Here is a 138,315-nt window from a genome sequence, read left to right on the forward strand (position 1 = left end):
GCCGTTCTCAAACCACCATAGAGGGTACTCCATTATCAAAAAACCAACAAGGACCAGGTGTCTATCCACGATATTGTGGAGAAAGGCATCGGGCTCCATTGCCAAAAAACGGACAGGGGGGCCCAATGCTCCGGGGCCCAAAACCACAAATATACAGGGCACTGGAGGAACCCAGCAACCCCATCAGGGTAGTGCCGAGGACACATTGTCCATCAGATCCCTCATCAGACGAACCAGAGGGAGCGCAGGGTTGGACATCTGCGCCTCCGCCAGAGCAGTACTAACTCCAGAGATGGGAGTTCAAATCATTCCCACAGGAGTAAAAGGACCTCTTCCCCAAGGAACAGTACGCTTATTGTTAGGACACAGTTATTCTACTCTAAAAGGACTTATGATAAGTCCTGGGGTAATTGATCCCGATTATGAAGGTGAAATAAAAATTATAGCTAGTTCTCCAAAGGGTATATCAGTAATTTCACCAGGAGATAGAATAGCACAGTTATTAATAATACCCAGCCTGCATGATAAATTTTCCAGTAGTACTGTAGAAAGAGGTTCCAGGGGATTAGGCTCCACAGGTGTAGATTGGGCTATGCTGTTTTTAAATTTAGATTCTCGCCGAATGCTAAAAATAAATATTCAAGGACATGAATTTAATGGGCTACTGGATACAGGTGCAGACCTTAGCATCATCTCTCGTCAAGAATGGCCAAAACATTGGCCATTACAACAAGCCACTCAAACACTTCGAGGCCTAGAAGTGGCAACTAATCCCCATAGAAGTGCAATGGTATTCGATTGGAAGGATCCTGAAGGATGTGAAGGAACTATACAGCCATATGTATTGGATCATCTTCCTGTAAATTTATGGGGATGAGATGTCCTAGATCAATTAGGTTTGACATTAACAAATAACATCAATCCTAATGCGCCCACTATTAGGGCTAGACAAGGTTTTAGGAGAACAAGAACAAGGTATAGCAGCACCAATACAAATAGATCAAGGAACAGACAGACATGGATTGGGCTTTCAGAAGGGGTCACTGAGACAATAAAAATTACTTAGAAATCAGAAAGACCAGTATGGGTTCCTCAGTGGCCCCTGACTAAAGAAAAGATACAAGCAGCCCATGACCTGGTCAAACAACAATTAGCGGAGGGACATATACAACCTTCCGAATCTCCCCATAATACTCCCATTTTTGTCATCAAAAAGAAATCTGGTAAATGGAGATTATTGCAAGATTTAAGAGCCATTAATAATGAGACGGTTATTATGGGACCTGCTCAATCAGGGATTCCTCAATTGTCTGCTTTGCCAAAAACCTGGTATGTTTTAGTTATAGATATTAAAGATTGTTTTTTTTTCAATTCCAATTCATCCTGAGGATAGTCCACATTTTGCATTTACTATCCCTGCACTGAGTCATGAAGCTCCTGATCAGAGATATGAATGGAAAGTACTCCCTCAAGGGATGGCTAACAGCCCAACTATGAGTCAAATTTATGTTAACAAAGCAATCCAGCCACTTAGAAATCAAAATCCTGAACTACAAATATTTCACTATATGGATGATGTATTATTAGCACACAAAGCTAAAAACACATTGCTAGAGTGTTATGCCACACTTACAAACTTATTAAAAAATTATAATCTAGAGATAGCAATAGATAAAGTACAATTAAATTTTCCAATTAATTATTTAGGAGTTCTATTATCCTCAACCATGGTCCGTCCACCAAAAATTCAAATATGAGTACATCAACTCAAATCACTTAACGACTTTCAAAAGTTATTAGGAGACATAAATTGGATAAGGCCTTATCTAGGCATACCAACAGGAGAGTTGGGACCTTTATTTGATATCCTAAAAGGTCCATCAGATCCAAATTCACCCCGCATGTTGACGCCTGAAGCAAGAAAGGCATTAAAAAATATTGAAACATATATGGAAAATATGCATTTGGATAGAATTGATATAAGTTTGCCTTTATTATTTATTGTAATACCAACAAAAAATATTCCTACAGGAGTATTTTGGCAAGAAGGTCCATTATTGTGGATACATTTACCTTATTCTCCTAACACTATTCTTACTAGGTATCCTGAGGCTGTAGGACAATTAATACTCAAAGGAATAAAAGCAGCAAAGGGAGTGTTTGGACTTTCTCCCAATAAAATTATTACTCCATTTACTATGGATCAAATTGATGAGTTAGCTAATGAGTTAAATACTTGGGCAATAATCATGTGTAAATCTAATGTTTCATTTGATAACCACTTACCATCTAATCCTTTGTTGTCTTTTTGGTCTTCGCATCCTGTAGTTTTTCCAAAAATGACAAGAAAAACCCCTATCATGAATGCTCCAAATATATTCACTGATGGGTCAAATAATGGTACAGCAGCAGTAGTTACCCCTGATCAAACTTTTACATTTTTAGTACCAAAACAATCAGCTCAAAAGGTAGAGCTTAATGCAGTATTACAAGCTTTTGTGATGTTTAAAGATTCTGTATTTAATTTATTTTCCGATAGTCAGTATATAATTAATGCTATAGTATCCCTTGAAGATGCTGGTAGGATTTCCCCTTCCTCTACTGTTTTCTCTTTATTTTCCACTATACAAAGTCTAATCTGGGACAGAAAAGATCCGTTCTTCATAGGACATATCAGGGCACATACAGGATTGCCTGGAGCCCTTAGTTTGGGCAATGATTTAGCAGATAAAACTACACATGACATACATATTTTCTCCACAATAGAAGAAGCTACAAATTTTCATAAAAGGTTCCATGTCAATGCTAATACTTTACAAAAGCATTTTAAAATAACTAAGGAACAAGCTAGACATATAATAAAACAATGTCAAAATTGTGTGACCTTTTTACCACAAGTTAATCTTGGAGTCAATCCTAGAGGACTGATACCTAACCATATTTGGCAGATGGACGTCACACACTTGCCAGAATTTGGAAAATTAAAATATTTGCATGTTACAGTTGATACTTCTTCCGGATTTTTGATGGGCTCCCTTCATGACGGAGAAAAAACTAAAAATATTATAGCTCATTGCTTACAAAATTTTGCCACTGTGGGCATTCCTAAACAGTTAAAAACAGATAAGGTCCTGGTTATACTTCTACCTCTTTTAAACAATTTTGCTCATTATTTGGCATTATTCATATAACAGGAATCCCATACAATCCACAGGGACAAGGCATAGTTGAAAGAGCTCATCAAACTATTAAAATGTACTTATTAAAGCAAAAAGAGGGAATTGGAAAGGGGTATATATCCCCCAAAGATAAACTTAAAATAACCCTTTTTACTCTAAACTTTTTAAATTTGGATTCATCAGGGCTTAGTGCTGCAGAAAGACATATGTGTCCAAAAAATGTGCATAAGCCCAAGGTACTTTGGAAGGATATTCTAACAGGACAATGGAAAGGTCCTGACCCAGTGATTGTCTGGAGTCGGGGCTCTGTTTGTGTGTTTCCACAGGGAGAACAGCAGCCGATTTGGATTCCAGAGAGACTAACCAAAGCGATTTCTACAGACCAAAAAGAAGATGATTTGACTCAAATCCATAACAGCGATATCCAGAGCTCCAGCTTGGCTATTCTTACATCTGCGACAGTGATTAACCAGGATGCTTTTTTCAATATCTATTTTATTATTGCCTTTTCTCACATCATAAAGTTCTATTTTGTTTTTTGAGCTCATACAGACCTAGGTTAATGTTTTTCTGATCAGTTCTATTTTTTGACTGTGAAGTTTCTAAACATTGCAATGGAGATTTCACCTGTGAAAAGCTACAAGGCCTTTACTATTATGTTATATGTTGTATGTACTGTGTTATGTGTGCACACTTGTGTTTTGTGTTGTATGTCTGCATGTGTGTATGTCCATAGATCATATATGAGGAGCGCTCATGAAAAAATGGATTCAAATATTTTTATTATTTACGTGATTTAAATGGTTTAATTTAAATTGGGTAAACAGCTGTTGAGGATTGTTTTAATATGTGAACAAATAAGGAGGTTAACAGATCTGCTTGTTTACTTTCACCTTTCCTTTTCATTATATTTAATAATTCTGTTCAGGATAATGTAAATTGTTCAGAAAATTGTTTTCTTACTACCTGTTGGAATGTTACATATTTTTTTTTTTTTTAGCCATCATTGCCAGAATTCCTATCTTCATCCCAGTGGCGGTGAAGACAAAGATAAAACCAAACTACAGCTTCTTCTATAGCTATCACAGTAAACTGTATAAACTGATGCATCAATAAATAATAACTCAACAAGTAATGCTCAATCAAGGAGTCGATTTACTTTGGGAGGAAATGGACATATTGATGGATTCCTCTGCTTTGAACTGCTTGCAGAACTTGCCTGGACTATGTATCACTTGTATGCATTGTGAACTATCTGTTGGTGCAGCGAATTGTGGTAGTGCTGGCGTATCTTTGCTGATGGTGTCATCAGTGGTACAATTTTTCCAAAAAGAGCCGTTATTTGGCTTGGTGTCGTGGCATTTTGCATCCTCCTCCCTTCTTCTAGTGATGGTCTAAAATTTGGGGGCCAACAGAGGTGAGGCAAAGAACCCCACCCCCCCACTGGCACCAAGGCCAAATTTGGGGGCCAACAGAGGTGAGGCAAAGAACCTCACCCCCCCACTGGTGCATAGGCCTATCCACAGGTGTGGCTGTATGCTGGACCAGTAGTCAGTGACGGGTATGATCCAACTGCAGTGGTACCAACCTAAGACAGGAGGCTGACGCCCTGAGGTCAGCTCATCCGATGATGGGTAACAATCATATGTACTATTGGACAACCTAACAGGCACAGTCCCTAAGCCACATTGCTTGTTGTTTAATCAAACAGAAGGGGGGAGATGCTGAGAGCCACAGCCAGTCGGAATGGCCCCTGGCATTTTGCCAATAGTATTGGTTGAGAGGCGAGCCATTAGATGATGCTGGATTGATTCAATTGTATATTAGACCTTTACTGTCTGCCTAGGCCTGCTACTTTGGAGTTCTCGTGGGGATTCCTGGAGAGTTCGCATTGGTTGGGGAAGTGCTGGAGGGGGGATTTCCGGTTGGTGGTTCCTGGAGGAGCCGCGTGGCGTTCGGGAGAGTTCCCGGGGAGCATGTGTGGAGTGTGCTGGTGGAGTTCAGAAAGAAAGTTTGTTCCTGCTTCAGTGGCTCGTGATTTGTGCCCAGTCAGTATCCTGCCCCTATGAGGAGGTGCCATGGCCGTGGGCCGGCGCTGACAGGCTCACACAGGAGGGGCTTCTGTCCAGTGCACCGCACCACCCCAGGCTCAGTGAAATCCAGGAGAAGGACCCCTGCCAGCTGCCACAGGTCAGCACACACCAGTGCACACAGAGGCACAGAGGGCCACACCCCACCCACACTGTTTTGGCTGGTGCCTGACCCCAGTTCTCTTCTTTGCAGAGTTGTGGGGTTGGACACGGTTCACCCCTCCTGCCAGTCTCTCTAAATATCTCTGGCTACTCTCTCCCCATCTACCCTGCTGTCCCAAAGGCCCCAAAGCCACAAAGCCCAGGAGGTGGCTCTGGGCATAGGACACTCTGCCCATAAACAAAGGGGGTATCAGCTGACTTCCTGGGCCACCGTCCCACGGAGCACCTATCTGCACACCTGAGGCCAGCTAGGAGGGAGCAGCTCTGCCCAGCATGGACTAGTCAAGAGCCAGGAAGGCCAACTTCAGACCTGCCACAGGCACCTGGCAACATCCAGGGTGCGTCCTGGCATACCCAGGACTCTCACCCACCACCCCACAAAACACCCTTCTAGAAACTTCACTTTGACCCACTCTCTCCACAGGGTACTGAGCCCAAAGGCTGGGGCTGAGACAGGGCACCCATGTGCAGATCCCTGAGGTTGGAGGAGCCGACCTAGGACCCTCCATCAGGGCCCAGGAAGGAGCAGCAGAGGGTGTGATGGGCACCCACACTATGGCCCCAGGAAAAGTGACAAGTAGGGACTGTTCTGGGTGGCCCTACCAGAAACCTCCCCACCCAGTGCTGGGGGTGTGCTGGGTGTCTGGGGGCCCTCCAGGGCAGCCCCCCAGACACCAGAGCAACTCCAGCTTAGATTCCCCAACTGGCTTCAATTCCCATGAGCCACCAGGAGGGAGGCATGGCCACCAGGAGGATGATGTTAGGGACAGCCACTCCTGTAGGCCTAGAAAAGAGCAGGGATTTCCTGGGGTCACACATGCCCTGGGCAGCAGAGCAGCCCAGCAGCTGGGGCAGGGCAGCCACCACCAGAAGATATGCTGGCCCCATGAGCACAGCCCAGCTCCAGGCCTACTGCTGGCAGACACCGAGGCCCGAGCACATGGCCCCTGCCACCGGCAGCAGGTGCAGCCCACTCCCCAGCTACCTCTAGGGTTCCCCCACCTGCATACCCCACACTTCTCCAGGACTGAGACCACTGGGCCATGCTCTGGCTGGGGCGTCCTCCTTCCCAGAACCACAGGCCCCGCCAGGCTGCCCAGCGGGGCTTCCCCTTATGGTGCAGGTAAAATCAAGAGCCTAATCCAAACACAAAGCATTCCTCTGCCTACCGACTCCAAGACTTCCCTTCTGAGCCACACAGGGGCAGACCTCCTCCCCCCAACGCCCCCCCCCCGCCCCCCGCAGGCTGGCCCTGACATTCTGCCTGCCTGGCCCTCTAGAAGCGAGTGTGGCAGAGCCTGTGGCCTGAGTCTCCAATGCGGAGGGCACACCTCTGTCTCTGATGATGCCTGACCAGGGACAGGACACTGTCCTGTAGCTGCCAGGGGGGTGGAGGCTCCGGGTGCCCTCCATGGGACATCTGGGTCATTTCTTTTACTCCGCATCAGCCAGCAGATTCCAAGAGGTGAGTCATCTCCCTGAAGTGACAGGTCCTTTCACCTTTTCCTGCTACTTCTAACCGGTTTTTCTGGATGTGTGAAAACTGACGGCCTCTGACATGGATGAGTGATTACTCAGTACCAACATGAGTGGGCAGCTGGGTTTCCTGTCCACATGGCTCTGCCTTCAGGATGCACAGCTATTTACACACAACAAGAGCCAGGGCATCTAAGAAGCATCCCTCCCTGATGCATGAGCACCAGCAAGCCACCATGTGGCCAGCAGAGCAGGGAACAGCCAGGCCCCTGGGCCACTGTGAGCCCCACGGGTGCTACCAGGCAGTCAGCAGGGACAGGGCATGGCTGGCACGGGCAGGAAGCACCTGGCACATGCTCACTCTGGGCCCCACAGTCACTGCTCAGAGCAGCCTCAGGACCTTCCTCTCCAACACTCCAAGGCCCACACTCCACCCACATCCAGAGGCCCCAAGGAGGTCGGCTTCCAACACCCATCCCTCACCTTGGCAGGCACCAGTGTCCTCCCCGAGGGCAGAAGGTATCCAGACAGACTGTGACGCCACAGCCCTGTGCTGAGCCCAGGTCTCTGGGAGGGCCTCTGAGCCCTGGCTTCAGCCAGACACACTAGCCTCTGCTGACAACAGAGGTCAGCATGCAAACCAGGGCCGGGTTAGTGAGCCCCACCTGGCAGGTGACAGACCCCAGGTCTGAGGACAGTGGGACCCTGACTGGGCCAGCTAGTTGTGAGATATCCACACGAATAGGCAGAAAGACCTGGAGCTGCCCTGGGGGCAGAGCCCTGCAGGGCAGGGCTGGGTGGATGGGGCTCCCAGGATCGGTGGTATCCGTGACCCATTCTGGCCTACACCTGCCCAAACTCCTGTTCAGCAAGAGCCACAAGACCTGGGGCAGAGCCCACCTCTATCCCGAGGGCCAGAGGCTGAGTGGGGGGCTGTCAATAAGCTCAAAAGGGCAGATGCCAGGGCTTCATTCAGGGCATGTCCCATGCAGCATGCCCCAGGGAAGTCTACGCAGACCCAGCCAGGAGGGTAGGACATGGCCAGTCACAGAAGACTGAGCTGGCTCTTGGGCCAGCAAGTTGGGGCCCCTGGAGCTCAAGGACATGCCACCTGCTGGCCTGCACAAGGGCTCGAAAGGCTGGAAACTGACCCCTGACTCGTGTGCTGGACCCAAGACCAGAGAGGACACCCACCTCTTGCACGACATGGACGGTCAACAGCCAGAAGACCCTGGCCAGCAGGAGGCCTCTGAGGGGCGGCAGGGTGTGTCCTCCTCAGAGCAGCTTCCCCCAGTGCCTAGACCCCCTCAGGGCAGGGAAGGGGCTATCAGATCCAGCTCACTTGGGCCCATTGTGAGGGCCACACAGGACCCCAGGGGCTCAGCTCCCACCAGAGTGGACAGTGGGGCTCAGTGGATGGCCACTCTTGATAGCTGGCAGGCAGAGGCAGGCCCTGGGGTCCCACTGGCACCCGACATCCAGGTGGTGCACTCCATACAACAGAACCAGGAGAAGGATGTGATTACTTCACTTTTTACTGGAGATTCACAACGGACAGAAGAAGAAAGTATGTGTCCAGCCTCCCACACTGCCCAGGGACCACAGGTCAGCCAGCTGCAGAGCCAGGACCGCAGGGGCCTCCTCGAGTGCAGCACCTCTGTGCCAGGCCCCTCAGCCCCAACGCTGCCTGAGAAGCAGAGCCAGGTGAGGCATCTCCAGCCTGAGGCCTTCTAGAAAAGAATGACCTCGTCACCAGTCCCAGGCCTGCTCAACCCAATGGCCAGGTCCACCCAACACCCAGCACTCCAGGTCATCATGGTAATGTGGTTCCTCGGGGCTCGTCAGCCCTGCCCACGGCCTCTATGGGCACACTCCACCAGGGCTAGAGCAGGCCAGCTGGAGCCAGAGGGACTGGCCATGGAGCAGGACACCCGCCCACACAGCGGGCCTGTTTAGGATAAGCTGACAGCAGGCAAAAGGGTCAGCAGACCCTGGCAGCTCCATCTGCTCTGCTCACCCCACAGAGCAGCGAGCGGCAAGGAGAGGCCTGCCCGGGAGTCCTGTACCTTAACCCAGAGTTGGTTCCTGATCTCTCCAGCAGGGGGTGGTCTTTCCTGGCTGCACACCACAGTGGGGCCCCGTCAGGCCTGGGTGGGCAGCAACTTGTAGGGGTTCAGTATGCCCTTGGGGTCCAGCAGGGCCTTGAGCTGCTGCATGAGCTGCACAGCAGGGGGCGGCTTGCTGTAACGAAGGGCGTCCCTCTTCCTGAAGCCCAGGCCGTGCTCAGCACTGACACTGCCCCGCTGCCCTGCCGTCCAGGCATACACGTAGGGCTCCATGGTGTCCAGCAGTGCTGCGCTGAAGGCATCCACCGTCACGTTCAGGTGCAGGTTACCATCCCCTGAGGACAAGGATATGCAGTCAGCCTGGACAGGGACCCCAGACACTGCCCAAAGAGCCCTCCCCAGAGGGCTTCTGCATCCTCCCCAAGTAGTAGCCCTCCTGCCAGTGACCGCCCAGGAGAGTGGCTCTGTCACAGTTCTGTGGTGACAAAGTGGCCACCGTGCCCTGGGCTTCCAGGCCTCTCATGTCCACGCATTCATCTCCCCAATGATCCTTCCACCCATGTGGCCACCCTGAGGAGACCATTCCAGGGCTTCCATTTCCAGACAAGAGTGTCTGCTAGTCCCAGCCAGTGCCGCCATGCAGATCCTGAGGGCCTGACCACAGTGACAGGGGCAGGAGGCTCCACCTGGCCATCCCCAGCAGGGCCTCCTCTGAGGCCACCCAGCCAGGGCCAGTTCCTCTGCATGTCCTTCCCTGCTCAGCGAGCCCCCTCCGCTGCCTGGCCCTGGGCCCCCATGCTAGGACCCAGGACCCTGAACTAACTCAGGCCCACAAGCCTCCCCTCTGGGGCTGCACAAGAAGATCGGAGGCAAGGTCACCCTTGTCAGTGGCAGAAGTCACGGAGGCCAGGGTCACCACAACAGATGGAGAGGATGCAGAAGGCCGGGCAAGGATACAAACTAGAAGACACAGAAATGAAAGTCACAGATGAAAAGACGGCAAGATGGGGGACATGAAGCCACAGAAGAGCTACCCAGCAAACTGAGATTCAGACAGCCCAGCACAACCAGACTTGGTGTAGAGAGACGGCACGCAGGACAGGAGGACAGTCAGGGAAGTGCAGGAAGGACCTGTAGACTCGGGTGTGGGCAGAGGACAGGAGGGACTAGGAGGACCTGTAGACTAAGGTGTGGGCAGAGGGCAGGAGGGACTAGGAGGACCTGTAGACTAAGGTGTGGGCAGAGGGCAGGAGGGACTAGGAGGACCTGTAGACTAGGGTGTGGGCAGAGGGCAGGAGGGACTAGGAGGACCTGTAGACTAGGGTGAGGGCAGAGGGCAGGAGGGACTAGGAGGATCTGTAGACTAAGGTGAGGGCAGAGGGCAGGAGGGACTAGGAGGACCTGTAGACTAGGGTGTTCCCATTGGGAACATGTACTCACAAGCACATCCACCGGCGCCTTGTGGCCCACAAGACCCTGAGCTGAGTTGGAGGGGATGGAGGGGCTCCAGACCTTGCCCCCACACCTGCTGCAGCACTTCACCAGCAACCCCAACCACTGATGAACTCTGACCACTCTGAGGTACAGCTTCCAATCGTGGCAGCAGAGTCAGGCGGTGCCAAGACCAAACCACATCCTTGCTGTCCTTGCTCAAAAAGCCACTGAAGCAGACACCCAGATGACCAGGGAAGGGCCTGGGCACACTCAATACCCTCCCAAAGCCCAGTCAAGGCTGAGCAGCAGACGGGCCCCGTGGCTCCACAGCAGGAAGATCACAGGTGCTCCCACACAGGAGTCAGGGTCCGAGGGACGACAGGCTGAAGGTGGGAGACCTGGAGGGTGGGGTTCCAGAGCAGTGGGGACAATACGCAGAGACCAAACTGACCACCTCCTCACACTGTGGAAGTCCAAAAATCCTTGAAGAATGAAGACAGGTCAAGGGAAGAACAGCAGAGAATGACCCACAGAAAGGCAGCATCGGGTGAGACACAGGAGGGACCAGGGTGGTCCCATAGGGGAGGAAGGGGGTGAGACACAGGAGGGACCAGGGTGATCCCATAGGGGAGGAAGGGGTGAGACACAGGAGGGACCAGGGTGATCCCATAGGGGAGGAAGGGGTGAGACACAGGAGGGACCAGGGTGATCCCATAGGGGAGGAAGGGGTGAGACACAGGAGGGACCAGGGTGATCCCATAGGGGAGGAAGGGGTGAGACACAGGAGGGACCAGGGTGATCCCATAGGGGAGGAAGGGGTGAGACACAGGAGGGACCAGGGTGATCCCATAGGGGAGGAAGGGGTGAGACACAGGAGGGACCAGGGTGATCCCATAGGGGAGGAAGGGGGTGAGACACAGGAGGGACCAGGGTGATCCCATAGGGGAGGAAGGGGGTGAGACACAGGAGGGACCAGGGTGATCCCATAGGGGAGGAAGGGGTGAGACACAGGGAGGGACCAGGGTGATCCCATAGGGGAGGAAGGGGTGAGACACAGGAGGGACCAGGGTGATCCCATAGTGGAGGAAGGGGTGAGACACAGGGAGGGACTGGAGGTGGGGGTTGAACCACAGGGAGGGGCTGGGGGGTGAACCAGAGGGAGGGGCTGGGAGGGGGGGGTGAACCAGAGGGAGGGACCACGGTGAACCCGAGGGAGGGACCGGCGGTAAGACACAGGTAAGGACCAGGAGAGAACCACAGGTAGGGACCAGGCGTGTCCCAGAGGGAGCCTGTCAGCTGGGATGCCCACACACGTCCACCATCCAAGGCCTCCGCCCAGGTCAGGCCATATGCAGCCCCCAGCAGTAAAATGAAGAACTAGATGGAAAACACGAACCAGAGGGTCCGGAGCTAGAGGAAGAGAAGGAGGGACACAGAAGGCCAAGGAGGGCAAGAGGAGCCCACACCCTGATCCCAGCACACCACATCAGCCCTGCGGACGGCGGCTGGCCACTGATGGACAACATCTTCAGTCAAAGTCTCTGGCAGATTCCAAGCCCAAGGAAAAGGCCTGGGGGCTGCAGTGGCCGATGCTGAGGGGAGTGGGCCGAGGCCGTGGGGACAGAAGGCCCGACTCACAGGCCCAGGCAACAGTGTCAGCCCCCTCCTCAGAGCCTGCTTGCTGATGCAGAGATGAGGGTGGGTACCGCCAGGGGCCAGAGACCCCACCGGTCTCTGACGAAATGGAAACCTGCAGGGTCTGAGCAAGCTGACCCACCAGCTGCAGGGGGCACGTCCTTCCAAGTGCTCACTAAACAGTCCTGAAGGCTGTCCCCACCTGCCTCGGGCTCAACCCAGCCAGTTCCTGGCTACCAGGCAAGCGAGAGCAAGTCAGGGTTTTTTGGTGCTGGGGATTGAACCCAGGGAGGCTCTCCCACTAAGCCACATCCATGGTCCTTTTAATTTTTTATTCTGAGAAAGGGTCTTGCTGAGCTTCCCAGGCTGGTCTTAAATCTGGGGTTACAAGTGTGAGCTGGGGCACTGGCTTGATAGCCTTTAAAATAGCTAAAAAACACCTGATGTCTGGAAATACAGAAGCACATTTCTGCATAACGTGGGGCAAAGAAAACCTGAGAATGGAGACAGCAGGCATCTGGCCAGGAGGGTGGCAAGAGTAGCCTCCAAACACCAGCCAGCCCCAGCCCACCCAGCCCCGCCGCAGGGAAGCCGTCAGGCAGCGAGGCCAGGCCAAGTCTGTGCGGCTAGGAGAGGAAGGGACAGAGGACCGTCACCCACGCTGCCCGCATGGGGCAGAGGCGGAAGAAGAGGGAAGGGCGGCCAGCAGGTGGGCTCCTGTCACCACAGCCCAGGAAGCCTGTGTCACTTGTGCCGTGCCACACAGGTCCCAGAGCCAGCCATTTGCTTAAGTGACAGCAGTGTCCTCACTGGGCACTTCTGGGATTACGCTATTCCTGACAAAGAAATTAACAGAAATGCTAAACACAACACAACTGTGGGGGGCCTACTCAGGAATTCTAAACCCACGGAAGGGACAGGGCAACGCCCCGTGAGCAGGCCGTTCTCTTTAAGGGTAGAAAAAGGACCTAATGAAGCTCAAGCGGAAGAGCAAAGAACGCGACAGAGGGTGGGCAGAAAGGAGGGCCACAGGAAGTCGGCGTCCTCGAGGAGGGGCTGGGAGGCCAGGAAGGGACAGCTAGCCTAGCAGAACCCAAAGGCCCAGTGACCAACACCAAGGAATCGAGAGGGTCCTGAGCAGCCGCCCGGTACAGGGAACCGGAATTCCATCAGACGTGGACAAGTTTCTCAGGGAGAAATTCACCAAAACCAATTCCCAAAGAAAGGGAAAGTTCAACAAACGATAAAATTGATCCATCAGCACAAATGACAGCCCTCAAATAAAAACAAAAACCAGAGCCCCAGGCCACACGTCATCACTAGCAAACGCACCTGAGACAAGGTCGGGAGTGCCTGGCCTCTGAAGCATCTGCTATCCCCAGTCTAGGTATGTGCCACCTGCCAAATCCCAAACTTGGCCCCTAGGGCTGGGCGACTGGAGGGTTACTTGATGTCTCTGCGCTCCTTTACCATGGAGGAGAACCATGGCACCACCCCTCAGAGCTGTGCAGTGTGCACTGGGCCCTCACCCCTCTCCACAGGCAGCACCAGCACCTCACCTTTGAGACCTCCGGGAAGGCAGGAGCCAGCAGAAGGAGATCCCATTGCCCTGCCTCCCTGGAAACTGGCTTCTAGCACCAGGCACTGAAGGCCGTGGGAGTCCAGAGAATGGGCTATGTCCTGCTCCCAAAGCCCACCAAAGCTGGCACTGAGCAACTCGTCATGCTGCAAGGGTCAGGTGGGCTGGAGGAGCCCCCCGGAACCCCAGCCTGAGCCCTAAGTAGGTCTGTGTCCTCCTCCCTGCATCGAGCAGAGCCCAGAGTCTCAGCAGGCTGGGCCATGCACTGCACCATTACTAGTGCACATAGCCTTCTTTTCCAGAATGGCCAAGAGGAATGACCACTTGGGGCCTCCTCAATGGGCCTCTCCAGCATCATGAAGCCAGGACAGTGCACTCAGCTGCAGAGATGGCCACAGCTATCCGCATGGTTCACAGCTACTCACCCAGGTGCCCATAGCCCACCACATGCCTGGCTTGTGAGCCAAGGCGGGCACGCAGGTCAGTCACCAGGTCGTAGAGTCGCTCCACGGGGAGAGACACGTCATACTTGTACACATAGCCATCCCGGCTCAGCGCCTCCGTTATCCTCTCCCGCAGGGCCCACAGCGCCTAGGGCGAGAGAAGGAGCTGTCAAGACCCGGCTCGGCTGGGCCCCTGTGCCCAGCACAGTTAGCAAGTCCCACATTCCCGGGGTACAGGCATCAGGACCACGACCCAGGACCAGCCACAGGCTCATCCACAGCAGGACTAAGCACCGAGGGGCCCGAGGCTTCAAGATGCTGGGCAGCCCAGGGTCCTTCCAGAAGGGGAGAGCAGCAGGCGCAGCTCCCAGGGACAAGCAGCTGGGCAGGGCTGCTGCAGGGGGCCAGGGACGCTGGAATCCAAGTGGGGGCAGGGATGGGGCATGAAGGGGTAGGCAGTGCAATAGAGGGACCCAGCTTCAGGTCCTGGGCTGCTGAAGGGACCTGTGGGTGAGGTAGGGATGGGAGGGGTGGAGCACTGGCGGCTGGAACAGAGAAGCTGAGGTGGAGCAGGCAGGGCACTCCAGGGTGGGCATGGGCCGGGGCTGAGGGAGTGCCCCAGTGTGGGCATGGGCCAGGGACTGGTGGGGGTGCCAGGGGGAGGGCATTGGCCGGGGCTGGGGGAGCGCCCTGGGTTGGGCATGGGCCAGGGGCTGGGGGGCAGCACAGGGTGGGCATGGGCTGGAGCTGGGGGGTACCCCGGGGTGGGCATGGGCTGGGGCTGATGGGGGACAACCCGGGGTGGGCATGGGCTGGGGCTGTGGGGTCGCCCATCCACAAATATCCCTTCAATTCCAAAGAGGCTCTTCTACCCCCATCCAGAAGCCCAGTCACCTGGTGGCTTTCTTGGTTTTCTCCTGCTATTGGAAATCTGGAGCCACAAGGCCAGCAGGCCCGGAACCACCCCCAGACCCTGACCCCTATCTATGCTGGCCTGAGAGACCCACAACTTCAGGCACATATCAAGTGAAGTTTCAGAAAGATAAGAACTTTCAATGCTGAAAAGCAAACAATTCCACCAAACACCCACCGTGAGTCCAACCCCAGCTCTTGACCAACTCCTCTAGCCCCACCTCCGCAAGTCCAGCCCTCAGGAGGGTCCTCATGGACACTATTGCCCTCAGGCTCCTTCACCAGGACACCCTCTGCTCATCCCAGCAGCTACAACATCTGCTCTCCCTGTGGGCCACCCCTACCCCTCTGCTCTAGGCCCTCCACCCCTGGAACATTCTAGAACATGCAGGAACTAGAACTAGCTGCTCCTGCATCACCAGCCTGGCTCGGGCATCAACCTAGACTGGACCAGGATGAGGAGGGCTGGGGGCAAGCATCCAAGGAAACTGGTGGGCAGGTCACGCAGGCCTGTGGGTGCCTCCAGGATGAGTGCAGGCCCATCTGCTGCCCTCCCCAGAGACGCCCTCTGCTGGCTCATGCTACCTCAGGCCAGCAGCCTGCAGCCCCTGATCCTCCTCCCTCAGAGCCTGGAAGGCAGGTGCTGTGGCCAGGCCCCAGTAAGGGGCACGTGAAGTGGAGCTCATGACCAGAGGGAAAGGAGAGCTCTGGCCACAGCATCTGCCAAGCCAGCCAGGGGTCACAGGGGCACGCAGAGACTCCTGGCGGGTGCCGATGGACTCGCAGTCCTGGGCCAGCAGGCGGCCAGCCAGCACCCTGCTCAGAACCCCTGCCCCCCTCTTCCCCGAGGGCAGAATCACCACCTGAGGGGAGGAGTCATGGAGGTGAAGCCAGCAAGGGCAGAGGCCATGGAAGAGCCGGCTCACCCCAGGGGGGCTCATGGCTAAAGGCAGCCTGTGGGTGCCCTGCAGAGCTTTAGGGAACACAGTGGCTAGCTGCAGAGAGTCTTAATAAGGAGCTCTTCTCACCTGGCCAAAGCCCCATCCCACAGCAGGAGACCCTTACCCCTCCCCAGAGCCCTGACGCACCTTCTGGCCCCTGCTGGCCACTCACCACAGACAAGGAATCCCCATGGCCAGGGTCCTAGGGATGGCCCCATGGCTCCCACTGGGCCCTCCTCTTTCTCCTTCCTCTGCCCTCCAGGGTGAAGGTTTCTGGCAAGAGCATAACCTCTTCCTCTGGACACTCCTTCCCAGGACCCACGGCTCTTCCTGCCTGTCCATAGGAAAGCAGTCCACCCAGAGCTGCCACTGACCCACTGGCAACTGCACCACCAGCTCCTGGTGCTGGCCACACAGTACTTACTGCTCACCCTGCAGCTGAGGAGTGGGGATTTAAACATTGATGAAGATGACCTAGACACCAAGAACACATTTTCCATTCCAAAGAGGCTCTTCTACCCACATCCAGAAGCCCAGTCAGGTCTCGGCGCCACCCCTCATCTGCTGAGAGACTGTTTCCAGGCCCTGCACACAGACGGCAGGAGGGCATCAGCACCTGGGCTTTGCTCTCGTCTGTGGCCACGGTGCCGTCAGTCACCAGGCCTGAGCCCAGCACCTGCTCCAGAAAGCAGCCCAGCTTCTCGGCGTCATGCCCTGTGCTGGAGCCAGAGGTCTCGACCAGGAGGTAGAAGGCACTCTCTGGAAGGAAGCAGGAGACACAGAATGAGCAGGGTCCAGGCCGTCGCTGTCAGTCAGGGCCACTGCAGGCCAAGGCCCAGCCTCCCAGGTACAGCAGCTCTCTGGACAGGCCAAGGTCCAGAGGTTCAAGGCCATAGCCAGAAGCTCCCCCCTCAGCCGCAGTGCTGCAGGAGGACTCACGCTCTTAGCACAGCCCTCCAACTCCCAACCCCAGCACCCCACGGAAGGCTGCTGCAGTGAACACCCACGAGGGCCGCAACCTTTGGCCACTGCACCGAGGAACGTGCACTCCCTCACAAGGGCCTGCTGTGTGGGCTTTCAGAAGGTTCAGCTAGGTAGGAGTGCTGGCCATGCCTGTCATCCCAGCAGCTTGGGGGGCTGAGGCAGGAGGGCTGCGAGTTCAAAGCCAGCCTCAGCAACTTAGTGACACCCTGTCTCAAAATAAAAAATAAAAAGGGCTGAGGGTGTGGCTCAATGGTTAAGCACCCCTGGTTCAATCCATGGTACAAAAAAAGAAAAACCAAAAGGTTCCATTTTGCATTATTTATGGAGAAAAATTTCAAGTTTGGAGTTTTGTCAAGGCTACTGTGAATTTTGCTCTGCATTTATTGAAATTAATAAATGAGAATTTACTGAGTAACATCTCTCCCTTAAAACTACATTAATATTTCTTCCAGAATGACATCACAAGTTCATGCTACTACAGAGAGAACACCAGTGTGAAGGACAGTTGCTCACACAGGACGAACCACAGCCACATTGCACTCTGTCCAGAGCCCCTTCCCTGCTCAGGGACCCTCTGTCCATCCACGGCCTGTGAGCTCTTCAACATATCCCACGGCACAAGAGGAACAGGGGTAGGTGCTACCTAGCTACACAGGGCCAGTACCTTGCACTGGGCTGGCCAGGTGGAGATGCTGCTGGACCAGCTGCATGCACTCGGCATCCATGAACTCGAAGGCAGACAGGATCTCCCCCAGCATCCCCCTGCAGGTGCTGAAGGTCTGCAGAACCTCTGCAAAGCCTGGACAGCCTGCAAGGGTCACAGCGCATCAGAGGCATGCAGTGACAGTATGGAGAGCCACCCCACAGTCTGGCCAGGTCTCCCTTCAAGTAGCAATGCCACGAACCGGCAAGATTTGACTCCAGGAAACACCTGGCAAGCTGGCCAACATGGACATCTCAAGGTCACTGCCAGTGTCCAGATCTGGAAAGAAAATGCCTTAGAACCACCATGCAGCATTCAGGACAGTGGTGGAATCAGAGGGACTTGTCCTGAAGAGCCACAAGCAATGCCAAACAGGGACATCTGGAAACAGCTGTTTCTTAACATGACCATCCACTCCCAGGAACTCACCCAGGACATGGTTACTGGACATTTGGGACTTTGCCAGTGCTGAGGTGGGGGAACCACCATCAGCTGGCCACCAAGTGTGGAGGCAGAAAGGAAGCAAGTGGACAGGAGGGAGGTAACAGCTTCGACCCTATGGAGGCGAGCATGTGCCCAGGCCTCAGGAATGACCAATGCCACCTGGAAGAAGCAAGGACCAGTCCTCTCAGCAAAGGCTACTCCACCCCTGGCTTCCAGGGACCCCACAAGCAGTCCTTCCTGGGAGCTGCGCACATGAGGATGCACAGTACCACAAACAAGAACCAGAAGAAACCAGACACTAAAACAGTCCCCACACACTCAGAGAGAGTGTGAACTGTCCAATCATGAAACATGGTTAAAAAAAAAAAAAGTTCTCTGTGCTCAAAGACAGAAACACAGAAGTCGAACACACCTGAGATGTACAGGGAACTATGGAATGCAACAGCACACGTCTGAAGAAGTGATAAGACTTCTAGAATAAAAACTATGATAATCACATCTGACGCTCAGCAGGGGGCAGAGGCCATCTGCAAAGTCTGACATCACTTTAAAGGCAGCAGAAGGCGGCATCAGTGAACCAGATCACAGCACAGGAGACAAGCAGACACAGATGGCAGGCAGGTCAAGACATGAGGACAGGCTGGGAGGTTCCCTGCTATGCCCACCTCCTCCCCCAAAGGAGAGGACCACACCGGCTGCCCTTCAGGCGATATGGCCACAAATTTCCAAAGCCACAGGCCTGAGAGGTTCAACAACTGCAGAGGTGAAGAGATATGCACAACACAGCAAAGACCTCAGAAGACTAAAGGAAAAGAGAAGGTGGCCCAGGTAGGAGCATCAGAGAGAAGGTCCTCCCTCCCAACACACACGGAGCCAGCAGCTGGTGAGCGACACTGTCAGTAGATGGAGGAAGCAAGGGCCAGGCTGCCGCTGGACACCAGTGAGTCTCAGGAGCAAGGGAGCGCAGGCAGTTCAGATGCACCCAATGCACAGGGCAGCCCTCAGGAAGTGCCAGGACAGACGTGCAGGACGAGACCCAGGTGGAATGCCTAATGCAGCAGCCAGGGAGCAAGACAGTGCCCACGAGGTCATGGAGACCACCAGGGCGGATTCAGAAAAATGTGGCAGAATCAGACACTCTCTGAGGAGAGGCAAATGGGCCTCTGCAGGAGCCCTAAACTCTCAGCAGGCCACCTGGTAGGTGAGCACATCCTCCGTGCTCTCCAGAGGACTGTGACCCAGCAGCAACAAAGCCATGCCAGATAGCTGCCGATCCAGATGGAGGCAGGGACAGGCATGGTGTGACAGGAAGTGGGGCCTGGACTGAGGCCCGGGGCCTCTGGGGAACACTTGAGGTGTGCTGCTGGTGCACAGAATGGGAAGAAGATGGTTCCTTCCCCTCACAGGAGGTTACCAACTTTCCCACGGCTAAGAGAGGAACCTCACCCCACATGCCACTTCAGCCCCAGCACACTGGGGTACAGGAGCCCAGCACCTCCATTCCGTCACCAGAGGCAGAGCAAGGCTTCCAGTGCAGAGCCTGCTCTGTGGACAGGAAGGCCAGGCCCAGACCCTGGCACTCCTCTGTCCCCATCCTTGCACTAACAACCTGGCCCAGGGATCCAGCCCGAGCAGCATGGGCCGGAACTGCCCCCCAGCTTGACAAGCAAGGCGAGATGCCTACCAAGAAAAGCCACATTCACAGCCTTGGGTCTGGGCGGGCACAAGATGGACACAGCGGTGATGACCCCCAGGGTGCCCTCCGACCCAATGAACAGCTGCTTCAGGTCATAGCCTGTGTTGTCCTTCCTCAGGGAGGTCAGGCAATCCAGGACAGTGCCATCAGCCAGCACCTAGGGAGGAGAGAGAAGCCAGCCTTCACACACTGACCATCTCCCAACAAGTGACTTGCTGGTCTGCAGCTCCATCCTCCTCCCCCTCTGGCCATTACACAAGGAGAGCCAATCTTATCTCAGGGCACCCAGAAAAGGTAGCCACTCCTGAGCCCAACTGCCCCAGCCTCAGCAGTTAAAGAGCAAAATGGGCCTAGGTGAGACAAGGGTGGACCCACCCAAGCCCTGTGAGGGAAGAGTTCTTCCCAACTGGAGCCGGAGCCAGCCTCCCATCACCACACAGCAGAGATGCTGACTGCCCAGCTGCAGTGGCCGCCTGAAACAGGACAGGAGGCACAACTATGGGGACAGGGACCTGGGGACCAAGGGGCCTGTATGGAGAGCTGCCTGAATCCTGCTGGCTGTGCCAGAAGACAGTCTCACGGATGCAGTGCCAGAGCGCAGGAGCTAACACGCAATCAAATACTACACAGCACAGAACACACAGCCAGGAGCCTGTGTCAACCTGGGAGACAGAGCAGAAGCCACAGGGCACCAGAGGACGGGGCAGGGTCCCTGTGGCTCTGCTGGCTGGCCTTGGCTGACCATTCTTCCCACTCTGACTCCTGGGAGACTGGCCCAGGCAGCGTCCCAGGGCTAGTCAGGTAGACTAGGAGGCGGTAACATGGTGTCATGCAGGAAGCCAGAGTGGGGGCCCCTCAGCTCCACAGTTGTGGCAACCTGCAGGTCCCCAAGGGGCCTGAGCCAAGGGCTGTTAAGATGGGCTCTTTGATATGCAATGTGGCTGCCAGCTTAAGGTGGCCTTGTGCACCAGCACCTCTGCCTAGGCCTGGGAAGAGCCCAGGAGAAGCCAGGACACCTGGGGTGGGGTCCCACACTGCTGGCCCCAGCTCACCACTTCCAGGCCCAGCACAGTCCCATGCAGGGAGCCGTATCGCAGAAACCGCAGGCCGCCCGCGTTGGTAGCCACGTTGCCCCCAATGTGGCAGCTGCCCTTGGCTCCCAAGTCCAGCGGCATGACGAAGTCCCGCTCCTGCACATACCGGCTCAGTCCCTCCAGCACACACCCTGCCTGGCAGGTCAGGATTCCTGCAGAGAGCAAGCAGGGCCACCCTGGGCTCCGGCTCCCAGGCCAGCCAGAATTCCACTACTGGGCTACCCCACAGCTGGCCACTCACAGCCAGGCAGAGCAAGAGGCCTCTGGCCCGCCTCCCCCAGACTCCAAGGCCCCTCTGTGACTGCAGAAATGCTGGAGAACTCCCCCCGCCATCTCTCTCTCTCTCTCACACACACACACACACATACACACACACACACACACACACTCAGGGCTGAGAAAACTGTCACATGGCAGCCGACCTCAACTGAGGTGACTCTGCCCCAGGACCAATGACATCTGGACTGGTGGTGGGAGGAAGCCTGCCTCTTGAGACCCTAGTCACAGGTGTGGCCAGCACAGAGATGACCCTGACAAATGCCCCAGAGCAGACCCAAGGTCCTGTCACTCCTATAACCACACCTCACCACCCTCCAGAAAGGCCATCATGCCCAGAAAGTGCCAGGGTCCAAAAGGACCAGAGTGACAAGCTCACATCATACCAGGCATCCAAGCTACCCCATGGCAGACCCACCCAGAGGGCCCAGGTGGCAGCCGTGCACCACCGCTGGTCCCTCCCCAGTCGGGGACACGTATCCACACACAAAGGCCTGCCTGCCTAAGCACACTCCCCACCACTGAGGGCCACGTGGCTTACCAGACACAGTGTTGAAGCTGGTGACCTGGTTCATGAGGGCAGTGGACAGGATGATTTCATCAAAGACAGGGACGCTGCCCCCCACCAAACCTGTGTTTCCACCCTGTGGGTTCACGGCCAGGTTCCTCTCGTGGCAGTACCTGGGAGAGCACAGGAGGGGCATGGGGCCAGCATCTCTGCTCCCAGTACTGCCCGCAAGGGACATGCTACATGCAAGTATGCCCCCAAAGCTGATCCTCAAGGCCCTCCCTCCACCTGCTGGCCACCCCCCTCCCAGCATGCTGTAGGCAACCACACAGGCAGAGGGATCCTGACTGGCCATGTGCCTGCAGGGACAGACAGTCCTAGGCGCCTGGCCAGCCCCACACTTGCAGGTCTGCAGCCACCCTCAGCCCACCACTCCAGCCCTGATCTCATGTGCTGTCTACTCCCCACCCTGGGACCTCAGAGTCATCTATGGCTGCTCCTCCACAACCAGGCCTACTTGGCAAAGCCTGAAGCAAGGGCTCCCAGGGGTAGGAAGCAGAGGAATGGGTGCTCCTACCCCAGGGCAATCTGTCCATGCACATCAAGTCAACCTGAGGGGCAGGAGCATGGGGCCAGTTCAAACTGCAACATGAAAGTCCCCAAGTGACCCTGCCTGACACATGTGACAGCACCCATGCAACCACGGGAACACCAGCCCATCTGTTACCTGAGGATGCGGGACACCTCCTCCGACGTCCGGGGTCGCAGCAGCACCTTGCTACAGCCTATGACAGAGGTGGGTAGCCAGCACAAAGGACAGCAATTCCCAGGCACCCAGCACATCCCAAAGGGCGTTCCCCACAGGCCCTCACTGGTCGTCGTGGCTCAGGCCCCAGTACACAGGTGCAAGAGCAAGCTGTTCAAAGGTCCCGGGGGACACACAGGGGCAGGGGCCGGGCCAGTGTGCTGTGGCTGTGAGTGCTGGCAGGGGGGCTCCCCATGCCCAGCTGCTCTGTCAGCAGTGAAGGCCATCTGAACCCCACAAGGGGCTTCTCCAGTGCACGGTCCTTGGAGACCTTGGAGACTGCAGCCTGCTGCTCCTGGGACTCTCACCTGCTGACATTAGATGCGCCAAGTGTCCCACCTGCGGTCACTGCGACGGCTGGCAGTCCATGCCCTTCTAACCACTCACCCTACTCTTTCACCTGGCCCTGCTCCCTCCCAGGACTCGTTGGTCCCGCTGCCTGCTCTCACAGGGCAGCTCCTGGGTTCTTCTCCCATTGCTTGGGCTTCATTCTTGCTGCCTGTGACTCTCTGTGGCCCAGAGACAGTGGTGGGAGCCCTTCTAAGCTGCAGGGTGGCATTCCTGAGCACTGCCACCCAGCATGGTGGGCTTTCACCTACCCTTGCACCTCTCTGGGGTCTCTAAGGTGGCAGAGGCCCTGGGAGAAGCCGTGGCCAAGCTATGGAACAGGCCCCTGCTTACTTCTGGACTCTGAAGGCACGCGTTGGCTTGTCAAGCACACCTGCTGCTGGGTGGGCTGCCATCCTGCACCGGGCTCTGTGCCACCAGAGCTCCTGCCGGTGCACTCGGAACACTCTGCCCGGCACAGCCTGGGCTGGGTGGGCAAGAAACCCCAAGGAATCTGCATCAGGGTCCAGGCGGACACAAGTGCCCACCGAGAGAATGCCCCTTGCAGGCAGAGGAGAGTGTCCATCGCTAACAGGTAGACATGCAACAAGGGACACAGGACCATCCACTAAAAGAACAGAAGTCAGGAGGCAGGAACCAGGGCCCAGGAGGAAAACACCCAAAGCCGTAGAGTCCAGCGGGAAGGGGGGAATCCGCCCCAACACTTCCCGGCAGGACGCCCACCACAAGGGGCCCCTCCTCCTCTCCCCTGGCCACATTCTCACCACTCCAGCCCCCAGGTGCTTCGCCATCCTCTGGAGTTTGTGAAGACCAAGAAGCACCTCCCAAACTTTCATCAGCCTGGCCAGGGCCCCATCCTCTAGAAGCCGCCACAGAGGCTGGCCTGAATTCTGGCCTCCACTTCCAGAGCTGAACACTAGAGCCTCCACCATCTTTCCAGCAGCCCCCAAGGATGGGGCTCCTCATGCACTTCCTTTCTCCCAGGCCTCCCACGGCCTATCCCACCACTCACCCAGCTGGCGCCCCACCACTGTCCCAGCCCTGGCACCCCAGCTCTCCTCCTGGTAATCTCCTTGGGCCTAGTGTCCACACAGTGAACACTGACCCGCTGCCTATTTTTGTAAACAAAGTCGGTAGACGCACGCACACCAGGTCCGTCTTTATCCATGGCTGTCTTCACGCTGCAGCAGCAGTGCTGGGCATCTGCAGAGGCCACAGGCCTGCAGGCCTGAAACGCTGACTATCGAGTGGTGGTTGGGTTGTTCTTTCTTGCGGGGGAGGGGAGGAGGGTATGTTGTGGTGCTGGGTGTTGGACCCATTGCACTAGACTCCAGTCCTTTACTTTTATCTCCAGATCGGGTCTCTATGTTGCCAGGATGGGCTGCAAGTGCTCCAGCCTCAGCTTCTGTGTTGCTGGGACCTCAGCATGGCCACCACACCCAGCTCCACCATGCAGCTCTGTAGAGGCTTTTACTGGCCAGCCACACAAACCCTCCCAACACCAAGGGCTCCAGCACCCACGTCAGCGGCTCGGGGCTTACGGTGCACACCTCAGGAACTTCCAGGCCAAGCGCGGTGTACCCCAAACACCATGCTGACTTTCCAGGTTGGTCCTCACACTCCTCGCCAACCTGGCCAGAGCCAGGACCCTGGTTCCAAACCCACGCCGGACTGCACCTCCCTCTCCCACACAGACTGTTAGTGACAAATGCCTGAGGAAAACAGAGGAGGAAAGGTTCATTTTGCTCAGGTTCCAGAGTTCTCAGCCCATGATCAGCCAGCTCACTACTCTGGGCAGGTGAGGCAGAGCCTCACAGCAGAAGGACATGGCAGAGGAAAGCCCTCCAGGGCACACACCAGTGACCCACTCCCTGCAACTAGACCCACCACCTAGGGCTTCAATCCCCTCCCAATAATGGCATCAAACACAAATCCACTGATGCACTGATCCAGCCCGATGTCAGCACCCTCAGGTCCAGTCACATCCTGAAGGCCGCACCTCTATCACTGACGCACTGAGGACCATCCTTCAACACACCTGGGACATTCCAGAGCCAAACCACGACAGATCTGGGTCCCCCGTCCCCACTGCATCACCAACTCACTTCACTGAGTGTGCCCTGCCCGGCACACGCGACTCTCCACCACCGGCCTCTGCACCCACCGCCCACCTCCCCTCTGCCCCTGCCCCACCCCTGTGTCCTGCCCCTCCTGGTCATTCCCATGGACTCCTAACCTGCTGGAAGTCTCTCATCTTAAAACTAAAGAGGAAAAGAAGACTGCTCCCACCTGCTCCCACCCCCCTCCCCTGGACAGCCACGCCACGAGACTCCAAGTGCATACCCTCCAGCCCAGACACCATGCCCACACTGGCTCCCGCCGCACATCTCTCTGTCACGCCACCAGTGACGCCATGGCTCTGGTCTCACCTGTGGCCGCCACACCACACACCACCTCCCTCCACAGCACACTCCCCCAGCTCTCCTCCTGCCCTTGGCCTTGCCTGCCCCCTCTCCTGCTCTCCGCTGACTGTGGGCACCCAGCTGTGGGACCCTGGCTCCCAGCTGGGCCCCTGCCCTGGACTCCAGACTGTCCCTCAGCCCAGTGGGTCCTCTGGCCAAATCCACCGCAACATGTCCAAAACCAAGCTCTTGGTTCCCCCAGCAGACCTGCTCCCTGTGAACCCTCCTCTCAGTAAATGGGGATTCCCACTGTCCGACCACACCATGATCCTCCTCCTCTGTGCTCAGACCTTCAGCAAGCCTAGGGACCACATCCTCCAAGCACTCTGCAACCTGCCATGCCTTCTGCCTCCACCAGCCAGGTCCCTAGCCCCCATACTCTTCTTCTGAAGCCCCAGATTCCCCCAGAGCCTGTCCCACTAGCTCCTCTCCACTCAAGGTCTCTCAGCGGCTTCCCACCAGCTCAGAGGAGAAGACAGGGCTTCATGGCCCTCCAGACTTGCTGGCCAGCCCAATCCCTCTCCAACTGCCCTGGTTCCAAGGAGCACAGAGGCTTTATGCTGCCTGCTCCCACTCCCAGGTGTCCTTCCAGACGTGCTCGAATGGAGGCACCCCACTTCATCCACACTCTTGAAAGCCCTGGGAACAGCCCCTCGCCCATCAGGACAGCAGCTACTGGCCCCGGGTGCCGGCAGGGTACAGAGCCCAAGACTGGAGCAGCTGGTGTGGGGTTTGCAACGTCCACCATGCAGCACCCCTGAGGTGGCACGCACCCTTGTGCAGAGGACACTTAGGCTGCCTAGGGCTCCCAGCAGGGGTACAACATGGCTGAGCCTCCAGGTACCTGCCTCCTCAGTGGGCAGGGTATGGCAGGGGAACCCTGAGTGCCCACTGAGGGCACTCCTGCATGGGAAAGTGGCCCATGACTTCAGTGTGTGCTGCCACCCCTTAGGGCACAGCCCCTGGACCACCTGAGCCTCCAAGACCTTGGCACCACACTTCAGCACGATGTGGTCTGGAACCTCACTCGGGTCCTCACAGTTTGGGAAATCTGCCCCGTAACAGCACAAGCTTGCAGGAGCAGGGCTAGCCTGAGAACCTGGGCTTCCAGGTTAAATGTGTCATTTTGTTTTCAACTGTTCTCCATTGCTTTTCTGCTACCTCTCTTCACTATTGCAGCAATAATCTCATGTTGGTTTTTTAAATCATGTCAACAGGCCAGGTGTGGTGGCCATAACTGTAATCCCAGTGCCTTAGGAGGCTGAAGCAGGAGGACTGCAAATTCAAGGCCAGCCTGGGCAACTTAGCAAGACCGACTCTCAAAATGGAAAATCTAAAAAAGACTCAGGATAGCTCAGTGGTAAAGTGTCCCTGGATTTAATCCCCAGTACCAAAATAAATAAGTAAATAACAAACCAGTGTGAGCATGCAAGCTGTGTATTATCTCTGAACCACTTCAAAAGAGAATATGAACCACTGTGATCAAGAGGGTCGGGACCTCGGGCACTAGGGACAGGTGTGGGAGGAGTAAGCAGGCAGTGGCCAGGCCAGCAGCCCTGCCTCTTACTCTGCTGGGCTACCTGGACCCCAAGAGACATGTCCACGTCCCCAGGAACCTACATGAGTATCCTTCTATGGAAAGGCTCTTGAAAGAAGCACTAAGAACCGAGATGAGGTCAACCTATGTCAGGTGGGCCCTGAACCCAGCACAAGGGTCTCACTCAGATGCAGGAAACACAGACGCAGAGGGGCCATGGGAAGCTGAAACAGGCTGCAGTGCTGCTGCAGAGAGCTAGGAGCTGGAGAGGCAGGAAGGCCCCAGAGACTCAGCACCCCTTCTGACCAGGCTTCTGGTCTGGGGCTCTGAGACCTCTGTGTGGTCTTGGATCACGGCAGTCCCCAGAGGAGAAGACAGGTGCTTGTCAGACCAGCCAGGGCCCGTGCCAGCTCTCGACCTGCAGATGTCACACACCCACAAGAGGACTTCAGCGGCACCACAGCTCGGCTCTTCTCCGGAGGCAGGAAAGGCATGTGACAGTGACCCACGCTTCCTGGCTGCATTGCCCCAGGGTCCTGACTCACCTCGGGCTGTCCTCAGCCAGTCCACATTAGACACCTCCAGTTCTTCTGGGTCTGTGACAACTCTGCCGGGGACAATGCGCTCAAAAGCTGCCAGGTCCTCCTCAGACACCACAGAGAATGGCAGCCGCTGCACAGGGTAGCGCTCCTGGGTCAGCATCACCTCCGGGGTGCAGGAGGACACTTTGGAGAACATGCTGCAAGCCAGGGGGCCAGACGCTCCCCCAGGGCACCCTGGCCCCCTCTTCGGCCGCACCAAGGCTCTGAGAGTACACGTTGTCCTCCACCACCCTGGAGAGGCCCAGAGGCCCACAGACCATCTTGGCACACGACACAGCACCATGGCTTCTGCCTGAAAAACAAGGGATTGGGGGCTGGGGTGGCAGAGCACTTGCCTAGCATGAGCACTGGGTCGGATCTCCAGCACCATGTTAAAAAAAAAAAAAAAAAACTATTTAAATAAACAAAAGTATTGTGTCCATGCACAACTAAAAATATAAAACATAAAATAAATTTAAAAAATTAAGACAAAGGACTGGACCTGCAATTTGGGAACACTGGCGCAGTGGAGAGTCCCTCCCAGCCACAGTAGCACGAGGAAGCCCTACAGCCCACAGCACATCCTCTCTGGAGAACTCAGGTGAGTCAGGGGGCAGAACAAGCCTGGAGGGGAGGCAGGGAACCTGGCGCTGGGAGGAAGCTGCCCTGGGCCCCAGCGTGGCCACCCTGCAAAATTCACTAGTGGGAATCCACGGCAGGGACACCTGCAGCAGGCACCTTCTCTTGGTGTTATACTTTCACCTCCATTTTTCTGGAACCAGGGATCGAACTCCAGGCACTGGGCCACCTCCCCAGCCCTATTCTGCATGGTAGAGACAGGGTCTCACTGAGTTGCTTGGCGCCTCACCTTTGCTGAAACCGGCTTTGAACTCACCATCCTCCTGACTCAGCCTCAGGAGCCGCGGGGGTTACAGGCGTGCACCACTGACCCTGGCCCCTTGACCTCCTCCCAGGCCCCTTCCCCTCAGAGCCAAGCCAGATCTAGGTACCAGGGGAAAGGGCAGGTGCCACTGCACTGTGCCCGAAATCAGCCACAGGCGCTTTCCCCCGTTTCACCTGTTCCGCTACAAGTTTAAGATGCTTTCATCGTTACCGAAAAAGAAGAGCCGAGGCACCCACCCGCAATCCCGCTGCTAGGACCCCTCCCCGGGACGCCTCGGAACCCGAGAACACCCCAGGACCGCCCCAACCGTGACCCCGCCCACCAGAGACAGCCGCCCCACACCTTCGCGCGGGAAAGCCCCTCAGCGCCACCCGCCAGGGCTCCCACCTGCGGCGGCTCACAGCCTAGCGACCCGGAAGAGCCGCGCACAGGCCCCGCCCCCGGACTCCCAGCGACCTCAGCCGGCTGTGCACATGCGCACTGGCTCCCGGTGGCCACGCCCAGGCCCCGCCTTGGGAAGGGAGGAGGCTAGCGCCACCTAGGGGCTGCGCTGCCAGGACTCCGCCTTCAGCCTGACCCTTCCCCGCGGTCCCCACAGCCCAGACCGCAGGTAAATGCTCACTTATTGATGCTTCAGAGTGGGCCCTAGCGAGACTCAGGACCTCCGCCCCATAGGAGCCCCTTCTCCCCTGGAGGTATCCATCCCCCCAGGACTGTCTGGAGAGCAGGGCTTTCTTTGCCTGACCAGGGTGACTCCATGGTGTATGGGTCAGCGACTGTCAGCTGTGCCTGATCAGGGTGACTCCATGGTGTATGGGTCAGCGACTGTCAGCTGTGCCTGATCAGGGTGACTCCATGGTGTATGGGTCAGCCATTGTCAGCTGTGCCTCATCAGGGTGTCTCCATGGTGTATGGGTCAGCGACTGTCAGCTGTGCCCGATCAGGGTGACTCCATGGTGTATGGGTCAGCGACTGTCAGCTGTGCCCGATCAGGGTGTCTCCAAGGTGTCTGGGTCAGCGACTGTCAGCTGTGCCTGATCAGGGTGTCTCCATGGTGTCTGGGTCAGCGACTGTCAGCTGTGCCCGATCAGGGTGTCTCCATGGTGTAGGGGTCAGCCATTGTCAGCTGTGCCCGATCAGGGTGTCTCCATGGTGTCTGGGTCAGCGACTGTCAGCTGTGCCCGATCAGGGTGTCTCCAAGGTGTCTGGGTCAGCGACTGTCAGCTGTGCCTGATCAGGGTGTCTCCATGGTGTATGGGTCAGCGACTGTCAGCTGTGCCCGATCAGGGTGACTCCATGGTGTATGGGTCAGCCATTGTCAGCTGTGCCTGATCAGGGTGTCTCCATGGTGTATGGGTCAGCCATTGTCAGCTGTGCCTCATCAGGGTGTCTCCATGGTGTATGGGTCAGCGACTGTCAGCTGTGCCTGATCAGGGTGTCTCCATGGTGTATGGGTCAGCCATTGTCAGCTGTGCCCGATCAGGGTGTCTCCATGGTGTATGGGTCAGCCATTGTCAGCTGTGCCCGATCAGGGTGTCTCCATGGTGTATGGGTCAGCCATTGTCAGCTGTGCCCGATCAGGGTGACTCCATGGTGTATGGGTCAGCCATTGTCAGCTGTGCCCGATCAGGGTGTCTCCATGGTGTCTGGGTCAGCGACTGTCAGCTGTGCCCGATCAGGGTGACTCCATGGTGTATGGGTCAGCCATTGTCAGCTGTGCCCGATCAGGGTGACTCCATGGTGTATGGGTCAGCCATTGTCAGCTGTGCCCGATCAGGGTGTCTCCATGGTGTATGGGTCAGCGACTGTCAGCTGTGCCCGATCAGGGTGACTCCATGGTGTATGGGTCAGCCATTGTCAGCTGTGCCTGATCAGGGTGTCTCCATGGTGTATGGGTCAGCGACTGTCAGCTGTGCCCGATCAGGGTGACTCCATGGTGTATGGGTCAGCGACTGTCAGCTGTGCCCGATCAGGGTGTCTCCATGGTGTATGGGTCAGCGACTGTCAGCTGTGCCTGATCAGGGTGTCTCCATGGTGTGTAGAAGAGCAACTCTCCAGCCGGCCGTGTCTGCCCTTGTGACTCCATGGTGTGTGCAACAGCAGACCTCAGGCGGAGACTGCCCTGGGTGACTCTGTGGTGTGTGGAACAGCAACTCTCATGACGCACCTGCCTAGTGACTCCATGGTGTACAGCAGTCCTCATGTTTCACCTGTGCTCCGTGCCCCCTTGGGGTGTGGACAGTTCTTACATTGTGCCTAAACCTTAGTCCTCCATCTTGTTAGGTGGTGGTTTGCCATGAGCTGTTTCATTTTGCATTGGTGGATGACTCCGTACTGTGCTTTTTCAAGTGAACAACACCTTCTCCCTGGCACCACGATTAGGCACAAACTGAGAATAAATTAGTTGTTCAGTAAAAGTGACCACCTGTGTCCTGACAGAATTAAGCAGCGACACATCTGCTCAGGCATGAAAAACCAGTCTCTTGGGCTATTGAACACACCAGATCACCAAACGAATCAATCCCTCCCTCGAGGTCCATAAAAGGGGAACACCTCAGGGGTGGACATGGAGGCACCTTCACCCCGTCGCCTGGTCACCTGGTCACCAAGGTTTGCCCAGGAAAATTGCCACAGCAACAAACTTCTGAAGCTCATCCTCCGGTTTTAGAGGAGTCCCCTGACCCCCACCCAAGTCCCACTCCGAGCCTTGAACTGACACTCTAAGCTGACACGGCCTGACACTGTAGGCTGTCGGGAACCCTTGCCTTGACCGCCCTCATCTGACCACCTGCAGTGGCCCTGCGACTCTGCAGTCCTCTCTCTGCCTGTGCCCTGGGCTCAGCATCCTGTGACCCCACAGCTGTCTTAACTGTTTCTCGGTCTTTCTGTGACCTATCTGTATATCCTTGTGAAGTGTGATGTGTGACTTGAGTGTGTGGATGTGGAATTAAGACCAGAATGGAAGAAGGTGTGATTGCCCAGCTGTGACCACAAATGAGCCAAAATAAATCAATCCTGACTCTGGGGAAAGACACAGACGTGTTTGGTCAATGGCACAGCTCATTCAAGATAGTCTCCATCTCGTAGGGGTATCAGTCCCCAGGGGTTTCCATCTTTCTAGAGGTTTCTGTCCCCTTAAGGGTCTCCAGCTCTCTAGAAGCCTGTCTCCCCAGGGGTCACTGGCACCCTGGACACCAGGAAGTGACAGCAGCAGGAACACTTCCTTGAAGGAGGGCCCACACCTGGGATTCCACGCAGGGAGCTTAGAGGGTGGCCCTGTCCTGAGCACCTGCCCAGCCCTGAGGCCAGCTGAGCCTACTCTCCGGGCACCATAATCCCTGCTGGGGTCCAGGCAGCCCTCCCCCATGCCCCACTGGGGCCTGGCCAGGTTGTCGCTGGTTGCTGCTCCCTACCTCGACCATTGCTGCCTCCAGGTTCCCTTCTGCCCTTTGAGCCCACCGCACCCTAAACTGAATCCTTAAAACAACTGTCCCCTTTCTTGACAGTGTGCTGAGAAGGGCTCATCTCCCACCCTGTCTCCCACGGGTCTCCAGTGTTGTCTGTCCAACTCATCCGGTTCCACTTGTCCTCAGTGAAGAAGACCAGAGGATGTTCCACGGGACGTTTAGACCTCGGCATGCCGAGGAGCCCACGCAGGGCCGTGCAGGGGTCACAGAGGTGTGTGGTTGCTTCTCCACCTTTGGAAGCCAGTGGGTCCATAATCTCACAGACTGTAGCGGGCCAACAGTGGCCTGCTGCAGGCCAGGAGGACATGGATGAAGCCACACCCTACTGGACCTGCAGCTGCAGCTGGGGCCATGTCCTGTGTCTCAGTGACCACATTCCTTAAGAGCTGCCCACCTGCGCAGGTAGGTCAGATAGGGATGTGGGAAGCATCTCAGCCCAGCACCATTCATGCAACACAAGCATTTTATTGTGGGGAATTTTGGTCACAGTGATGAAAAACTGACCAACCCAAGAAAGAACTGGGTCTTCCTTTTCCCAGGGTTCAGCACCTGGCAGGCGGTTGGAGGTGACCTGGGGCATGCCCAGAGGACAGAGCAGCACTGGTGGCAATTGCTGCTGGCCCTTGCACTAGAATTTCACCTCCTCTTCAGCAGGAAGCCCATCTAACCAGGTTGCTCTGCTAACACTGCCTGGGGGAATAGTCCTACGCAGCTCCTTACGTCTCCCCCGCCCCCCAAATTCTTAGATGAAAACCCTAAGCCCAATATTAAGAACCGGGCCTCCAAAGAGGTAATTAGGTCAATGAAGTTCTATGGCTGGCACCCTGACTAGATAGGGCCATGTGCCCATGAAAGACACCAGTGCTCCTGCCCTCCATCTGAGCACACAGTGACAAGGTGGCTGTCTGCAGCCCAAGGGAAGAGCCCACAGACACCAGCCTTGCTGGCACCTTGATCTCGGACTTCCAACCTTTAGAACTGGGAGATTAATTCTGTTAAGCCTCCCGTCTGAGGTATGTTGTGGTGACAGCTCCCCAAGGGCTCCTGACACCTATGCTGTCCTGGAGAGCAAGCCTCCTGCTCCAGGAAGTCACAGCCTCCCTCGCACACCATCCACCCACACACCACCCACCCGTGCCGGCCCATTTATGCACCCTGGGAGGTGGGGACCCACTTCAACGGCTTCAACACAGCAGGCCCGGATTGACACCAACCTTCCCAAGCACCCAACCCAGGTGAGGCCCAGGTCCCAGCCAGGCCACAGACCATGAAGTTCCCGACAACTCTCCTCCAGCACTCTGCACAGCCCTTCAGAGTTAGTGACTCTGCCCGGTGCAAATCAGGAACGTAACAACTGTTTCTCAAAAGGATCCACCTGTAAGCATTTGTTCCAAAAAATACTTTATTAAACAATATATCCATAATCTATAACATGATCCAAAAATACAGATATGCATCTTTACATTATTTAATAAAAAGATTTACAATAGCATCTTTCCTTTACAAAGGGGACATAGATAATAATTCCTTGAAAATAAAAAGTGACATTCATGTTAAAGCTGGATGAAGCATGGTGGAGCAACCAAAGAACAGCCAGGGAAAGGCTTTGCACACCTAGAAGGACACTTTCCTACTACTCCCCTGCTTTGAAATTCCTCTCAGCGCAGTTGGCGGAGGCCCATGGTTGCTCTCTGAGCATCTGGGAAAACCTCAAGTCTTCAGTGCCCAGAACGAACATCCCTCACGCTATTTCAAACTACAGCCACAACCCCCAGCGCGAGGAGGGTAACCTGGGCCATGCTCTGCCTGGGAAGCCGTGCCCTGGTTGGTGTTATTGCTCAAAGTGGTCCCTGCCTGGGTTCAGAGACAGGCCAGGCTCCTCGCTGCTCCAGCGGGCCTGCCTGATACAGCCTCCAAGTCCCTGCCTGCAGTCCCAGCCTGCCCAGGGGAAGGGACGGGGGCAACCAGCTGCTCGGGTGTCATCTGGCCCAGGTCCTTGTCTAAGCCACTGCAGACCAGCACACCTGCAGGTGTAGGGTGCTTACCAGCCTCTCCCTGCACACCCAGCAGGCCGTCTTTCTGGGATCCCCGATGCACACAGCTCAGAGGCAGCAAGACCCGCTCCTCCCGTGCACTCGCCCACAGGGACTCACACCACAGAGGACACACACCCTCACGGGGGGACACTGCCAGTAACCCAGGGCTGGCAGATGCCCTCGGTGCACCAGGTGGGCCGACTCTGCGGCCACCTGCAGGGCTCCAGGTGAAGGCAGCCAGGCCTCTGGAGCAGTGTCTGGGGCCAAGTTCCTTTCCAGCCAACCACCCCAGATTCCCCCACCCAGACAGGAGCACCAGCGGGACAATAGCCCATCAGGGCCCAGACAACACCCCCAAAGAATTCTGCATGCACTTCCTGTTGTTCCTCCCAAAGCTATATGCATATTATTTTTGGTGATATTATTTTAACTGGCAAAAGTAAACATAAAAAAACAAAAACTTAAAAAAAAAACAAACCAAAGCCACAGAGAGGGACCCACAGTGGCAGGGGAGTCCTCACCTCCAGGATGCCAGAACAGAACACTGAGCAGCCTGGGCCCGCCACATGCCACACCCCTACTCCCCAGGGAGGACGTGAGGACGTGAGACGGGAGCAGCCTGCCCGAGGTAGGGTCGGCAGCCTCCGGTGAAAATTCCTGTCCTTGAAAAAAATGGTAACAGCAGCACGTGAGGCCCTGGGTGACCCAGCACCCAGGAGGAGGAAGAGCAAAGGAAAGTTTCCCACAACTTATTCTCTGTGACCCTTAAATACCTGTGTCAACCACAACCATGAAATGGAAGCACACGTCCGTGTCACAGCTGTGGCGGAGACTAAGCGGGCCTCCACCCTGTTGCTTCTGAGCGCAGGACGGCCAGGATTCAGGAAGCTTCTAGCCTGGGGACCTGACAGGGATGGATGGCCAGCCCTCCACCCTACCCACCTGGCACCTGACTCTGCGAACGGCCAGCACCGGCCACTCACACCGTGGGCACGGGAGCAGGCCCTCCCCCTGTGCCCTGAAGGCAGGCCACTAGGAGCGAGCTGCCAGACTGAGCTGTGGGAACCACAGAGGCCTGCATTCCACATGGACATGAGCCCAGGACACAGGGCTGCCCGGTGCCTGCCCGGTGCCGTCCTGCTGGATTCCTCCCCTCAGTGAAACCCCAGGGAGGGGTACAAAGGGCCGGTGTGGCTCAGTGGCAGAGTGCTCCCCCGGCACAGTCAGGGCCACAGCACTGACAGGAAAATACAGACATGGCCAGCAGAGGGGACAAGCAGGTGGCCCCAGTGACCTCCGTGGACAGACGAGGCCCTCCTTGGGCTGCCCCCCGCCCACCCTGGGTTCTTCCTCTGGTGGGAGAACAGGAGCAGCCTCTGGGTTCTCAGCAAACCCTGGACTCTGGTGCACGTGCCAGAGGCTGTGCAGCTAAGGAGGCCCCTGGAAGCCGTCCTGAGGTCCTGGCATGGATGTCACATCCCCAACGTCCCCAGACGCTGCAGTGCTGGTGTGCGAATGCCGACTACCTGGCTCCATCGTAGCCCTGCTGCTGGGCACAGCAGACTCACAGACAGTGGCACGACCAAAGCCCTAGGTGTGCAGCACGGGTCCCCAGCAGCTCCTGGCAGACGGCTCACTGCAGACAGACACAGGTCTTCACGCTCTTACAACAATCTCATCTTCACAGTAAAAAGTCAGAGGCCCCAGAGCAGCGGAACCCAGCCTGGGGCCAAGGCAGGTCCAGCCACTCCAGAGGCGAATCCCCGGGAGGACCAGACCAGCGTCCAGACTGAAAAGGCAGTGCAGAGACAGAGGCGGGTCTGAGGCCGGAGCTCCCGGGAAGAGCTCCAGCACCAGACACACAGGAGGTGTCCAGCCCAGTCCACGGTCCCTGGAGTCAGGTCCCAGCACCCAGCCACACTGCACTCTCAGAAAGTCAGATGTGCTTATGGTAACTCTGGTGGCAAAGTGGTGGCAGTGTACCAGGTAAAACGTCCCCCACACTGAGCACTTGGCCTGGCAGCCCAAGTTCACCAACACCCACCCCAGGACCCTGGGCTGGCTCAGTGGCCGCCACGCTCAGCTCAGGGTCTGAAGAAAGTCACTGTGGCAGGTCCTGTGAGATTGCTCCTCTGTGCAAACAGGGCCTGGTGGTTTCTCGCTTAAGAAATATCCAGAATGACAACTGGCCATTGAGTTATTAAATATCAGTCAAATAAGGTAGTTTTAAAATCAAAAACGTATTGCGGCGTGGACGAAAGAGCCGGTGGACTCATCTCCCCAGGAACACAGCCTTTCCTCACTTCTTCTTCCTCTTGTCCTGAACGCACCGTGGACAGAACCTGCGGCAAGAAGGACACATGGATCGGCCCTTGGGTCACTTCTGCCAGTGCACAGGGCACCCAGCCCGCCCCCACACCTCCCGGGGCAGACTAGACACAGTGGGCAGCTTCCCTCGGGGAAAAGCTACCACAGGTGCTTGAAGTGGATAGTGCACATCAGCCGTGGCCACCCGGCCCTGGTCACTGGCAGGGCTGAGTGCCCACCCTGGAGATGACACCCAGTCAGGCGGGGGAGGACATGTGGGTGTGGAGTGGGTGCAGGCCCGTCAGGTGGACTGGAACCCGCACTACCCACAGGGCCCCTGTGCTCTGAATCCTCAGACTCTCCTGGACCTCCTGGATCCGGTGGCCACTCAGGACGTCAGGAGGCTCCCCTTCACACCTGATAGCTGGTATCACCTCCTGCAGGCTGTGGGCCTGAGAGCACTCAGGGCCCTCCACACTAAGAGGCTCCGAGCTCCCGCAGTCAGGAACACAGGCCTGCCCAGCAGCCACCAGCTGCACACCAAGATCTGAGAGACCAGGAAGAGGGCACTGTGCCCACCCCAGTCCTGCTCACACAGGTAGGCAGCAGTCCCACCTGCAGATTCTGCAGACACAAACTTGCTTACACCAGGCCCCTTCCTCAGCCCCGGACCACCATCCTACCCGGTGGGCACAGCCAGGTACCTGCCACGCCCCTTCTCAGAACTCCAGTGAGCCACCCCTAGGCAGACACAGTGTGCACCCCGGAAAACAACACACACTTGACACCCAAGCGCTCTCTGTGGGAGCACCCATCTATGCACACAGCAGCAGATCACTGTAACCAGCCCTGGGGCTGAGGCAGGGTTACCACAACTGCAGTGAAGACCACGCACTTCACATAAGTGGGCAAAACCAAGTTTTGCTGTTGTCTTTGGATCTGGGGACTGAACCTGGGTACCGCGCCACCAAGCTGCATCCCAGTCCTACCTGTGTATCCGTGTACCCATTTTCATGTTACTAGGCATTGAACCCAGGGGTGCTCTTGCACCAAGCTGTATCCTTAGTCCTTTCTTATTTTTTTTGAGACAGGGCCTAAGTTGCTGAAGCTGGTCTCGAACTTACCATCCTCCTGCCTCAGCCTCCCCAGTTGCTGGGATGAAAGGCATTCACTACAGTGCCTAACTAAAACCAAAATTTTCTAAAATAAAATCTTGGATGGTTGCAGTGGTGCACACCTATAATCCCAGTGGCTCAGGAGGCTGAGGCAGGAAGATCTCGAGTTCAAAACACCCTCAGCAGCGGTGAGGTGAGACACTGTCTCTAAATAAAGTACAAAATAGGGACGGGGATGTGGCTAAGTGGTCAGGTGCCCGCCGAGTTCAATCCCCAGTATCTGTCCCCAAAATAAACAAATAAATAAATAAATGAAGTCTTAGGATCAACAGCTGAACAGTTGCCGCTGCTGAGCACAGGACCACATATGCGCGTGAACGTTCGCATGAACCTCCTAAGCCACTTGTCCATCAGACAGAGCCCTTCTGCGGGCACTCTGGCTTATGCTCCACCTGCTCCAGAATGCCCCGGGCACAAGAACAGCACCTTCATTTCAGATTTTCACCACCAGTGCTGGGTGCCGGGGCCACACTTGCCTCGCATGCATAAGGCCCTGGGCTCTATCCCCAGCACACGAAGCAACCGAAAAACAAAGTGGACCTCCACCTCAGGAGGAGCCAGAAGAGCTGTTCTTCAGCAGCTGACAGCAGCATCTCTCTGCAAGCTCGGCCCCCACCCTGGCCAGCCCAGGACACCAGCCACACCCAGAGCACCCCTCGGGCCTGCGGGAACCCACAGCAGGGACGCGGCCACCTGCCAGCTCCCGGTCACAGCCTCCCCGGGGGAGGCCAGCGCAGCAGGCTCCCTGCAGCACCCCATACTGACCACTTTCCTTTGGGCTTCGTGGTGAGGTCCACGCAGGCAAAGTGGAACCATTCGATGGGACACTGGAAAGGAAAGGGAAAGCCACAGGGTCACAGGCCTCGCATGCGGCGCCGCCCACAAGACCCCCCTCCGCGCCCAGGGCCCCGCCCTCCCACGGCCCCGCCCCCCACACGCACATCTGGGTTGTCGCAGCCGATCATCTCCCCGTAGGACACCTGGTGGCACAGGCAGTACGTGGGCTCGTTGGGATCCACAGGCATGTCCAGCACATCCGAGGGGTGCACGGACAGGATGGTGTCCGCGAACTCAGACCTGCGGGAGGCAAGGCGCTGATGGCGTGGCGGGAGGGCGCCACCTTCTGCCTGTGGCCCGGTCCCCTGGCCAGTGGCTGCGCAGACAGACGACGCTGCCCCAGAGGAAACCTGCGGTGGGCTCCAGGCTACTCACCAACTCTCCTTCAGCTTCCCTACGCAAGCTAGGATCTGGTGAAATTCCCAGTGCTGCTCTGAAGGCACATTTTTCAAGGACCACCTCTAAACCTCTCTGACCACACCGTGCTCTCCTAGGAGTTGGTGGCGAGAAAACTGGTGTGGATGTGAGCAGCCACCAGGCGACGCTGCACCTGATGACCCCCAGATCCCCAAGCAGGAATGAGAGGGGCAGCAAGGGCAGCAGACAGGAGGGTGCACCCCCCCTCCCACCACCGGGGTGCCGGGGCCGCTGGACTAGGGGACAGGACCTTGAGGTCTACCAGTCCTGTCGGCCCTCCTCGGCTCCCAGCCACCTCCCTTGGGGCTCACATGCAACCCTACCCACCAGGGACAGCTGACGTTTGAAAGAAGCCTGCCCGCACCCCATCCCACACTGATCCGGGGTCATGGCACTCCCCAGCACTCCCACCACTTGCCTGATGTGCCATGCCCCCATGAGAAGTCCAGTGCATCCTGTGCCCAGGCTTCCACACATGTACACAGATACCTTTACCCCAAATCCACAGCCCCAGCAGCTTGGGAGCCTGTCACCCCACTCCTGCTCAGCCTTCCCTGGGTTTCTGAGCAGCAGCTGGGCCCAGACCCCTCCCTCCTCCCCCCTCCCCCCTCCCCCCAACCTGCTGCCACCACACTGTGGCCACACCATACCACAGGCTCGGCAGCACCTCCCACCCACTCAGACACACACACACACTGCAGCACAATGTCCGCCCAGAGCTCAAGAGGGCTCCAGGAGCCCAGCCCCTTCCCCCGTAGGTCATCAGCTCTTCCACTGTCTCTGCATCTCTGGAAACAAAGGATTCTCTCTTATATCTGAAATCCATGCCACAAACACTTGTCCACGCACGTGCTCTGTCAATCTTGCTTCCCAGCACGTCACAATCGTCCTTCAGGTCTGGAAACAGTTCTGTTTTTCCTGAGGCATGTGGCACTCCGTGGCTCAGTCACCTTTCCTGTCTGCGTCATCACGCAGCCTGGCTGCAGCCTCTAAGGTGGCAAACCCTCTGACAACAGGGGTCTCGCTGTCTGTCCACTCAAACTCCTTCAACTGGAAAGTGCACCAGGGCCCAACAGCCACACCCCAGAGCAGCAGCCTGCCCCGCTGCTCCAGATCCCTGTCACCCAGCAAGGACCCCACAGGCGGCTGATCCTCAGGAGCTGGGCAACCCCAGCTATCAGTGGCTGGCCACCAGCTAGCGCTGGTTCCACTGGTTCCAGGTGTGACGGGCTCCCCTTGCCAGACAGGCCAGTGTGCCTCCCAGCACTGCAGGAGCCCCAGTGTCCACACTTTGGGATCAGAGGCTACAGAAGAAACGGCCCTCTGGCCCCATGCAGGCCCGCCTTAGTAGAAAGTCAGGCTCTGCGGCGCTCGTCTCGAAGACGGGAAGCTGTTTGAGATCTGGGATATTCCTCTCAGGATGGCCCCTTGGCTTGGCCCCGGAGGTAAGTGAGCCACAGGAACTTGGAACCAGGCACCATCCTAGGTCCCCCAGGGAAAAGGGCTCCGGGAATGAAGCAGGGACTCCAAGCCCACACTGTGAAAACCCACTGCACAGGCAAGTTCCTGTGCGCCTTGTCCTTGTAGGGCCATGTCCTTGCAGCCACACCAGTTCCCATACTGGCCCCAGGAGTCCTGGGTTCACATCCACCTGGCTACCTCCTGGGACCCCTCTAGTCCTCCACAATGGCTGCACACAACAGAGCTTGGGGCCTCAGGGCACCCCGCTGGCTTCAACACCTATAAAATGGCCCAGGTGCCGCACGGCCACTCAGGGGCCACAGAGGACCTGGACCTGCACATAAGCAGATGCAGCCAGGTCCCACAGGCCCCTCACCACACCATCCACATGGCTACTGCAACCTGTCCAGCAGATAAGCCTGGAAGCAGTGAGCTAGGGCCTCCTCCTGCTACTGGACAGGAATTGGCACCAGGCACAATGCAGCTCCTGCTGGGCGGGCCCATGGCTACCTCTAAGCTGCAACCTGAGAGCCGGTCCCACCATGCATGGGCCCCTCCTGTAGTGTCAGAGAGAGGGGCTAGGGCTCCCACGCCTCCTGGAAACCCCAGTGCAAATCCTCTCGCCAAGGGTGCCCTGGGGAGCGTTCTCAGTGAGGAGCAGGCCAAAGGCTCCATGTGCTATTGCCCTCCAAGCCGGAAAAATCAAGTCCAGGAAATTCAAAACCACATGTAAGTTAGGCGCAGTGGCTCAGCCTGTAATCCCAGAGGTTTGGGAGGCTGAAGTAGGAAGATCACGAGTTCAAAGCCAGCCTCAGCAACTTAGCGAGGCGAGACCCTGTCTCTAAATAAAAAATATAAAAAAGGCTGGGGATATGGTTCAGTGGTTAAGCACCCTGGGTTCAATCTTCAGTAAACCGCCCCCACCCCCCCCCCAAAAAAAAAAAAAAACCATTTACAGATGTCAGAGGCACTGGGGCAAGGAGAACAGACCTGCAGTTGAGGGAGGATCTACCCACCTCCTGGGACCAAGAGCCCACCCTGCCACACAAGCCAGCATCACCACCACATGCCAGGGCCTTCATGCAGCTGCCACTCACAGGACATGTGCAGGGTTCAGGGCCAGGAAGGCCTCACCTGGCCACCTGAGGCCCAAGGGGCACTGGGTCTGCTGCAGACACAGCCATCCACCCGGCTCAACCTGCCTGGGCCAGGAAAGTGCTGACTCCGCCCACACCTCCCTGACACCCAAGGTCAGACAGGCAATAAGAACTCTGCCTGTGATCCTGGCTGCTCAGGAGGCTGAGGCAGGAGGGTCATAAGTTCAAGTCCTTTCCCTGGAACTTGTGAGATCCTGACTCGAAATATTTAAAGGGCTGGGGGTACAGTTCAGTGGTAGTGTGCTTGCCAAATGTGCATGAGACCCTGGGTTCGATCCCCAGTACTAGGGGGTCGGGGGACACATCATTTTCAAATTGCTATCAGTCAGTATGAGAGAGAAATCTTACAGAAAAAATGTCAATAATAATGGGAACAAAGGTTTTGCTGACTTCTCATCTGAAATTACAGGAGACAAAAGAACATAGAACATCGTCATTAATGAAAATAGAAAGCAAGACAAACCTCAAGATCTACCTCCAGCAGAACTGTCCTTCAAAAGTGGAAGAGAGGAGCGGGGCTGGGACTCAGCACAGAGCTTGCTGGGCAGGCCCAGAGCCCCCAGGTTCAATCCCCAGCACCATGCAAAAAACAAAGAGGCAAAACAAAGACATTTCCAGAGAAACAAGAACCCAGAGGACTTGTCTCCACAGGTGACCCGTGACTACCGACCGCAGAAGACAGTCCAGGCAAAGGGGCCTAGACAGCACCCAGGGGTGACCTCTATGTGTAGCTGCAGGGTCGACTCAGTCTTCAAGATTCCACCTACTGTCACCTGGCACAGGGGGTCCCTGACGTCCTGCTCACCCAAAGGAGCATGGCCACCACCTCCCAGCCCCTCAGCCCCTGCTAACTGCCCACCATCCACCACCAGAGTCCAGCCCCCCAACACACATATGCCAGGTCAGAACCTGGTGCGCCTGGGAGACTGAACTCAGGAAAGGCTCATGCTACACCCAGAACGGTGCCTGACTGGCACAGAGCAGGATGGACACAGGCAGAGCACGGTATCCACATGTCCAGTGTGTCCAGCACACTATGTGGGGTCCTCTGTGTGAGTTCACACAACAGCACACCTCCTAGATCAGCTAGTACAATAGCAGGAAAGAAAACACTAAGAACATGCCTGACGAATCCAACTGTCAGGGAAAAAACAGATGGGCAAACAGAAAACGCTACAAGAGAGGAGACCTAGACACATCACATTATCAACTACACAGCACAGTCACAGAGCAGAGACTGCCAGTCTAGGAAAAAAGGACTCAGCTATTTGCTGCATGTACGAAACCCACTCGCCAGGCACACTGGTGCACAACTGTAATCCCAGCAGCTCAGGGGGCTGAGGCAGGAGGATGGCAAGTTTGAGGCCAGCCTCAGCAACTTAGTAAGACCCTTTCTCAAAATAAAAAATATAAAAGGGGGCCAGGGATATAGCTCAGTTGGTAGAGTGCTTGCCTTGCATGCACAAGGCACTGGGTTCAATCCCAGCACCACAAAAAATAAAAATAAAAAAGGGCTGGGGGTGTAACTCAATGGTTATGTACCCAAAAAAAAGAAAGAAAGAAAAATAAACACACGCAAAACAAAAAATAAATGTGTTGAAAATAAAGGGCGAGCCAGATATGGTGGCACACACCTGTAATACCAGTGACTGGGGAGGCTGAGGCAGGAGGAGCACAAGTTCAAAGCCAGCCTCAGCAACTTAGTGATGTCCTAAGCAACTTAGTGAGACCTAGTCTCGAAATAAAAAATAAAAATGGGCTGGGATGTGGCTCAGTAGTAAAGAGCCCCTGGGTTCAATCCCCAGTGCCAAAAAAAGGAAAAGAGCACTAGAAGGAGAGGAGACAGACCTTCCCCTGAGCTGGAGGTGGGAGGCCCCACACCCAGAGCATCAGCAAGACACACAGCCTGAGCAGCACTGTGGGCCTGGGGCCCGGCTGGCCCTCAGGAGAGGGTCCCAGCAGAGTGGGACCACACTCCATCAAGTGCCCTGCGTGGGGCCACCACGCTCATCTCCACTGCCTGCACAGGGTTTCAGAACAGGATGTTCTGATCACAACACACTTAAAAAGTAAAATCAGTAAGTTATCAGGAAAATCCCAAATTAGAAATTGAGACACATACTTCTATATGAGTTTTAGGTCAAGGAAAATCAGAATGAAAGTTTTTTAATATTTCAAATGAAATGAAAATTAAAACCCAACATATCAAAATGTATGGAATTTGCAACTAAAACAAATTACAAGGTATAAAAATAAATGATCTAGGCAACCCACATCTTAAAATGCCAGAAAAAGAAAAGCAAATTGAACCCAAGCTGAGCAGATGGAAGGACACAACAAAGAGCAGACACAGACAGAGAGGAAAACCCCCAGCAGAAGCCACAGAGACTGAAGGCCAGCTCTCTGGAGGTCAGGACAGACAAGAGCAGACCACCAGCAACAGGACCAGGAGAGGGCAGTCATCAGCACGGCTCACCACAGCAGACCCTCAATAACATGAGGTCATGGCAGTCTGCTGTCAAAAAACCTGAGGATATGCCAGGCACAGTGGCCACACCTGTCACCCCAGTGACTCCAGAGGCTGAGGCACATGGACTGCAGGTTCAAGCCCAGCTTGGGTAACTTAGCAAGACCTGTCTCAAAATGAATGTAAAGCCAGGTGCGAGGCTGGGCTCAGTGGTAGAGCGCTTGCCCAGCATGCGTGAGGCACTGAGTTCGATCCACAGCAACACATGAAAATAAATAAATAAAGTAAAAACATTCTGTCCAACTACAAAAAAAAAAAAAAAAACCACCTGGTGCAGTGGCACACACCTGTGATCCCAGCAGCTTGGAAGGCTGAGGCAGGAGGATCGCAAGTTCAAAGCCAACCTCAGCAAAAAAGAGGCACCAAGCACTCAGTGAGACCCTGTCTCTAAATAAAATATAAAACAGGGCTGGGGATGTGGCTCAGTGGTCAAGTGCCCCTGAGTTCAATCCTCAGTACCAAAAATAAATAAATAAATAAAAATGCAAGAATGGGTAGGATGTGAATGGTAGAGCTAAAGCACCCTCTGGTTCAATCCTGATACCACCAAAAAAAAAAAAAAAAAAAATTCCTCATAAATTATCAGGTTTTTTGTTTGCTTTTTTGGTACTGGGAATTGAACCCGGAGCACTTTACCACTGAGCCACATACCCAGCCCTTTATTTTATTTTATTTTATTTTGAGATGGAGTCTCATTCAGTTGCTATGGCTAGCTTCAAACCTTCGATCCTCCTGCCTCAGCCTCTGAAGCAGCTGGTATCGTGTGCCACTGTACTCATCAAGACAGACAAGTTTGTTGGAAAACACCTAGTACCAAACCTGACTCAAGAATAACTTGAATCAGTAACAAAGACCCTGGCGACAGCACAAAGCTGAACACTTGAGATGAGAACATCTCACTGCACGTCCATGTGCCCCTGGTAAAGCCGATCTAGAAGTCTAAGCAAGGGGCTGTGTGACCAGTGGAGGGATGTTCGCCTCACAGGGCGGAGCCTGGAGGTTCCACCCCAACACAAGGAAAAGCAGTGAGGCCCAGTCTGATAACCTGCGTCAGGAGAGCACGGCTTGGCCCTCTCCCTAGCCCGCAGCCAGGCCTGCAGAGGCCCCGGGCAGCTTTCTAGTGCAAAGGTCACTTCAGAGACGCTAGGCCTCTGGGGCCGCTAAATAAAATATCTTGAAGAAGTTCAAGATAAATGACACATACATTTAATAAACACAGTCACACAATTTAACAGTGAATACATGCAAAACCCACGTACGTGAAACCAACAGAGGGATACAGATGCGCCCTTTGGAAAGGGGCCTGGCCAGCACCTGCTCTGGCACCCAGGGCTCTGCAGTTCCTGAGGGCAGCATGAGGGGCAGAGTGGCTCTGTCGGCACTGGCTACTGCACACACACTCCGGCCTGGCGTGCTGGCAGGATGGACCCTTCAGCACATGCCAAGCTCCACAGACCAGGAGCCACCTGGCCTGGGCGAGCACAAGGCTCACGGTCCTGCTGCCTCCACACCCTAACCAGTGTGCACCATGCTCCTTGATAAAAAAGGGCAGAAAGCCCCTTACCCTCCTTTGTGTTTCTTCTTCTTGGGAGTATCTTCTTCTGAGGTCCTTCTGCCACGGCCCCGGGAGCCTCTTTTTTCTTTCTGACCTCGTCCTTCTGGAAAACAGGAAAAGACCCAAATCACCCCAAATCTCTTTCACTAATTCACTACAGCAGAACAAGACTCACCCAAATACGATGTCCACCACCAAGTTCCTAACGCATCTGTTAGGCACAACTGCTCAAAACCCCAGCCAACAAGGACAAACAGGAAGAACACCACACTTGCTTTTCAACCCTCGTCCTCCGGGGCTGTCAAAGTCATTGCCATCCATCTTGTCCTTCAAGTCGGCTTCAAAGCGTGCCAGGTCAGCATCAAGCCTCCGAATGTGTTTATCCACCTGCAAACACACACTGGGAAGTTGGACTCAAAGGTCCAAGTGAAGCTCCTGGAGACTGAGGCACATGAGGAGCCCCAGTGCTGGGTCTCCAGTCATGGGTGAGCTGGACAGGCCAAAGCAGGGCTCCTTTGGAAACCACATGTTCCTAACAAGAGTCTTGCCTGGAAAAAACCTGAGCATAGGCAACAAAGAGTAACAGGTGTGAAATGCAAAGGTAAGCAGGGGACAACTGCTGGGTGCAGGGGCCACACTTGCCTTGCATGCATAAATGAGGCCCTGGGCTCTATCCCTAGCACACAAAGCAACCAAAAAACAAAGTGGACCTCCACCTCAGGAGGAGCCAGAAGAGCTGTTCTTCAGCAGGTGACAGCAGCATCTCTCTGCAAGCTCGGCCCCCACCCGGCCAGCCCAGGACACCAGCCACACCCAGAGCACCCCTCAGGCCTGCAGGAACCCACAGCAGGGACGCGCGCCACCTGCCGGCTCCGGGTCAGAGCCTCCCCTGGGGAGGATCCTAGCCTAAAAACCCAAAGAATGAGTAAGCTCTTGAAGGAAGAAAAGCAGTGGACAGAACCACCGTGCCTCAGGCACAGGACCAGTGGGAGCAACCTAGGAAGATGACGACGTGGCTGCCCTGCTCCTGAGAGCAGACACTCCTATGGAGCAACAGCCACCACACCCAGAACCCGACCTGCTTCATCCACACTGCCACACCACCATCCACGGGGCGGAGAGACAGCACTCTTCCATACCTGGAGATGACCTGCAACCTCAAACTCTACTGTGCATCGTACTGACAATGAACCACACCTAACTTTTGTTTGTTTTCATAGTTGTAGATGGACAGCATACCTTTATTTTATTTGCTTATTTTTATGCAGTGCTAAGAATTGAACCTCATGCCTCACACATGCTAGGCAAATGCTCTGCCACTGAGCTACAACTCTAGCCCCAAATCTAACCTTTTAGAAAGAGTCTGCTTAATCCCCAAATCTGGCAGTCTGAGGCATCCACCTAGGCAGCAGAACCCCAGAGTGAGCTTCAAACTCCAGGAGCCACAGCATCACAAGATGACTTTGTACCACAGGGGTCCAGGGACAGACTGCAAGCTCAGGCCACAGGGGCAACAGAGAGCCCAGGCTGCGGCTGGAGCAGATCAGGGGTGCCGTGCTCAGACAGCATGCACCCACGTGGACAAACTGGCCCAGGAGGCAGTGCCCCAGGGAGCCCCCGCCCAGCACCCAGAGCCTCACCATCTCGTAGGTCTGCATGGCCAGCTGCACCTTGTCATCGCTGTACTCCTTGCACTTGCTGTAGGCGCTCTGGATCTTCTGCAGGTGCGCCACACGCTGGTCTGGAGAAAGGGTCTTCACTGTGGAGATATACTCTGCAGCCAAGAGGTCGATTTCTGCTTTTTTATCTGGTGGAAGATGAACCACATGTCACCAGGCTAAAAGCAGCGTTACAAGGCCAAGTGGTGGCAAGAGCTGGCCCAACAAGAACCAAGCCCTGCCTGGAACATGGCCACCACTGCCCACAGAGCAGCTGTGTTCCAGGGGTGTGCACTCCATGGCATGCACTTGTGAGCTCTGGGACTCTCTAGCACTCTGACTGGTCAGGGGTCCAAGGTGCACACTAAATGTAAATTTTGTATGTAGACTAGGTCTCATCCCCAAAATAGCTCATTATACATATGCAAATATTGCAATTGGAAAACATGAAAAATCTCAAACTCTTCTTTTGGATAAGGGATACTCAACCTACGTGTACAGTTTGGAAGTAGGAAATTTTTAAAAGAAAAGAAAAAAGCAAGAAGTGCTGTGACTGAAAATGATGATGGCTAAGATGTCATTCACATGGGATGCAGTTCAGAGGTGGAGCACCTATCTGGCATAAGCAAGGCCCTGGGTTCCAGCCCCAGCACTCCCCCCCTCAGCATATGTACACACGCATGTGTAAACACACAGATGTGACGTGAAAACGTGTAAAACTCCAAGAAGCTACAACTGACTTTAACAGTACCAGCGCTCTCTCAAAGACACTAGTGGTTCAGCTCCCTGGCTGCCCTCCAATCCCCCACTGCCTCCTCTTCTGGCTTTGGGAGCTGCTGGCTGGAGTCAGCACCCAGCTCTGCTAAACCCACCTTCTGTCCTCTGGTCCAGCTCTCGCATCAGCTGGAAGTTCCTCTGAAGTTCACAGGGAAGGTTCTCAATGCCTGAAACAAACATGGAGTCGTGTACCTCCCGGGAGGGCAAGATCTGCCACCTAGCCTTTCTTGGGTGTCTGTAACAATGTGCTCACTGGCTTCTGTTTCTGCTCATGTCTGAGAGCAGAGAGAGTAAGACCTCCTTCTAGGGGCTGGGGATGTGGCTCAAGCGGTAACGCGCTCGCCTGGCATGCGCGGGGCGCTGGGTTCGATCCTCAGCACCACATAAAAATAAAAAAATAAAGATGTGTCCACCAAAAAAACTAAAAGATAAATATTAAAAAAAAAAAAAGACTTCCTTCTAGAGGTGGGTCCCAAATTGTACTGGCGGGCTTGAAAAGCCACCAAAGCTGGAGAAGCTAGCAGGGAATGCCAGAAACAGCCAGCAAGCCAGCAGAGGTAGGGAGACAGCCACAGCGCCTCCCAGGAGCCCCACCCACTCAACTCCGATCACTCCCCTCAGTGAACTCTGACCTCCAAAGCCAGAACCCCATCCTCCTTGGTCTCTCCCTTGCCCTGTAGTGCAATGCACCAGGCACTGGACACAAGGCAAGCATGTTCTCTCCTCCCTGCCCAGCACAGCAGCCACTGGCTACCTATGACAGCTGAGCACTGGAAATGCAGCCCATGTGACAGATAGACCCTGCAGCCAGCAGTGACCCTGTGAGACAGCTGGAGAGAACACCAACCTGCTTTCCTGTCTGCATTGCACCCCTAGTCCAACGGGACACGCCCCCAGCAGATGTCCACGTTGGCTCCCTCTTCTGGTCTACCCCAAGGCAATACTTTTTAGCCTAAATCCAATCTTTCAAATCTGGTGTCAAGCACTGTGGCTTCCTCAATTGGCCCAGGGCACAAACTCACAGCAGCATCTGTCTCCCCATACTCTCCCCTGGCCCTCTCCACTCTGCCCAGGGGACAGCACCCGCAGCACCTGACCTGTCGTTCCTTTGTGTCCCGTAATATTCTGTTAACTTTTAAACCACCCGTGATACCTGCTAGAGAGCTGCAGGGAAACGGGAGTCCCGCTCCCGACCTGCACCCAGCAGGTGCTCTGGGGACTAGCACAGGAAAAACCTCATTTTAAACTAGCCTTAGGAGGCCCCCTGGTGGGCACTGGAACAGGGACGGCCCCGCTCCTCTGGCAAAGGGTGGAACCGGGCGTCCCTTGAGGAAGGGATGGACCCCACGCCCCGCTGGGGCCTCATTTACTCCTCTGTGCAATGAGGGAAAGAATCACTCTCCCGCTCTCAGGGGACCCGAGCTGGTACCACCTGTAAACTGCGCGGGCCTGCCTTGGACGTCAACCCCCTAAGCAGGACGCCCCTGCCTCGGCCTCTGCGGGACGGCACCGGTGGGAAGCCGGCAAGGCCGCGACCGCACGCACCCGGCCAGCGGGCAGCTGGGCAGAAGCGGGGTGCCCAGAGCGCTGGGCGAGCCGCGCGCAGGTGCAGAGCCAGGGGGCGGGGCCTGGTGGGGCGGGGCCGACCCGCCAGCCCCGCCCCGCCGTGACGCACCTGGAATTGGCGCGGCCGAGGCGGCAGACCCCGCACCGCGCCCCCCGCGCCCGCCCCCCCACCGCCGCCCGACCGGCCCGCCACCGCCCCGCCGCCCCGGCTCCCGCCCGAGCCCCGGGGTCCGCGCGCAGGTGTGGGGCGCGGGGTGGGGCGGGCCCGCGCGCGGCGGCGCGGCCCGGGCGCTTACTGTCCAGGTAGTGCTCCAAGTACATGGCAGTCGCCATCTTCGTCCGCGGCCGCGATCGGGATCTGCGCGAGCGGGCGGGGCGGCGGCGCGCTCACTATTCATGAGCCGCGTGTGCGGATTGGCCGGCGGCGGGGGCGGGGCCATCCCCCCGCTTCCGGCCGGCGGGGGGCGGGGCCGGCCTGCGCCCCGGGACGGCGCTGACACGTGGTGTGCCGGGCGCTGGCAGGACGCGTGCTGCCGGGGGCCGCGTGCGGAGCCGCCCTTCCCCGCACCGCGCTGCGCAGGAGAACGTCACGCTCACCTGGGTGCCCGATCTCACCTGGCGCGCAGGTGCTTCTGTAGCAGTGTGAAGGATGCAGCCCAGGAAGACGCTGTGCAGAGCTGCACACCACAGTGCCTGCAGAATTACCCGGAAAGGGCCGTCAGAACGTGTCTAGGTGGAGAGCCGGGCGTGGTTGGCGCCGCACGCACTTAATCCCTGCTTCCCCGGAGACTGAAGCAGGAGGATCGCACGTTCAAAGCCAGCACCAGCAATTTAGCGAGGCCCTAAGCAGCTTAGCCAGATCCTCTCTTAAAATAAAGATAAAAAGGACTGGGGATGTGACTCAGTGGTAGAGCTCCCTGGGTTCAATCCCCAGCACCCAATGTGTGTGTTTTGTGTTGTTTGGGTAGACCAAGTAAGGGTGATTTTTTTTTTTTTTTTTTTTTTTTATGTCCAGGGTATCATGGCTAGTGCTACCCAGTCTCTGCATTTGTCCTCCTCCAGTCCATCCCCTGCGAGAAATCTTAGCAGAGCTTCCTGGGTGAAGTGCCAGCCCTGCCTCTACTTGTTACTTCATGGGAGTCAGAGGTGGATGATATCCTGAGGTTCCAAGTTCCCCTAGATGAAGAGAGTTGCAGAAGGCCTACACTCTGGCTGTCACCCTTGACCCCTGAGACTCAAGGTTGTTGGTTGAAAAAGCTAGCATAACTGACTAAAGAATCAGGACTTTCATTATTTAAAATGTATTTTTTCAATCCCCAGCACCACACACACACACAAAAGCAGCAGCATTTTTAAGGGGTCGGGTGGCACTCGGTAAAGCACTTGCCTACCATGAGTAAAACCCTGGGTTCCATCCGTAGCACTGCGAAAATTAAATTAAATTCATTTTTGCCAACCATGGTGGCTCATGCCTGTAATCCCATTGACTCCAGAGGCTGAGACAGGAGGACAGCAAGTTCAAAGCCAACCTCAGCAATTTAGCAGGACCCTCTCAAAAAGGACTGGGACTGTCACTCAGTGGTAAAGTGTCCCAGAGTCAATCCCTAGTACCAAAATAAAGTTCATTTTTAAGGCTTTCTTCCCTTCTGTAAATTCTTCCCCTTCCCAACTATTGGGAAACAGAAGCATGTATTCTTTTTTTTTTTTTTTAAGAGAGAGAGAGAGAGAATTTTAATATTTATTTTTTAGTTTTCGGTGGACACAGCATCTTTGTGGTGCTGATGATGGAACCCGGGCCGCACGCATGCCAGGCGAGCACGCTACCGCTTGAGCCACATCCCCAGCCCAGAAGCATGTATTCTTGCCAGTTCTGTGCTCATTATGAACAATCAAACCATAGAGGAAGTGGTAAAGCTTCCCACCTCCCTAAAGTGCCAGCCTGGGATGTCATCGGGATGGATCCAGGTGTTATTTTGGGTACATCAATCTGGACACATCTAAAGCCTAATAAGAAAGCAGACACACGGCTGCATGCTACCACTTCATCTATTATCACTACTATTTTTTTTTCGATTTCCTAAAAATTGAGCAGAAAGTAGTTTCCATGGCCCCTACCCCACAATTTCCTGTATTACAAATATTTTCCATTCTCAGGGTACCTTTGTTACAACGGATGAAGTCATACTGATACATTATTATTAACTACATCCCATAGTCTACATTTCGGGTTCACTCTTGGTGTGAAATAGTCTGGATTTTGGCAGGTGCATGTCAAGTATCCCCACCACAGCACACACAATAGTTTCACTGCCCTAAGTCTCCTATGCTCCACCCACTCACCCAGCTCCCTTTCCCCTTCAGCACCTTGCATCCATGGTTCATTTTACTGTCTCCATGTCTGGAAAATTTGCCTTTTTCAGAATCATATAGTGTGCAGTCTTATTAGATGACTCCTTTCACATACCAATACACACGTAAGGTTCCTCCATGTCTTTTTGTGACTGGATAGTTCATTCCTTTTTTTAAAATATTTTTTTTTTTAGTTGTCAGTGGGCTGTATTTATTATATGTGGTTCTGAATCAAACCCAGTGCCTCACACATGGTAGGTAAGCGCTCCACCACTGAGCTACAGCCCCAGCCCGTCTTCCACAGGGGCCGTGCCATCTTTCATTCCCAGGAGCAATGAATGAGAGCTCCTGCAGCTCCTTGTTCTCACAGTGTCCGGTGTAGTCAGAGTTCTGGATCACGGCCATTCTAATAAAGGTGGGGAAGTACCTCATTGTTTTGATCTGCAATTCCTTAATGACCTTGGTGTGGAACAGGTTTTCATATGTATATTTGGCATCTGAATATCTTGTTTGGTGAGGTCATCAGTTCGGGTCTGTTTTATTTTCCCCTCCAGAACTGGGCCTTGAACCCAGGGATGCTCTATCACTAAGCTACACCCCCCAGCTGTTTTATTTCTTATTTTTTTAAATATTTTTTTTTTAGTTGTTGATAGACCTTTATTTTATTTATTTATATGCAGTGCTGAGAATCAAACCCGGTGCCTCACACATGCCAGGCAAGTGCACTACCGCTGAGCCCCAGCCCCAGCCCACTTATTTCTTATTTTGAGACAGGGTCTCACTAAGTTACCCAGGCTGGCCTGGAGCTGGTGATCCTCCTGCCTCAGCCTCTCTAGCCACTGGGATTTCAGCTTCTGTTTCTCATGTTGTGAACACGGTCCATGAACAGTGGCCACCCTTCACCACTCTTTCAGCCTGCTTACCAGGTACACTCCACTGTGTTGGTGTACACCCCTGCGCAAACTCCTTAGTGACAGACACTACTTCCTTTGTTTCCAATTTCTCATTTACATGTATTATGACCCGTGAACAAGCTTATACACATAGCGGTATGTATCCCTCAGTCCAGTTATCTAGAACCGAATGATGGACTGCTTGAAAATCTAATGCCTTAAAAGAACCACTGTATTATGTCCCAGAGTTTCTCAGGCAGGGATTTCATAAGGACTCAACTGTGGAATTCTATTCCATGTACATCTACTGACATCTCATTCCCAGCAGCAGTCACTGAGGGCCTAGAAGGCTGTGTTCAGCTGTCATCATGGACCAGAACACCTACCTGTGGCCTCTCCAGCACAGCAGTCCCAGCTAGTAGACACCTTACCTGATGCTCGGGGACTCCAGAAATAGGTCCAAAGGAGGCTAGGATGGGGCTGCAGGACAGCACCATGGTTGTTCCAAGACTTCATCTGATGATATTCCACTGGCCCAGAGAGTCGTGGGGGCCAACCAAGTACCTAGGGGGGAATTAGATCCTAGGTAACCATACAAGGCTGAAAAGGTCATCGCCTGCCTACCACATGGGCTCATCAGGGCTTCAAGATTCACATCAGAAACAGCATTGCTGCTTCAAAGACTGTACCACCTTCTAAATATGACGCTTCAAACAGCTGGGGATATTTAGGCCAACTGACACTGCACACCTGCCGGGGAAGGGTACCCAACTCTGCTCCCACCAGGGAGGACCAGACAGGTGGTGGTGACATCCCACCACCTGTGCTTTTTGTATTTTCACCAACTCCAGGTGTCATCAGGCTTAAAAAAAGAAAAAAGAAAAAAAAAAAAAAAAAAACCTCTAACTTGTGAGGAACAAAAGAAAAAGTAGCAGCAACAAACTTCAAAGTTTTCACTGTAATTCTTTTATAAAAAAATTTTTTGGGTTGTAGATGGAAATAATACCTTTATTTTATTCATTTTTGTATGGTTCTGAGGCTCAAACCCAGCACATCACAAATGTTAGGCAAGTGCTCTACCACTGAGCTACAACTCCAGCCCCTCTCATTGTAATTCCTAAATGGGAATGTGAAGAGATGCTAAGTATTATTTACATATTGTTTGGCTATTTATATCCTTTCCAACATTTTCTTCTGTATGCCCTTTACTTATTTCTTCTAAATATATATATATAAAATATAAGTAAAGTTATTGAGGATTGGGATGTAGCTCAGTGGTAGAGGGCCAGCTCAGCAGACCTGAAGCTCTGGGTTTGGTCCCTGGTGCTTTTTATAACATATATGGAAAATAACTTCTTCCAGATTCAACTTGACCAACCCCTCTTGCAATCCTGATTTAGAGACTGACAGAAGGAAGACCCCCTGTGCCTCTACTATGGTTATAAGACAGTGTCTCCACCTTCACACAATTGACCTTTGAGGCTCCCTAACTCATCAAGCACACACCTGTGATCCCAGTAACGTGGGAGGCTGAGGCAGGATGATTGCAAGTTCAAAGCCAGCCTCAGCAACTCAGTGAGACTCTGTCTCAAAATAAAAAATAATCCCCAGTATCCCCCCAAAACAGGCTCAATAACTATGCTGTGAGGGTCATCTTATGTTTTTATTTTTATTTTATTTTTTAGCACCCACCCCTCAAGTCATGACAAAGTGTCCCTAAACATCACCAAATGCCCCCTTAGGGGTAAAATCACCAACTGAGAACCAGTATTACTGGGGAAGCCCAAGCTATTCTAACAAAGAAATCCAACTGAAACCCAAGCTTAGGAAAGACAGACTGTGCTTCTTTATGTAGCACCCTCGTGTAAACAGCTCAGGGAAGGAGGCCAGCTCTGCTCCATGGGGTCACTCAGGGCCCTAATTCCTTCTGGCAGTGTCTGCCCACAAAAGGGCTCACCTTTGCATGACAAGGTGTCTGGGAGACGGAGCAGGAAGGATGCCCACCGGAGGTCTGAGGTGCGCACCAGCTGCACGTGCTCTTTCCATGGACAGGAACTCAAACACCTGTCCTAATGGCAAGGAGGGCTGGCTGGGAAGCGGGGTTTGGCTGGCAGAGACAGGCCCGAAACAGTCCTATTTGGGAAGTAGATTAATGTCCCCCCAAAGTCCTTCTGTTGAAGCCCTAAGCCCCATTGTGACTGTGGAGTTAGGACTTTCAGGTGGAAACAAAGGTCACAAGGATGGGAGCCACTCTATAGGGCTGGTGCCTAATAAGAGGAAGAGACACCAGAGGGTGCTGCCCTCTGCCCAGTGAGAATGCAGTGACCAGGACAGCTCTCAGCAGGCATCTGTCCTGCTCTTAGACTTTGCATGTTCAGAGCTGTGAGAAAATAAACTTCAGCCTCAGCCACTCCATGTGCAGGAGCAGAATAACAGGGAGGAAGGCAGCTGGTGGTGAGCACGTTGACATTATTCCTAAGAGATGAAGCTGCGTGCGGATGCTCGCTCTGCCGTTCCTAGGCAGCAACGCAGCAAGGAAGTTGGAAACCGCTGCCCGCCTTGCCAGTGCCCTGGATGCCCCTACTGTTCACCTGGAAAGCTCCCCAGAGTCTCTCCCTCAGCAGGGGCTCTGGTGTGTGCTCAGCATGCCCCTGTCCATGGGTTCTACCCCAGGTAGGCAAGAAGAAAGAACTCCAAAAACTTAACACTAAACAAAACAAAACAAAACAAAAAACTTAACACCAAAATAAAATAAAATAACCTAATCCATAAATGGGCTAAGGAACTGAACATACACTTCTCAGAAGAAATAAAATCAATCAACAAATATACAAAAAAAAAAAAAATGTTCAGAGACAAGATGGCGGCGGCGGTGGCGGCAGCACAGGGCGGGAGAAGTGGTGGTGGCCCCAGCTGTGGGACAGGTGGCAGCCATAGGGGCTTGTTAGATAAGTGGAAAACTGATGATAAGCCTGTAAAAATTAACAAATGGGGTGGATCAGCTGTGAAAAACTCTTTGGATGATTCTGCCAAAAAGGTACTTCTGGAAAAGTACAAGTATGTGGAGAATTTTGGGCTGACTGACGGTTGCCTCACCACCTGTACCATCTCCTGTTTTTTTGCCATAGTGGCTTTGATTTGGGATTATATGCACCCTTTCCAGAGTTCAAGCCAGTTTTGGCTCTACGTGTCATATCCTATTTTGTGATGATGGGGATTCTGACCATTTATACCTCATATAAGGAGAAGAGCATCTTTCTTGTGGCTCACAGGAAGGATCCTACTGGGATGGATCCTGATGATATTTGGCAACTGTCCTCCAGTCTCAAAAGGTTTGATGACAAATATACACAGAAACTGACCTTCATCAGTGGGAGAACAAAGCAGCAGCAGGAAGCCGAATTCACCAAGTCTAACGCCAAGTTTTTTGACCACAGCCACAGCGGAACACTGGTCTTGGATGCATAGGAGCCTGAAATATCCAGTCTTGCCACAGAAAGAAAAATAAAATAGCCAATTCTAAAAGCAGCCCTCTTTCTGCTGGATCATGCTGAATTACTGGATGGGTGGGGGAAGAAACAGAACTTAAAATGGGTAAAGAAAGAAATGTTTAAAATGTCCCTTTTTTGTCCTGAAATTTCAGTCTCTTCTAGAGAAGTAGGATTTTCTAGCACGGATACGAGAAGTTGGAGCTCTTATTTCTAGCCTAGCTTCCTTGGTCTGCTGATTGAGTTGTTTTGCCTTGCTTTGGAAAAGCATTCTTGCTAAAAGCTGTACAAAACTTTTTTTTTTTTGTACCTAGTATTATTTTCTATAGTTTAGCTTCGTGCCATGCAGCATTTGAAGACTCAATTTTAAAAAATTGTTAACCTGTTGCTGACTTCGTGTTAATTCCTGTTTCAACAACTGTTTCCTGAAGAATTCAGGATACAACTTCTTGTGTATGACAGCTTTCCTCAAACACCATTTTTGTGGGTGTGTATATATCTGACTTGGGGAAACTACAAAAAAGCCCACAAAATATAGCTTTTAAATTTGTCTAAAACAGACCTGCCTGTTAAACATTTTGTGTTCTTAACTAATTGAAGAAGCCAGTGACATTTTTGATTTTATATTGTCTGTTTTCCATAGTATATCCCTGTTGATTTGTTTGCGCCCTTTATTAAGGCCAATCCCATTTTCTAAATTTTTTTTTTCAATAAAAGGAAAGAAGATGTGAAAGAAAAAATGCTCAACATTCTTAGCACTTAGAAAAATACCAATCAAAACTACTCTAAGATTCCATCTCACTCCAGTCAGAATGGCAATTATCAAGAATATAATTAACCGTAAATGTTGGTGAGGATGTGGGGAAAAGGTACACTCATACATAGCTGGTGGATCTGCAAATTGGTACCACCACTCTGGAAATCAGTATGGAGATTTCTCAGAAAGCTTGGAATGAAACCACCATTTGACTCAGCTACCCCACTCCTTATTTTATACCCAAAGGACTTAAAATCAGCATTTTAAGTCCTTTGGGTATAAAATACTACAGTGACCCAGCCACATCAATGTTTATAGCAGCTCAGCTCACAATAGCTAAACTATGGAACCAAGTTAGGTGTCCTTCAACAGATGAATGGATAAAGAAAATGTGGTACCTATACACAATGGAATGTTACTCAGCCTTTAAGGAGAATGAAATTATGGCACTTGCAGGTAAATGGATGAAGCTAGACTATTATGCTAAGCAAAATAAACCAATCCCCCAAAACCAAAGGCCCAGTGTTTTCTCTGATATGCGGATGCTAATTCAGAATAAGGGGTGGGGGGCTAGGGAAGAAGAGAGTTACTTTGGATTAGGAGTGAAGGGAGGGGAGGGACACTGGGTAGGAAGGATAGTAGAATGGAGTGGACGTTATTACCCCATGTGCACATGTAACTACGCGACCAGTGTGATTCTGCATCTTGTACAGCCAGAAGAATAAGAAGTCACACTCCATATATGTATGATGCAAAGTGCACTCTACTGTCAGGTAGAACTAATCAGAACAAATTTTTTTAAAAGTGGGAAAAAAAGGAAAGAGCTCAGTAGAGAACAGCCTCAAGCTTCTCACATTTCTGACTGCCTCCCAAGAAAAATGCCCTCAAAGTTTTGTAGGAGTTGCCAAGATCTAGCCCAAGCTACGGAGAAGCTTCTGCGACTTCGCGGCCCCTACTCGGCCGTTTGCAGAGTGATGTCCTGCCGACCGCCGGCAGATGGGCTCCAGAGGTCCGGGAAGGACGGACACCCGGCTCCTGGGGTCTAGCTCTGGTCGGGCGGCCAGAAACCTGAGGTCCTGAAGAGCGCGGGCAGCCGGTCATGACAAAAGGTCCCTAACCATCACCAAGCGACGTCTGGCTGAGGCCGGGCAGCCAGGAGCCCGAGGGGCTGCTGACCACGGGGCGCAGGACGCCAGTGTCTGGGACCTCTGAAACTAGCCAGGAGCTCCACTGAGAGTCGGCGCCGCCCGGCACCCGGGCAGGCGGCAGCCCTCGCCGCTCGGCCGGTGCGCCCGGAGGTCAGGGAGCCAACCCCAGCCGCTCTTTCCCAAGGCACCGCAGGCCCGTGCTCTGGGGGAGTAGGGGAGCTTTATTAACCCGCCGTGTTTCTGGAACTGCCAGGAGGCCAGCCGGGATCCTGCCGGTCGGAACGGCAGGACTTCCAGCCCCACGCGCGGCCGCGCGCGCAGACGCACTGCCGCCACCCAGCCAGCCCGGAGGCGCCTGGCACGCGCAGGCCCAGCCGCCCCAGCCAGCGCCTGCGTCCTCCCAGCGCCGACCGAGGCCCGGAAGAGGCGGTGCAGCCCGAGGCGCACGCGCCAGCCCGCCCCTCCCCGGTCCCAGCCAATCCTGGCGTGCGCCGCGGATGCGGGCGCGGGGGTTGGCGGGAGCTCCGCAGAGCGCGCGCTGGACGACATGGCGGGACGTCGTGGGGCGCTGATTGTGCTGGAGGGTGTGGACCGCGCGGGCAAGAGCACGCAGGGCCGAAAGCTGGTGGCTGCGCTGTGCGCCGCGGGCTATCCCGCTGAGCTGCTGCGCTTCCCCGGTGCGCGCGGGCCGGCGAGGCGGGTGGGCGACTGCGCGGAGCTGCTGCGCGGGGTGGGGTGGGGGGGGGGAGCTGCCGCGCTTCCCCTTCCCGCTGCGAGCCGGTGGCTGCTGCATCCCAGCCTCACTGTCTTGCAGGAGCCACCCCATTGTTAGCGTAGACCGAACACGCCGGTGTCTTTGAACGACAGTAAATTCAAAGGCTGCACCATTTTCATCAGCTGCTCTGCACTGGGTCCTCGGGTCGCACGGTGCTCATAGGACAGGCAGTCACAAGTTCTTTATTCCAACCTTAATTCCTAACGCTACAACACTCAACTCGCAACTCACAATTTATATAAAAATATATAAGTAAAGTACAGAAAGCTAAATTCAAGATTAAGGTGACCACAGGGGTTCAGGAGGCTGAGCCGACCAAAGTCAGAGAGCAGATACCAAAGCAAAGAGTCACTGTATGTGGTCAGATAAGCTCAGGAACAAGAACTTGTTCAGGGTGCGGAGCTGGAAGGCCCAGAACTAACACTAAGCCAGGGTCCAGTTGGAGTAGGGAGGTGGACAGAAATCGCAGGTTCATTACCTGTTGCCCTCTGTTGAGATGATCCGAGGTCTGGTTGGTTGTGTGCGGCAACCAGTCTTGGGGTGCTCCTCCTCTTGTGCATTTCATGTGAGAGGATGACTTTGTATTTTAGATGATTTCAAGGGCTTGTTTTTGTTTTTATGGGGTGGATAAACCCACCCCATGCGTCCAAGTGCTTCTGATCAGTAAGTTCACAGGTGGTTGTTTTTATTAGCACAACTTCTTTGTCAGTTTGTGCTTTATGGTGGTGCTGGGCAGACGGTGGCTGTTCACTTGTGCTAACAAGGTGTGGAGTCACCTACTCTGGCACCAGTGCTCATGATAGAGCAGCTTGTGGCAAACAGCTGCTTTACAAGGTGGAGTGACTCAGGGCTAGGCACAATCTGCTCTTCACTCTCACTTTTGGGTTTCGTCTTTGTTTTTAATTTTTTAGGTATGCGGGATGGAACCCAAGACGCTGCATGTTAAGCACCCTCTACCACTGAGCAACACCCCCAGCCCAATATTGTTAGTAAAGGAAAGCATCGACTCTGAAAAGGTTTATGGAAATATAACCACCACTATTCCATCAAGAGATAGCATATAAAACAGGGTTAGGAAACGGGTGGGGGGGGATTTCTTGAATATTTAACAGGTTCCAGTCTTCAAGCCAGCTAGTCCTCAGACCTCATTTCTGTGATGTCACAACCTTTCTTCTTCCTGAATTACTTTCTTCAAGGCCTCTGCATATTACTGTTTTTCTCAGGGAAACTCCTTGGCTTCCTGGGACAATCTGAACCTGTCCAGAGATTTAGTAAAGTAAAACTGAGTAATTAGACTTGAGTCCAGGATGAGAAATTTAACATAAACTATATTCTAAATTAAATGGACTAACCTCACAAATATTTGTGTTTTTTTTCTTTTTATCCTAGAAAGATCAACCGAAATTGGCAAACTTCTGAGTTCCTACTTGGAAAAGAAAAGTGAACTGGAGGACCACTCGGTGCACCTGCTCTTCTCTGCAAATCGCTGGGAGCACGTGTGAGTGGTGCGCACTGCGGCCGCCTGGCTCTGCTCCTCAGAGCACACGTTTCTCGCCCAGAATGGCCCTGCACACCCTGCCTGGGTGTCATCTTCATGTGTGAGGATCTTCCCTCACACATGAAGCACCACCATAAAGCACAAACTGACAAAGAAGTTGTGCTAATAAACCTCTGTCCTGTGGGCAGAGGTGGCACAGTTCCCCAGGGACATCTCTGCGTTGCCTTCTCCTAACAAACCCCCCATAGATTTAATTTTTAAGAAATTTTCTTGTAGGTGTAGATGGGCAGCATACCTATATTTTATTTGTTTATTTTTTTATGTGGTGCTGAAGATAGAACCCAGCGCCTCACACGTGCTAGGCAAGCACTCTGCCACTGAGCTACAGCCCCAGCCCTAGTTTTTAATTTTTTAAAAGATAGTGTTAGATACACAGAAAAACTGATCAAATAGTAGAGTTCCTGCATGCCCCCTCCCCAGTTTCCCCTGTGATGTATCTATCGTGTTACAGTGTTTCATCCGTGAGGGTTGGTGGCAGTGTTGGTGTGTGTCAACCAGTGTTCACAGTTTGTGTTCACGTGAACCATATGCCACCTCCCTGAGTGCACCTCATCACTGTAGGCAGGCACAGACTCCCTCGAGGGTGTGGTCCTCACGTTCCTCCTACCTCTGTGGCAGATTAATTCAGTGTTAATTTATTGGGGCACACTTTGAGACGTTTCCACTTACATGTATGTGTAAACAACATACACGTGCAGTGTGCTTTTTAAACACTAATGTGGTTGTGCAACTTGCTCTCTGGCTGCCACAGACCCTGCACACGGGGGAGAGTTGTGCTCTGGGCACAGGTCTGTGTGCACCTCACTAGTCTCCTGGCTTCAGCTGGGCTTCTCACGAATGCCAGGCCTCTTGACTCCATGTCCTTCTGAGATCTTGAGCCTTGGGCATGACGGTGGACCTGTGTCTGTCTGGTTGAGAACACCCTGTCCTTGTAGTCCCAGCCTGTGGGCAGGAGTGTGGATGGGTCCCTGCTGGCAGCATTCAACTGCTCAGCCTTTCTTTGCTCTCTCTGCCCAGTTTCTCTTTGGCAGACGGTGAGTGTGCCTGCCCCTTGCTGCCTGCGTCAGCATTCGTTGCCGTGTGCACGTTTTGCTGGGAGTGCCCTTGTGGCACCAGCTCTCCGCCTCTCTGTGTCTGTGCTGTGCTGCGGCCAGTACCTGTGGGTTTTCTGAGCTGCATAATCAGGGTGATTTGAACATGACCACTCAGGCCTGGGGGCCAGCAGGGCTCAGGAGCACCCTCTGTGTTTTAGGCCATCCATGAAGGAGAAGCTGAGCCAGGGTGTCACCCTCGTTGTGGACAGATATGCGTTTTCTGGTGTTGCCTTCACAAGTGCTAAGAAGGTGAGTGCTGCTTGGCCTCCGGATGCCAGGCGTGTGGACGGGAGCTGCCCTGGCTCAAGGCACCATATGCTAGCACCCCTGAAAGCACTCGTTGGAGTTTGTGATTCTGCCTGCTATGGTGAGTGATTTGGTTGTTGTTGATAGGAAGAACACACTTGTGTTGCTGCAGCTTGTTTTCAAGGCGGAACCACGTGTTTTACTTGGTGATTCGTTTTGTGGTATTCTCAGGGTGGTCCAGTGTGTTTTCATCCAGTGCCTTGCTCTCCCACCAGAGCTTGCAGCATGTCTCCTGAGCTTATGGTCAGGGCTGTTGCCACGCATCTGTGACTGTGGAGACGGTGCTGCTCCCTTTTCCTGCTTTTCATTGAGGAGTTTTAGTGCCACCAATACCACCACCCTGGTCTCAGGGACCTTTGCTCTCTGCTACATCAGACACTGTTAGTTCCTTTGTGTTTCAGTATACATCTAAAAAATGACTTTTAAGGAAGAGAATCTCATCTGAAAAAAAAAACAAAAACGTTAGCAGCCATCCCAGTGTCCTCAGGCATCTGATCAGTTTGAGTTTTTAGTTATATTGGATCCAACCCCAATGCGGGTCCACATGGGAGGGACCACTTACATTTTTTTTGATGTCTAGGTTCCTAAATCCCTTCCTTGCATTAGCAGTTTCAGGGTTTTTATTTTGGAGGCAGGAGTATGGCTTACTGATAGAATGCCTCCTGTGTTCCATCCATAGTACCACCAAAAAAAGAAAGAAAGAAAGAAAGAATTCTTATCTTTTGGTATCTTACTAAATGGTAGCTCTTGGGTTTTTTTTGTTTGTTTGTTTGTTTGTTTTTGTAACAGGGATTAAACCCAGGGATGCTTTACTACTGAGCCACATCCCCAGCCCTTTTAGCCCTTTTTATTTTGAGACAGGGCCTCACTAAGTTGCTGAGGCTAGCTTTGAACTTGTGATCCTCCTTCCTCAGGCTCCAGAGCTGCTGAGATTAAGGCGTGTGTACCACCATGCCCGGCTCATTTCCCCCCCTTTTAATGACTTTTGAAGCAAAACATTCTTTTTCTGATGGATGGGTTCTTTGTTGGCAGAACTTCTCCCTGGATTGGTGCAAACAGCCGGACGTCGGCCTTCCCCAGCCTGATCTGATCCTGTTCCTTCAGCTGGGGCTGGCGGATGCTGCCACGCGGGGAGAGTTTGGTCTTGAGCGCTACGAGGACAGAGCTTTCCAGGAACGGGCACTGCAGAGCTTCCAGCAGCTCATGGGAGACTCGACTCTGAACTGGAAGGTGTGTCTAGGATTGCAGAGGGCATGGCTGCTGTAGTTTCCGTCTGTTTCCCACCCACGGAAACCCGCAGCTGTGCAGGCTGCTGGGTGCCAGCAGGATGTTTTGTTTAGTGGTATGTTCAGGAGTGAACCCAGGGTTTCAAGCTTGCCAGGCAGCTCTGCCACTGAGCTTCATGTTCATCCCTGATCCCCATGAGTTGTGGGGTAGAGGCCTGGCGCCTCATCTGGTGGGCCAGTTGAGTCTGAGGAGTCGTCCGTCCCAGGAGGCAGTGGCCTGCGGCTCTGCAGGCCCCCGTGGGCGTGTGCCCAGCCTGCTCCACAGGGCGTGCATCCTGCACGTTCTTCACACCATCCCAGGGGCAGCACCTGGGTTTATTGTCTCTGCACTCAGGAATCATGGTCAAGGTGGGGCGCAGCAGTCCCAGTACTCAGCCTGTCTCACTCCTTGTGCTCATGGAATGCGTTGGCTGACCCGTGGTCACACTGGCCTTCCTGCAAAGATGTGATCCAGGGCCTCACAGTGTCCCCTCCGCAGGGCCTCTGGGGCTCTGCTCAGCCACCTCCCTGTGCTCGGGACGGTGTCGTGCCCTGGCTTCTCCCCAGTCCTGCTCCTCCAGCCCTCACACCTGCTGCACCCACCATCCCAGGAGTCAGCCCACCTTCCCTGCCCTGCCAGGATGTGCCTCTGCCCTCCCAGCAGCCCCTGCTCCACTGTGTACTCCCACCCTGACCCCAGTTCCACTTCTCCTGGACACTTGTCACTGAGTGTCTTTGGCAGGCTGCCAGGGAAGTCTGTAGGTCAGCACCACCTGTGCGGCCAGCTCCTCCAGAGCAGGCCTAGGGCTCAGCCTAGCAGCTGTGAGGGTGAGGTGCTCAGCCGGCTTCGCTTGTAGACAGTGCTGCTGGCCTGGCTTTGTCTGTGCTCGCGAGTGCGTCTCACCTCTGGGTCTTGTTGAGCAGAGCATCCTGAGTTCTGTAGTCTGTCTTGCTTTCTAGAATAGATGCCGGTTCCTCTAACCTCATCCTAGAGGGGCTGGGAGGTGCCACCTGAGAAACTATCCTCCATCCTGCACAACCATGTTCATGAAAGCCTTAGGTTCTGTGAGCCGTGTACACTTTTGGTATTTTCAAGAATTTGCTGCCCAGGGTCTCTGTCAGCCCTACAGATGTGAGGCCCCCACCAGCCCCTCAGCAGAAGAGCGGACTGATGGGAGATGCTGGCACTTCTGTCTGTCTCTGTTTCTCTGGGCTGGCCCTTGGTCCTGATGCTCCTCCTGCCGTCCTGTGCTGGGATAGTGCAGGAAGCAGATGCACCTTTTCTTCAGAACACCCATGTTCTGAGCAGCGTCCTTGGGCCTGAGCAGCTGCCCTCGATCGAGACCGCCTCCGTGTCCTAGCTGAGGAACTGCAGGAGGCGCCCTCAGGCTCTGCTCTGAGCTTGCCCACTGATACAGGCTCCAGTGGGCACCCCCGCGTCCATGCCCACTTCATGTGGACAGCACAGGCCTGCCCAAGAGCAGAGTGGATGCCAGTGAGGCTAGGGTTCAGAGGGAGGTGGGGTGAAGGGTCCCAGGGGTCCCCACCCTGTGCTGGGGATTTAATCTGGCCCTTCCAGCTTCTGGCCCACCAGTCACCACGTGCACCTGGAGCAGAGTAAGGTGGTGATGGTCTTCTCTCCTGCATCCTGTGGAACAGGTAGTCGACGCTTCCAGGAGCATCGAGGCTGTGCACGAGGAGATCCGCGTGCTCTCTGAGGACGCCATCCGCAATGCTGCGCAAAGGCCACTGGGGGCGCTGTGGAAGTGACCGGGCCCGCCTTGGGGTCCTGGGGTTCCTGCTCCTGGTGCGCCTCAGCTCATTGGGAATTTAGGGCTGGGGTATGCCAGGGATCCCATCACCATGGACCTTGGAGGTGTGGGTACCAAGTCGGGTGGCAGAAGGTCCTCCTCTGCCCACTCCCATGTCCTGAGTGTGGGTATGTTGCGTGTGTGGCACAGGGCTTGGAGCTCAGGGGAGCTCTCCCAACAGAGCTACACCCCAGCCTTTCTTGAGCTACATTGTCTAGACTAACTTCCAACTTGTTACATCCCCAGTCCTTTTTTATTTTGAGAAGGTCTAAGTTGCTTAGGACCTTGCTTAGTTGCTGAGGCTGGCCTGGCACTTGCAATCCTGCTGCCTCAGCCTCCCAAGTAGCTGAGGTTATAGGTGTGCTCCACCACAGCCAGCTTCTTATTGAACTTTGTTTTTATTACCAGGGATTAAACCCAGGGGCACTTTACCACTGTTACATCCCATCCTTTTTTTTTTTTTTTGAGACAGTCTAAGCTACTTAGGACCTCATTTAGTTGCTGAGGCTGGCCTCACACTTGTAATCCTCCTGCCATAGCCTCCTGAGTAGCTGGAATTACAGCTGTGCTCCGTCACTGCTGGCTTCATATTAAACTTTCTGTTACCAGGGGTTAGACATGGAGTCACTTTACCACTGTTACATTCTCGGTCCTTTTTGAAATGTTCTAAGTTACTCAGGGCCTTGCTTAGTTGTTGAGGTTGGCCTCAGTCCTGAGTAGCTGAAATTACAGGTGGGCTCCATCACAGTTGGCTTCTTAGGACACTTTTTTTGTTGCCAGGGATGGGACCCAGGGGTGCTTTGCCACTGAGTTACATCTCTAGTCCTTTTTAATTTTTGGTGGTGGTGGTGGGTATTGAACCCGGGGGCACTTAACCACCGAGTCCCTCCCACATCCCCAGCCATTTTGATTTAGAGACATGGTCTCACTGAGTTGCTTAGGGCCTCACTAGGTTGCTGGGGCTGGCTTTGAACTTATAATCCTCCTACCTGTTCTGAGCTGCTGGGATCACAGGTATGTACCACCATGCCCAGTTTTATTTTGTATTTTGAGACAGGGTGTTATTAAGTTGCTTAGGGCCTTGCTTAGCTGTTGAGGCTGGCTTTGAACTCACTATCCTCCTGCCTCAGCCTCCCAGGTAGCTGAGATTATAGGAGTGCCCCACTGCACCCTTTGTATTAAACTTTAATAACTCTGAGCAGTTACCATTGAGATCATTGGAAATGATAAGTGGTTGCAGTTTTTCTGAATTCCTTATAAGCTCAAATAAAAAACTACCCTACAAATGTGTCCACAAGGCTCTTCTGTTCTCAGATGCCCACTGTGGCTGGCTGAGTGGGACCCGTCTGAATGGAGAAGGGCCCTGCTGCTAGAGGGAGTCCCCGCATCCTAGCCCACTGGGCACCATCATCCAAGTGGCATAGGCCCTGTACCCCATACACATTGATGTTGCCCCTTGCTGCTGTTCTTAGAGCTTTTCATTCTCAGGCCTCCTTTTACCCTATTTGGGGAAGGGGGGTGTTCAGGGATATTTTACCACAGAACTACATCCCTACCCCCTTTCTGTCAGGGCCTTGCTAAATTGCCAAGGCTGGCCTCAGACTTGCTATCCTCCTGCCCCAGCCTCCAGAGAAGCTGGGATTATAGGCGTGCTCTACCATGCTCGGCTCGTTCAATCCCTTTTTAAACAATTCCAAAGGAGAATGGTTTGTGGAAACTTCCTGGTAGAATCTGCCCTCCACCGAAAAATTTCTGGGTTTTCTGTGTCCCTACCACAGAGCCCCCCCCCCCCCCCCCCCCCAGTTAAACAGACAGGATACTGAGGGCTATGCAAGTGGGATTAGGTGGAGGACCTTATGTGAGCAGCTGTCTAGGACCACTGCAGCATCTTTACTGCGGGGTCGGTGGGGGGCAGCACACAGCTGAGGATGCTGGTGCCTCTGGAAACACATTGTCCCCTGGAGTCTCCAGAGAGGTCTGTCTGCACAGCATGAAGGACTTCTGCCCTCCAGGCCCCAAAGAGCTGCTCCAGGGCTGGGTGTGCAGGCCTGGCCACAGAAGCCTCTGTGTGTGTCCTGAGTGGTGTGACTGTCCTCAGGTCATAGCACCAGGGCCAGCAGCAGCTCCCTTCCTGTCTGGGTGCTGGGCACTAACAAGGAGGGTGGGTGGCTGTCACTCAGGACACTGATGGGAGCCTGAAGCCACCCTATACCTCGGGTGCTTTTACAACTTCCCCTCCTAATCTTTAAGATCACATGTCACCCAGCACGAGGACAGACATCTCAGGCTCCTCGCTGGGCCAGGCGGGAAGCAAGGCAGGCTCCACTGGCCCAGCCTGGGGAAGTCTACAACCTGTGACCTGAGCTACAACTGGAGGAGAAATCAACAGACACACAAACTTTGTTTTCTACTGAAACTTATTATTTGCCATTAAGAATTGCAAACTATGCTACTAAGGATGCTTCTCTTCAGTGATGGTCCCCCTGAAGGGGGCCTTCCGCCCACCCACCCTGGGAACCCACAAGTAGCAGGAGCTGCAGAGACCTTCCTGGGCCACCACAGCACAGAGCCCCAGAGGGACGGAAGTGGTCCCAGCCTTCCCTCCTGCCCTGGCCCCAGCTGTCTCTGAAGGAGAATAGGGAGGGTGGAAAGAGAAGGGACAGTAAGAGGAAATAAATTATGTCATCATACCTGGGGGGCTGAGGTATCCCCCACTGCCTGGGTGGGCTGCTGGGAGCTGCCTAGAGTAGCCACAACTGGGACAGTCCTGCCCACCAGGCCAGCTCCAGGACTTAGGAATGGCTCCTTCAGGGGCTAGCCCCAGGCTTCCCGTCTCTGGCATCAGATGCATCAGGTCTGGAGAAGTCAGGACCAGAACTGGGAATGGACCAGTGTCCCAGCTGAGGGCCGGGAGCCAGGGTGAGGGGAGGCACTGGAGGAGTGCTGAGGAGCCTGCTGCTCTGCTTACCCCTTTCCCATGGTCCACACACCACCACAGCCAAAGTGCCTTCACCCTTCCAGCCCAAACCAGGCAGAACCTCAGTGACCTAGGAGGGGTGGGCGTCCCAGGCGGAGGGCAGCTCTGCACCGGTTTCCTCCCCATCCAGGCAGTAGGGTGACAAGCAAGCAGCAGGCAGAACATCACCACCGGAGGGAGGCACGGCTGGGCCCTGCTCCGAGAGACGCCCAGGACACACCAGCTGCCCGAGGCTCAGCATCCACCGGCATCCCTGGCTCTCTCAGTGACCTGTTCCTTGAACACTTTTCTCCCCCAAACAGGGAGAAGCCTTGCCGCAGTTCCTTCACCTGATTTCCCACCGAGGTAGCCCTTGATCAGCCATGCTGGACAGAGGGCATGTGGTCCCACAGCTCACCCTGCCCAGCACGAGCAGTGTGAGGCCACTGCGGCCAGTGCTCTGCATATGCCAACCTGGTGGTCCTGAGACTCTGACCTGGGAAGTGCCCCAGAAATTCATGTCTGTGTCAAACAGCTTCAAACAGGGCTTTAATTCCAAACCAACCACAGGCCCGAGTGCCCAGGAGGAAGCAGGGCCAGAGCCAGTGCACTGAGGCTGGCTGGCAGCGCCACCTGGAGACCTCGGGAGGCTCCTGATCCCTGCACAGGCAGCCCATGTGGAGGCCCTGGTGTGCTTGGGGCTGGCTGGCTGATTCCCGTGGTAAGGCCTGCAGGGCAGCGCAGTCCTTGAGCCCTCTGGGCAGAGGCGGCAGGGCGCAGCTCTTGGCAGGGGAGGCTGGAGGGATGGAATGCAGAGGCCCCGCGATGAGGCCGAGCTGGGTTCTCAAATGCGCCTGCAGCAGGGGCCAAGGAGGCTGGGCCCCCAGCCCAGGGTGTTCACAGGGACAAGATTTCAAAGTCTTCATCTTCTGAGTCAAAGAATCTTTCCAGTCGCTCTACGTCAGAAGAATCTAGAAGGAACAAGGCAAAACCTCCTCAGATGCCTCTGGCCACTGGGACTGTAGGGTGAGACACTGGAAGAGGGGACAGCCCTGTCCTACCCTGGACGCCTCACAACCAGGTGCCAGCCTCTTCTGAACTGCAAGGTCTGAGCAGGATGGGAGGGGTGGGGGATGGGCAAGGAAGGGGGCAGCCGCCTGAGCCCAGCTAGGGCACAGGGAGAAGGAGCACCCCTCCACTAGCCTGCTGTCCCAAGCTGGCCCCGACCCTCTGTGGCCACAGTCTGGAGGACGTGGGCAGTTTCCTCCAGCAGAGTGGCCTTGATCCAGGGGCAGCAAGGTAGGCAGACGAGATGGGGTGGACCGCGCAGCAGTGGCCCTGCAGCCTTGGCACTCACCCAGGGACAGGTTCAGGACATCGGGGCAGGCCAGGTGGGAGGGCTGCTGCTCCACCAGCTCAAACATGGGCAAGGCGCCCCCAAGCAGGGACAGCTGCAGGGAAACAGTGAGGGCAGCCCAGTCACCACAGCCCTGCCCCACAGAGGCCACTGCTGCTAAGAGAAGGGCCACTTGGCACGGCCATGGTGGACACTGCTCTCACCCCACCTCGCTGATGAGGGGAGGTGACTCCCAAGGCCACGCAGAGCACAGCTCAGCATCTGCCCCCAGAGGCAGAGAGGAGGGGTGGGCACCCTGCAGGGCACAGCTCAGCAGTGCCCTGGTCCACAGAGAGGAGTGTGTGCCCCGAAGCCCCCAGCATGGAGATGACAGCAATATCTACTCCCGTGACAACCAGACTACCAGCCCTGTTGGGCACCTCCCACCTGCACCCGGAGGCAGAGCAGAGCGCCCATATGGCCACACACCTTTCTGACCCTCTGGCACCAATCATTGAAGTCGTCCTCAGACTTGCAGAAAAATCCCTGGAACAAGAACAGCGTAGGCAGTGAGCCCTGAGCCGTGAGCTGGGCTGTGAGACACGAAACCGTGGAAGGCTCATCTCTGAGAGCAGTGGTGTGCGCTGCTCTCCACCGTGACAACAGGGAGCTGTCCCACAGTGTGACCTCTGACCAGAGCTCGGCCCAGCAACCCAGCACCTGCTGGTCTCCACAGTGAAGACGGGGAGCTGTTCCACAGCATGACCTCTGGCTGGGGCGCAGCCCTAGCACTCTGGCACTGGCTGGCCTCCACACATCGCCCTTCCGCAGTCAAGTTTGCCCGCAGTGCCCCAGAGTCAGCCACTGTGCACTAGAGACACTCACCATAGGACAGGCCCTGGAGGGCAGCCAGGCTGGCAGGGAGTCAGCCCCACCGCCCCAGCCCCACCTCTGCCCACCACCCTCCCCAGGAGGCACCTGTGGCCAGTCAACAGACCTGCCCCATCTGTCAACAGAACACTGGGACACAGCTCAGGTGACGCTGTCCTAAGCAGGGCGTTGATATCAGAGCCTTTCATCTGGCCTTCTTTCCCATCAAGTACGTGTGGAGAACAGGCAGGTTTGCATGGACCACACCTTGAGAACCCTAAGGAGCCCATTCCTAGAGAACCACCTCCCCCACACACAAAGAAACCAGGAACACGGAGGACGCGTGCAGGCAGGCGTCTGCAGGTTATCTGTGTGCCACCCCACCCTCTGCACAGCACAGCACACCCATGCCAGGCAAGGCCCCCTCTCGAGGGCGGGGAGGGGCTCAAAGACAGCTCACTCTCCTGCCCTGGACTCTGCACCATGTGGACACAACACTCCAAAATGCTGAAGAAACCACACAAATCTGAAGGTGTCCCTTTCACTCTAAAACAGGGTTTGGTCTTCCAAACAACTGCCCAGGAGCCTGCAGTCAGGACGCACCACAGCGATGGATGGGTCAAGCTCCCCGATGCCCATTCTGCAAGGAGGGTGCTGGCAATGGAAGCTCTCGTCAGGGATGAAGCAGCTGTCAGTCAGCTCCACAGCAGGCTGGGTTGTGTGGGGGTCCAGGTAGATGAGCTCCTCCCCTGGGTGAGAATGAAGGGTCAGCAGGGGACAGAGGGCAGGTCAGGCCACCTTCAGACCCCCAGGCCCAGGCAGTTGAACTGGACTCGAACAGCTGTGGGCACTGCTCCCTGGACAGCAGAGTCCCCCACAGGCAGGCAGGCAGGCAGGCCCAACTCACCAACACAGCCGATGAAGTAGTGGGCGCTGTTGGGCTTTCCGCCAATGACGCCCAGGGACTGGGGCATCATGAAGCAGTGCTGCAGAGAGAGGGGGCTGATGAGCATGTGGCCCTGTACCCCTGAGGTCCCCAGGGGGCTTCCAGCATAGGAAGGACACCACACAGGGCTGTGGGAAAGCCTCAGCCACGGCAGGGGGCTCAGAGTAGGGGCAGTGGAGGCCGGGCAGGGGGTCTGATGGGCTGGAGTGGAAGAACTGGAGCCGGGAGACCAGCCAGATGTGCTGGGACCGCCAAGAAGAAGAGCAAAGAGGGAGACACAGGGTGAGGGCAGGAGGAGGCCAGGTACCACAAGGCAGGCAGAGGGCTGGAGAAAGGGGTGAGACCGAGGCAGTGAAGGGCTGGCTCTTTTCTTCTGTATTAGGGGCAGGCCAGTGAACCCAGGGGCACTCCACTACTGAGCCACACCCCAGCCCATTTTGTTTTGCTTGGGGCCTCACTAAGTTGCTGAGGCTGGCTCTGAACTTGTGATCCTCCTGCCTCAGCCCCCTGAGCTGCTGGGATTGCAGGTGGGCACCCCCACGCCCTGTTTTAACAGCCCTTTGAATTTTTAATTTTGGTCAGGGCCTTGCTAGGTTTCTGAGACTGGCCTCCACCTCCCAAGTCACTGAGTACAGGTGCGTGCCGTGGCCCCAGGCTATCAATACACGGCAGTGTTTCCATTCCAGAGGGAGAGGTCAGAAGGACGACGGCTGGTCTGAAGTCTGAGCGAGCTGAACACAGATGGGCTTTCCTTGCTCTTATGACAGAGTTCCACAGGGACCTCAGCAGTCACTGTCACCCACAGCCTGTCAGGATCACCCTTCCTCACAGTGCTACTCAGGAGGCGCTAGGAGAGCAGAGAGGACACCCAGAACACAGCGAGGCACTGGAGGGGGAGAGAGCCTGGAGCGCCAGGCGAGGACACGTGGTCCTGAGGGCCCTCGTGACGCCCTGACAGGCACATTCTCCATCAGTGCTGAAATGTGCAGGCCTTTCCTGCCTCACCTGACTGATGAATGCCACCATCAGAGCCACCCTCTGGTGACCTGGCTGTAGACTCTCCCCTGGAGCTGGCTCAGAGCATAGAGGGCTGGGAGTGGAAGGGCTGGGGCGAGTACTCTCCCAAGACCCACCTTCAGTGTCTCAACGTAAGCCTCATTGATGTCCGTGAGACCCAGGCGCAGGGGGATGAGGAGTACCAGGGGCCTCCACAGTGGTGGCCGGTTGGTGATCTCGGCTCCGGCAGGGAATCCATTACAGTGCCCGTCAGGGTCTGCAGGAAGCGCGGCAGCCCCTGCACAGGGAGGGCTGGCCCTGCACACCCTTCCTGGAAGGAGAGACAAGCAGAGGAGGGAGCCTCTGCAAGGAGCAGGCACAGCACCTCCTGCCACAGGTATGGGAGGTCAAGCATGGGCATAGCGCTGCCCTGGAACAACCCCACCACTCAAAAACACAACTAGAAACTCATCGTGAAACAGCACAACCACAAGAGTGCAAGGGAAAATCACGTGTATGTAGGGAAAAATAACGTAAGGAAAATATGCATGCAACCAGCACCTGGCCAGAGCTGGCTTGCTGGGTGCTCCCCAGCAAGAAGGCACTGAGGGAACACTCCTGCCAGGAAGGTGGAGGCCGGCAGCGAACAGGCCCCACAGCAGGGCACCTGCCTGATCTAGCCTGACTCCAGGACCAGGGAGAGGATGTGCAGGAGGAGCCAAAGGAAAGGATGTGCTCCACACCACCAACGGAGCCTGCCTGCAGGCAGGCCTGCCCTGGGCCAAGGCATGTGGAGGAGGTGGGGAGGGGCATGTCCAGGACAAGGTGGGCAGCAACATCCCAGGTAAAGATGAATCCACAAAGTCCTGGACACAGAAGAAACCGTCTTCCAATTTAAAAAAGGACAGGAAGAGAAAGGAGAAAAGACTCTTCTTAAGAATGCCAACCAGCATGTGCAGAAGGGACGACTTAGAAACACTACCTTCAGCCGCAGGCAAGAAATGGCTCAGACTAAACTCACCACTGCCTATTGAGATCAGCCAGGCTGCTCATAAGTGTACTTACAAGAGAAGGTCCCTGCAGACAGACACCACCTTGCCCAGGTGACCTGGCATGGCATTCTTGACAGGGGACACTGAGGACAGAGTGCCACCCAGAGGTGTTCTCAATCTACACACTTAACCTGAACGCAGCCTCAGGAAACAGGTACAGCGTGAGGGATGTTAGCCGACCTGGATTCTTCAAAACCATCAATGCTAAGAAGGCCCAAAAGAGAGCGAAAACTTTCCAGATCAAAGGTGACTAAAAAGTAGTTGTCATTCACTGGAATTTTTTTATAGGACTAAAACTTCTCAAGATAGCTCACTAGAAAAAAAAGTTTTTTTGAACTTTCTGTTTAGCTCTGATTGACAAATGCATATCACTGTTCCCAACAGCCAATTCCAGTTCTGCCCTTTCTTCTCCAAGGGCCACCCACCACCAGAACCTGGGGCACGCGTCCATCCAGTGCTCTAGCTGTGATTCTGGTCTTCCAGTGCCTATTCTGCGTTATGCAATTTCTTCCCTCCTGAGGACTTTGCCCTGCGGACTCTGAGGCAAAGCTCTGTGTCAATGGTGGTCTCCTCGCTGGCTAGACCTTTTCCACTCCAGATGACCACAGCAGGCCATGAGATGATAGCGAGCAGCCTGTCACTCTGCCCTCAGTCAGCACATGTAGCAAGGGGGCCTGCTGTGAGCTGGGACTTGCTGACCCTGTCACCCATGGAGCCCCTGGCTGCCTTTCTTAGGTACTCACCTCTGCAGTGTGCATACCTGCCTGCCTCCCAGACACCAAGCCTTCTCCTCAGAACCCTGAACGCCCGGCACAGCAGGAAGAGGGACCCAGGACCAGTGGAACCCCTTTCCTAAAAGGCAGGTATCATTATGTGGATGCTTATAGAAGTTTCTACTTTTGCTATATGGAAATAGCACCAGGAATGTATACACTTAGGTATTCCTGAGTTGACAAACAAACGGGGTCTTGCTGGAAGCAAAGGTGCACACCTGTAATCACAGCAACTCTGGAGGCAGAGGCAGGAGGATTACAAGTTCAAGGTCGGCTTGAGCAATTCAGTGAGGCCCTCAGGAACTCAGACCAGCTCCACTGTACTCAGCACAGGAAGCCTAACTCCAGTCCTGCACTTCTTCCCTCCACCCTTCTTCTCAATGTGGCTGCACTCACGGGGGCTCCACTTGCTTGCACTGGGACAGTCGTGCCGGCTCACACTGTCCAGTGGAAACCCACGCCGTTTCCATCTGCAATCTTGCCCCTATCAGGGGACTCACCACTGTCTACTGAAGCCATAAGGGTCACAGTTAGCACTGCTAAGGCAGGTGCAGCTGCTGTGGACATCGTGGTTGGCTTCCCCTGGCCTCCTAGACTACCTGACTTGGGTGGGGCTGAGATGAGCCAGTTCCCACTGGAGAGAAAGGCCTCGATGGAGCTTCTGAACATACATCCCTTCCACAAGCAGCTCTGAGACACAGCCAAGGCGTGGTTTTGTCCAGCTTTTGCTTTGCTGCCATCTCTTCTAGGCTAGTGGGACATCTCTTGGTAGTGGGATAGAAAAGCAGCTAACTTCCTATCTCCTGGAGAGCCAAAGACTGTCAGAATTACCTCATGTGACCCCTGGCCACGCAACGCCATGCTCAGCAACCCCACCTGCCCATCTACCTCAGTGTCTGGGCCACCCTTACACACAGGAGTCAGGCCTCTCGCCTTTGTCCTTGTGATAAACACATCACTTGTGACGGGGTCCTGGTCAGCTTCAAGAACCTCCAGTCCCCCAGGAGCTGTTAAAACATGCAGACTCTGGCTCTTCCCAGGACCTGATTTGCACCCTCCCAGCAAGACCTGGGCTCATGGATCTGCCAGTTCCACAATGCTGCTTCACAACTGGAGGCCTCAGGATTCTGGGTGAAGCCAGGAGTTGAGGGTGCGGGTGGCTGGACCCTGAATGGCAGGTGGGGTGGTGGTGGTGGTGGTGGAAGCACACTGATACACTGCGGCCAGTTAGTAAGACAGTCACCACATCTCCTACCACGGAGCTCCTGTTTGTTTTTACTACACTGGGGATTGCACCCAGGGCCACTCTACCACTCTGCTACACCCCAGCCCTCATTTTTTGTTTTGAGACAGAGTCTCATTAAGTTTTGAGGCTGGCCTCAAATTTGCCATCATTGTACCTCAGCCTTCCAAGTAGCTTCCACTGTGCCCAGCTACTTAGTTCTTGAAAAGCATCAAAAAACACTGCAAGAGGAGCTGGGGCTGGGGCTCAGTGGTAGAGTGCTCACCTAGCACAGTTGAGGCACTGGGTTCGTTCCTCAGCACCACATAAAAACACGTAAATAAAAATAAAGGCATTGTGTTCACCTACAACTAAAAAAACATATATTAAAAAAAAAAAACACCCCACTGGAAGAGAACAGGTCACATTGTCTGAGTGGCCAAATCAGTGACTCTAAACCAGCACAGGTTTGAACACCTGTGATCCCCACTACTTAGGAGGCCGAGGCAGGAACCTCAGTTAAAGGCCGGCCTGGGCAACTTAGCAGAACCCTATCTCAAAATGAAAAAGAAAAAGGTCTTGGGGTATAGTTCAGTGTAGTGACCCTGGGGGTTCAGTCCCCAGTATTGCCAGGGGAAAAAAAATCTGCTTCTTTCTTTGCACTTTTCATGGGTTTCATAGAGATGTCAAGAAACAGATGAGCAGAGGAAAGAGGGGAAAGGCAGAAGGGAAACACACACTTTGTTAATGGTCTCGAGCTTGCAGTTCCAGGGCCCACGGTCATGACAGCAAGTCTGGCTACAGTGAAGCAACCGCGTAGGGCCTCACTTGTGCCAGGTCCTGCTCCTTCCGAGCACTGTCAGCAGCGACCCCCAGGATGATCCTGGATGAGGAAGTGGGACAGGAGGGCCATCGCTGGCAGAGAAGGGACCTGCTCTGATGCAAGGTTGGTACAGTGGCTTGCACATCACAGTGGAAGGGGTCTCCCCTCTACACTCTCAATGTGTTCTTGTTCAGCAAAAGTGGATTCAAGGGGCTGGGGCTGGGGCTCAGTAGTAAAGCACTTGCGTAGCACATGAGAGGAGCTGCGTTCAATCCTTAACACTACATAAAAATAAATAAATAAAATAAAGGTCTTGTCTCCAACGACAACTGAAGGAAGGAAGGAAGGAAGGAAGGAAGGAAGGAAAGAAAGAGATAGATTGATTCAAGGCAACAGCCCACAGGCGGTACTCCAAAGCTGGCTGAACCAGTACTGGGGGGTCCTTCAGGAAGAAGAGAACTGCTGTGAGCAGTCGCACCAAGCATACCGGCAGAGGCCTTGGGGCTGCACCATGGCAGGGAGGACAGGGCCCAGAGCCCACTAGGCTCAAAGCCTTGCTGAGCCAGGCTAGGACCGTCCTCCAGGACCCCACTTTGGCACGCCTAGGTTCTCTCAGGTTCCTGGTGGGTCTTCCTTCCAGAGGCTGTGTGATCCACTTGCTTTAGGGCTGCATCTGCTTGAGCAAAAGCTCTGGCAACCTACCAGGGGGTGTGGATGCAGAGACACTCGGCCAGAATCCCTGCACAGGGGTGGCTGAATATGGATGCTCTGACCTACTACTGGTTTCTGGTTTTGCTTTTTATTTGTTTATTTTCATGTGGTGCTGAGGATCGAACCCAATGCCTCATATGTGCTAGGCAAGTGCTCTGCCACTGAGCTACAGCCCCAGCCCCCTGGTTTTGCTTTTTTCAGAGTATATCGCCCAGGCTGGCCTCTAACTCCTGAACTCAAGTAATCCTCTGGCCTCAGCCTCCTGTTGGAATTATTGGTATGGGCCAGTGCCCCTGGCTTTAACATACTATTTGTAATAAAGATACAAAAAAAAAAAAAAAATGACACGGAGTATTAAGTAACTCACTGTTGGAGAAAGCCTAGGCCCTCCACCCAAAGGGAGTGCTGGTGCTGCTGAGACAGAACTCTCCAGGCAGGGCTCCTTCCTGGGTTCAGCAGGAAACATATCACCCACAACACGCCCCCCAGCTGACACCATGAGCCACTTACTGATCTCCTCCATCACCACCGTGTTGTCCATCGCGATGTGAACAGCTAAGGAGCTCCAGGTGTCGAACACAGCCAGCTTCCTAGGAGAGCAGGACAGCATGCCGGTGAGTTCCCCTACCCAGACCACTTCCACAACACCCACGCCCACCTCTGCCAGAGCTGCTCTCAGTCCAGGGCACACCCACATCATGGGCAGGAAGAAGCTGAGCTAGCCCACCCCTCCTCACAGGCAACCCAGCTGCCCTCTGAGAAGGCACCCACAAGAACCCCTGGGCTGCACAAAGGTGGCGTGCACATGAGCCCAGCTTTCAGACTGCAGAGCTTTAACTGTTGTGCAGGCAGCCCTGCCCCTGGCCACCAGCCTCCAGCCTGCTGAGCTGCACAGCTGCGACTGTGGTGGGGGAGCTATGGCTGCAGCTGGTGGTTCTAAGGGAGGAACAGATGGCAGTCAGGATCTGCCCTGACGGTGGTGCTGCGGGGAGGGGCAGAGAACCAGTTCAATAGCGAATGACTAGGGCTGGGGATGTGGCTCAAGCGGTAGCATGCTTGCCTGGCATGCGTGCGGCGCTGGGTTCCATCCTCAGCACCACATACAAATAAAATAAAGATGTAGTGTCCGCCAAAAAAAAAAAAAAAAAAAAAAAAACAGCGAATGACTAGAAAGAAGGGACATTCCAGGCCCAGGGACATATGTTCAGGCCCTGAGCTATGAGGACAAAATACCAGCCAGTGTCTGGGAGTCCCTGGGGTAGCCATGTGGAGCCCCCTCTGATGTACAGCCTCGAGGGCCATGGGAGAGCAGCCCACCCCACAGGCTCCAGGCCACCTTGGTGCTCCAAGTCCACCACAGGTGAGACTGAGCAGCACTTCCCAGCGCTGACCCGGAGGGAACATGGACGAGAAGCAGCTAGTGGGCAGATGGAAGAATCAGGGAGCCCTATTACAGGGGGAGATGCTGCCAGTGCCCCTGCAGGAAGGCAGAGATGGGGAGCAGCCCAGGGCTCCAAACCAGGGCCCAAGCAAAAGCCCAGGAGTGCACCTGTATGGGGCCCAGGTTACCGTGCAGGGCACAGTGAGAGGGCTAACAGGGCAGCGAGGCCAGCTGGAGTGGTATGGGCACACCACCAGTCAGCAGGGAGGCCCAGAGCAGCAGTCTGTCAGGATGGCAGAGAAAGAAGGAAGGCCAACAAGGAGGCAGAACCAAGACGCAGACCAGGGTGGGGAGAGGAGGCTGGAGTCAGGGAGCCTCAGGGGTGCTGAGGGAAGGGGTCTGCAGTGAGTCGAGTTGAGCCTGTGTGCTTGAAGAACAGCTCTGCCAATCCTGCACCAGCAGCCTCGGGCCAGAACCCAGGCCTGCAGCCCTCACAGGTCAGGGAAGAGGAGCCAACACAGACAGAGAGGAGGGCAGAGGAGGAGTGGAGCAGCCTGGCCTGGCATTTCCAGAAAGGGCACAAGCACCTGAACCCAGGGCTACTTGCCACTGGGCAAGTCGGGGACCAAGTGTGGCTCTGGATGTGATGAAGCACTGATGGACCTTCTCAGGGCTGCCAGAGCAGCAGCAGGAGAAGGGCATCCGTGAAAGGGGTGGGGGGCCTGCAGACCACACGAGGTGTCCCGGGTGTGCAGTGGATGCCAGACAGGCCCAGCCAAGGAGGCAGGGAGAAGGTACAGGCCTGGGACGGCTGGTAGCCAGCTGTGGCACAGAAGGACGCGTCCAGGAGGAGCCCAAGGAACCTGACAAAAGGAGCTGGTGGAGACAGAAACCCTTCCTGAGGAGGAGAGCAGAAGGCTGGCAGGGACGAGTAACAGGGTCATTTTAGAAACGCAGGGTAGCCGATGCCAAGCTGGCCTCGAGGGGATATAAAGCAAGAAACCCTCAAGCAAGACCCTGCAAGCAAGCAGGTCTTTGAGGGACAGTCACAGCTGAAGCAGGACTTGGGAGATGATGGCCCTCAGTGCAGCAGGAAAGAGGCCCCAGTGATGCCAGGACACCAGTGCACATAGCCAGAGGGAAGGGTGAGGCAGGCCAAGCAGAAAGGACAGGTCCAGGACTGAGAAGCGGAGTGTTCCTGGCAGCCGCAGGGAGAACTGGAGGCACTGATAGTGCTGGGGGCTGCCAGCGTTGCCTCCCCTGCACCAGGAAGGTGGGCACAGGCTCTGCTCTAGTCACTGGACACCTCCGGCATGGAGGGCACAGGAGGGGACTCAGGGAGTGGAGTCCAGCAGACCCTGGACAAGGTGGGAAGGGGACCATAGCCTGTGAGGTAGAAGACCACAGCACCCATACAGAGGGTCACCAGCACTTCAGTGTTTCCAGACCAAGGGGAATCCTGCCATGTGCAGATCCATGAGCCAAGAACAAGGGCCCAGGGCCACAGACATGACGTGGGGTCGGGTTGAGTTGTTTTCTTTCCCCAGAAAACAAATCCCACTTGGCACAGTCACCTCCGAGGACCCCCAGAGGCCTACAAGCAAAGGATCAGGAAGGACCCTTATCTCCTGAGGCAACAAGAACAAGGAAGGCCTAAGTGTCAAGGAAAACTCACGCTGCCCCAAAGAAGCATAAGGCTGAGTCTCAGTACGCACTTGAGGACCTGGGCCACCGTGTTCGGTCCGTACCACTGGCCTATTGACTTGCCTTCGCCGACTCCCATTTGCGCTGCAGGGAACAGACTGGATCAGTGACACGCAGCCTCCCCTGGCACCCAAAACTCCTGCCCACCTCTGTGACATGTGGAGGCAGGAAGGCCTACACAGGACACCATCCAGATGGAGGGTGCTCAGGTGAGATGCAAGAACACGTGCTAAAAAGGGAGGTGGGACAGGGACAGAGGACATCACAAGTGCTGTCCTTCACTTGGCCCATGAACTCAAGGAGGGGCTGGAGGATATGGAGCAACTCCAGGTTCTGGGGGCCGGCTCCAGCCTTCTCCTCCTCCTGCAGGTAGGACTCAGAGCTCCAACTGGGCCTGCTTCAGCCAAAACCGTGCAGCCCTTCACTCACTCCTGCCTGAGCACTCGGCCTCAGTGGCAGCAGAGGAGAGCCAACCTTCAGGATGCATCTGGGTCCCAGAGACTGCTCTGAGCAGCAGCACAGCAGGCCACACCCAGGGCAGTGGTCAGAGGCCAGAGTGACCCCACAGCCTCATGCTCCAACTCCACGAGACCAGCCAGCTCCTGGGGAAGGCCCAGCGCCACCGCCCTCTGCAGAGCCAGACCGGCATGTGTGCAAGGTCCCCACCTATCTGGTGAATGGAGTAGTAGCTGTCTTTCCTGTCCAGGAAGGCATTGAGGACACTGAAGTAGCTGTCAGGCTGCCTCTTGCGCTGCACCCACCTCCAATCTATTGGAAACAAACACCCAAGATCAGTTCAAGTACGAATGTGAGAAAAAGTCCTTTCACACACCATGCAAGATTCAGTCTTCAGGCTCTGGTTGGTGGTGGTGTTAGGGATGGAACCCAGGGCCTCATCATGCTAGGCAAGTGTTCTACTACCAAGCTTCAACCTCAGCCCTTTTAATTTACTTTTTATTTTGAGACAGAGTCTCACTAAGTTGCTGAGACTAGCTTCAAACTTGCAATACTGCTGCCTCAGCCTCCCAGGTCACTGGGATTATAGGCATGCTCTGAAATTTTGAGCCTTTCCAAAGTGAAAAGCCAAACTCTCCAGAATTTCAAATCTATTCACCAACACATCAAAACAAACCCAAAGAGAAAACAGAAAATGGTTTAACAGTAATTTCTAATAAATTAACACTTACCAGCATTTTTTAAACTGAAAACTGTGTTTTGAACTGTGAAGACCAGTGGGTCACCAATGAGGGAAACCTCATGCTTGCTCTAGCCTATGGTTTGGTATGATGTCCCTGAAACACCTTTTGCCACAGTCCCCTCCCCTGGTGCCGAGACTCACCTCGGCCTAGGTGCCGGCACACTAGGGCCTGAGCAAAGATCATCTGTCCACAGCGCAGCATGCAGCCCCAGCCTGTGTCCGAGGTGGGGCCAGTTCCCCCTGTCATGAGAGAGAAGCACTCAAGACCAGAGGCTGGAGCCAGGGGCAGGAGCTGCTGACCCCTCACACACCAGCTGTCCTGGGCAACATGCACCTCTGAGCACTCAGGAAGACTGCACTTGCTGGGGAGCAGGACGTCCTGACACATGAGCCCTTGAGAGGAGTGAAGTGTGAGCAAGCCTGGTCAGCAGGCCACAGGAATGCTCAGGCCCCAGAAGGCAGAGCTGAATGAGGAAGGCCACCTTCCACCTGCTAGAAAGCAGAGGGCCACAGTCTCCACAACACTGGTACTGCTGAGCACAGCGGGGCCAGCACAGCAGTGGCCAACCACCACTCCCTCTCCAGCACATCACGTCCATTCGGGACAGTGTGTAAGGTAACAGACGTGGGAAACATCCTGCCAGCCTGCAGCAGGACTCTGATGGAATGCCGCCCTACTGTCCTACGAGGAGGAGGGGCTGCTGATGCTGGCCGGAGGCAGGGGCGGCTCCACACTGCAGCAGGGAGCAGACACAGGGCCTGCGCCTGCCCTCAACCCGGACACAGGCAGCCGTCTCTGTAGGGCCACACTTGGCACTCAGGACCTCCAGGCTGCTTCGCCCACAGTGACTCATTCCAGCCTCTTCTCACCAATGTGGCCAGCGAGGAAGGCAGCTCTCCAGCTCCGGCCTCCTCCCTAGCACCCTGCCATCATGGACAAGGCCACGCTTAGAGCAGGCCTGGAGTGTGGGAAGCCATTCTTGCACGTGATTTGAGTTACCTCCCTGGCTGGGTGAGAGGCGCTTAGACACGACTGTGTCAGAGCCTTCCCCACCTTGTCCCAGGTGTGAGGGCTTCTCCGTGTCGAGGTGTGCCTGACCACTGACCCGAAGACCAATCACTGACCCGAAGACCAATCACTGACCCTGACCTTGGAATGCTGCCCCCCTCGACCTTCATTGGATGGAATTTTCCGTTCCCCAATAAAAGCTCATTCCCTGGCGTGTTCTCTCTCTCTCTCTCTCTCTCTCTTGCTGGCCTCATGTTAACCTTGCCACCGCATTAGGTGGCTGGAGGCGGGAGCTAGGATGAGCCATCTCTGGAGCTGGACAATAAAGGTAACGAGAATTATGTCTCTTTAATTTTAAAACTCACTAGTTAATCTTTATGCTTCGAACCTCTATTATGAAGCTCGCGTGCTGGTCGCGTGGCTGACTGAAGGTGTCGACTGAGCGACTATGTTAGGAGCGACAATGTCCCGACCATCCTAACAGTCTCACCACGAGGAACCTGCCTGAGGGAGCTGCACCTCACCCCCGCACTCTGCTGTCCCAGAATGCCAGGCCACTGGGTCTACTTTACCTCCACCTTCACTATTTTTGGTACCAGGGATCTTACTTAGCGGCACCTAACCACTGAGCCATATTCCCAGCCCCTTTTATATTTTGAAACTGGGTCTTGCTAAGTTGCCTAAGGCCTCACTAAGTTGCTGAAGCTGGCCTTGAACTTGCAATTCTCCTGTCTCAGCCTCCCAAGCTGCTGGGATTACAGGTATGTATCCTCACACCTAGTTCTACCACACTTTTGAGAAGGGTGAAAGACCACTGGGGAGGAACCCACTGGTGACCGACCTCTGGGGGACGTGGTATTGATCTGGGGCCTAACATCCAGCCTTGGGTCCTTTGACCATAAAAGGCAGGTGGAGGGCTGGCCCCAGCCTTCTCCACCTGCAGGGCACATGACAACAGAGCATTAATGAATGGCATGTACTTCAGTGCTCACGGGAAAACGGGCCACAACCCCTTCCCTCTGACCCCCACAGCTAAGTGTCTTCCAAACATGCTGGAACCACACAAGAACATGCATTCAAGTGTAGACTCAGCCCATGCCCTAGGCCTGCCTTCTTCCTGGCCCAGCTGTTCCACATTGCCTGTCTTCAAGTTTAAACCCTATCACAACTCCTGATGCCAAACTCCAGCTCCAGCCACGAGGGGGCAGTGCTTCACTCGCAGGCAGAGAAGCACTGCCCGCAGGAACCCAGAGCTCAGCCCTAAACCCAGCTTCCTGTCAGGGGGCCGGACATCAGCCATGGCTCAACTGGCTTGCCATGGGGATTGAAAGAGACATCTGGCACTCTGAAGCCACCCTGTGGCGGGGGAGCTACGTGCTCCCGGAGGCAGGGGTGGCTCCACACTGCAGTGGGGAGCAGACACAGGATCTGCGCCTGCCCTCAACCCCAACACAGGCAGCCGTCTCTGTAGGGCCACACTTGGCACGTGTGCTCTGCCACAGACAGTGGGGGTACTCACCAATGGCTGGGAAGTTTCTCCTGTAGGTAAACCAAAGTCTGGATGCCACATCGGACAAAATCTCGTCCTTTTCTGGATTGTTTAAAAGAGGAAAACACATAAAGCCTTAAGTTTATAAGTCAAAAATCACAGAGGAGTCAGCGATTGCTATCACCAGATGTTTCTGCAGGCAGCAGAGGGACAATGACATGGCAATACCTGTGAAGATGCTGTATTTTCTGCCCAGGATCCAAACAGGCTCTGAGGTCTCAGGGAAGTCCTCAAACTCAGCAAACCGAAGAGTGTCATAGGTCAGAGTGGCTGTGGGAACCAGACACATCCATCTGACTCTCATAATCTCACAGATGCCAAAGAGACCATCCACAGCACCTCTGCACCATCAAAGAGCACCAGCAGCCTCTAGAGGCAGGTGGCACGCCCTGCCTCTTGGCACCAGCACCATCCTCGCAAAGCTGATGCCTAAATACACAGGGCAGAGGGCCACACAGCTGCCTGCTGAGGACTGGGGATGGAGGTGGTCACCCCTTTCAGATGCTTAGCTACCGTGTGACTGTCTGGCAACTGACATGATGGGGACAAAGTTAGGGCCAGTGTTTAAGGGAACAAAGCTGGGGATAGCCACCTGACCTCAGCATTCGACTGTTTCAGACTTACAGTATTTAAAGCTAAAATAAAACAAAATGAAGCCACGCACTTTGTCTCCACGGACCAAGAAGGTCACAGAAGTCCACGGCCATCGTAAGGTCACCAACTGTCACCCTGGCAGCATGTTCAAAACGTGAAGCACTGTGGCATCCTAAGGCTTAGCAGATGTCACCCTGGCAGCATACTCAGACATGCTGTGATGATGGCAGGATCAGAACCCTCAGAAGCCTGGGGATCCTGGTCCATCTGATTTCTGCTAGTTAGAAGCACCTAACTATAGAGGGAGAGGGTGGTACTCCTGGGTTGGAAACTGAAAGATGGATTTCTCTGCAAAGTCCCCAAAGGAAGGCAGGTGCCCTGAGGCCTCAATCAAGGCCTGGAAGGGATGCTCACTTCAAGGCTGCTACCAAAGGGCTCTATGGCAGCAGAGCCTGCTGGCTAAGGAGGTGCTGGCCACAGAGCTCCATGTCTGTTTTGTTTCAGTGAAGAAACCAGAAAGGCTCAGGTTCCTCCCGTCCACAGAACCCTGAGGATGGCTGAGGAAGCCCATGCTCCACCAGCCAGCAAAGGGCACGCAGCCAAAGCCACAAGGCCAGCTGCACAGGGCATGCTTCAGGGACATTAAAGGCCTCTCCAGCTGCCCCTCAGAAAACTCCGAGCACACAGGCTCACCTGCTGCCTCCTGAACATCAATGGTGACAACCACTCACGAGCTTCCCCTGCAACTTCACGAAGACCTTCTGAAGACCTGACTCCACTCATTGCTCCCATGTTGGAGTTTTTTCTATTGCTGGTGATGGGGTTGAACCCAGGGGCACTTATCCACTGAGCCACATCCCCAGCCCTTTTATTTTTTTATTTTGAGACAGGATCTTGCTCAATTGCTAAGGCTTTGAATTCACATCCTCCTGCGTTAGCCTCCCAAGTTGTTGGGATTACAGGTGTATGCCACCAAGCCCAGCTGGAATTTATTTTTTGAATGATTTTTGAAAATGCTGAACAGTGCAAAGATAAAAATAAATAAATAAATAATAAACAAACATCTGAGGTATCACCACCTGGAGCACACCCGGTGGGAAGCAAGCCGTGCCTGGGGGCCTTGCTTGTGTCCCTCACTCTGCATGAGCACAGCTCTCCCTGGCCTCCCAGCAGTGACACTGTAGCTAGTTCAGAGCACCGCTGTGGGCTACAACATGGCCACCCCTGTACGCTGCTTCTATACTGCTTCCTCTGCAAAGGTGTGGAGCAGGGTGGCATTGAAACCTGGCATCAAGGTTTAAATTCCAGCTCAGCACTCAGAGGCCATAGGCTCCTGGGCCATTTATTTAACTTTTAAGCATGGACAATCTCTCATCCATAAAGTGGTGTAATAACAGCCTTGCCATGTGGCTGTGATGTCTCCATGGAAGACTCCTCCAGAGATACAGGCTGGCAGACAGAAGGGCACCGGTGTCAGCAATGTCATCAACATCAAGAGTGGGGGTGAAGGCACACACACCTTACCATGCCCAAAGGCTTACCTGGACGCAGCTCATCTGCAGGCTCAGCCAGCAGCAGGGGCAGAACCCACAAACCCAGGACAGGGGCTGTGTTCCTGCCCAGCTCCGCCCTCTTTTGAGCACTGCTGAGACTTCCCCAGCATGATAGCAGCTTTGTCTGGCTCTGCATTCAGAGACAATGTCAACCATGCAGCTGGGCTACCATGAATGAAGTCCAGGTTTATGTCTCCCACTATTCACATAAGACTGATTTTGCACAATCTCTGGATGTTCTTTTAGTTTCCTGAAAAGATAGGCACAGACTTTAATTCATCCCAGCTGAATTTTTAAAGTCGATGCCTATCTTCAAGAAGCTGAAGGCCAAGGGTCACCCCTGCTCTCCAGACTACCCGTGTCTTCATCACTTCAGTGCTATCCAGCGCACAAACCCAAATCCAAAAAGCTTATTCTCAAGTGAAAGGATGCAAACAACCTTGGGGAATTGCAACTGATAACACCAGAGGAGAGAAATGCCAACCTTGCTGGAACATTCTACCGATGCCCGAGATCCTGCCAAGGCACAGGCTTTAATAAAGCCATGTTATCTGCTAAGGCTTTGGAGCACCAAGGAGCAAGCTGGGCAGGCATCTCCATACCCTAGTTCATAGGACGTGGCATCTGCTCTCAGGTAAAGGACACTATCACCAAGTTAACCAAGGCCTCAATCAGGAAACTGGGAAACTTCTATGACATCTAGCTTCCCACGCTAAAAATATAAACAATAAAGGGAGCAGACAGGCAGATGAGGAAGCAGAGGACAAATTCTCACTCTGAAAGTGGGCACCAGGCCAGGACAGCTTTGAAGTCGACGCCTTCATCTCCAAAGCAGCAAAACGCGGAGCCACCACATTCCCGGGTGGCTCGGTAGCTTTACAGGCAAGAAGCCAACTTCAGAGTGAAGGTCACAAGCACGGTCACCCTTCACCAAAGCTGCTACCATAACTGTGAAGATTATGGGCTATGTGGCCTCATGAATCAAGAGTCAGCTTGAGGAAGCAGAAACTATAGGGAGCAGTCCGGTGCAATGCCCACACCCGTGACCCCAGCAACTCTGGAGGATGAGGCAGGAGGAATCCAAGTTCAAGGTCAGTCCAGACAACTTAGCGAGGCCCTGGCTCAAAACATTTTATAAAGGGATGGAAGTGTAGATTGGTGGTAGAGTCAAACACCATCCCCAAAGGGAACACAAGTATCAAGAGATGCCCAGAGCTCTCCTCAGCTTCATGGAGCACAGAGCACAGCATCCACCATCCACAGGGTCCCTGCCCCAGCCCCACACTCCACACCCCTCCTGACTAGACAATCAGGCAGCCTCCTCTGCATCCTGCCCTGCCTCGTCTGAGAATCTCAGCTGCCTTGGGACTAATTGTGGGTGCTGCACCCTCCTCAGGGCCAGGCTTGCTACCCCTCTGTGTCCGACAACAACAAGGGCAGAACTGCAGGGCCACAGGGCCTTGAGCACATTCCCAGAAGCGTGGCATGGTGGTCAAGGCCGAGCTACTGGACGGGGTTTGAGGACACTGGTAACCAGGTCAGGACATGATGTGGAGTGACATTCTGGGCCCGAGCTGCAGTTAGACATAGCGAGGCAGGAACCAAACACGTAAGCCTCTTCACCAAATAGAGTCTGACACTACGAACTTGTTTCAAACAGAGGCAACTGTATCTCAAGAGCAGAAGGCAGCCATCCCATATGCTGGGAGTCCACGCCTGAGCTTCTGCCCTGGACAGGGAGCTGCAGCATTCCTGCCAGAAGAGCACCTAGAGGGTCTCCATCCCTCCGCACTGGGGACAGGAGGAAATGCACAAGCCAGGCCCTACATTTGAGGTGCCTGAACAAGGCACCACCAGGAACCCCAGGCCGAGGCCGTGGCAGGCAGAGCCCCCAGCCTCAGGATCTTGCTCTGAATGACAAAGGAGAGATTCTTCAAATAAACTTTTGTTTTCTACTGAGGTTTGTTTCTGGAGACAGAGAGCCCATTTGCCAGGTGCATGGCATACACCTGAACTGCCTCTAAGACACACTCCTCACCTTGGAGTGGGGCAACAGCACTAGCTCTGCCCAGGTATACGTGAGAATCCAGGATGAAAGCAAACCACAACTCACAGTCTTGACTGACAGACTGACCAGCAAGCAGGGCTACTCCACTCTCTGGGCTCACAGGGCCCAAAGCCAGCAGGCTCTCCATTGTCCACAGTGGGTCCTCAGCACAGTTCTACAGCCCTTACTATGACGGCACCATCTTCACACACCACCTCATGCCACTTATGGAGCAGGCACAAAGCTCCTGAGCTGAGAAGGCAGCCCTCAAAGAGAAAGCCAGGCTCCAGACTGCCAGACAATGGTGCCAACTCAAACGCACAGCACCTCACCCAGGAGGAAAGCTCCCCAAAGGAGTCCCACACGGCCACCTGCACCCCAGAGGCACGGCTTCCCACACCTCCTCCTCCTCCTTCTTTTTTTTTTTTGTGGTGCTGGGGATGGAACCCAGGGCCTTGTGCATGTGAGGGAAGCTCTACCAACTGAGCTGTGTCCCTAGCCCCCACAACCTCCTCTTGGGACTTCTGTGATCACAACCCAGAAGAAAGCAGAAAGTGTTTTAATGATATGGTAATTACATTTAAAAAAGCAAGTGATTTAATGCTATTAATCTCACAGGCAGAAATATAGGGAAATATGCTCAATGAATTTAACCTCTCTTAGTACCAACTACACTGTCATGCAGAGAGAACCACAAAAAACATACATATGACCAACGTTTCTTTTAGAGTTTACTATAATATTCCTCATTTTGAAGATATTTACTAAAAGATTATACTGTATAAATAAATCTAGACGGGATTTCCCCCTTTTAGAAAACTCAAGTTTAAGACAGCAGTTTGAATGTAAAAGAAATGACGACAACCGAGACAGTGGGGGCTTTAGCTCTGTAAGACAACACTGCTTTAGTGAGTACACAGGACAGAATGTCCACATCGAACCCGCTGCCCTGCAGTCACGGAGCCTTATGCTAACAGCACAGACTTACACTCCACACAGACCCAGCACACACCCCTACACAGGTTGCACACCCCTCTGCTTTTCAGGTTCTCGAACACCTGCATGTACAGATGCAGATACTGGAGCTGGGACCCACTTTCGTTTCACACACACCTACACAGCCTCAAGGCAAAGTGACATACCACGTCCAATGGACTGCACCTAGACCACAGCCTGTCTCACAAGGCAGGTGGGGACTCTTCCACCTGTGGTGTCATGCCAGTGCTCAAAATATCTCTGGTTTTGAGGAGTTTGGGTACATTTCCATTTCTAGATTAACGACACTCAACCTGTAGTAGAAAGTATATAAACTATTAATTCAATAGTTCTGCTTCATCAAGTACCAAACATGTACCAGACACAATGTGAGGCGCAGGAGACACAGGCACATGACACTGGTTCTGTCACCAAGGAATAGAAATAAAGTTACCTAGGTCCTGGCTCCTGACAGTTCTTTGAACCAGGAGCATGTTCTTATAAAAAGTGCTTGCCAGCTAGGAGAAAGCAGAAAGTGTCCCCCGTCCCCCCCCCCAAGAGCAGCAGCCCTGGGCTGCCCCCCTGGCCTCCTCTCTTGTCTACCTACTCGGCCTCTGGGCCACCTCATCTGACGTAGCTTCATACACACCTTTGTCACAGGCTTTTTATTCCCTTAGCGCCCAGCCAGTAAAACAATGGCTCCCTGGACACTGCTCCACATGCAGCACACACAAAGCCAAAGTTTTGACAGCTCCCCATGAGGCAGGGCCTCCCCACGTTTCTCAGCTCAGGCAGTGACCTCTGGTGCCATCTCTCTCTCCTCCCTACCTACCCTTCTCCCAGCCTGTGATCTGTAAACAAATGCTACTGTCCCGATTTTCAAAACATGTCCAGAATTCAACCTCTTCTCCTCACCCGGACCTAACTCTTAGCCCCTCTTCTGTGCCTGCTTATCAGAACGGTTCTGTCAACATCCCTCTGAGACATATTCTCAATGGAGGGCCACAACACTTCTGTTAAACCCAAGTCCAGTCATGCTACTTCTCTCGATCCTTCCAAAGGGTTTCATCCTATTCAGAACAAATGCCCAAGTTCTCACTGTGACCCAGCAGGGCCCCACGGCTGGGCCTAACAACTCTCCCACTCTCTGCTCCAACCTCTCTCACACCAGGCACCTGGCGACTCCAGCTTCCTTGCTGCTCTCAGATCAGCCCACTTGCCCTTCCTCCTGCACTGCTCTGGGTCTTGGTTAGAATGCAACCTTCAAAGTGGGACTTATCCAGGCTGCAATCCAAAGCCCTCCTGCACAGTCCACATTCTCTAGTCTGCAGGAGCCACACCTCTTGCTGCTCCTCCTGGTCCCCCACCAGGATTGTTAGCTGCCCCAAGACAGTGGTTTTCATCTGTTTTGTCCACTTCTGGAGTCACAGGATCTGGAACAATGACCAGCACACACCTGGCATTCAACAGCAAATGCAGTTTACAGAAGAAATACCTATAAGAACAATCAGTACCTGCATTACATGTGGCCAGGGAAGGCAGATCTTCAAAGACCAGGGAAAGGTGGGCCATTCCACCTTGTGTCAGAAGGAGAACATCCTACCTTAACAACATCACACACATTAGGTTCTAGGTTGTTTTGTACTGGGGACTGAACACAGTACCACTGAGCTATATCCCTAGTTCTTTCTTTTCAAATAGGATCTCACTAAGTTACTGAGGCAGGCTTCAAACTGGCAATCCTCCTGCCTCAACCTCCTGGGTTACTGGGATCACAGGCACATGCCGCCCAGCACAGCTATCTTATTGTACATTTTTATCAGACCCAACAGAGACTTTCAAATGCAAGCAACTTTTCTACTTTGATCCTGAGAGCAGCAGCGTTTGATGTCCTATTAAGGTGTCTTTATCATACGACTACAAAACTCCATTATAATAAATTATCAACTTCAACGTGATTTTCATATTCAAGGTAACATGACATTAAACTGTGCTTCCTACCTTAACCACCTCTCTCAATAACCTTAGGTATTCCCACTCCATGTCCCCAAAAACCAGTTTGACAGTGTCTGACACTCATTCTAAAAAAACAAACTTCAGGAAATGCACATCTGGCCGACACTCCTCGGGCAGCCGCGGACGCGGAGCGGTGAGGAGGGCCTCACGGTGCCCTCGGTTCCCGGGCTTAGCCAGCTCCGCCGCGGCCGTGAACAGAACAAAGCACCCGCCACGCTCTCGGGGGACCCACGGAAGCGCTCCCGGCCGCGCCGAGCAGGGCCCTTGAAGGAAGGCCAGCGTTGGACCCCCAGGAAAGGCAGAACCGGCGCCGCTGGGAACGTCAAAGAGCCGGTCTACAGCGTGCCCGGGGCCACGGGCGAACGACGCCTGGGTACGGACGCGCCTCCGAGCCACCTCGCCCGGCGGCATCCATCCCCGAGGCGGCTCGCCGGACCCCGCAGGCAGGACGGGCCGACGTCCCCGTCCCTCGGGCCGTAGAAACAGCGGCCCGCCTGCGAAGAGAGGAGCGCGGCGCCTCGGGGGCCCGCCCGACAACTTCGCGGGAGTTCGGCGCTCGGCGTCCCCACCCGGCGGACCCAGCCGCTCCGCTGCCCTCCGCGGCCTTCAAGCCCGCGAGCCCGGCCGGGAACTCCTGCGGGCTGAGGGCGCGGGACCGGTGAGTACTGTCTCTGCCTGCCGCAGGCCCCGGGCCGGGCCGGGAAGGCGGGCGAGCGAGCGAGCACCGCCGCTAGAGGCCTGATGCTGTACTGCTCACCTGCGTCCATCTTCCCCGGCGGCGGCCGACTGACCGCGGCGTCGCTCCGACGGCCGCAGCGCGACACAGCGACGGGAAGCCGCGGGGGCCAAGTGCGCCACGGAACGCGGGCACCGCCATGTCGGCGTACGGCAGCCGCATGGGGCGGGGCTCGTGGGGCTCAAAACCTCTGCTCGCTGGCGGTGTTGGGGTGCGGGCGGGCGTGGCCATTAAGCCGGACGACGGGTCGCGCACGCGTGTTGCCGCACGGCCTCGCCGGCCCGGCGACTCTGCGCCGGCCGCCGATTGCGGCGGGCCGGCGAAGCGCGCCGCCATCTTGCCGTACGGCGCGGCCGGCCCACGTCCCGGCCGTGTCGCCGCACTCCCTCGGGGCGGGCCGGGCGGCGGGCGGCGAGGCCGGAGCCTGGCGGCGCCCTGGGCCGAGCCCGCGATGGTGATCTGCTGCGCGGCCGTGAACTGCTCCAACCGGCAGGGCAAGGGAGAAAAGCGCGCCGTCTCCTTCCACAGGTACGCGACCCGCCGCTCGGCCCGCCACGCCCCCGGCCCGGCCCGGCCCGCGGGGAAACTGAGGCCGCGCGGCGGGCGCGGGAGGACGGGCGGCGGACGCGGTACCGCATGACCTTGGCCCGGCCGCCGTCCCTGGGCCGGCGCCGCGAGCCGAGGGCCGCCGAGGCCGCGCGGCGTCTACAGCCCGCGTCCCGCTCCGCGCCGCAGGCCCTCGCTGCACCCGGCCGCGGCGCCCGGGACCTGCGCGACCCTCGGGGACTGGCTCGGCGTGTGCAGCCCGGGCGGGGTGGGAGGCGGCGGCGCCAGGCTCGCAGCCGCCGCGGGCCGGGGAGACCGGCGACCCCGGACCCGTCCGCGTCGGAGCACGTGCCCCAGAAGTTGGCGGCCCAGGCCGAGCCGAGGCGAGCGGGCGGGCGAGCGGGCGAGCGGGCGGCGGGCGGTCGTAACGGCCTGAGGCGCAGCGGCCGGGCCCACTGGGGCCTCCGCCGAGAGGGGTTAGGAGGTCACGTGGCCCCGACGTCCGCACCTTCCGCTGCGGCCCGTCCTGGCCCACAGCAGCCTCAGGTGGGTTGGAGGACCCCAGGTGGACCGAGCCCGGAGAGGTGTCGTGCGGGCGCCTCTGCGCCACGACGAAGTGGTGGTCGAGGGTCTGGGTTAGCTGATGGAGGAGCTATAGTACCGTCCCTTCCGGTACCTCCCAGGACAGCTTGCCTTATTTTTCTTTTTCTGATTTTTAAAAGTTATGGCATGATGCACAAAATGTTTACTAGCCTAACCATTTTTAAGTGTTCCTCTAAGTGGCACTAAATACGGTGACACTGTATGCGGTCATCTCCACCATCAAGCTAAAACTGCGTAAATGCTAACTCCCCATTTCTCCTCCCACCTGCCGGCTCTGGGAATTTGGGTACTCTCAGTACCTGCTGTATGTGTCTTGGTGTCTGTATGGATCTGTAGCATGGATCGCGAGTACAGGCAGTACTTGTCCTGTGACCGGCTCATTTCACTCATTACATCCTTACGCTCACCTGGCTGGTGGAAGTGCACAGAAATACAGCCTTTGAGTCTTGCTCTAGAGCTGGGTCCATGCTGGGGCAGTCACCATGCCAGGCTCACTCTCTGGCCTTGCGCCCCTATATCTGCAGCCAAACTGCCTGGCTTCTCAATAGAGGAAGCCTCCCTGGTTTAAGTGCCCATAGTCTACCTTCTAGGCACACCCTCAGGGTTGGTCAGTGGTCAGCTTCTAGAGCTACTTCCAGTTGTCCTGGTACTTTATTGCTGGAGCTTCCTGTGTACCCATAGGGCATCTGTCACAGCCTGTGAGGAGCAATGAATTTTTCCTCTCTGCCCTATAGACTGTGGGCTCCCAAAGAGTAGACTGTTGAGCTTTCCCTATCCTATTCTAGTAGTAACTTGTAAGTACACATTTTTCCTTAAGTTAACCAGGGGCGTTTAACCATAGAGCCACATGCCCAGCCCTTTTTATTTTTTTATTTTGAGACAGGGTCTAAGTTGCTTAGGGCCTTGCTAAGTTGCTGAGGCTGCTTCGAACTCATGATCTCCTGCCTCAGCCTGTCAAGTGTCTGGGATTATAGGTGAGTACCACCATGCCCAGCTCCTTTAAGTCTGTAGAGGAGTTATTCTTTTTTAGTTGTAGATGGACACAATACTTTCATTTTTTCATATGCTGCTGAGGATTGAACCCAGGGCCTCACACATGCAAGGTGAGTGCTCTACCACTGAGCCCCAGCCCCAGCCCATGGAGTATTTCTTAAGCAGATGAAGTCAGTGCAGGTTTCCATGTTTGCAAAACACTTGTTTTGATTTTATAATTGGTAATTTGGGGGGGGAACATTTAATTATTTATGAGTACTTTTATCATTTATCCCGCAGGTTCCCCCTAAAGGACTCAAAACGCCTGATCCAGTGGTTAAAAGCTGTTCAGAGGGAAAACTGGACCCCCACTAAGTATTCGTTCCTCTGTAGTGAACATTTCACCAAAGACAGCTTCTCCAAAAGGCTGGAGGACCAGCACCGCCTGCTCAAGCCCACAGCAGTGCCCTCCATTTTCCACCTGACTGAGAAGAAGAGGGGGGCTGCAGGCCATGGCCGGACTCGGAGAAAGGACGCCAGCAAGGCCTCGGGGGCCATGAGGGGCCGCGGGAGCACAGCAGCCGGGAGAGGGGCCGTGAGCAGCTCTCCCTCCTCCAGTGGAACCCTGATGGCCCAGCCAGAGCCCCGCAAGCTGAAGCGAGCCACTCTGCAGGGCGATGCCACACCCAGGACCCCCCCAGATCCCCGCCTTCAGGAGCAGGCCCAGCAGTGTCTGGGGAAGACCCCAGGAGATGGACCATCGGCCACCAGGGCCGGCAGCCAGGGAGAAGAAGGAGCATGTGCGGAGGAAGCCAGGGGCCAGAATGCTGGCGCCGCCTGGGCCGAGGGTGGCGGGGCAGAGCGGAGCGGGGTGTCCGCGGAAGATTTCACTCCCCCCGGGTCTGGGGCCTGCAGGTTCATCGGCTCACTGCATTCCTACAGCTTCTCCTCCAGACACACTCGAGAGAGGCCTTCCGTTCCCCGAGAGCCCATTGACCGGAAGAGGCTGAAGAGAGACGTGGAGCCCAGCGGCAGCGGGAGTAGCCTGGGGCCGGACCAGAGTGTGGCCCACAGCCCTCCGAGGTCCTCGCTCACTGCCACGCCACAGAAGCCTGCCCAGAGCCCCTCCGCCCCGCCCACGGATGTCACCCCGAAGCCAGCTGCGGAGGCCGTGCAGAGCCAGCAGAGCGATGCCAGCCCCATGTCCATCAACGAGGTCATCCTGTCTGCATCGGGGGCCTGCAGGCTCATCGACTCGCTGCACTCGTACTGCTTCTCTGCCCGTCAGAGCAAGAGCCAGGTGTGCTGCCTGCGGGAGCAGGTGGAGAAGAAGAATGGCGAGCTCAAGAGCCTGCGGCAGAGGGTCAGCCGCTCCGACAGCCAGGTGCGCAAGCTGCGCGAGAAGCTGGACCAGCTAAGGAAAGCGAGCTTCCCCTACCTGAGCGGCCTGCTGCCCCCCAGCCGCGGTCAGTACCGAGCGTGAGTCCCCTCCCTCCCCCTGAGGTGGTTTTCCTGCAGCAGGGCCGGGTGACCTACTCCCTGGGTCTGGGATGGGACCTGACAGTAGCCACACTTTGTGGACAGGGGACTCAGATTAGATAGCTGACCTCACTTGCTCCTGGGTGTGTGGAAAGTTCACTGAAGGTCAGCCTGCACCCCACTGCACAGTGGGCCTCTGGTGGACCCCAGAAGTCTGCTCCCTGTCCATGCTCCCAGAGCCAAGCTCCAGGCAAGTTAGAATCTCACAGAGATAAAGCAGAGTGAGTGAACTCTCAGAGAAATGCAGGAGACCCTTCGCGTCCCTGGACACCCTTCCATCACTGTTTTCTGAGCGTCCTTGAGGCTAAATCATTTTGAACACCCATAATCATTTCTTTAAACATCTATCCAGTGTTGAAACATCTATTCAAGTACGATACAGTCTGTTCTGTAAAAATTAAAACACCACAGAAATATGGGCTAAGAAGTGCTGGGAATTCCCTAGTTCACCTACCTCCCAATTCTGGTCTCTGTTAGTATTAAAAGCTTGGTCTGTACTCTTCCCTGTTACCTTCTTGGCCATTGCGCACAGGTTTCTCCCTGTGTTTTCATGTATTTATTGGCTGGCTGTTTTCACCTTGTTTTAGTTTTATGTACTTTCAAAGTGGATTTCAAGGTATAATGTTTTATGTGTTAAGGATAGTGTCCTTTCCCTGTGGCGTGCATGTGGAAAGCGCTTTCCTGCCCCATGCTGGTGGGGTGAGAGTTTCCGGGGCTCCTGAACTTGTTTCCAGTACATGCTGCAGCTAATCTTTTGGAATTATTAATTTTATTGCTTAAGTTTTCATGATGTGGTCTCTTAAAGCAATCTGATTTTTGAGATCTTTGGAGGTTTTGTGCTAAGACAGGGTCTGATCTTGGAATGCACTTCTCTACCAGCTGGTTACATTGTTCTCTGCAGGCTTCCTGTCAGGCACTCAGTCTGTGGGTTTCTGCAGAGGGGTCAGCCTTTTCCTGGGGTTCTGGAGGTGACCTTTCTTCCTGTGCCTCTGCCAAGTTCTGCTTTAGGTTTTAAGACCTTGTTGTTAGATGCCTATATTTTCCTAACTTAGCAACACAGAAAAACCCTCTGTTATGTTTGAAGTCTTACCTGTCTCCTTATTTTCAGTCTTTTCCTATCGTTTTATTTGATAGCTTTTTAAAAATCCAGTCTGAGAATCATCATTTTTATTGAGTAATCCCTTGCAGTTGTGATTACTATTATGTTGGAATTTGGGTCTGCCTTTTATTGTTTAATTTTTTTTAAATTTATTTTTCTATTCTTCTGGTTTGTGAATTTATTTACTTATTTTTGGGGGGTTACTGGGGACTGAACCTAGAGGCGATGATCTGTGTTCCTCGGCCAGTTCCATGCTGGGCTGATTCCTGTAGCCTCCCGGGAGCCTTGCGGTGGGGCAGCTGCCCACCTTGTTCTTCACTGCACTGTGGGCTGCCCCAGGTGTTCTGCCTTTCCCTCTGCCTGTAGTGTCAGTCTGTACCATCTAGAAAGCGGTTTCCTAGGACTTTGGTTTTGTCTGTTGAGTCCGTAAATCAAGTCAACTGACATCTTAACATGTGGAGTCTTCAGTTCATGAACATGAGATACTTCCACTTATTAGGCTCTTATATAACATCATTTTTATTAGTTTTGTAGTTTTTAACAAAATATATACATATTTCGTGAGATTTATACCTAAATATTTCCACTTTGGGTGCAAATATTAATTCTGTTGTGTTTTAGTTTCAAGATCCAATTGCTTATTACTAGTATACAGGAAAGCAAACAATTTTTTGTATGTAAACTGCATATTCTGCAGCCTTGCTAAAGTTCCTGTTAGTTCCAGGAATTTTTTTGTGGATTCTTGAGCTTTTTCTGCATTCATATTGTCCACAGACAGTTCTGTTTTTTCCTTCCTAAACCATATGTCTTTATTTCTGTTTTTGCTCCTGTGGCACCAGCAAGGCCTTCGGGGTGGTGGTGAGCCGTGGTGAGAGGGAGCAGACTTGCCCAGCGCCCAGTCTTGGCAGGAAAGCTCCCCCATCCTCATGCCAAGCGCTGTGGTGCCATGACTTGAGAACTGAGAGTTTGGTCTTGCCTGACTCCTGGCACAGTGCTCTTAAGATTCTGCATCTCCTGAGTGTGGCTGAAAGGAGTGTCTTTTGTTATTTTTCAGAAGCCCTTTCAACCACACCTCAGTTGTGCTTCTAAGGCTACTCCTGGGGGTGGTAATGGTCACAAGAGGGTTGGAGCCGAAAGCCCCGTTGACCCCTGCCCTGGGTGTGGGCTACAGACTAAGCTAACCACTGTTGGCCAGTGATGAATCAGTAGTGCCCACACAGTGAGGCCCTGGACAGACCTAACGGTCCAGAGAGCTGCCATACTGGCCAGCACTGGAGGTGGGGAGGGCCAGGACATGCTGCATCCTCCCCCATGTTTCCTTCCATGGTCCAGATGTCCAGTTCCATTCCATCATGTCAAGAGCACACAGTGTATGATTTCTGATTTCACATAGGTTTAGGTGTGTCTTAGGCCTGGAATGTGGCTCTCTTGGTGAATGCCCCCGTGAACTTGAGAAGAGTGAGGGTGAACCCATCCCAACAGGCCTGCTCTTTCTGTGAGTGCCTGGGAGCAGGGGGTACATGGTCCCTAGGACTTTGCGGACCCGTGGTCTTTTCTGCATTAATTGCTTTCTCTGGTTGCATTAGCATGTATACCTTTCTCTTTTTCATGTGTCTCTATTTATGGTAGGCTTCTTATGGATAGCACATAATTGGATTTTATTTTTAAATCTGCTCTGATGCCTATCCTTTTTTTTTTAGGTTTTTAATTTTTTTCCTTTTGTGCTCTGCTTTTATTTAAAATATTCATTTTTCAGTTGTAGTTGGACACATACCTTTATTTTATTGATTTATGCTGAGGATTAAACCCAGGGCCCCCGCAAGATAGGCAAGTGCTCTACCGCTGAGCCACGCCCCCAGCCCCTGTGCTCTTGTTTTTTTGATGGTGTCTCTCTCAGCTGGTGTGCTTGGGCCAGTCCCCCTTGGGGCAGTCGCAGGAGCTGCTGGCTCAGCGTGGGCCTCCCCCAGCTCGCCCCCTGCTCCTCCTCCCGCTTCCTGTGTCCCCACTTCGTTAGCACACCAGTCTGGCTTCTGGCGGCCGTCTGGAGTTTGTGCTTCACATTCACAATGAGGCCACTTTTCATAGCACTGTGGTGTTGGAGAGTGAACCCCGTCCCTGCCTCCCTGTGAGTCGAGCTTGGTGTCAGCAGGAGAGGAGAGCACCCACCTGCCCTCCCTCCCCCACACTGCTCCTCCTGGCACTGAGCCCCCTCCAGCCCTGGGAGTTGCTCTGTCCCTAAGCTTTTGCTCCATGGGTGAGGCCTTCCCCCTGGCTCCTTTCAAGACCTTCCTTGTCCCTGGGCTTTTGTAGTCGGAGTGTGCTGTGCTATGTGGGGTGTTCTGGTGGCCAGTGTGCTCCGTGTTCTCTGCCTCCCCTGCCTCTGCGGTCTGCTGTCTGTTGCTAGTTTGGGGAGATCCTCAGCCATTCTCCTCCCTGTGCTTCTTGTGCTCCTTCCTGCTCTTTCTGGTATTCCCACTGCTCTTGTGAGGCGCTCTGGGTTCTATCTCAGGGCTTGCTGGTGCTCTGACTTGGACTGATTGTGTAGTGCCCCATGTTCCTCTGCCCTTCAGTTGGCGAGGTTTCTGGTGACCCCCCCTCGGCCCTGAGGAACCACTGAGGGCAGTCCTTTCTGCGGCAGCATCTTTATCTGAGCACTTTCTTGGGATCCTCCTGGGCGTCTCCTACATGGCTGTGTGCTCTCTCGCATAGCACAGAGCGTGCTGGACGCAGCTTCACAAACTCAGTCTGAAGACTGCAGCACCCAGCCAGAGACCTGAGGTGAGGCTTGCTGGAGACAGAGCCCTGCAGAGGCAGGTGCCAGGCTGTGGCCCCAGAGAGCCCCCCTGAATGCAGGCACTCAGTCTCCCCCACCACTGCCACCATGGGGCCCCTGCACTAGGGCCCTAGGGCTGCTGCCCAGGTTAGCAGACCTGGCTGTGGTTGTGTTAGGGGGCCATCTGTGGCTCCTACTTGGCGCTCCATGTTAGGGGGGCCGTCTGTGGCCCCTCCTCTGGTGTTCTGTGTTAGGAGGGCAGTCTGTGGCCCCTCCTCTGGTTCTCCATGTCTAGGGGCTGTCGGTGTCCCCTCCCCTGGTTCTCCATATTTAGGGGCCGTCTGTACCCCTCCTCTGGTTCACCATGTCTAGGGGCCGTTTGTGGCCCCCTCCTCTGGTTCTCCATGTCTAGGGGCCGTTTGTGGCCCCTCCCCTGGTTCTCCATGTTTAGGGGCCGTCTGTACCCCTCCTCTGGTTCACCATGTCTAGGGGCCGTTTGTGGCCCCTCCTCTGGTTCTACATATCTAGGGGCTGTCGGTGTCCCCTCCCCTGGTTCTACATGTTTAGGGGCCGTCTGTGGCCCCCTCCTCTGGTTCTCCATGTCTAGGGGCCATTTGTGGCCCCTCCCCTGGTTCTCCATGTTCAGGGGCCGTCTGTGGCCCCTCCTCTGGTGCTCCGTGTTTCGGGGCCATTTCTGTTCCCTCCCTGTGAGCCCACAGGAGGTTGTTTTGGTGTTTGTCCCTTTTTTGTTTTTCTTGTTAGATGGGGTGTGTTGAAAGCACTACTTGCTGGAGTTGAGACTGGAAGCTCCCCCACCATTGGTTTTAGTCTGGTTGTTGATAATATATGAAAAGGCTGCTTAATGTAGAACATAGTCACTGTAGCAGATTCTCTTATAATTCTAATCGTTCTTGAGTCTTTTGACTAACTAGATGGTCACACCTGTTGTTTGCATATAATAATTACATGGACCCTTTTGTGTTGTTTAATGCTATAGAAATACTTGCTCTATTTTCCCGCGTGGATTCTGGTTTCCTCTGTATCTGTGTGTGCCCCTCCATTTCATGGGTGGTAAAGCCAGGGCCTTGGTAGCATTTGGAAAGAGCCCCTAGCTCCTGGGTGCCCTGGCAAGGTAGCCCCTCTCCCTGGTCCAGCCCATGCTGGCCCGCAGCCTCAGCATCTTCCTCCATGACATACTGTGCTGTCGGTGCCATTTTCCTGTGACAGTGGGAGACAACCTGGTCGCCAGCACAGAGTGATATGAAGTGGCCCCCCAGGAAGGATTCTGCCCTAGGCCCAGGGCTTGTCTGTGCTGTTCCACCAGCAGGATGGGTGTAGGATGAGTGGAGGGGCTGTAATGTGCCTGGCTCGTGGTAGCTCCCTTTGCTGTGGCCAGTGGTGGTGGCAGAGGGGCCAGTTTCCTCCTCTACATGGCACACCTAATCTCTGGCCTGTCCTGCAAAGCTCCTTCCAGCTCTGCAGCCCTGTGTGCATCACTTCCTGTGAGAAGTGATCTTCTGAGTGAACTACAGTTCCCAGAATGCTCCTGGACCTAGCACCCACTTCCCGCAGCGCCTCCACAGCCAGGTGCAGACATTTCCTGGTAGTTGGCAGAAAACAACCTTGAGGAACCTTGCTGGTGTGCTGGAGTTCTAAAACCTTGGGAATGGGTAAGCCTGCTTTCAATGTCTCGGGCTAGGAAATGAAAGTTTAAATTTCTTGTACAAAATTCAAAATTTTTATCTTTGCATTTTGGTTAGATTTTAATAAAAGAAAAGTGAGATCAGAAGAAAATGCATAGCAAAGCCTTCCTGATCTACTTGAGGAGTTGGAAGTCGCAAACCCGTTAGGTCTCATTCATCATGCTTTTGTTGCATTTTTTAAAAATATGTATTTAGTTGCAGATGCACACAGAGTATCTATTTATTTTTATGAGGTGTTGAGGATTGAACCCAGTGCCTCACACATGCCAGGCAAGCACTTTACCACTGAGCTACAGCCTCAGCCCCAACTTTTGTTTCATTTTAAAATTTATTTTTCTAACGAGGTCTGATCATGCTCACAACTCTTGAGCATACAGTTTGACAAATTTCAGGCTGCAGTGTCCTCACCACCAACCCCAGGCTTCATTGAGAACAAGGCTGAGAGGCAGTAGCCAGGACACAGGAAGTGAGGGGTGGGTAGGGGACCAAGGCCCCAGGTGTCCAGAGCACTGTCTGGCAAGGTGTGACTGTCCCCGCCCAGCCTTCTATTGGTGTCCACATCAAGGCCATTACGAGCGGAGGCTGGGAGGGCCATGAAGGTGAGGTGTGGTCTGCAGTGTCCCACTGCGACCCTCAGGGCCCTGAGCAGCGCCTGTGCCTTCTGGACTTCAGCAGACACACAGGCACGCCTTACCTGCCTGCCTTGTCCATCGACCTCGTCCAGGGCTCCAGCCATGGGTCTCCAGCCAATGCCCCTGTATGCACCTTGCCCTGTGTCTCCCCTGAGCTTGCCCACCTGTTCCTGCTGCCAGTCCTGTGCAGGCAGCCACTGTCACTTTCCTACTGCCTGCCTCTGGGAGCCTCCCTGAGCACGGCGCAGTAGAAGTGTTCCCCTGGCTCTGGTGATTCTGTCCTGCTGGCCCCAGGCTTCTAACCTGCAGCTTCCCACCTCTCCCCTCCAGTTTTCTCCCCACCTGAGCCCCCAGGCACAGCCCCTATCTGAGAAGGTCTCATTCAGACCTGGCCACCCGATGTCACAGAGCTCAGAAGGGACAGAGTGCAACCCTGCTCTCACCCAGGGGGCAGTACGCTGCCCTGCCTCACTCCACCAGGCCCGTGGATTGGCTGGGCACCAAGCAGCTTATGGGCCTGAGAAGCATGGCTTCTGAGAGCCCTGCCCAGCCAAGGCCTCGCCATGCCCACAAGATCCCCAGGCCTTGTCACACAGTTCCCCTCCCTCCCAGGCCCACGACCCTCCACCATCTGTAGGCTCCTGCGTCTCTTCCGTCTCCCTAAGATCCCTCATGTGTATGCCAAGTCCTCTTGAGCTTTTGCCTAGCACTTAGGAGGGCTGCAGCAGAAACTCCTGGGCTCTTTTCCCTTCTAGGCAGAGTGTTATAAGCAAGTCTGCCTCTAGGGCACAAGGCACAGCATCCCAGCTGAGATCGTCTGGACTGTGTTCTCCCCAGCTGCCGCTGCCAGGTTTTCACAGGTATCCCCTGGCGAGTGCTGGGATCTGTCGCACTTGCTCAGTTGGATAGATAACAACTGGATGGATAACAGTGCTGGTAACCTAACGCCTCCCTCCAGGGCCAGCACCCCTAGGCACGGGCGGGTGAGGGTGGGCACGGGCCTGCTGTGGAACCCACTGCCTGTGTACCTCCACGGCTCAACACCACCCTCTCAGACATGACTGGGGCAGTGCAGGCTTCTCTCGATCCTCAGGAGCCACTGGTCAGGACACGGGATTTTGGGGTGACCACCAGCTTTCTTACCCACCAGGGAGGAGGGTGGGGAGGGGCAGCATCTGACATTGGGCCACACTGCAGCCAGTGGGCACCACTGGCCCTGACTGTGGGGTTCCAGGCCCAGCTCACCTGCCTGTGTCGTGAGACCAAGCTCCTTGGGCTCATGAACAGGATAGTCGGGGATAAGCGTGTGTGGTCCACACCACAGCAGGAGCTCTGTTTTAGTATGCAAATATCTTTAGAAATATTTTATCCCAAAATCAATGTTTCTGGCTTTTCCTAAAATCAGAAGATTGGAGCAGGACCTGGCCTCGGTCTGGGCATGGCACTGGCACCTGGTTACTGGGCCCGTGGGCCCTGGACGCCCTGGATGCCCAGTGGCCCTTTAGCATAGATGGGAGACTGATTTCAGCTGTCTGCTATAAGCCCTATCTTCCATAGGTGACGGCCAGTGGTCCAGGCCCTGGGTGCGGGGGCTCTTCTGGCTCTTGTCCAGCACCAGTATGTGTCTTGCATTGAGCATGTCTCAGTGGACCACACCTTTCTGGTGCCTGTGCATGGCATCTGCCACCCTGTTGGACCATTAGGTCTGTGGCCTCTGCCTCTCAGCATGGCTGGGTCCACCTTGGGTCTTCTGTGTGGAGAAGCCCCACCATGCCCCCACAGTGTAGCCTGGCCAGTGCAGAGTGTGCTCGGTCTGGTTGCTTGCCCAACATCTTACTCCTTGCTGTGGCCTGGCTGTGTTGTCTGCACACCGTGTCCACTCACCTCTTGTCAGGCAGGAAGACAGTTGCCTGTGCTGTGATGAGCACTTGCTCCTGGCTGTGGTGAGGAAATGTGGTTCTTGTTCTTCTGTCCTGTGCCTAAGAGCAAGGTCGCTGCTCTGCACTCCACTGGGGGCCAGTTTGCCTTCTGTTTCTGAATTCTCCTGGGTGCTGTCCCGTGACCCGCATAGGTGGTGTTCCGTGTTGGTTTTCCTCCTCCTTCCCTGTCTTCTCCTAGCCTGTGTTTTCTTCCCTGAGTTCTTGCACTTAGGGTGAACGGTCTTTCTTCACTGTGAGCCAGACGCGGCGTGTACACCTGTAGTGATTCTGGAGGCTGAGGCCAACTGGGGAAACTTAGCGAGACCCCATCTCAGAATGTGAATAGACAAACCAGGGGTGGCACACCCATTGCTCCCAGGGCCCAGGACAGCTCTGTGTCTGTGGCCAGTGGCTGGCCTTGCACCTCAGCAGATATGGAGCCTCCCTGGCCTCTCTTCTTGGCAGCCTGCAGGGCCACAAGGGCTGCTCCCCAGCCGCCTGCCCACTCTCTGTTTTCAAAAGCCAGTGTGCATCTCATGCTCTCTGTCTCCCTCGCCCTATCTTTGAGGACTGCCCTCCAGGCTTTAAGAACAGGCCTCCTTCGGGCCTCCTCGGTCAGCTGCAGTGCCTGCTGGTAGAGGTATCCTGTTGCCTAGTGCTGGGTCAGGTGTGAGTGTGCCCTCTCTGGAGGGGCTGAAGTGAGGGCAGCTGGGGGGGGGTTTCTTGCCTGGGGAGAGGGTGGCTTCTGGGTCTGGGGAGGGCAGAGTTGTGCCCCCAAAAGCATGGGTTCAGATGTCCCACTAGTGAGTGTGTAGTCCCTCCAGGCCAGTGGCCCCAGTCCTGCCTCCTGAGTAGCATCCAGCTCTGTTGCTGCCACTGAGCATTTACCCACCAGGGGGCAGCTGTGGCTCATCCCAGGCCCTGGTCTGCTGGTCCACAGGGCCGGCTTTCGTGTGCCAGGGTCAAGTGTGTGAGCAGTCAGGAACGTGCAGGACTTTCCCTATGAGGGCAGGCACGCTGTACTCGAGCCCTGACTCCTGGACATGGTTGCTGCTACCTCATGCTGACCTCTGCAGAGGGCCACAGCAGGACACCTGTGCTTCCCTCCCTGGAAGGCTCAGGTGTGTTGGGGGTTGAGGCTGCAGATCACCACTCGAGGAGCAGCAGGTCAGATTCTGGAGCCCTGGACTGATTCACAGGCAGACCAGCCCCCATCCATTCCCCTGACCCCAGGCTGCTGAGTTGGCCAGGCCTGAACCGGCCCCTGCCTGGGCTCTAGCCCAGAGCCAGGTCAGCTGGTAAGAGCCACAGGCAGGGCTTTGACATCAGCCTGTCCAGAACAGGGTCTCGTGAAGTGGGCCCTGCTTGGTGCAGAGGCAGGGTGGGCTGTGACAGCGGCTCTGACGGTCACCCCATGTGTGGCACTCAGGGGCCAGAGCCTGGAGAGCCTGAGGTGTGAGGAGGACATTCCGTCTCAGTGCTGAGTCTGAGAAACTCGGGATTGGGCTTCTTCAAAGCCACAGCTGTTGGCCTGAACGCCAGGCCCAGGCTGCCCCGGACGCTGGTTGACAGCGCTGGGCCTGCAGCCTGTTCTCGGTCTGTATCCCTGGCATTCATGATGGCAGCTCATTGTGCAGGGGCTCAGGCCAGAACCCTCAGGGCCACTCTGTGTCACACGTCTAAGCTGTCGATAGCTGTTGCTCTGACCTCCGGGGGTCCTGAGTTCATCTTTCCTCTACCTCCCCTACTGCCACTCAAGCCTCCTGGCAGAGCTGGCCTGGAGGGCATCACGGGTGCTTGCCTTGGCCGTAGGTGGGTGGGGTCAGCCCAGCCCCCCACACTTCTGCTGCTCCCTGGTGTCATGTTCCAGCCTCCAAGCACAGGCCCTGGGAAGGCAGGGTCCACACTGGGGAAAAGTGTCCTGGCTCACTGGAGGCAGCCCCAACAGGCAGTGAGAGGTAGGGGACATAGAGGCACTTCACCCAGCTGACCTTGGGTCACTCGAAGCCACTCTGTCCCCACCACCACCATCCCACCTCTGCCCACCCCCAAGCCTCTCAGCCCAGCTAAGGTGCTGCTTGATGATGCACAATGGGGAAGACCTACAGCCTGCTCCATAAGCTAGTCAGCCTCACCTTCCAGCCCCACACCCCTGTACTCTTTACCTTGCCCTGCCCGGCCTCTCACCCCTGCTCTCCATCTCCACGTCCTTGCCCAGGGTCCTTGATCCCGTGTGGGAGCTGCTATCCACCCTTGTTGGGAACCTGGGGGACCTCTGGCCCTTCCCTGGACACCCAGGCTCCTCTGGGTTCTGTTTTCTGTGGTCACTCAAGAGGTTCTGACAATGGGTCTTGCACATGACATATGCTGGTGCTCAGCTGTACCTGTCTGAGCCATGCTCTTGGCAACGTGTGCATTTTCCCTGTAAGCCCAGCAAGGTGTATAGGAGGATGCCACTTACTCTGCTGTTCTTCTGTCCTCAGAGCCTCCCAAGATGAACCCAGTGGTGGAGCCGCTGTCTTGGATGCTGGGTACCTGGCTGTCTGACCCTCCGGGAGCTGGGACCTTTCCGACCCTGCAGCCCTTCCAGTACCTGGAAGAGGTGCACATCTCCCATGTGGGCCAGCCCATGTTGAACTTCTCGTAAGTCCTCCACTATAGGCTCCTGAGTCTGGGCTGATCCAAAACAGAGACACCAGCAGGAAGGTACAGCAGGAACCTGGTAGCCTCTTGGCTTCCGGAACCTGGTGGCCGAGGCAGGAGTGGCGGGATGGTCTCTCTGGTCCCATCACTTATATAAAGATGTTAGGCAGACCACAGAATCGTAGGCTTGTTAACCAAGCATGGAGCAAGAGCTTGTTTAAATCTGATTTCAAGCTGAATTCCCGTGTGGAAGTTAGTCACCCCAGTATTGCTGAGAACAAGGGGTGTGGCTTTCCTTCATATTTACCCATGAGCTAGTTAAGGATCGAAGAATCTGTTAGTACTGTGGTTCTCAGAGTCTCTGCCTGCAGGAAAGCAGAGATCCTCTGAGGTCCTCAGCTGTGTCCCATGACACACTCACTGGGAGAACACTTCTGTTCTGGGGGCAGAGTGCTCCCATGGTCTCAGAAATGAGGAGGGAGCTGTGCACCTCCTCCTGCCTCTGCTGTCTGTTGACAATGGCAGTGGCAGTGAGTCAGCCTGGCGCACTGGACCTCTTCTAAGGTGCTCAGGACCAGACCTATTCCAGCTGTATAGTGTTAGATTAGGGACGTGTGCACAGACTTCCGGTTGCACACGCTAATCTTGAAATAGAAATCTGGAGTGCTCCACAAGTTAAGCACTCCTGAGCCCTGACGTTATGCCGTTTTGAGTTTCAGATTTTAGGAGCTCCACTTGTATTTGTGTAACACCTCCAGTCTTGGAGGGATTTAGAAGGTCACACCGGGCTCAGGGATCCTCCTACCTCGGCCTCCTAGGCCGCTGGACACAGGCACTATCTGTGCCCAGATGTGGTGTTTTAGATTGAGCAGACAGGGCCTATGAACCAGAGTGAGTATCTGAGAACCAGAACGGGTGTCTGTGTCAGCCTTGCCTCGCTGTGACCAGAAGACCCAATGACACTTAGAGGAGGGCAAGTCCAGGGGGCTCACAGTTTCTGAGGTCTCAGTCCACAAATGGCCTTCTCCGGGGCCGAGGTGAGGCAGTATTCATAAGGAAAGGTCCCATGGAGCTAGGTGTAGCTCAACAGAGGGAGGTTCTGGAGCTGCCCCCAGCATCCATGGTGCTTGGGCAGCACTGTACCGGAGGTGGGTGACCAAGAAGCAGAGAGATGGGGGTGGGGCATAGGGAGGACACACCTTGCAGGGCAGCCATGCCCACCTTCCACAGTCCCCACAGCCAGCCATTCACACAGGGTGGACAGACCAGGGGACAGCCGTCACAGTCCAACCTGTAACAGTGGGATCTTGGGTGATACAGATAATGCAGACCAGTGTCATTGCTGGGTTCCGTTCGCGACTAAAACACGCATGGGTCACTTCAGGTAAACTGGGCTAACTAGGTGTGTAAAACCACACAAGAGACACAAACACCTTCTTCTTTGGGGTCGCTGTGACGGCTCCTCTGACTTTAAGGTCTCCAGGAAGAGAGAGAGAGCACGCGCTGACCCCTTGTATTTAGGAAAAGCTATTCAAATGAGGCAAGGGGTCAGGTTTCAAGGGGCTAAATCTATCTTCATGATGTCCACTGTCAGCAGGTTGATGACATCTAGGTAGGCCACACGCAATGGCACAGTAAGAGGAGGGGACACACACAAGGCCCTTCCATGGAACATTCCATCCTAAACAGGGCAAGGGGTTAGATTATAAAGGAACAGGTGAGCACAGCTCCACCTATGGGGCTGTAGCAAGACACCCAGGCATGAGACACCATCCCTCAAACCCAAGAAGGGTGGGGAAAGCTCTGCCACATTTCTGCGACTGAGCGCCTCAGTACCCTGCCGGGGAGTGTGACTCAGTCACGTGCAAGGTTGGTCTCCCACATGTCATTAGTCTCTTTAAACTATGGCCTGCAGCCAGAGGGCTGGCGAGTCCATCTTGTAACTAGCATGAAAGAACAATGGGATGGGATCTCGTGTGAACACAGTGCTAGACATGCACGTCCCCTAGACTCAACGATGCCTCTCTTATGAGCAGATGCCCCAGGCAAGGTGCAGCTGCTGACCCCGACCTGTTAGAAGTTCACCTGTGAGAGTCGTACACAGATTGCCTGGAGATGTAGAGGGAGGTAGTTTTCAGGCTGTGGGCACATGCCCCGTGGGAGCCATGGACCCCTCTTCCTTGTGCTCCTGTGCCTGCTACAGGGGCACATGCTGGCTAGGGATCGTGCCCCAGCCCAGTGCCTGCTATGTCTCTCCCATACAAACCACTGGACTTGGGTTAGGTATAGCTCAACAGAGGGAGGTCCTGGAGCTGCCCCCAGCATCCATAGGTGCTTGGGCAGCACTATGCAGGAGGTGGGTGACCAATAGGCTTGGGGAACAGAGCACCAGGGGTGGACAGGAAAGAGCCAAGTCCTAGAGTGGTAGAGGTGGCAGATTCCAAGCGCCACTTCTGTCTCAGGTGAGACTGGCTGCTGTGGCCCATGGCCCCTCTGGGGTGGCTTCACTTCTGGGTGTGGGCGCTGGCAAGCCCAGTGCCTGCCTGACATCTCAATTTCCCTCCAGGTTCAACTCCTTCCACCCTGACACGCGCAAACCCATGCACAGAGAGTGTGGCTTTATCCGCCTCAAGCCCGACACCAACAAGGTGGCCTTCGTCAGCGCCCAGAACACAGGTACTGCCCACACCCAGCAGAGCAGGGGCAAGGGCCACAGAGCTCGCTGGCCAGTGGTGTGGCAAGCAGGGCTCGCAGATGCCCTCCCAAGCATCCTTGCTTGGGGACAGTGGAGGCATGGTGTACTTGTGAGCTGCAGCCTGCAGGTGCCAGCTGAGGAGCAGGGCTCCGCGAGGGCAGGCAGGTGTGTGGCAGGGTCCTTTCCTGAAGGCAGGCTTGCCCCAGCATGAGTTCCTTCTGAAGTAGTTGCCCAGCCACACCATGACTTAGAAGACTGCCACGTGTCCTGGCCCATGCCTGAAATCCCTATGACTCGGGAGCCTGAGGCAGGAGGATCGGAAGTTCAAGACCAGCCTCAGCAACTTAGGTTTTGAGCTGTGGTATTCAATCTCCAGTACCAAAAATGAAAAAGAAATTACCCTCATTTAGCTTGCATAGCTGTTGACCTTACCTACTTGCCCAAAAGCTGCTCAATTTGGGTGTTCAGGAAGCACCCAGTCTGGAGCGGAGCTGCCCAGGCATTGGTGGGAATGGCAACTGAGGAAGTCAGAGGGTGTGTCCACCACACAGTGCTCCAGCCGGGGGTTCTGGTAGGAAGGCTGGGTCCAGGGCACCTCTGTAGAAGCCAGCCCCCCAGCACTGGTCCTGTGCCGTAACACATTCAAAACCCGGAAGGCCATGTGCAGGCCAGGGGGGCCTTGCACTGGAAGGCTCAGAGGCCAGCCTCCTGGTGAGGGGAGGAAGACTCAGAGGCCAACCTCCTAGTGGGGGAGAGGCTCAGAGGCCAACCTCCTGGTGGGGGGGTTCAGAGGCCAGCCTCTTGGTGGGGGGGGTTCAGAGACCAGCTTCCTGGTAGGGGGAGGCTGCAGCTGAGCTCCACCCCCTGCAGGCGTCGTGGAGGTGGAGGAGGGTGAGGTGAATGGGCAGGAGCTGTGCATCGCATCCCACTCCATCGCCAGGATCTCCTTCGCCAAGGAGCCCCACGTGGAGCAGGTGAGCCCGCCTTTCCCGCGGTCTGTGGTGTGTGGGGGGCTGGGTGGCCTCCCCAGGCGACCTTCTGTGCCTTCTCACTCCTCCCTGTCTGGTGTGTAGGTGGTTGGTGGTCCAGGCTGCTGGCCCCTCGTGATCACCCTTGTGTTGCTGGGTCAGAGGACACATGTGCTCTGCGTTTTGGTGGAGGTTGGCCTGCCCCTCCTGGTGGGCACTCTTCCTGTGTGCTGCTGTCCCCAGTCCCTTTGAGTGTGACAGCACTGTTCACTTTTGAACCCAGCATTTGAGGGAGAGGGCTCGCCCCCTGGTGGAGCCGCAGCAACTCTGCTAGTGTGTGGCCTCCGCTTTGCCTGGGGCTTGGCCTGGGCGGCTCTGCCTGGGCGGCTCTGCCTGGGCTCTGCTCTCTCTGGCTGGATGGTGGCGGGAGCTCCCCTGCAGCCCTCTCTGAGTTCCCTTCCTTGTCAGGGCCTGTGTTCTTGCCAGGTTCTCCTGTGCTCCCACTGCTCCTGCACAGTCAGACCCCTGACCTCCCAGACGTGTGTGCTCTGGTGACGCACTGCAGTTCTGGCGCCCCAGGGGGTGAGCAGGGTCCCTTCCTGACGCCAAAGGGACTGAGCAGAGAGGCATGCAGCCTCTCCCAGGGATACCTGGTGCAGGGGCTCAGGACTCCTGTGCCCCTCTGTGTCTGCAGGAGGTTCCCACACGCCTCTGTCCACAAGTTTCTTATTGTTCTTAAGCATCAAGATCACATCGAAATGCAAATAAGCCTGAGGGCTGGTGGGGGCTGGCAGGCTGTTACAGCAGGTCCCAGTCCCTGGGATGACAGGCATGTGCCACCACACCAGCCTGGAATTCCTTCACAGCCAAATGCGCAGCGGGTAAGTGACCTTGCTGAGCCCACTGGCACATGTGTCCCCTGCTGGGTCCAGAGCCCTGCCGTATCCTGAAGCCTCCCTCCTAGCTGCAGGACTCGCACACTGTCCTGTTCTACGCCTTGTCCTGTGGTAGGAATCACGCTCAGCAGGCCCCACCGTCCCACTGTATTTCCTGAAGCTCAGGGGGCCGTCTGTGTTGACGGTGTGTTCTTTGCTCCTGGTGAATGTCCTGCTGGTGAACCTCACAGACACGGCTTGGACAAGAAGGTTGTGCTCCCTCAACCTCATGCCCCAGCACCCCTAGTTTCCTGGGCCACCTATGCTGCGGCCAGAAGGGACTCCTTCCTCACACACAGACTAAAGAGGGCGCTTGAGTCTGCTCTGTTATGTGCTTTTCCCAAGTCAGCCCCACTGTCTGCCAGTTATCATAGCCCGATTCTGCGTGTCAGAGTGCGATGCCTGGTGTCGCAGTGCGGGCGCCTCTCGAGGGGTCTCTGCTACCTCTCTGCTTTCTCTGTCCTGGTCCTTTTGCTGTGCTCTCAGGGAGCTGTCCTTGTCTCCCAGCTGTCGTGCTGCATCTGGAGTTTTGCTGGTAGACTTCCTTTCCACGGACTGCCTTCTGTTCCCCTTGTGTCCTTTTTAAACCGACTTCTCTGACTTCATCCGTGGGCTCGGCAGCTTCTCCTGGGCTCCCTCTGAGAACATTTGTTTTTGAGATGGGGTCTCACTGTGCTGCCCCAGCTGGTCTTGCACTCTGGCCTGGGATGCTCCTCCTGCCTCCGCCTCCCTACTAGCTGGGGCTGCGGGCGCTGCCTCTACACTTGCTTCTCACTGAGGTGCTGGTTGTGGTCTTAGTTTTCTTCTTTCTCTATTCTTCTGTTCCTCCCAAGTTGCTTTATAAAGTTTTGTTTTGTTTTGATTCTGCACTTCCTCTTTGAGGTTTCTTCAGATGCATGATGTGTGGCGGGGGTCCCAAGACCACCCCCAGCCAGATTCGTGAGTAGGACTGAGCAGAGTAGCACTGGAAGCCAAGGCACCCTCACCCCCAACAGAAGGGACACAAGGAAGGCAGGAAAGGGACAGGGGCAGGTAGGTCTGGAGGAAACAGGCACCAACTCTCCGACAGAACACACCCCAGTCCCCATAAGAGTGAGGCCAGGGAGAACACTGCAGGCTGCACACCTGGGGTGGTTGGGGCTGGTCCCGCAGCACCCTCCCGGTGTGTGTGTGTGTGTGTGTGTGTGTGTGTGTGTGTGTGTCAGTGCAGACCCCAGGAGGAAAGAGGTTTCTGCATGGACTCCTAAGAAGGAGACTCTGTCCTGCTGCTGGAAGCCAGCCCAGCTGCCGGGTTCAGGGCTGGGCATCTCCTCCTGATGGCCCTGTGCTCTGGGCCTAGCCAAAGGCCCGCTGGTGCTCTGAGGCACTGATGCCCTGCTCTCTGAATGTTAAAGATATAATCCACATACTGCAGCAGTCAGTCCCTTAAAGAGCACAATTCTGTGACTTTTAGTGTTCCCAGAGTTGTGAAACCATCACCAGTTGATTTTACAGCATGTTCACATCCCAAAAGAAACCCTGTGCCACCAACTGGTTCCCTCAGGTCCCCACCCTCCCTGGCCCTTGACAGACGCTCATCTGTGTCTCCAGACTGGCCAGTTCCGAGCGCTTCCAAAGATGGGGCCATGTTCTTGGGTCTGGCTTCTCTCACTAGGCCTGACGTCCTCAAGGTGTGTCCAGGGCAGGCAGCTTTCTGTTTGTCCGTCTGTCTCTGATGGGCAGGCTGGGGTCGTGCTGTTGGTGGTAGGAGTCGGGCTTCCCTCTTCCTGGGCTGCGTGTTCCCAGGTGCCTCCTGGTGCCCTCTGCAGATACCAAGGAGCCCAGCCTCTGGAGGCCACCTGCGGGCACTGCTCCCCAGGTCTGGCCACCCCCGCGTTTGTGCCGTCCTGCTGTCTGACTCCTTGTGCTGCAGCCCGTCAGGCCTGGCAACAGCCTGGCCAGAGCAGGGCTGCCCGTTGCCCCCTGAGGTTCAGAGAGGACCCAGGACCCAGAGCCACTCTTCCCAGTGTCCAGCAGGAGCTCTCCTTGGGGGGACCCTGCCTCTGTCAGTCACCAGTAGCTCTTCAGACGGAATCGCTTTTGTTTTTAAACTTGCTTTTGAGAACAGATGTTTAATTTTGTCTGATTCAAGTTGCCAGTCCTGTCCCTCCTAGATTCTGTGTGGTGTCTTACTGAAGCAGTCTCTCTACTAACACAGGCTCTGCTTCCTGGAAGCCGCACAGTGGGACCTAGACCCTCCCTCGGTGTCCCTGACCCCGCTGCGTTGACGGGCCTGTGTGCCGTGGGAGATGCCTGCCCTCCCAGGGGGGTCAGCTGCCCACACCTGCAAGGATTCTCCCACACGGCCCTGCCACCTCTGTCCATCACTGGACCCCGTCATGTACCCCATTTTCTTGGTGGAATACATCTTTTGGCTGTTGGATGCTCTGTGCTCGTGCACTCAGTCACATACGATCCACACTTGTGTGCAGGATGTTACATGCTGGTGGACAGACAGAAAAACGAGGCCCTCACAGGAAGTCTGTCTGTTCCTCAGACGCCCATAGGGTCCCCAGTAGGACATGTCCCATGCTGGAAGGCTGGCAAGTGGCCAGACAGTGCCCACCTGTGTGTGTCTGCTCTTTCCCCAGCGGGACCAGTGGAGACAGGTGTGGGGTCCCTGGGGAGCGTGGCCTGCGGGCTGCACTGCTCCTCTGCGGTGCTTGTGTGGGTCCTTGTCTCTGGGTGCATCTGGAGGCTGGGGACAAAGGGATGGGGGGTGTGGACAGGTTCTGTGGGGCTAGTGCTGGTGCCTACCTTTTGGGTCTTTTTATTTTATTTTGTGTGTGTGTGTGTGTGTGTGCTGGGGATTGAACTCAGGGATATTTAACCGCTGACACACACACCAGCCCTTTTTATTTTTTATTTAGAGACAGGATCTTGCTAAGTTGCTTAGGGCCTCGCTAAGTTGCTGAGGCTGGCCTCAAATTTACAATCCTCCCGCCCCAGCCTCCTGAGCTGCTGGGATCACAGGTGTGGCCACTGCACCCGACTGGCCATTGTCTTGGTGCTGGGGTTGGAACCTGGGTACTCTTCTACCCAGCCTCGCCCCAGCCCTCTCTGGTTTCCTATGAGGGTCTCATTCTGTCTGTCCACCTGCGCATATCATACCGCATTTTGAATCAAGGTGGCACGGTGCTTGCTGCCCTCTGCTGCGCCAGGCCAGCGGCACCTTGCTGCTCTCGGGGTCTTCTGGGTCTGTGCTCCACTCCTGCGCCTTTCCCCCCCCTTCTTAAATAGTGCTTTTGAAAGAACAGAACATCTTAGTGCTGTTATCAGTTCTTTGTTCTGTAGTTAGTGTTTTCCGTGTCCTGTCGGATTTTTTTTACTTAAGAAAAGCTGGAGAGATTTATAGCTCACGCTCCTCAGGAGGCTTCTTGGCCTTTCCTTTGGCTTGAGGTCTACCATGTGGGGTGGCCAGGTTCCCCCCATCAGCCCCCCGGCTCCAGCACCATTTCTCGTTTCTCAAAGACTGCCTTCCACTCGATGTTTGTGAGTCTGTCCGTGTGCAGGGCGGACACTGGACTCCACTTTTCTTCCTCCTAACACCACGCTGGGTGGACCCTGTGCTTTCTGTTAAATTAACTAATACTCATGGTCCAGCATTTCCATTTTTCCAAAATTCATCTGACTCTTCTAGGACCCAGTTAGAACCAGCTTGTTAGTTTCTAAAGGAGCATTTGTTTGGGTCACTGGAATTTCCAGCTGAATGTGCAAGGGGGCACCTGAGCCCTCGGTGCAGTCTGTGGTCAGTCTGGTCGTGCTGTGGTATGTGGTGTGTGCCCCCAACAGCAGAGCAGAAGGGGCAGCTGCAGCCTCCAGCCCTGTGGGGCTGTCACCCGTGGACACAGAGGCCTGCAGCGAGAGGAGATGGTCTGTAGACCCATCATGAGGCCAGGGACGTCCGTGGCACTGCACTCTGACAGGTCTAGGTCTCTCCTGTCCCAGATTTCATGACCCTGTGCAATGTATTGGTATTATACATCTTTTGTAGAATTTATCACTAAGGATTTTGTGGTTTTGGGTGCTGTTATAAATGACTTTTTTTAATTTTCCAATTTTTTTTGCTAGTATGTAGAAATAACAATGAACTCTTAAAATATTCTTTTATCACATAATCTTGTTAAAATCATTTACTTCACTGACTTTTTTTTATAGATTTCTTCTCTCTGGGCCTTGGTCCTGGATGCCTAGTATTTCTCTGGTGCCCTTGTTGATTGATTGATTGATTGATTGGCACTGGGGCATGCTAGGCAGGTGCTCTGCCACCAGGCCATACCCCAGCCCTTTTTACTTTGAGACGGGGCTGAGTTCTAGGCTGGTCTGGGGCTGCAGGTGCAGGTAGATTTCTCCAGCTAACCCCAACCCTACAAGAGTGTTGGTGGGTCAGCAAGCACTGGGGCAGGCGGGACCTTCTGACCCGACACCTGATTACTGCGTGCTCCTTTCTCGTGGAAACAGCCTCATCGGGATTCTCATGGACTAGTGGCTGCACAGGTGCTGGCTGGGGTTTCCCAAGGACACGTTGGCCTTGAATCCAGGCTGCAGGTGAAGGTGGAGGTCACAGCAGGGGAGCACGTGAGGTGCTGAGTGGAGACCGAGAACAGGACATCTCAACCTGAGGTGACCAGCTCCACTTTCACCTGTGGGCGCAGGCCTAGGGTGGGAAACCAGGACCTTGGTGCCCTGCGGGGGCTCAGGGCCCAGCATCACCCGCTGGTTTGAGGCCTGGGTGAGTGGATCTTTTGTAAATAAAACTAAGGCATCTTGTTTTGTTCTCTACTCAGATTACCCGAAAATTCAGGCTGAATTCTGAAGGCAAACTTGAACAGACAGTGTCCATGGCGACCACCACGCAGCCACTGACCCAGCATCTTCATGTCACCTACAAGAAGGTGACCCTGTAGCCAGCACTCCAGAGCCCGGGCCCTGCATGGCTGCAGGCTGTCGGGGCTGCGCTGTCCAGATGTTCCTGGAGTGGTGTCGAGAAACCAAATAAAAGGCCTTTATTTTTATGGCTGAGGACTGAATGTCACCTCCTGTGTAGACTGCACACGTTTCTATCTGCTGCTGGCCGCTTCTTCACAAAGTCTTTTCCCTAAATACTTTCTCTTGGGCTGGGATGGAGCTCCACGGTGGAGCTCGACCTGGGTTCCATCCCCTGCCCTGCAAAAGAAAATCTACAGAATAGACACATTTCTCTCTGTCTTCCTGCAGTTTTTTTTTTTAAACACCATCTAAAGTACCCACAGTCTTCAGCAGAGCAGCCCTCAGCATTGTAGACAAAAGGTGAAGGGGAGGATCCCAGCCCTGGGTGCAGTGGCCACACTGGGGTCCCAGCCTCTGAGGCTGCAGCAGGAGGACCACCTGAGCCCATCCCGCTGCCTCCAAAAAGAGAAAGAGTCGAGGTCACTTCCATCACCTTCAGGATCAAGAGTCTAGGCCTCTTCCCCCAAGTCAGGTGCCCTGGGAGCCAGGCCTGCGGGGACTGCCAGCATCGTGTCTGTTTCACTCATACTCCATAAGGCTTGCTTCTGTTGCCGTGACCCCTCCCTCCAGCCAGCTCCAGCCCCGGGGAATCTGTACCTCCCCCACTTGCTGCTGGGTGTGAGTGGATTCCAGACATGATGGCGGCTGCCCAGGTCTGCACTACTTGGCATGCACCTAAACACCAGGGAAGAGCCCTTTTCCAAACCCCTCGATACCAACGGCCTCCCCTGGGAGTGATGGGCAGCAGACATAGGGGGCTCTGGCTGCAGGGGATGACATCTGCTCAGGCAGCTGCAGCCCTGCGTCAGGGAATGGGGACCAGAGGCATTACCAGGTTGGGTGGCCCCCATCTCAGTTCAGGGAGAGCCCAGGCCTGTGTCCAGCTCCGAGGCAGGTATGGCCAGTGGCGAGGACTTGGGCTGGCACTATGGCCCACGTTGAGGAACCTGAAGCTATTGCCCCTCCACCTGGACAGGGTGCCCTTTGGGGCTGTCACCCTTCCACCTTGCGTGGCCCCTCTTCCCTCCTGCCATTAAGCCCTCTCGGCTGTCCTGGGAGTCCCAAAGTCCTTCCCATTCACCCTGGGTGCCCCGTGTGGATGCTCCCCCTCCCCCTATTAACAGGTGTGCTGTTCCAGCAGGTGGCTGGCCCTCCAGGGCTATCCAGCAGGCTCCACTCCTGCTGATGCTCTGCCTGACCTTCCCAGGTGTTCACTTCTCTTTGATCAGTGCAGGGCCCACATCACACGCCGTCTGGCCCAGGAGCCCCCCATCTGCAGGTCCCAGACCCAGAGGCCCTCCCCACAGAGCCTGGCCCCGCTGGTGGGGTACAGAGCCTCATGGCGGCTGCTCTTCCTCCAGACCTCCCCCCAGCCTGGAGGACAGCTTCCTGGTTTGCCTTCCCCAAGCCTGCAGAGCTCAGGACCTCCTCCCCAGCTCTGCTGGCAGAGGACCAGCCCGAGGCCCATGCCTGCAATGCGAGCAGCTCAGGAGGCTGAGGCAAGCTTAAGGCCAGCCTGGGTCGCTTAGACCCCATCTCAAAATAAAAAGGGCTGGGGGTATAGCTCAGTGGTGAAGAGCCCCCCTGGGTTCAATCTCCAGTGTGGAGAAAGAAAAAAAGAAAAAGGAAAAAAATTATGGGTTCATATTAATGTTTCCAATTCACATTTTAAGATTATAGTGACTTTTTACTTATACACTTGGACTTTACCTCATTTCTCTTAAGCTGAAAACAGTGGTTTATCACAGCACTATTTGCTTTATCCTACAGGATAATATAATTCGTTCAAAATAATAATAGTTACAATAAGGACTGCTGTTGAAGTTTGATATTTTGGGGAGCTACTCTATACTTTTCCCATGAAGGCATAAAATTAAAATATGATACAATTGGAATAATTAATTTCTCTTTGTGCCTAAGTCACCAACACAGCTGTTCAGTTTAGAAAAGGTCTCCTGCCTGGGGTCAGTGCTGTCCGGGCAGCTGTATGCATATCCACATGCGGGAACTGCCCATGCTCCCTAGGCTGCCAGCTGCACTGGGGGCAGCAGGACCTGCCCATCCTGCAGTCCCCAGGCCAGAGCGTTTCCCTGGCTTCTTGCAGTCTGATCAAGGCAGACTTCAGTACAGGCTTGCCTGGCCAGCTCAGAGGTGGCCCTTCCTCCACAGAGCTGGCCTTGGCACCACAGCTGCCCACCCCTGGACCACAGGGACTGCTGTCCACTTGGATGTGGGCCAAGCTAATGGGTGGGAAATGAAGTCCTGGGGGTAGTTTTGGTCTGCATTTCTCTTATATTTTCTTTTTTTCTTGACTTTCAGAGCTCATGAACTCTTGAATTGGAATAATGACGCTAATGTCTTTCTCTTAAGTCACCCTTTTTAGATTGAGATAACATACACATTACATAAAACCAACATTCTGGCATCTTTTTTTTTTTTTAGTTTTAGGTGGACACAGTATCTTTATTTTTATGTGTTGCTGAGGATCAGACCCAGTGCCTCATGTGTGCTAGGTGAGTGCTCCACCACTGAGCCGCAGCCACAGCCACAGCCCCACATTCTCACATCTTAAAAGTGGCATTCAATGCTGTCGTAATACTATGCCTCCACTCTCCTTCCAAAGATCCTCACCCCAGAAGGGAGCCCACGCCAGCATCCTCACATGCCTGCCCTGGGCCCGGAGGGCCGTGGGCCTTCTGCGGCTGACATTTTTTCCAGTTTGTGTTGTATTTATTGCTCCTAGATTTAAAATCTCATGTAGGCAATTCCGGTCACTCCCCAGTTATTAAGGATCCGCAGTCCCCTGGCCTTGCTTGGTGGCAGGGGTCAGTGTCAGAAGCTGCCTCCTCCTGTGGTGGGGAGAGGCCACCTGCCTTGAACTCAGTTCCTGGGCATGGAGGTCAGCTCCTGCCCTGCCCCTTGTCCTGGAGCCGCCTGGTATGGTCTTGGAGTGGCTGCCAAGGGGGCTCCCCACGTCTCTGTTCCAGGGTGGTCCAGGCTATTTTTACTCCTCTCATGATCTTTACAGTCAGCTTGTTTAGATTTGTGGGACTTAGATTTGTCTGCTGCTTTTAGAAGGGTTGTGTTTGAATCATGGCTGGTTTTTGGCCCCCAGGATTGTGTTTCTCTTTCTACCTGTTGATGTCCACTTTGAGGCCCTGAAGGTATTCCTGGTCTTCCTCACATTGGGCTCACGTTGCTTGTTCCACTGATGCTGAGTCTGTCACTGCCAGGATGGGTCATCTCTTCCTCCATGTCCTCTGGCTGGACCCGCAGCCAGGCCACTGTTCTCTGCCTCTTCAAACTGCCACTTCTCTGGGTCCTTAGCACGGAGACATTCTTGTGCTGGACTCAGACCACAGGCTTTGCTCCAGGAAATGCAGATGGGAGCCTGCAGAGCCGCACAGCTCCTCCACCCTGCACCCAGGCTGCTGTCCACAAGACAGGCAGTGCCAAGACCACCCAGCTGGTGGCCGTGCAGAGGCAGTGCGCACCCTGAGCTGACTTCACACAGCTGCCAAGAGGCCTCTGGAACCCTGTGCATGTTGCCAGGGGCTGGGGGATGTGATAGCAGCAGGTGGGACTTCCCAGGATGGGAAAGGGGCCAGGACAGCAGCAGGGGCCCTGAAGGAGGGGACAAGGTGAGGATGGGCTGCAGAGACCTGAGGGGTTCGCTTCATCAGGAAGCCAGCAGGGCTAGAGGACCTTGAGAGTCGGCTGTCTCAATCCTGTGCTGTACAGAAGGGAAACTGAGGTCATGTGTCCACCTGCCAGCACAGTATCCTGTGGCCCAACCTGGAGAAGGTCCGCGCATCAGAAAATCAGGGAGTGTAGGCCTGCCTGGGACCCCACCCCTGCAGTGAAGCCGGCCTGGAAGCAGCTAGACAGAGGGAGCTAGAGTGGAAGAGGCCCAGAGGACAGCTGCAGAGCAGCCTGGCCTCAGTTCCTAGTGTGTGTGTGCACATGGGAGCCTCCGGTAGCACAGGAGCAGGGGACGGGGCCCTCCGGTAGCACAGGAGCAGAGGACAGCACCCCCAGGAGGTCTCAGAGGCACCCACACTTGACTGTCCAGTGAAACCTCTCATGGGAAATAGCTGCCAGCCCTGCCCTCGAAGGCCCCAGACAGAATTCCAGGTGTGCAAAGTCCAGGGCCGTGGACCCTACTGGGGCCTGACTAGTGGCACCAGTGACCCATGGCAATGTCCTGTGCATTTCTACTGCCCATCACACCCTGGACTCCCAGCGCCTTCTGCTGTAGGAACAGGCACCCACCTCTCCATCTGAGCAGACTAGAGAACCACACACCTCCCACTGTGCCCCAGGCAGGAGGGCGGCTGTCTAAAATGAAACCACAGTTGGGACTTTATTGTCCAGTCTCTGCCCGTCCCCCATGCACGACCCTGGGGCTGCTTCCTGCAGGGCCTCTCTGCCAGGCCAGTGGAGCTGCAGGCTGGGGACAGGAGCCAGAGAGGAAGGGCACTAGCGCAGCCACCCAGGCCCCACTCAGCAGGGCTGGGCTGCTGGGGCTACAGGAGCACGCCTGGGCCAGCCTGGACTCCAGTGTACTCCACGGGGCTGGGCTTCCTGGTGTCCAAGTTCTCTGGGAGCCGGATGAGGGGGACACAAGGAAAGCAGGGCACACAATGGTCCTCCACCGAGGTGAAGCTCCGGGGCTCCCACTTGCCCACAGGATCACAGGTCCACTGGTCAGGACACTGGCCTGGAACCTACGTGAGTACTCGGCCACGATCAGGGCACTTCCCCCTCTAGAAATGGGTGAGGCCAGCAGCACGGGAGCCTGATGCTGTTGACAGCTGGTCAGAGCGCCCAGTCCTCCCACCTCAGCAGGCAGAGACGCCTCAGATGGACTGGGCAGGGCCCGCAGCCCACGAGGACCACAGCCAGCTGGTATCCGGGATGGCCTTCCTGAGGCAGGGGCATCAGGGAGCAGGTGCTGCAGGGTCCCCCAGAAGGGCCACAGCTGCACTGAAGGCAGCCCTCTCCACTCACCCCTCCAGGGGCCTGGGTCTGCAGAGGGGTGGGGCTCAGAGAGGAGAGAAGGCTCCCAGGTGTTGCTGGCCTCCAGGGCTGGATCCAGGGGCCACGCCACAGCTCCTGTCCAGATGGGCAGCTCATCTCTCCGGCAACAGCATGAAAAAGGCAGCCTTCAGGAAGCGGCCGAAACTGCAGAGCGCAGCCACCAGCCAGTGTGCCCGCAGGCCAGGGTCCGTGCTGACCACGCACCTGAGGACATCAGTCTGTGAGGGAAGAGGGTACCGTCAGAGCAGAGCCCGGCCTCGCCAGCCCAGCACACTGTGACCCGCAGGCTGCCTGGGGCAGGAAGGCGGTGAGGGGGCTGGACTGCAGGAGGGAGGAGCTCAGGGTGGGGAAGGAGAGCAGCCACCTGCACCAGGGCTCCCAAACACCCTGCTGCTTGCCAGCTGCCCCAAAGGAGTCTCCAACAGCCTGGCGCCCAGGGCCACTGGACAGCTTCAGACCCGCCCTTGGAGTGGGAGCAGAGGCTGAGTTTTGCACAAGTGGAGACGCCCTGGGACGCGAGTCCTTCTGGAGGATGGTGCATGACTAGTCCTCACCCTCCCTTTCCTTTCTATTGCTAAGGAAAGGAAGGCTCCTCAGCTGACTCTGGCCACAGTGCTGCTCAGTGTCCTCTCTGCTGGGCACAGGGCGCCTGCCAGGGCTTGCAGACAAGACAACAGGAGGGGTCAGCAGCTTTGGTGTCTCTGCTGGGAATGCCAGAGCCAGGGGTCATTCTGGGAGTACACCCTCCCCGCAGCCCAGCCTCCAGTTGGGACCACACTCCCAGCTGACCCTTAACTCAACCTCATGAGACCTTGACTCAGAGGCTCAGTGGGGGGACTGAGCCCTGCCACCCCCTTTACAGGTGCAGCCCACCTCCATGCCGAGGTCCAGCAGTACCCATGGTATGCCCAGGCCCAGGTGGCCAGTCGAGCGTGGAGACCGGGGAGGTCTGACACCCACCCCTCTAGGCCTTGTGACCCTCCTCTCGTGGGGGGAGGCTAGGCTCCGAGGAGGTGAGGGTGCTCTGGGCAGGACCAGGATCTCCCCTCTGAGGGGGCCAGAGTCCTACCTCTCCCAGGTCATCTAGGGACAGCAGGTCTGCAGCTGGGGCGGGGCAAGATTGGACTGGGGCGGGTGGCAGGGTCCAGGCAGCAGCAGAAAGCCCAGAGCCTGCGCCAGAGCGCTTTCCGCTCCCTCACCCTGCGTCAGGGACCCAGCTCGCCATAGCCCCACCAGCTCCCACAGCCCCGCACCCAGGGGCTCACCCATCCACCACGCCGCCTCAGCCAGGCTGCCAGGGTCTTGCGCACAAACTCCCCCAGGCAGTCCACCAGGGCGTGGACCATGGCGGGCTGGGCCTGCCGCACACAGTCCACAGCCAGTCCTGCAGCCACTGCGTACAGGGATACCACTTTGCCCCACGTGATGCCTGCAGAGAGAGTCACTGGTGAGTGGCTGGTCAATGGGAGGTACCCAGAAGTCGTCAGGTGGCTCCCACAGGCCCGCACCCCGGTGGAACGAGGCCAGCTGATAGCCTGGTGCGAGCCTGGCCACCGTCTCCCATGGGCCAGTCCCGCCCACCCTGAGGGCAGACAAGGTTCCCAGCCCCCTGCACACCTGCACTGGCCCAGGAGGAAAACTGTCCAGCCTCATGGACAGAGGAGGCCTCAGGGAGGCAGCTCAGCACAGGGTCCAGCAGCCTTGGGGCTGGACGAAGAAAACAGCCAGGACTCCCAGGGCCCATTCATCCCTCTGCAGCTGGACAGCACCGTTGTCCATTTTATGAAGAAGCCAAGGCCCATGGAAAGAGCTTTCCCTGCACCACTAGCCCACGGAGCAGCAGAACTGAGCTGTGGCCACCTCGAGGAAGACAGACCAATGACCCTGGGGGAAAGGACTCTCAAGCCCCCTGTTAGATGCCTTCCTGAATATATAAAGTGAGAGGCCCTGGGTTCCACCCCAGCACAGAGAAGAGCAAAGTGAACACAGTGAGGGTCTCAAAACAAGTGGAAGAAGCCAGACGCGCAGCATGCACACTGGGCGAGACCACCGTGCACGACCACCGTGCGCAACGTCCAGAACAGGCGGGCAGCGACCACGCGGACCCGTGGCTTGGGCGCAGGGACGGTGGTGGGTCACCACACTGGAGTACCAAATTACAACTTCAGCCGGGGACACTGCCACACTCATCCCACCTCAACAGGAAGAAAGAGCTCTGAGCACTGAGCACAGACCATGGACCACCCTGTGTGAAACCCTTTCATCCTATCAGACAAACCCAAGTCTCAAGCCTGGCTGAGACGGCCCCATGGGCCAGCTGCTACCAGGACAGTGCACACGGTCAGCCCTGGTCCTCCATGGCTGAGCTCCCACCCCAGGACTCTGCTCGAGGTCAGCAGGGCAACAGGACCTCCTGACCATGCCCAGGCAGGTCTCTAGACCCACTGCCCTGTGCCCGTGGTGCCTGCCCCATGCCTGCAGCAGGCACTAGTAAAGAGAAAAGGCAGAGTGTTCTGTGGGGCCTGATGTGCAGAGAACAGCATGCTTCATGGGTGGCCACAATCCCACAGCTGGAGCCCACAGGGGCCAGCAGGAGGGGTGTCCAGGGCTGGTCTGGTAGCTCTGCTGGCCCTGGGTTTTCCTGTTCTCTTTTATTAAGACATCATTCCATTACCATAATCGTTCAGACATGGAGAATCGCATTCTAGACATTCCCACAGTTCACAGCTATCTAATTTCAGACCATTCCCATGTCCCCTGACCCATGGCTACTCCTAACCGACTTCCACCTCTGTGCTCAGCAGGATGCCAGCAGGGTGCTCGGGGTCCTGCCGTCCTGGTGCAGGGCACTTGTCCCTCCTGTCCATGACTGAATGGTGTCCATATCTGTTTGTCAACAGAGGGACCTGTGGGCTGTTCCCACCTCTCTGCGTGTTTCCAGGTCTTGGGCATCTGCCTAGAGTTGCCAGGTTACACAGAAACTCCACATAATGCTTTGAGGACCTGTCAGGCTGTTTCCAACGTGCCCACACCACCTCTCCAGGTTCCGACGCTTCACACAGATGCCGTTACCTGCAGCTGCAGGTCAAGCCATCCTGGTGGAACGAGGATGCCTAATGGCTGGTGGTGCTGGATAGAGGCTCATGTGCCTGCTGGTCTTTGTGTGTGCACGTCTGGATGGAGTGGAGCCCAGGACCTGGAGCACTGGGCTATCTCTGCCCAAGGTACACCCCAGCCCTGTGGTGGCCACTTAGACATCGTCCTTTTCTTCACATGCATGCACAGAGACACACGGCACGAGGGACTGGGCCCCATCCCCAGTCTTCTTCACTCTGTTCTGAGCAGGGCCTCAATGAGCTGCCCAGGCTGGCTTGGAACTCACAGTCTGCCTGCTTCTGCCTCCCAGTGGCTGACCTGGGTTCGAGGTGTGCCCACCACACCCAGTTCCTCCGCTGATCTTTCAGGTGGGTGCCTTGTTGGTAGTGATTTCTAAGGGTTCCCTTGTTTTCCTGTCTTCTGTGGTAAGATATTCCACCACTGCTGACTGTTGACCAGAAAGGGAAATGAGCACGGGGCAGGGGCTGTGCTCAGCAGTAGAGTGCTTGCCTGGCATGGGCGAGACCCTGGATTTGATCCTCAGCACCACACAAAAACAAACAAGTACAATAAAGGTATTGTGTCCAACTACAACTAAAAAATAAATATTAAAGAAAGAAAGGAGCAGCGTGAAGGCAGAGCCCCGGGAGAGCACAGGCATGGCCCCAGTGGTCGCTGCTGCACCAGAACTGGGCTCTCCTGCCACCTGGGGCTGGAGACCAGGAGAAGCTCCACAGAGCCACCCCAGGGTGGCCGCAGCAGAGGAGGCCAGGGTGGCAGCGTCCCGGCAGGGATGAACCTGACGGGCTGCATTCCCAGCAGGAAAGCCGCCAGTGTGCCAGGCAGAGTGGGCACGCCACAGGCAGAGAGGGCTGCGAGGGCCCAGAGCCCCTGGGACTAGGAGGGCTGGGGTTCAGTGTGACAGGCAGCCGCAAGCTGGTCTGAGGAGTGTCCTAAGAGCCATCTGGCCACTGGAGAGGCAGACAAAGCCCTAATTCTCCCAGGCTCAGAGAGATCAAGAAATAGCTGCAGGTCACACAGTCCACATGGGGCTAAGGACACTGTCACAAGGGGCCTGAAGCAATGGGTTGAGGGGGGCAGGTGGCCTAGGCTCCCCCTGGACCCTATGAGGCAGCAGACCCCGGGGAGGAAATTAGTGCTACGGGACCCTCCCCTGCCAGCTTTCCTGCCTTCCTCCCCTCCACCCCAGCCTTGCGCAGGACCTCCCAGACCCAGCCTGTACGCTGCTGCTTTCTGGTTCAGGCTGAGGGCCAAGATGGGCTCCGCATCCCCGGGCCCCTCCTGGGCTCACACCCACCACCACTCAGGGCCCCAGCTCCATGGCAGACACCAGCAGGCCAGAGCCACACTTGAAAAATCAGGCCGTGGCTTGTAAAGCAGTCTGCTCCAGGCCGGAGACAGACCCAGGAGGCCACCCACAGGGCACGATCTGGAGGGCAGCCCCAGGGTGGAGTGGGGTGCGGGTGCCACCAGCCCAGGACGCCTGTGCCCCAGGCTTCCTCCTTGGGCCCAGCCCACCCCAACACTTCATGCTGGAGGCCAGGATGCTCCCTCTTGGACACTCCCCTTGGGCCCAGCACCTCACTATGAAAAGTCCAAGCCCGGCGGTGGGCACCCGGCCCACCCAGCCAACAGCCGGCTCTGCAGCCCCAGGACAGGGGGCCCAGCAGTCCTGCGGAGCAGGCCATGCCCACCAGTGCTGGACCACAGTTGCCTGAGAGGCCCATGCCAGCTGCCCAAGGGCCAGCAGCTCTCAGAACCACTAGAGACCACAAAAGCAGCACCATCTGAGCTGGTCTGTTCCCAGATTCAGACAACCCCAGCAGCAAGACGGGACTGTGAGCACCACAAGGCTGCCTCCTGGGGTCCCACAGCCACTGGAGGGGTGGACATGCCTACCTGCAGAGAAGATGTGGCCTGCCACAGCCAGGAATGCATCTGTCACCACGGGCTCCGACTGCATGGACAGGTGCAGCTGGCCGGCCACATTGCGGTACACACCAGGCCGGATCTGCTCCAGCTCATCCCCTGCATGGGCACACAAGAGGTCAGGCACCCCTGACTTTGCCTGACTCTCCAACCCCAGGGAAACAGGCCACGGAGGTGCTGTGGGTGCCTCTGACAGGCCAGGCCCTGAGGCCAAGCTGGCTGCGCCAGTGGGGTGGGAATCCTGCCCAGCGTGGGTGGTGTCTGCCTAGTGACTCACTGGCAGGCAAGCAGCCGGGCTGCTCAGGCAGGTGGCCAGAGCCCAACCTGGGGAGGGGCTGGGCAGAGAGACCCCAACAGGTGGGGGCCTCACATGGGGTCCTAGTTCAGGCCCCAGAACCCCTGGTGGTGGCTCTGGTGAAGGACCTGGAGAGACCAAGCCATGGCTGGGGGGCTACCAGCACCACCCACTCTCCAACTTGGGCTCCCAGTAGCAAGCGGGTGTGTCATGTGGCACAGAGTCAGCCCAGCCCTGTTGGGGGAAACGCCCCCCACAGGCCCAGCCTGCCTCGCTGGCGGCAGGCCCTTGAGGTGGGGTGGAAGCCCTGGGAAGACGGTGCTGGGAACCCCACACAGCCCTGGGTCGGGTGTCCCAGCCGGGCCACTTCTCCAGCCAAAGCAAACAGGGTGCTGCTGACTATCCAGTCAGCCAGTGAGAGCCTCCGGGACATCCCTGGGGCCAGCTGTGCTCCATCCAATTAATTAAGATCTGGAACCAGAGCAGAACCCAGAGGCCAGCCAGAGGATGGGGACATGGCATGGAAATTCCCAAAGCTGGCCTGGCTGTTCCCAAACACAGACCTTGGGGGCCCCTGGGGACTAGTCCTAGGGATTGATGTGGGACACAAGCCAGGCTGGGGACATGCTGGGGGTCAGCAGACAGTGCCAGGCTGTGGAGGCATTCACCCTGAATAGCTGAGATAACAGACATTAATAAGAACACCTTGGAGTTCAAACTGCCTCCCTCCAGGGTCCCCTTTGGCTGGGGACATGGCAGAGCTGGGCAGTGGAAAGGGCCCTGGCCAAAGGCCTGTGGGGGGGAAGCAGGAATGAGGGAACAGAGGGAGACAGCAGGTCAGGGCCAGGCAGGATGTCTTCCCAGCCATCCCAGAAGTCTGGCAGGCTCTGGGGAGGACAAGGGATGTCCTGGAGTGGCCCTCAGCCCAGCTGGAAGAGGCAGCAGAAGTGGGTGTCACAGGACCCCACAGCCAGATTGTCCCCAAACTCCTGCACGCTGCTGCCTCTGCACACCTGAGATATGGCCCTCTTTCCCTTCCCAGATGAGATCCACCCTCCTGGAAGCTCAGTGCTGGTCCCCACATCATCTGACCCTCTACCCTGCACACTTCTGGGCAGGCCAGGTCTACACAGTCCTGCTCCTTGACCCATACACACCAGTGTTAGCCCAGGGAGCTGGGTACCCCCTGTCCCCAATGACGGGGCTCTGTTCACACCCACTCAGGCTCCTCCCCTGGCCCAGCGTCTGGCTGGGGCAAGGTGGACAGCCCAGGGCAAGAGTCTGCCTGTGTCTCCCTTCTGGGTGCAGACCCTGGGAAAGATGGGAGTTACTGGGCAGCCTGTGCCCCAGAAACAAGTGCTCCGGAACTTTCCCAGGGGCCGGCCTCCTCCAACCTCCAGATCAAGGGAAAAGAGCGACCAAAAGACCGATTTTCCAAAACAAACATCGGACACGTGGTCCCACAAAGGATTTTTGAGCCCTGCTGAGTACAAGGGTCACTCTGAAGCTCAGACACTAAAACATCATTCTTTCTGGAGCTTTCTATGGTTTATGGCGAGAATGACTGAAATCTGAGTCAAGCAAGCGAAGGGCTAGAGGTGGGGGCTGTGCCGGCGGGTGCAAGCTGGTCATCCCGAGAAGGCGGGCCTGTCCTGCGCCTCGGCCGTTCCAGGCACACGGGGGGCACGCGGGCAAGCCCCCTCTCTGTCCCGGAGAAACGGAGGCCCAGGGGTGTAACCAACTGGCGCAGTCGCCCGACAGGCGTGCCAGCGCCGGCTCAGCGGACCCCAGACTCGGCGGGCCCGCCCAGCCGGCCGGGTCTGGAGTGAGAGCCGGGGACCGCCCGCAGGGCCCGCACTCACCCAGGCGCAGCAGCACGGCGCACACCTCGGCCAGGCGGCCGCCGGGGGCCGGCGCCGCACGCTCCGGCGCGCTCCAGGCGAGGCCGGCGCGCAGAAGCCGCGCGTGCACGTACTCCCGGCCTAGCGCCTTGGCCTGGGCCACCAGCTCCTTGTCGGTGGGCGAGCGGTCAAAGGCGTCCATGATCTCGGCGGCGAAGACCGAGGAGCGCCGCAGCACCTCCATGACCGGCACGCGGGCGGGGGGCGCCGCACCTGTGGGCAGACAGCGCTCAGCCGGGCTCACTGGCTGGCCGCGGGGAGGCCGGGCGCGGGACACCGCGGTCCCCACCGCGTGCGCCCGGGCCGCGTCGGCGCGGCGAGCCAGGGCGCACCGGGAGGCCGGGCTGGGCGCGGTCCTCAGGAGGGGCCGCGGCCGGCTGCCGGCACCCTTGCGTTTTTGTGCCCCGATCTTTACAAACACGATGTTATACGCTTTGGGATTCCAAACGGAATGACAGCGAACTCCCTGGGGCCGCAGTGCTCCAGCTCCAAGACGGGCGGGCGGGCGGGCGGGCGGGGACGCGGCGCAGGCTGCCCAGCCGGCTCGGAACGCGCGCCGTCCAGCCGGGACCCGCTGGCCTGCAGGCTCCGGGGCCGCCGCCTCCGCACCCCGCGGCCCCGCGGCCAGGCACCGGGAAGCCCGCTCACCTCTCCCGCCGCATGTCGCGGGCGCGCAGGCTTCAGGCTGTGCTCCGCGCCTCCTCCGCCGGCCTCCGGCCTTCCGTTCGCGCCAGTCCAGCGTGCGCCCGGACCTACGCGCAGGGTCCCGCCGCTTCCCGCGCGCTGGGGCTTCTGGTCCCAGCCGGGCCGCGCGGAACGCACCGCGCGACGCCCGCCTGCGAGAGGCGAGGCTGGGGCTTGGCCTTCTAAGGAGAAGGCAACCCCCGGGGGCGGAGCCCGGAGCTGCGGCCCGAGCGCCCCAGCCTCCCGGCTTAAGGAGGCCCGGCGAGTTCCCGGGAGGCCGGGCACTTGGCTGGCTGGGTGGGTGCGCCCGGACTCGTGTCCGAGGACTGCGTCGGACACTTAGATTTTTACTGTACCAAAGACACCTCGCACTGGGTTTGCTTTTAACGAACAGGAGTTCTTGTTAATGAAGTCCAGTCTCTTCAATCAATGTCTTCTTTTGCGGTTAGCCGCTTTTATTAGAGTGTTCTCTGTTTCCTATTAGAAGCTTAAATGACTTAGGGTACACAGTTAGATGTATGATGGATCACAAGTTCTTGTAAATGGCGTGGCAGGAGGTCAGAGATCTATTTCGCCCTTTTGGATTTCCAAGTAACCCAGCATCACTTATTGAAAGCATCATATGTAGGGGTCTGTTCTATCCCACTCACCTATTTCTTTATCTTTGGACCAATCTCACACAGTTTGAGCAATAGAGTTAACCAATTTGATCTAATTCATGTATATGAAACACTTGAGTCAGCAACTGTAAAATACATATCCTTTCCATGTGCATATAGGGCATTTACCAAAATAGACCATATCTTGGGTCATAGACAAGTGACAGCGAATTTCAAAGAATTGAAATCCTATAGTGTGTCCTCTCTGAATTAAAGCTAAATTACAGGAAAACTACTAGAAAGTCACTAATTGCTTGGAAGTGAAATGCCATACTTGTAAATAATCAGGGGTAAAATAATCGAGATGGAAGTTGTAAAATATGTTCAAGTAAACAGAAGCAAAATATCACACATCCTTTAAGTGCTAAAGTGGTACTTTAGCTGTAGAGAAAAAGTTGAAAATTAGTGCTTCAAGCTCCAACTCGAAAAGCTGCAAAAAGAATGACAAACTCAAAGAAGAATTAAGAGCTGAAAGTAAAGAAAAAGCAGAAAACAATAACAAAGACTTTTCCCAAAAAAATCTATGAAATTCAACGAAGATGAAAGTTGGTTCTTTGATGAGATCAATATAATTGATAGGAAAGATTGAGTAAAAGAAAACAATTCCACTCTCAGGAGTGCTGCAGGCATTCAAAGGGTCAGAAGAAGAGGGCGTGAACAACTTGATGTTGAACATTCTAGATGAACACAACATACAAAACTGACATTAGAAGAGGCTGAACACCTGGAGAGTCCTATATCATTAAATAAATTCAGTGCATGATTTGAAATCTTCTCAAAATGACAATTTTAGTTTTAGATTGTTTCATTGAGGAATTACTCTAAATAGTTGAAGAAATATCTTCAGTTTTACACAAACCTGTCCAAAATACAGAAAATGAGGATATATTTCCCAAAATCATTTTGTGAGGACAATCTTACAGTCCAAAACTGCTGAGCACACTGTGGGATGCTAAGAGGCCTGTGGACCATCTGCTGTGGCATCTGTGGAACAGAGAAAAAAAACACCTAACTCATGTGGTCTCTGATGAATCACTGATTTATGTAAAAAATCATCCTGTAGTAAGTGCCTGTTATCTGTCTTTGCACCAAAGCCATTGTGCTAAAAAACGAAAGAGTAAATTTGAATGAAAAAAGTTTTTTCCCCAGTTCTGGGGATTGAAAATGTATTGAGACCTTTTTTATTTTTATTTTATATTATTTCTTTTTAGATAGGGTCTCACTAAGTTGTCCAGGTGGCCTCAAAATTGCTACCACCATCTCAGATCACCAAATCAGTGGGATCACAGGTTTGTGCCCCTACCCCAGCTTAATGAGCTCTTTAATGCAGAGCTGAACACAGAATGTCTTGAATTTCTGAAGAGCACTCAGGATTGTGATTTCCTGTAGTTTATACATAGAAATACAGAAGCTCAGAGCAGGAAAGAGACTGATCCTTGGAATTGCTGCAGGCCTGCCACAGCCAGACTGGGTGCCTTGGTGGTGACCCCTGGGAAGGGCAGTCCTGACCTGAGTGTGGTCGCTCACACCCGCTCCCCGCCTCCTGAAGGCAGCTCCAGCCCCATTCACAGCCTCAGTTTTCTCCCATGCAAAATGGACTCATGTGCTCTGCTTCCTGTTTCCTGGGCTCTGGCATAGACACTGAATCATGGGGCACGGCAAATCAGGTGACACAGCCCCTCTCCTCCAGGAGCTGGAGAAACCAAGTTAGCACCAAGCCCCAACGTGTCCCATACAGAATACTGACAGGAGCAGGAATTGAAAATGACCCAGGTGGGGTTGAGCCAATGTGACCACAAACCCTGTCCAGACCTTTAAAAGGCCAGTTTGTGCTGCTGTCAGCAGGGTCCTTTGAACCTAGAGGTGGCTGGTCTGATCCACCCAGTTGCACCCCAGCTGCCAACTCCCCAAGATTATTTTGACTTCTCTTTCCTCCACTCAACCTGGGCTTGGAATTCATGTGGCTGTGGAATTCATGCTCTCCATTCTTGTCTTGCATCTGATGGCTCTGTCTGCCTGGTGTTGACCCAGGTTGGAACTCAGTCCCTGGTTGGTGATGAGCCTTCTGAGTGCCAGCACGAGCCCAAACTGGCTAGGGCACTGGGAGGTTTGTTGATTTGTGTGACTAAGACTTCCAGCGAGGTCTGCTGGTTTCAGGCATGGCTAAATCCAGGAGTCTGTCCATCTGTGGATCTGTGTTCTGTTTTGATGAATTTCCTTCATGTAGACTGTCCAGGAGCCACTGCAGGATAACTTCCACAGATCCCTGCCTACACACCATAATTTCAGTCTAACAGTGAAAAAACGCCAGTCTTTCCAGGTAGTTTCTGGGAGGGGTGAGGATATCCTGGGGCGGGGGGGGGGGCAGTTTCTGTGTCACGTCCTTCTCTGACCCAGCTGTGGCTGGGGGCAGGAAGTGTTCAGTTGCCAGGCCTGGGTCACATCTGGCCCTGGACAGGGACAGGGGCTGTCGATTCCACGCGGACTCCTGTGGGAAGTGGCAGAATTTCCACAAAATCCCTAACCCCAACCCTAACCCTGAGTCATGGATCTTGTGTGGGGAGCAGAGGGGTCCATAGCCCAGTGCCTCCCGCATTCATGACCCAGATCCAGCCTGCTTCCCCCTGTCTCCACCCTGCTGGCCCCTATAACTTCTGTTTGCTGTACACATGGGCACTGGCCTTCCTGCTCAGGCCCTGGCACAGTCGGGGGCAGAGGGAGGGTCAGGCGACTGTGGCTTTGTGTAGCCTTCCCCATGGCGGACAGTGGGTGCCCCAGCAGAAGGGTGCTTCCTCTCGGTGGCCACCTGACCTGGCAGCAGTAGATCCCAGCCAGCTCAAGTGCACTGTCAGCCATTTTCTTTGCCTGATGGGCTTGGGGCCAGTCTGAGGCTTGGTTCCTACTCTGGGGTGGGCAGTGGGGTCTGCTGGGGTCCTGGGGAGGTTTGGGGAGACTTCTCCCTGGGCTTGTGATTTCCGCCCCCGCAGGGAGCCCCATCCCGGGGCAAAGCCTACTGCTCTGGCCAACAGAGAGGGGAGCTGCGGGGGCTGGCAATGGTGCGGAGCTGGCATCAGCCCCAGGGAACAGGGGACACAGAGTCCTTGGACTCTGGGGAGCTGCCTCACCAGGGCTGGGCTTTCCCCTCCCCTGATGGCCATCAGAGAGCTCCTTCACCAGGAACCAAGCAGCTGAGCCAGCAGCCAGCAGGCCCCTCCCTCTGGGGAGCAGCCTGCACACGCTCTGGGCTTGGCGGACACCGAGCAGGGCCAGGCCTGCCTTGAGGCCCGTCCAGCGGGATTGGCGGGCCCACGAAGTCGCTGCAGGTCTTGTCCTCGCCAGGATGGGCATGCTCAGAGCATGCAGGAGCAGGGAGCCTCCTCTGCAGCTGATGGCCAGGAGCCCGCTGTAACAGGCAGCTGTGCCCAGCAGTGTCACAGGAAAGGCCTGAGGCAGATGGGAGGGGAGACCCCCCTGGAGTGGGCAGGGCCCCTGCCTGGCCCCACTGCTCCCGGGTCCCCCACAGCCACACTGGAGGCTCTGTGCTCACAGGGTCAGTCCTCCTCCGAGGCATTACCACCTAGGCCCCTGAGCCGCCTGTCTGTGCTGCCAGCCACCCCCAAGTCAGTGTAGGCCACTTCCTGAGCCCAGCCCCATAAGGGTACTGAGCTGGCAGCGTATGCATGGGTACAAAATGGGTGCATTGGGCAGTGTGGGTGGTCTGCCTGGGCACGAAAGGGCTGGGTGTTCCAGAAGGGGCTGGAGCCTTTGAGTACAATGGGCCACCGTGGGAATAGAAGGGCCTGGTGTTCCCTCTGGGTGGCCTTCCTGACCGTTGCATGGCCTGCTTGTCTGGTGGGTAGGGTTTCACTGACCAGTTGCTGGGCATGTGCGGAGTGACCCAGGAGCTTGGGCAGGTGGGCCTGCGCTTTCACCAAGATTCCATGTCCTCCTTGGCCTCCTGCCCCAGTGCCCACCATAGCCCCCTGTCCAAGCCACTGTGTGCACAGGACACTGGCCTCTGTTCTGACTGCTGGCTCCTGCTTCTCTCACCTTTACCACTCTCCACGAAGATCAGAAAATCGAAGCCAACTGGGAGGATGGAGTGCCACCGGCATCGGCTGTCCCTTCTTCCCTTGGCATGGCTGTGTGTCATTTCCCCAGCGAGACCCCCACTTCCCATGGGCACCTGGGAAGGAGAAGCCAGCTGCAGGCTCAAGTCAGTACCCATGGGAGCAGCCGTTCTGTCTGCAAGGGTCTGGCCATCCCAGTGCCTCCCCCACTGACGGTGCCCTGGGCAGCCTGGTGCCAGGGAGGGTTCAGAATACTCCTGTCCACGGGTAGACAAGGACCTCAGGCTGCTATGAGTGGCACAGTCCTGGTCAGAATGTGGAGCATCTTCCAGTCTGTCCTCTGTGGCTCATTCAAACCTGGACTCCAGGGGTGGAGGTCACCCTGGCTCTCGGGGGTGCTTTCTTTTCTCATGGACTGTCCTAACTCTGGAGTCTGGTCCTGTCCTGCTCTCAGTGGTGTGGACACCTCCCCAGGCTGTTATCTCAAACCTTGCATTCCTGGTACCAGTGCCACATGTTGGCTGTGGGTACCTGGACCCACCCTGCATTTGCACGGGGCGTTGCTATGTCCACCAGCTAGCTCTCGCCTCTGCTCCGGACCTTCTCCTGCCCTCTGGTGCTGGTCGCATTTCATGTTATTTTCATATATTTGAAAAGGACATATGTTAGGGTCCGGCTCTGATGCAGTTTGTCTATTTGTCTGTTAGTTGTAGGTGGACACGATGACTTTGTTTAACTTATTTGTTTTTACGTGGTGCTGAGGATGGAACCCATGAGGGCCTCACACGTGCTGGGCAAGCGCTGCACCACTGAGCCACAGCCCCAGCCCCTGAAGTGGTTTGAAAGATACAGTTTTGCAAATGTTACAAAGAAAGGTTTTTGGGACTGGGGACATAGCTCAGTTGGAAGAGTGCTTGCCTTGCCTGCCTAAAGCCGTGGGTTCAAACCTCAGCAACATACACACACATACACACACACACACAAGAATAAAAAAATGGTTTTCTTCACTTTTCTTCTTCTCTAAATGGGGTTGGTGGTCTCTCCTGGACTTTCTGAAGAATCCACCCTTCTCTGCAACAGTAGTGGCCAGGGCACTTGGCCCTGCTGTTAGAAATCCAGGGTGCCACAGAAATCAAACATGTGCTCAGAAGCCGCTCAGTGAGGTAAAGGTTACTTCTGCAGAAAGGCACCTGGGGAGCCTGCACAGCTGGGCGGCAGTCCCCTACCTTGATCCCTAACACAGCACTGCCCCCTGCTCTGACAGGAGGAGCCAGGTGTGACATCCTACACAATTGGCTAATTGTAAAATTGGTGGGCAAAGGGAAGGGCTATAGTTAAAATGGCTATGATTGGTAAAGACATTTCTGTACATCAGTGACAAATCCTCTGAGAGGGAAATGAGGAAAACTACCCCATTTACAATAGCCTCAAAAAAAAAAAAAAAGATACTTGGGAATCAACTTAATGAATGAGGTAAAAGATCTATACAATGAAAACTACAGAACCCTAAAGAAAGAAATCAAAGAAGACATCAGAAGATGGAAAGATTTACCTTGCTCATGGATAGCCAGAGTTAATATTGTCAAAATGACCACACTTCCAAAAGCACTATACAGATTTAATGCAGTTCTGATCAAAATCCCAATGGCATTCCCCATAGAAATAGACAAAGCAATTATGAAATTCATCTGGAAAAATAAGAGACCCAGAACAGCTAAAGTAATCCTTAGCAGGAAGAGTGAAGCAGGAGGCATCACGATAGCAGACCTTAAACTATACTACAGAGCAATAGTAACGAAAACAGCATGGTATTGGCACCAAAACAGACTGGTAGACCAATGGTACAGAATAGAGGACACAGAGATTAACCCACAAAATTACAATTATCTTAGATTAAACAAAGGTGCCAAAAACATACATTGGAAAAAAGATAGCCTCTTCAACAAATGGTGCTGGGAAAACTGGAAATCCATATACAACAAAATGAAATTAGACCCCTATCTCTCACCATGCACAAAACTCAACTCAAAGTGGATCAAGGACCTAGGAATTAAACCAGAGACTCTGCATCTAATAGAAGAAAAACTAGGCCCTGATCTCCATCATGTGGGATTAGGACCTGACTTTGTTATAAGACTCCCAAAGGGAAGGGGTTGTGGCTCAGTGGCAGAGCGCTTGCTTATCATGCATGAGGCACTGGGTTTGATCCCCCATACCACATAAAAATAAACAGATAAAATAAAGGTATTGTGTCCATCTATAACTAATTTAAAAAAAAGACTCCTATAGCACAAGAATTAAAGGCAAGAATCAATAAATGGGATGGATTCAAAGTAAAAAATTTCTTCTCCGCAAAAGACATAATCTGTGAGGTGAATAGAGAGCCTACATATTGGGAGAAAATTTTTACCCCTCACACATCAGATAGAGCACTAATCTCTAGGGTATCTAAAGAACTCAAAAACCTTAACACTAACAAAACAAATAACCCAATCAATAAATGGGCCAAGAACGTGAACAGACACTTCTCAGAAAATACAATCAACAAATATTTGAAAAAATGTTCATGATCTCTAGCAATTAAACAAATGCAAATCAAAACTACTCTAAGATACCATCTCACTCCAATCATAATGGCAGCTATTAAGAATACAAACAACAATAAGTGTTGGCGAGGATGTGGGGAAAAAGGCACACTCATACATTGCTGGTGGGACTGCAAATTGGTGCAGCCAACATGGAAAGCAGTATGGAGATTCCTTGGAAAACTGGGAATGGAACCACCATTTGACCCAGCTATCCCTCTCCTCATTCTATACCCAAAGGACTTAAAAACAGCATACTACAGGGACACAGCCACATCAATGTTTATAGCAGCACAATTCACAATAGCTAAACTGTGGAACCAACCTAGATGCCCTTCAGTTGATGAATGGATAAAAAAAAGTGGCATATATACACAATGGAATATTACTCAGCAATAAAAGAGAATGAAATCATGGTATTTGCAAGTAAATGGATGGCGTTGGAGAAGATAATACTAAGTGAAGTTAGCCAATCCTGAAAAAGCAAATGCCAAATGTTTTCTCTGATATGAGGTGACTGACTCATAGTGGGGTAGGGAGGGGGAGCATGGGATGAATAGACAAACTCTAGATAGGGCAGAGGGGTTGGAGGGGAAGGGAGAGGGCAGGGGGTAAGCAATGATGATGGAATGCAATGAGCATCATTAACCAAAGTACAAGTATGAAGACATGAACTGGTGTGAACATACTTGATATACAACTAGAGATATGAAAAATTGTGCTCTATATGTGTACTATGAATTGCAGTGCATTCCTCTGTCATTTATTTTAAAAAATCAATAAAAATTCTTAATTTCCCATGCCCATGTGGGACACTGATGTGCCTTCATTTCTTGCATCCTCTGCTTTAGCCAACTTGAGCTTGCTTGATGCAATCATAGGAGTCGATAGAGGACCCAGTCCTGAGAAACAATGAATGGTAAGATTAAACTGTGGTAATACAAAGGAAAAGAGTAAACTGTGTTGTTGCAGAAGTATTTCATACCAATAACTTTTCATACTTAAAACTTGTGGGAATGCATATGAAAAATAACTCAAAGAATAAACTCTAAAAAGTCTTCTGTTCCAAAAAAAAATTAATAAAATAGAATGGCTATGATTGGGTCTTACATCCCAATTAAGGATAAATGCTATATTCTGAGAAAGGAACATTGAAATTTGTATTTCCCACATTTTTCTTTTATACCTTTTGGTCTCATTTTCATGAGAATCATGTGCCCTCTGGCATTGCCATCCATCCTAGACATGTTAACTTTTGGGGGGTGGAAATGACCCATGGTAATGAGTTTGCCTCTGGTTAGTAGTTCAGATAGCTGTCCTAATGATCAGGAGCACTTGGTAAGGCCCTTCCCAGCTCCATTGTAGCTTGTCTTCTTTCCAGGTCTTGATTAAAATTAAGATTCTGGGGCTGGGGATGTGGCTCAAGCAGTAACGCGCTCGCCTGGCATGCGTGCGGCCCGGGTTTGATCCTCAGCACCACATACAAACAAAGATGTTGTGTCTGCCGAAAAACTAAAAAATAAATATTAAAAAAATTCTCTCTCTCTCCTCTCTCTCTCTCTCTCTCTCTCAAAAAAAGAGTCTGAGGGCCTGGAGTTGTGGCTCAGTGGTAGAGCGTTTGCCTAGCATGCAAGAGGCACTGGGTTCAATCCTCAGCACCACATAAATGTAAAATAAAGATATTGTGTTCACCTAAAACTAAAAAATAAACAATTAAAAAAAAAAGAGTCTGAGCAGCAGCTCATAATAATCATACCATAAAAAAATATACACAGAAAGGTCTCAAGTTGACTCAGAACAGACTGTGAGTCTTACAGAGGTTTTTGTGATATTTATCAGGCACTCCCATGCAAAAACATTTCCTTTACAACCTCCCAGTATGACTTAACTTTAGGAGCACTGACACAAATGCACATCTCAAGTAAAAGAGCCATTGTCTTATCTTTTACATGTCCATGCACGGCTGTGTTTTACTCATACTCTCCTCCAGGTGTTTAAGACCAAGGTGGTCAAAGCCGATCTCTTTCCTCTCCACTGTTGGAGTCAGCTGAGATTTGTCAGGGATCACTCTTGGGAACTTGTGAGAAGCTTCTTGGCTCCTTTAGCTTTTCCTCTATCAGTTGTGCCTTCTGCCAAGTTGGGTCAGTGTCTTGCTGACCACACGTGGCTTCCCTTGGAAGCATGAGAGCCATTTCCCTCTCCAGTGGTCCTCCTATTTGCAGCATGTGCACTGGTTGGCTTCCTGTTCTCTAGGGTCTTCACTATCCCCCTGCTAGGGAGATTGGGTAACTCACCAGAGTCACAAGCCCCATAGAGGTGTCCTGTTGTTCCCTGGATCCTGGCTGACCTTAGAGAGCAAGGGCCAAAATATCAGCTTCTTTTTCCTTGGCCCTTTTACTTCCTTGACTTTGGTCTCCAAGTTTTAGTTTTAGACATCTAGCAGGCCAGTTTCACACAGTCTTGAAGTAGGAGTTCTGGGTTTTAAACTTTATTTCATAATTACCCTTTTCATTTAATTGGTCAGTACTAATACTGGGAGTCAGCTTTATATCCTACCATACTATAGGTGATGGTGTATTGTCCAAATTAACTCAGGTTATTTTATTAGAAACAGTGGTTCTGCAAAACATTAGCAGGCAACAGATACAGTTTTACAAGGAAAATTCAAAATGATTTTTTTTTTTTTTTCAGAGTAGAAATTAGAAGTTTATTAAAGGACAGCAGAAAAGACTTCTCCCAGAGGAAGAAGGGGACCCAAGAGGTGGAATCCATCAAAATGATATTAACAAGACTAAAAACATCCACTTTATATAATAGCTATGAACCATAATTTTTATAATCCTAAACCTGTGCTTAGTTATGTATTATATCTCTTGTCCATTTTGAGATA

At 54.7% G+C, this 138,315-nt stretch overlaps 6 protein-coding genes and 1 pseudogene across 16 annotated transcripts; 3 read left to right on the forward strand and 4 right to left on the reverse strand.

The window, feature by feature from the left end:
* Window positions 1-8,424: 8,424 nt before the first annotated feature.
* Window positions 8,425-28,701, reverse strand: D2hgdh (D-2-hydroxyglutarate dehydrogenase). Of its 5 annotated transcripts, none has more exons than XM_071619441.1 (10): window positions 28,647-28,701; window positions 27,320-27,668; window positions 22,350-22,407; window positions 21,656-21,795; window positions 20,797-20,990; window positions 19,733-19,901; window positions 17,566-17,709; window positions 16,534-16,676; window positions 14,047-14,212; window positions 8,425-9,308 (listed from the first exon to the last, which is right to left on the reverse strand). In XM_071619441.1, exons 2-10 carry the CDS (start codon window positions 27,657-27,659, stop codon window positions 9,049-9,051), a joined length of 1,614 nt encoding a protein of 537 aa, XP_071475542.1. In that variant the 5' UTR covers window positions 27,660-27,668; window positions 28,647-28,701; the 3' UTR covers window positions 8,425-9,048. The 5 variants fall into 5 exon arrangements, with proteins under 5 accessions (XP_071475542.1, XP_071475544.1, XP_027807558.2 ...); XM_071619443.1 differs by having other exon boundaries at window positions 27,320-27,664; window positions 28,647-28,697; XM_027951757.2 differs by having other exon boundaries at window positions 28,602-28,679.
* Window positions 28,702-33,110: 4,409 nt separating this feature from the next.
* Window positions 33,111-49,571, reverse strand: Ing5 (inhibitor of growth family member 5). 2 transcript variants are annotated; one of them, XM_071619444.1, is made up of 8 exons: window positions 49,496-49,571; window positions 47,729-47,800; window positions 46,839-47,005; window positions 45,474-45,585; window positions 45,208-45,301; window positions 38,186-38,321; window positions 38,010-38,071; window positions 33,111-36,104 (listed from the first exon to the last, which is right to left on the reverse strand). In XM_071619444.1, exons 1-8 carry the CDS (start codon window positions 49,530-49,532, stop codon window positions 36,062-36,064), a joined length of 723 nt encoding a protein of 240 aa, XP_071475545.1. In that variant the 5' UTR covers window positions 49,533-49,571; the 3' UTR covers window positions 33,111-36,061. The 2 variants fall into 2 exon arrangements, with proteins under 2 accessions (XP_071475545.1, XP_071475547.1); XM_071619446.1 differs by lacking the exon at window positions 47,729-47,800.
* Window positions 49,572-55,284: 5,713 nt separating this feature from the next.
* LOC114105300 (signal peptidase complex subunit 2 pseudogene) lies at window positions 55,285-56,055 on the forward strand (annotated as a pseudogene).
* Window positions 56,056-58,355: 2,300 nt separating this feature from the next.
* Window positions 58,356-65,929, forward strand: Dtymk (deoxythymidylate kinase). The gene is made up of 5 exons (XM_027951761.2): window positions 58,356-58,511; window positions 59,999-60,107; window positions 61,420-61,510; window positions 62,600-62,797; window positions 64,492-65,929. The coding sequence occupies exons 1-5, from the start codon at window positions 58,382-58,384 to the stop codon at window positions 64,600-64,602; spliced, it is 639 nt and encodes a 212-aa protein (XP_027807562.1). The 5' UTR covers window positions 58,356-58,381; the 3' UTR covers window positions 64,603-65,929.
* A 1,113-nt stretch (window positions 65,930-67,042) lies between these two features.
* Window positions 67,043-91,212, reverse strand: Atg4b (autophagy related 4B cysteine peptidase). 4 transcript variants are annotated; one of them, XM_027951648.3, is made up of 13 exons: window positions 91,112-91,212; window positions 83,338-83,439; window positions 83,140-83,211; window positions 80,753-80,851; window positions 80,080-80,181; window positions 79,425-79,497; window positions 76,839-76,918; window positions 71,885-72,078; window positions 70,713-70,791; window positions 70,409-70,554; window positions 69,425-69,481; window positions 68,957-69,050; window positions 67,043-68,570 (listed from the first exon to the last, which is right to left on the reverse strand). In XM_027951648.3, exons 1-13 carry the CDS (start codon window positions 91,119-91,121, stop codon window positions 68,497-68,499), a joined length of 1,182 nt encoding a protein of 393 aa, XP_027807449.1. In that variant the 5' UTR covers window positions 91,122-91,212; the 3' UTR covers window positions 67,043-68,496. The 4 variants fall into 4 exon arrangements, with proteins under 4 accessions (XP_027807449.1, XP_027807448.1, XP_027807447.1 ...); XM_027951647.2 differs by lacking the exon at window positions 91,112-91,212 and adding an exon at window positions 89,853-89,935; XM_027951646.3 differs by lacking the exon at window positions 91,112-91,212 and adding an exon at window positions 85,305-85,564.
* A 214-nt stretch (window positions 91,213-91,426) lies between these two features.
* Thap4 (THAP domain containing 4) lies at window positions 91,427-115,171 on the forward strand. 3 transcript variants are annotated; one of them, XM_027951685.2, is made up of 7 exons: window positions 91,427-91,618; window positions 93,512-94,677; window positions 105,360-105,519; window positions 108,086-108,195; window positions 109,085-109,188; window positions 114,618-114,779; window positions 114,944-115,032. In XM_027951685.2, the coding sequence occupies exons 1-6, from the start codon at window positions 91,542-91,544 to the stop codon at window positions 114,744-114,746; spliced, it is 1,746 nt and encodes a 581-aa protein (XP_027807486.1). In that variant the 5' UTR covers window positions 91,427-91,541; the 3' UTR covers window positions 114,747-114,779; window positions 114,944-115,032. The 3 variants fall into 3 exon arrangements, with proteins under 3 accessions (XP_027807486.1, XP_027807487.1, XP_071475548.1); XM_071619447.1 differs by lacking the exon at window positions 91,427-91,618 and adding an exon at window positions 93,120-93,213; XM_027951686.2 differs by lacking the exon at window positions 114,618-114,779 and having other exon boundaries at window positions 91,431-91,618; window positions 114,944-115,171.
* A 2,405-nt stretch (window positions 115,172-117,576) lies between these two features.
* On the reverse strand, window positions 117,577-128,218 carry Bok (BCL2 family apoptosis regulator BOK). The gene is made up of 5 exons (XM_027951765.3): window positions 128,076-128,218; window positions 127,389-127,640; window positions 125,202-125,330; window positions 121,451-121,614; window positions 117,577-120,403 (listed from the first exon to the last, which is right to left on the reverse strand). The coding sequence occupies exons 2-5, from the start codon at window positions 127,609-127,611 to the stop codon at window positions 120,278-120,280; spliced, it is 642 nt and encodes a 213-aa protein (XP_027807566.2). The 5' UTR covers window positions 127,612-127,640; window positions 128,076-128,218; the 3' UTR covers window positions 117,577-120,277.
* Window positions 128,219-138,315: the final 10,097 nt, after the last annotated feature.

Source organism: Marmota flaviventris, chromosome 11 (assembly GCF_047511675.1).
Source record: "Marmota flaviventris isolate mMarFla1 chromosome 11, mMarFla1.hap1, whole genome shotgun sequence".
Lineage (NCBI taxonomy): Eukaryota > Metazoa > Chordata > Mammalia > Rodentia > Sciuridae > Marmota > Marmota flaviventris.

Coding starts and splice junctions, on each gene's coding strand:
- D2hgdh (XM_071619440.1), bottom strand. CDS start 28,253: ATGGTGAGTTCAAAGCCGGTTTCAGCAAAG. Junction 16,677..17,565: donor CCTGGCCAGCCCAGTGCAAG/GTACTGGCCCTG, acceptor GCTTCCTTCCAG/AGAGTGCCTTCTACCTCCTG. Junction 9,309..14,046: donor GGTGGGCTATGGGCACCTGG/GTGAGTAGCTGT, acceptor CCTTGTCCTCAG/GGGATGGTAACCTGCACCTG.
- Dtymk (XM_027951761.2), top strand. CDS start 58,382: ATGGCGGGACGTCGTGGGGCGCTGATTGTGCTGGAGGGTGTGGACCGC. Junction 60,108..61,419: donor GCAAATCGCTGGGAGCACGT/GTGAGTGGTGCG, acceptor TCTGTGTTTTAG/GCCATCCATGAAGGAGAAGC. Junction 62,798..64,491: donor ACTCGACTCTGAACTGGAAG/GTGTGTCTAGGA, acceptor CCTGTGGAACAG/GTAGTCGACGCTTCCAGGAG.
- Bok (XM_027951765.3), bottom strand. CDS start 127,611: ATGGAGGTGCTGCGGCGCTCCTCGGTCTTCGCCGCCGAGATCATGGAC. Junction 125,331..127,388: donor CGCCGTGCTGCTGCGCCTGG/GTGAGTGCGGGC, acceptor GTGCCCATGCAG/GGGATGAGCTGGAGCAGATC. Junction 121,615..125,201: donor AGGCCACATCTTCTCTGCAG/GTAGGCATGTCC, acceptor CTCTCTCTGCAG/GCATCACGTGGGGCAAAGTG.
- Ing5 (XM_071619444.1), bottom strand. CDS start 49,532: ATGGCGACTGCCATGTACTTGGAGCACTACCTGGACA. Junction 38,072..38,185: donor TCGGCTGCGACAACCCAGAT/GTGCGTGTGGGG, acceptor TTTCCTTTCCAG/TGTCCCATCGAATGGTTCCA. Junction 36,105..38,009: donor ACGAAGCCCAAAGGAAAGTG/GTCAGTATGGGG, acceptor TTCTTGCCGCAG/GTTCTGTCCACGGTGCGTTC.
- Atg4b (XM_027951646.3), bottom strand. CDS start 85,452: ATGCAGAGCCAGACAAAGCTGCTATCATGCTGGGGAAGTCTCAGCAGT. Junction 80,182..80,752: donor GTGCCGGCACCTAGGCCGAG/GTGAGTCTCGGC, acceptor TGTTTCCAATAG/ATTGGAGGTGGGTGCAGCGC. Junction 68,571..68,956: donor TGTCCTGAACCTGTCCCTGG/GTGAGTGCCAAG, acceptor TGTTCCTTCTAG/ATTCTTCTGACGTAGAGCGA.
- Thap4 (XM_027951685.2), top strand. CDS start 91,542: ATGGTGATCTGCTGCGCGGCCGTGAACTGCTCCAACCGGCAGGGCAAG. Junction 94,678..105,359: donor CCTGCTGCCCCCCAGCCGCG/GTCAGTACCGAG, acceptor TTCTGTCCTCAG/AGCCTCCCAAGATGAACCCA. Junction 105,520..108,085: donor CAGCCCATGTTGAACTTCTC/GTAAGTCCTCCA, acceptor ATTTCCCTCCAG/GTTCAACTCCTTCCACCCTG.